Source organism: Ylistrum balloti, unplaced genomic scaffold (genome assembly GCF_031769215.1).
Source record: "Ylistrum balloti isolate Yb309-2 unplaced genomic scaffold, AGI_CSIRO_Ybal_v1 Utg371210, whole genome shotgun sequence".
NCBI lineage: Eukaryota > Metazoa > Mollusca > Bivalvia > Pectinida > Pectinidae > Ylistrum > Ylistrum balloti.
In genome coordinates, this window is record NW_026782657.1 from 14,171 (window position 1) to 135,902 (window position 121,732).

General features: G+C 38.5%; 6 protein-coding genes, 14 non-coding genes and 9 pseudogenes across 20 annotated transcripts; 22 read left to right on the plus strand and 7 right to left on the minus strand.

The window, feature by feature from the left end:
* The first annotated feature begins 4,380 nt into the window (after window positions 1-4,380).
* On the plus strand, window positions 4,381-4,544 carry LOC132561443 (U1 spliceosomal RNA). Its single transcript, XR_009554692.1, has one exon. It is a non-coding gene; the product is annotated as a U1 spliceosomal RNA (small nuclear RNA).
* A 654-nt stretch (window positions 4,545-5,198) lies between these two features.
* On the minus strand, window positions 5,199-5,382 carry LOC132561456 (U1 spliceosomal RNA; annotated as a pseudogene).
* Window positions 5,383-10,039: 4,657 nt separating this feature from the next.
* On the minus strand, window positions 10,040-10,203 carry LOC132561454 (U1 spliceosomal RNA). The gene has a single exon (XR_009554703.1). It is a non-coding gene; the product is annotated as a U1 spliceosomal RNA (small nuclear RNA).
* Window positions 10,204-14,834: 4,631 nt separating this feature from the next.
* On the minus strand, window positions 14,835-14,969 carry LOC132561461 (U1 spliceosomal RNA; annotated as a pseudogene).
* A 4,861-nt stretch (window positions 14,970-19,830) lies between these two features.
* Window positions 19,831-25,029, minus strand: LOC132561429 (uncharacterized). The gene is made up of 4 exons (XM_060226159.1): window positions 24,617-25,029; window positions 24,275-24,458; window positions 23,238-23,512; window positions 19,831-20,872 (listed from the first exon to the last, which is right to left on the minus strand). The coding sequence occupies exons 1-4, from the start codon at window positions 25,027-25,029 to the stop codon at window positions 19,831-19,833; spliced, it is 1,914 nt and encodes a 637-aa protein (XP_060082142.1).
* A 464-nt stretch (window positions 25,030-25,493) lies between these two features.
* Window positions 25,494-25,669, minus strand: LOC132561462 (U1 spliceosomal RNA; annotated as a pseudogene).
* A 4,445-nt stretch (window positions 25,670-30,114) lies between these two features.
* Window positions 30,115-31,194, minus strand: LOC132561431 (uncharacterized; the record flags this gene model as incomplete). The annotated part of the gene is made up of 1 exon (XM_060226160.1): window positions 30,115-31,194. A coding segment is annotated over one exon (1,080 nt), but the record flags the coding sequence as incomplete, so codon positions are not given.
* A 1,009-nt stretch (window positions 31,195-32,203) lies between these two features.
* Window positions 32,204-32,367, minus strand: LOC132561450 (U1 spliceosomal RNA). Its single transcript, XR_009554699.1, has one exon. It is a non-coding gene; the product is annotated as a U1 spliceosomal RNA (small nuclear RNA).
* Window positions 32,368-35,815: 3,448 nt separating this feature from the next.
* LOC132561432 (uncharacterized) lies at window positions 35,816-36,785 on the plus strand (annotated as a pseudogene).
* An 11,005-nt stretch (window positions 36,786-47,790) lies between these two features.
* On the plus strand, window positions 47,791-47,964 carry LOC132561459 (U1 spliceosomal RNA; annotated as a pseudogene).
* Window positions 47,965-48,973: 1,009 nt separating this feature from the next.
* On the plus strand, window positions 48,974-50,053 carry LOC132561433 (uncharacterized; the record flags this gene model as incomplete). The annotated part of the gene is made up of 1 exon (XM_060226161.1): window positions 48,974-50,053. A coding segment is annotated over one exon (1,080 nt), but the record flags the coding sequence as incomplete, so codon positions are not given.
* A 1,941-nt stretch (window positions 50,054-51,994) lies between these two features.
* Window positions 51,995-57,801, plus strand: LOC132561434 (uncharacterized). The gene is made up of 3 exons (XM_060226163.1): window positions 51,995-52,358; window positions 54,271-54,314; window positions 56,809-57,801. Exons 1-3 carry the CDS (start codon window positions 51,995-51,997, stop codon window positions 57,799-57,801), a joined length of 1,401 nt encoding a protein of 466 aa, XP_060082146.1.
* On the plus strand, window positions 55,645-55,808 carry LOC132561451 (U1 spliceosomal RNA). The gene has a single exon (XR_009554700.1). It is a non-coding gene; the product is annotated as a U1 spliceosomal RNA (small nuclear RNA).
* A 4,592-nt stretch (window positions 57,802-62,393) lies between the features above and the next one.
* On the plus strand, window positions 62,394-62,568 carry LOC132561460 (U1 spliceosomal RNA; annotated as a pseudogene).
* A 1,005-nt stretch (window positions 62,569-63,573) lies between these two features.
* Window positions 63,574-63,737, plus strand: LOC132561465 (U1 spliceosomal RNA). Its single transcript, XR_009554704.1, has one exon. It is a non-coding gene; the product is annotated as a U1 spliceosomal RNA (small nuclear RNA).
* Window positions 63,738-64,742: 1,005 nt separating this feature from the next.
* On the plus strand, window positions 64,743-64,906 carry LOC132561466 (U1 spliceosomal RNA). The gene has a single exon (XR_009554705.1). It is a non-coding gene; the product is annotated as a U1 spliceosomal RNA (small nuclear RNA).
* A 1,005-nt stretch (window positions 64,907-65,911) lies between these two features.
* On the plus strand, window positions 65,912-66,075 carry LOC132561467 (U1 spliceosomal RNA). Its single transcript, XR_009554706.1, has one exon. It is a non-coding gene; the product is annotated as a U1 spliceosomal RNA (small nuclear RNA).
* Window positions 66,076-67,080: 1,005 nt separating this feature from the next.
* On the plus strand, window positions 67,081-67,244 carry LOC132561444 (U1 spliceosomal RNA). Its single transcript, XR_009554693.1, has one exon. It is a non-coding gene; the product is annotated as a U1 spliceosomal RNA (small nuclear RNA).
* Window positions 67,245-68,249: 1,005 nt separating this feature from the next.
* On the plus strand, window positions 68,250-68,413 carry LOC132561452 (U1 spliceosomal RNA). Its single transcript, XR_009554701.1, has one exon. It is a non-coding gene; the product is annotated as a U1 spliceosomal RNA (small nuclear RNA).
* A 1,005-nt stretch (window positions 68,414-69,418) lies between these two features.
* LOC132561453 (U1 spliceosomal RNA) lies at window positions 69,419-69,582 on the plus strand. Its single transcript, XR_009554702.1, has one exon. It is a non-coding gene; the product is annotated as a U1 spliceosomal RNA (small nuclear RNA).
* A 1,009-nt stretch (window positions 69,583-70,591) lies between these two features.
* On the plus strand, window positions 70,592-71,671 carry LOC132561435 (uncharacterized; the record flags this gene model as incomplete). The annotated part of the gene is made up of 1 exon (XM_060226164.1): window positions 70,592-71,671. A coding segment is annotated over one exon (1,080 nt), but the record flags the coding sequence as incomplete, so codon positions are not given.
* A 4,473-nt stretch (window positions 71,672-76,144) lies between these two features.
* LOC132561463 (U1 spliceosomal RNA) lies at window positions 76,145-76,320 on the plus strand (annotated as a pseudogene).
* Window positions 76,321-77,329: 1,009 nt separating this feature from the next.
* Window positions 77,330-78,409, plus strand: LOC132561436 (uncharacterized; the record flags this gene model as incomplete). The annotated part of the gene is made up of 1 exon (XM_060226165.1): window positions 77,330-78,409. A coding segment is annotated over one exon (1,080 nt), but the record flags the coding sequence as incomplete, so codon positions are not given.
* A 5,269-nt stretch (window positions 78,410-83,678) lies between these two features.
* On the plus strand, window positions 83,679-83,854 carry LOC132561464 (U1 spliceosomal RNA; annotated as a pseudogene).
* A 10,219-nt stretch (window positions 83,855-94,073) lies between these two features.
* Window positions 94,074-94,226, plus strand: LOC132561458 (U1 spliceosomal RNA; annotated as a pseudogene).
* A 4,625-nt stretch (window positions 94,227-98,851) lies between these two features.
* Window positions 98,852-99,015, plus strand: LOC132561445 (U1 spliceosomal RNA). The gene has a single exon (XR_009554694.1). It is a non-coding gene; the product is annotated as a U1 spliceosomal RNA (small nuclear RNA).
* A 5,184-nt stretch (window positions 99,016-104,199) lies between these two features.
* LOC132561446 (U1 spliceosomal RNA) lies at window positions 104,200-104,363 on the plus strand. Its single transcript, XR_009554695.1, has one exon. It is a non-coding gene; the product is annotated as a U1 spliceosomal RNA (small nuclear RNA).
* A 4,631-nt stretch (window positions 104,364-108,994) lies between these two features.
* On the plus strand, window positions 108,995-109,158 carry LOC132561447 (U1 spliceosomal RNA). Its single transcript, XR_009554696.1, has one exon. It is a non-coding gene; the product is annotated as a U1 spliceosomal RNA (small nuclear RNA).
* A 6,735-nt stretch (window positions 109,159-115,893) lies between these two features.
* LOC132561448 (U1 spliceosomal RNA) lies at window positions 115,894-116,057 on the plus strand. The gene has a single exon (XR_009554697.1). It is a non-coding gene; the product is annotated as a U1 spliceosomal RNA (small nuclear RNA).
* The last annotated feature ends 5,675 nt before the right edge of the window (window positions 116,058-121,732 follow it).

Genomic DNA, 121,732 nt, shown 5'->3' on the forward strand with positions numbered 1-121,732 from the left:
CGCCCCGGAAGTACTTCCGGTACCTGCGCATGACAGACACCAGTATTCTTTCGGGCGCCATTTTATCCAACACGTGTTTTTGGCTCGGAAAAGATGGAACATACTGGGCGACCACGAAAAATGTTTTAGACATCGTGTCTGCAACAAGGTTTTCACGTACGGGGTTTGTAGCGAGTGGTCGGCGGAAAAATGGGCCATCTTCGACAAGATGGTGGAAAAGTCGACAGGAGGCCGACCATCAAGAGGAAAGTCCGCAACAGAAGCCCGGGGTGGAATGAGTCCCCTAAATACAGGCTTGGAAACGTCGGAGACTCGGGCGGCTGTGCGGGCCCCACGTAGGAGTCTAGACGGGATCACACCGCCGGCGAGTACGGTAGGTAATCCTTCATTGGACGACACCACTCGGGGACTCATCGAAAATTTGATTTCATCCCAGTTAACAAACTTCTTTGCCAGTAACGTTTCCTCGCAACCATTTCCAGCGGTACAACCCCAGGTAAATGGGGAGGATATGACTCGTATTCGGCCGGCGGGAAGTAGGCCGAGTCGTTTTGATAAGTTTGTTGGTGAACGGCAACAATCGAGTGTCAAGGAGGAGGACTTGGATGAGTTAGATTCAGTGTCAGATAACGATAGGGTATCTCAAGTGTCACAAAAATCGGAAGGGGTTTTTTCCTCAGCTCATATCTTATAGGGAGCTCCTGGTAGTTTAGACCCTATGAAAAGGGAATGTTCGCTTATGCATTTCCACCAACAATACTGATTCCTCATGTTCTCAGGAAAATATCTCGAGAGGATTGCGTGATACTTCTAGTAGCACCGAGATGGCCACGTCAATCTTGGTACCCTCAGCTGCTAGAGCTTCTGGCGGATTACCCAAGAGAGCTTTCACTCAACGACAGGCTGCTGACTCAGCAAAGAGGCAAGCTAGTACATCCGGATCCAGGGATGTTCCGATTCACGGTATGTAAAGTGTCAAACAGACCTATGCTTCAAGAGGGTTTTCGCAGGAGGTTGCTCAAGCGATCTCCGCTTCTCGGAGACCTTCTACACAGGCAGTCTACAATGCGCGAATCCGATGTTATAGCAGCTGGTGTGAGGAACGACAGATTGATCCCAGTTTGCCAACGGTAACTGAGATAGCGGACTTTCTTTTGTATTTACACCAGAGTAAAGGTTTTAAGATATCTACACTAGGAGGATATAGAACAGCTATAGCAGTCATTCACACTCATGGAGATTCCATTGGTACCGATAGGGACTTGTCGCGACTGCTTTAAGGTCTAATACCAGACCAGAGTGTAGGTCTATGGTACCCAATTGGAGTTTGCCGCTTGTACTACTCAGGTTGACTCGGTCACCCTTTTCGCCTATGGGGGAAGCATCCTTAAAATGGCTTACATTAAAGACATTATTTCTGTTGGTTGTGGCATCTGCTGCACGAGCAAGTGAGTTACATGCATTATCAGTGGAACAAGATCATATCCGTTGGGAGCAGGCAGGGATTCATCTGTTACCCAACATTCAGTTCTTGACTAAAAATCAGCGGCTTGGAAAACCATGGGAGCCCTTTTTCCTTCCGAAATTTTTAAATTTTGCTACTGAGGAGGAGGATTTGAAGTTGTGTCCTTATAGAGCTTTGAAGATGTATATTAGAAGATTACAGGACATAAGGAGCGATAAAAAAAAAAAAAAAACAAAAAAACGTTTGTTTCTTACATATCAGGACGGAAATCAAAAAGAGGCATCAAAAGACTCCATTGCACGATGGATTGTGTCGGTGGTGAAATTTTGGTATGAGTCAGCAAATGAGGAGGGTGTTCGTCTGGCCAGGGCTCATGATACTCGCCGTCTGGCCACGTCCCGGGCACTCTTTTCTAAGGTGCCCATCTCAGAAATTGTGAAGGCAGCGCATTGGGCGAAGGAAACCACCTTCACCTCTTTCTACTTGAAAGACATTTGGAAACCGGAAGGCCAGTTTGCCAGGGCAGTCATATTGCAGTCAGTGGTGAACAGGAAAGGCAGACGGACCTATTAGGAGGTAATATTTTGTTCATAGGAAGTTAGTTGGACTGGCTCTACCCACCTCCTTTATAGGCTACAAATTCTGTGTTTGCCTAAGGTTTGACTCATGCAGGTAGGTATGGGGACTAAAGTAAACTGATGGTTTTCTGGGTAAAACCCCTGTTTATGAAGTCACCATACCTACCTGCATGAATCCACCCTCCTTCCACACAGAGTCAGTACTAAGCGTATGGCTTTGAAAGAATACTGGTGTCTGTCATGCGCAGGTACCGGAAACACTTCCGGGGTGCGTTCAATTTGTTTCGGGCGAGTAGTGTTGGAAGTCCGAGGGAATTGCCTAAGGTTTGAATCATGCAGGTAGGTATGGTGACTTCGTAAACATGGTTTTACCCAGAAAACCCTCAATTAAAGGAACAGACTTATATGATTTTACTCAAATGGTACTAGACATATGCTGTCTGTAGCACTTTTGTTTAAATGTTAAATTCTTATTCATACAGTGGAAATGGTAACGAATATCTTGGCTGTAATATGTAAGGGAGATAACTCTTAATCTACATTCATGCTATACTGCTTGGCTAGGGAGAACTTCTCTTTAGCACAATCAGTAGAGTGTATGGTTAGTAAGTCTAAAGACCTGTTCTTGATTCGATCTCTAGTGGACATATAGAAGATTGAAGGTTTGTAATGTGTAGGGTAGCTTGCATAGGCTATTTAAGAAGGAAATATTTGAAATATTTTCATTTACAAAATTAAATTTTTATGTGTGAAACATAATTTTGTTGTCAATACCAGTTTTTCGACGTCCTTTTTTATTCCACGTTTGTCTATACCTATTTCTTGCAGTATAGATATGAACAATACAATTGCAATGGTTGTACCGGATGATCAACTGAAAAAAAAATTAAAACACACATTTTTGTTGAAAGAAGTGTTTCCAGAATATAACTTGTTTGATATAAAACATTGCACGTGTTTGATGATCGTAAGTAATTCTGGTTGTTCTGTTGGGAACTCGTTCTTTTCAGAGGTTTTCTCTTGTTTAGTTAGTTTGCCTAGAGAAATATAAAAAAATTATTGGAATTATTTGTACAAGTTAATATTCTATTGAAAATCATTTAGTATTTTCCCCACTGTACATTGGATGAAAAAAAAACTGAATTTAATTTAACTTAAAATCACTTCAGTGTAAAGTAACCCATGCCTATATATGTAGAAATAGGACCTAACAGCAATAAATACGTTGTCTGGAATCATGGACTTTTCAGCGGTGAGATGGGGATTTGATCAAATTAACTTTTTTTTTTTATCATTTCCAGACATCTGTATAAAGACGGGATTTCTATTCAAAACCAACCACAGATAAAGTACTTTGATAAGATTCTAAACATTTTTCTTTGACATTATTAAAATACAAATTACAAAATTAGGAAGTGGTACAATTTGAGCATTGACATAAGCCCTACAGGTCAATGTTGAGTGATTATGTATTTCATATGTTAAAGCAATTTAAATCCCTCACGTGTATAAACAATTTTGATACAGATGTCATAATACAATATATCTGATATTATCTTACTTTACATGTATCTTGACGTTTTAAAGATAAGTTACAAAAATGATAAGCGAAACCAATGTTGTCATTTTTAAAATTAATTCATGACATATTGATAAGTAACTATTTTGATGGAATAGAGCAGATCCTGCCGTGTCGTCGATTTTTGACTCAAATTGAACTATATTTAAGTTGGTCTGGTACAATTCCGATGCTGACCATTCCGAAAACCAATGCTTTTTCAATTACTTTGATGTCAAATTATAAAATGACTTAACCTTAGTTTCTGTTGAAAAACTACCTGATTTTAGCTAAAAACTAATATTTGTAGGTGTAAATGATTCTTAGCTCTGAATTTACTTACGCATGTTTTAAATCTTATTGTTACTATTATTATTGTTATTATTCTAATTATAGTTGTTGTTGTTGTTGTAATGGTACGGATATAAAATCGATATCTAAGGAAGCAGAACACACCAACATGTTCTTTGTTTCTTAACATGTTGTCTCACTTCGCTTTGTCAGCGGCAACACAATCCCTAGAGTTACTTCCCCTCTTCCAAAACATGTAACTGAGATAAAATTTGTCAAATAAGATACTTTTTATGTAATAAAGTAATGCAATATTTACATCATATTATACAATATAATAATGATACTATTTTTATGAAAGCATTTAAGATAGTATTTCAATTTATTTTAGTTATACACATTTTTCTCTTTCCATATGGTAATTTTTAAATACCTTGTCTGTAAAATTTTACATTCAGTTTATATATTCTCTTTTACAGTAACAACTCATACTTACCTGGTACAGGGGATACCGTGATCAGCAAGGCGGTTCCCCCAGGTCGAGGCCCTTCCATTGCACTCCGGTCGGGCTGAACCCTGCGATAATCCCAAATGCGGATTACTCGGGTACGCTATTTTTTAGTGTGGGGGTCTGCGTTCGCGCTAACCCTCGACCATAAACAATTTGAAAAATAAGAACACCAACCTTGCAAGCAGTATATCGATATCTCGACTTCTCTTTTGTTTTATCAGTTAAACCTCTAATAAAAATACCCTTTGTGACAAAATATCTTGTGTGAGGCATTCTACTGAGACATATGCTTCATAATTCAATTAGTTTACTTCAGTCCCCATACCTACCTGCATGAGTCAAACCTTAGGCAATTCCCTCGGACTTCCATCACTACTCTCCCGAAACAAATTGAACGCGCCCCGGAAGTACTTCCGGTACCTGCGCATGACAGACACCAGTATTCTTTCGGGCGCCATTTCATCCAACACGTGTTTTCGGCTCGGAAAAGATGGTGTCTGTCATGCGCAGGTACCGGACGAAAAAGTACTTCCGGGGCGCGTTCAATTTGTTTCGGGAGAGTAGTGATGGAAGTCCGAGGGAATTGCCTAAGGTTTGACTCATGCAGGTAGGTATGGGGACTGAAGTAAACTAATTGAATTATGAAGCATATGTCTCAGTAGAATGCCTCACACAAGATATTTTGTCACAAAGGGTATTTTTATTAGAGGTTTAACTGATAAAACAAAAGAGAAGTCGAGATATCGATATACTGCTTGCAAGGTTGGTGTTCTTATTTTTCAAATTGTTTATGGTCGAGGGTTAGCGCGAACGCAGACCCCCACACTAAAAAATAGCGTACCCAGTAATCCGCATTTGGGATTATCGCAGGGTTACTTTATTACATAAAAAGCCCGACCGGAGTGCAATGGAAGGGAATTTTGTTCGACCTGGGGGAACCGCCTTGCTGATCACGGTATCCCCTGTACCAGGTAAGTATGAGTTGTTACTGTAAAAGAGAATATATAAACTGAATGTAAAATTTTACAGACAAGGTATTTAAAAATTACCATATGGAAAGAGAAAAATGTGTATAACTAAAATAAACTGAAATACTATCTTAAATGCTTTCATAAAAATAGTATCATTATTATATTGTATAATATGATGTAAATATTGCATTACTTTATTACATAAAAAGTATCTTATAAATTGACAAATTTTATCTCAGTTACATGTTTTGGAAGAGGGGAAGTAACTCTAGGGATTGTGTTGCCGCTGACAAAGCGCAATAAATTAGTGAGAATAACATTTTTTGAATACATGTATAAGAAACAAAGAACATGTTGGTGTGTTCTGCTTCCTTAGATATCGATTTTATATCCGTACCATTACAACAACAACAACAACTATAATTAGAATAATAACAATAATAATAGTAACAATAAGATTTAAAACATGCGTAAGTAAATTCAGACTAAGAATCATTTACACCTACAAATATTAGTTTTTAGCCAAAATCAGGTAGTTTTTCAACAGAAACTAAGGTTAAGTCATTTTATAATTTGACATCAAAGTAATTGCAAAAGCATTGGTTTAAGGAATGGTCAGCATCGGAATTGTACCAGACCAACTTAAATATAGTTCAATTTGAGTCAAAAATAGACTTGTAATACGGCAGGATCTGCTCTATTCCATCAAAATAGTTACTTATCAATATGTCATGAATTAATTTTAAAAATGACAACATTGGTTTCGCTTATCATTTTTGTAACTTATCTTTAAAACGTCAAGATACATGTAAAGTAAGATAATATCAGATATATTGTATTATGACATCTGTATCAAAATTGTTTATACACGTGAGGGATTTAAATTGCTTTAACATATAAAATACATAATCACTCAACATTGACCTGTAGGGCTTATGTCAATGCTCAAATTGTACCACTTCCTAATTTTGTAATTTGTATTTTAATAATGTCAAAGAAAAATGTTTAGAATCTTATCAAAGTACTTTATCTGTGGTTGGTTTTGAATAGAAATCCCGTCTTTATACAGATGTCTGGAAATGATAAAAAAAAAAGTTAATTTGATCAAATCCCCATCTCACCGCTGAAAAGTCCATGATTCCAGACAACGTATTTATTGCTGTTAGGTCCTATTTCTACATATATAGGCATGGGTTACTTTACACTGAAGTGATTTTAAGTTAAATTAAATTCAGTTTTTTTTCATCCAATGTACAGTGGGGGAAAATACTAAATGATTTTCAATAGAATATTAACTTGTACAAATAATTCCAATAATTTTTTTATATTTCTCTAGGCAAACTAACTAAACAAGAGAAAACCTCTGAAAAGAACCAGTTCCCAACAGAACAACCAGAATTACTTACGATCATCAAACACGTGCAATGTTTTATATCAAACAAGTTATATTCTGGAAACACTTCTTTCAACAAAAATGTGTTTTAATTTTTTTTTCAGTTGATCATCCGGTACAACCATTGCAATTGTATTGTTCATATCTATACTGCAAGAAATAGGTATAGACAAACGTGGAATAAAAAAGGACGTCGAAAAACTGGTATTGACAACAAAATTATGTTTCACACATAAAAATTTAATTTTGTAAATGAAAATATTTCAAATATTTCCTTCTTAAATAGCCTATGCAAGCTACCCTACACATTACAAACCTTCAATCTTCTATATGTCCACTAGAGATCGAATTAAGAACAGGTCTTTAGACTTACTAACCATACACTATACTGATTGTGCTAAAGAGAGGTTCTCCCTAGCCAAGCAGTATAGCATGAATGTAGATTAAGAGTTATCTCCCTTACATATTACACCCAAGATATTCGTTACCATTTCCACTTTATGAATAAGAATTTAACAACATTTAAACAAAAGTGCCACAGACAGCATATGTCTAGTACCATTTGAGTAAAATCATATAAGTCTGTTCCTTTAATTGAGGGTTTTCTGTGTAAAACCCTGTTTACGAAGTCACCATACCTACCTGCATGATTCAAACCTTAGGCAATTCCCTCGGACTTCCAACACTACTCGCCCGAAACAAATTGAACGCGCCCCGGAAGTGCTTCCGGTACCTGCGCATGACAGACACCAGTATTCCTTCAAAGCCATAAGCTTAGTACTGGCTCTGTGGGGAAGGAGGGTGGGTTCATGCAGGTAGGTATGGTGACTTCGTAAACAGGGGTTTTACCCAGAAAACCCTCAGTTTACTTTAGTCCCCATACCTACCTGCATGAGTCAAACCTTAGGCAAACACAGAATTTGTAGCCTATAAAGGAGGTGGGTAGAGCCAGTCCAACTAACTTCCTATGAACAAAATATTACCTCCTAATAGGTCCGCCTGCCTTTCCTGTTCACCACTGACTGCAATATGACTGTCCTGGCAAACTGGCCTTCCGGTTTCCAAATGTCTTTCAAGTAGAAAGAGGTGAAGGTGGTTTCCTTCGCCCAATGCGCTGCCTTCACAATTTCTGAGATGGGCACCTTAGAAAAGAGTGCCCGGGACGTGGCCAGACGGCGAGTATCATGAGCCCTGGCCAGACGAACACCCTCCTCATTTGCTGACTCATACCAAAATTTCACCACCGACACAATCCATCGTGCAATGGAGTCTTTTGATGCCTCTTTTTGATTTCCGTCCTGATATGTAAGAAACAAACTTTTTTTTTTTTTTTTTATCGCCCCTTATGTCCTGTAATCTTCTAATATACATCTTCAAAGCTCTATAAGGACACAACTTCAAATCCTCCTCCTCAGTAGCAAAATTTAAAAATTTCGGAAGGAAAAAGGGCTCCCATGGTTTTCCAAGCCGCCGATTTTTAGTCAAGAACTGAATGTTGGGTAACAGATGAACCCCTGCCTGCTCCCAACGGATATGATCTTGTTCCACTGATAATGCATGTAACTCACTTGCTCGTGCAGCAGATGCCACAACCAACAGAAATAATGTCTTTAATGTAAGCCATTTTAAGGATGCTTCCCCCATAGGCGAAAAGGGTGACCGAGTCAACCTGAGTAGTACAAGCGGCAAACTCCAATTGGGTACCATAGACCTACACTCTGGTCTGGTATTAGACCTTAAAGCAGTCGCGACAAGTCCCTATCGGTACCATTGGAATCTCCATGAGTGTGAATGACTGCTATAGCTGTTCTATATCCTCCTAGTGTAGATATCTTAAAACCTTTACTCTGGTGTAAATACAAAAGAAAGTCCGCTATCTCAGTTACCGTTGCCAAACTGGGATCAATCTGTCGTTCCTCACACCAGCTGCTATAACATCGGATTCGCGCATTGTAGACCGCCTGTGTAGAAGGTCTCCGAGAAGCGGAGATCGCTTGAGCAACCTCCTGCGAAAACCCTCTTGAAGCATAGGTCTGTTTGACACTTTACATACCGTGAATCGGAACATCCCTGGATCCGGATGTACTAGCTTGCCTCTTTGCTGAGTCAGCAGCCTGTCGTTGAGTGAAAGCTCTCTTGGGTAATCCGCCAGAAGCTCTAGCAGCTGAGGGTACCAAGATTGACGTGGCCATCTCGGTGCTACTAGAAGTATCACGCAATCCTCTCGAGATATTTTCCTGAGAACATGAGGAATCAGTATTGTTGGTGGAAATGCATAAGCGAACATTCCCTTTTCATAGGGTCTAAACTACCAGGAGCTCCCTATAAGATATGAGCTGAGGAAAAAACCCCTTCCGATTTTTGTGACACTTGAGATACCCTATCGCTATCTGACACTGAATCTAACTCATCCAAGTCCTCCTCCCTGACACTCGATTGTTGCCGTTCACCAACAAACTTATCAAAACGACTCGGCCTACTTCCCGCCGGCCGAATACGAGTCATATCCTCCCCATTTACCTGGGGTTGTACCCCTGGAAATGGTTGCGAGGAAACGTTACTGGCAAAGAAGTTTGTTAACTGGGATGAAATCAAATTTTCGATGAGTCCCCGAGTGGTGTCGTCCAATGAAGGATTACCTACCGTACTCGCCGGCGGTGTGATCCCGTCTAGACTCCTACGTGGGGCCCGCACAGCCGCCCGAGTCTCCGACGTTTCCAAGCCTGTATTTAGGGGACTCATTCCACCCCGGGCTTCTGTTGCGGACTTTCCTCTTGGTGGTCGGCCTCCTGTCGACTTTTCCACCATCTTGTCGAAGATGGCCCATTTTTCCGCCGACCACTCGCTACAAACCCCGTACGTGAAAACCTTGTTGCAGACACGATGTCTAAAACATTTTTCGTGGTCGCCCAGTATGTTCCATCTTTTCCGAGCCGAAAACACGTGTTGGATGAAATGGCGCCCGAAAGAATACTGGTGTCTGTCATGCGCAGATACCGGAAGTACTTCCGGGGCGCGTTCAATTTGTTTCGGGAGAGTAGTGATGGAAGTCCGAGGGAATTGCCTAAGGTTTGACTCATGCAGGTAGGTATGGGGACTGAAGTAAACTAATTGAATTATGAAGCATATGTCTCAGTAGAATGCCTCACACAAGATATTTTGTCACAAAGGGTATTTTTATTAGAGGTTTAACTGATAAAACAAAAGAGAAGTCGAGATATCGATATACTGCTTGCAAGGTTGGTGTTCTTATTTTTCAAATTGTTTATGGTCGAGGGTTAGCGCGAACGCAGACCCCCACACTAAAAAATAGCGTACCCGAGTAATCCGCATTTGGGATTATCGCAGGGTTCAGCCCGACCGGAGTGCAATGGAAGGGCCTCGACCTGGGGGAACCGCCTTGCTGATCACGGTATCCCCTGTACCAGGTAAGTATGAGTTGTTACTGTAAAAGAGAATATATAAACTGAATGTAAAATTTTACAGACAAGGTATTTAAAAATTACCATATGGAAAGAGAAAAATGTGTATAACTAAAATAAACTGAAATACTATCTTAAATGCTTTCATAAAAATAGTATCATTATTATATTGTATAATATGATGTAAATATTGCATTACTTTATTACATAAAAAGTATCTTATTTGACAAATTTTATCTCAGTTACATGTTTTGGAAGAGGGGAAGTAACTCTAGGGATTGTGTTGCCGCTGACAAAGCGAAGTGAGACAACATGTTAAGAAACAAAGAACATGTTGGTGTGTTCTGCTTCCTTAGATATCGATTTTATATCCGTACCATTACAACAACAACAACAACTATAATTAGAATAATAACAATAATAATAGTAACAATAAGATTTAAAACATGCGTAAGTAAATTCAGAGCTAAGAATCATTTACACCTACAAATATTAGTTTTTAGCTAAAATCAGGTAGTTTTTCAACAGAAACTAAGGTTAAGTCATTTTATAATTTGACATCAAAGTAATTGCAAAAGCATTGGTTTAAGGAATGGTCAGCATCGGAATTGTACCAGACCAACTTAAATATAGTTCAATTTGAGTCAAAAATAGACGACACGGCAGGATCTGCTCTATTCCATCAAAATAGTTACTTATCAATATGTCATGAATTAATTTTAAAAATGACAACATTGGTTTCGCTTATCATATTTGTATCTTATCTTTAAAACGTCAAGATACATGTAAAGTAAGATAATATCAGATATATTGTATTATGACATCTGTATCAAAATTGTTTATACACGTGAGGGATTTAAATTGCTTTAACATATAAAATACATAATCACTCAACATTGACCTGTAGGGCTTATGTCAATGCTCAAATTGTACCACTTCCTAATTTTGTAATTTGTATTTTAATAATGTCAAAGAAAAATGTTTAGAATCTTATCAAAGTACTTTATCTGTGGTTGGTTTTGAATAGAAATCCCGTCTTTATACAGATGTCTGGAAATGATAAAAAAAAAAGTTAATTTGATCAAATCCCCATCTCACCGCTGAAAAGTCCATGATTCCAGACAACGTATTTATTGCTGTTAGGTCCTATTTCTACATATATAGGCATGGGTTACTTTACACTGAAGTGATTTTAAGTTAAATTAAATTCAGTTTTTTTTCATCCAATGTACAGTGGGGGAAAATACTAAATGATTTTCAATAGAATATTAACTTGTACAAATAATTCCAATAATTTTTTTATATTTCTCTAGGCAAACTAACTAAACAAGAGAAAACCTCTGAAAAGAACCAGTTCCCAACAGAACAACCAGAATTACTTACGATCATCAAACACGTGCAATGTTTTATATCAAACAAGTTATATTCTGGAAACACTTCTTTCAACAAAATGTGTGTTTTAATTTTTTTTTCAGTTGATCATCCGGTACAACCATTGCAATTGTATTGTTCATATCTATACTGCAAGAAATAGGTATAGACAAACGTGGAATAAAAAAGGACGTCGAAAAACTGGTATTGACAACAAAATTATGTTTCACACATAAAAATTTAATTTTGTAAATGAAAATATTTCAAATATTTCCTTCTTAAATAGCCTATGCAAGCTACCCTACACATTACAAACCTTCAATCTTCTATATGTCCACTAGAGATCGAATTAAGAACAGGTCTTTAGACTTACTAACCATACACTATACTGATTGTGCTAAAGAGAGGTTCTCCCTAGCCAAGCAGTATAGCATGAATGTAGATTAAGAGTTATCTCCCTTACATATTACACCCAAGATATTCGTTACCATTTCCACTTTATGAATAAGAATTTAACAACATTTAAACAAAAGTGCCACAGACAGCATATGTCTAGTACCATTTGAGTAAAATCATATAAGTCTGTTCCTTTAATTGAGGGTTTTCTGTGTAAAACCATGTTTACGAAGTCACCATACCTACCTGCATGATTCAAACCTTAGGCAATTCCCTCGGACTTCCAACACTACTCGCCCGAAACAAATTGAACGCGCCCCGGAAGTGCTTCCGGTACCTGCGCATGACAGACACCAGTATTCCTTCAAAGCCATAAGCTTAGTACTGGCTCTGTGTGGAAGGAGGGTGGGTTCATGCAGGTAGGTATGGTGACTTCGTAAACAGGGGTTTTACCCAGAAAACCCTCAGTTTACTTTAGTCCCCATACCTACCTGCATGAGTCAAACCTTAGGCAAACACAGAATTTGTAGCCTATAAAGGAGGTGGGTAGAGCCAGTCCAACTAACTTCCTATGAACAAAATATTACCTCCTAATAGGTCCGCCTGCCTTTCCTGTTCACCACTGACTGCAATATGACTGTCCTGGCAAACTGGCCTTCCGGTTTCCAAATGTCTTTCAAGTAGAAAGAGGTGAAGGTGGTTTCCTTCGCCCAATGCGCTGCCTTCACAATTTCTGAGATGGGCACCTTAGAAAAGAGTGCCCGGGACGTGGCCAGACGGCGAGTATCATGAGCCCTGGCCAGACGAACACCCTCCTCATTTGCTGACTCATACCAAAATTTCACCACCGACACAATCCATCGTGCAATGGAGTCTTTTGATGCCTCTTTTTGATTTCCGTCCTGATATGTAAGAAACAAACTTTTTTTTTTTTTTTTTTTATCGCCCCTTATGTCCTGTAATCTTCTAATATACATCTTCAAAGCTCTATAAGGACACAACTTCAAATCCTCCTCCTCAGTAGCAAAATTTAAAAATTTCGGAAGGAAAAAGGGCTCCCATGGTTTTCCAAGCCGCCGATTTTTAGTCAAGAACTGAATGTTGGGTAACAGATGAACCCCTGCCTGCTCCCAACGGATATGATCTTGTTCCACTGATAATGCATGTAACTCACTTGCTCGTGCAGCAGATGCCACAACCAACAGAAATAATGTCTTTAATGTAAGCCATTTTAAGGATGCTTCCCCCATAGGCGAAAAGGGTGACCGAGTCAACCTGAGTAGTACAAGCGGCAAACTCCAATTGGGTACCATAGACCTACACTCTGGTCTGGTATTAGACCTTAAAGCAGTCGCGACAAGTCCCTATCGGTACCATTGGAATCTCCATGAGTGTGAATGACTGCTATAGCTGTTCTATATCCTCCTAGTGTAGATATCTTAAAACCTTTACTCTGGTGTAAATACAAAAGAAAGTCCGCTATCTCAGTTACCGTTGCCAAACTGGGATCAATCTGTCGTTCCTCACACCAGCTGCTATAACATCGGATTCGCGCATTGTAGACCGCCTGTGTAGAAGGTCTCCGAGAAGCGGAGATCGCTTGAGCAACCTCCTGCGAAAACCCTCTTGAAGCATAGGTCTGTTTGACACTTTACATACCGTGAATCGGAACATCCCTGGATCCGGATGTACTAGCTTGCCTCTTTGCTGAGTCAGCAGCCTGTCGTTGAGTGAAAGCTCTCTTGGGTAATCCGCCAGAAGCTCTAGCAGCTGAGGGTACCAAGATTGACGTGGCCATCTCGGTGCTACTAGAAGTATCACGCAATCCTCTCGAGATATTTTCCTGAGAACATGAGGAATCAGTATTGTTGGTGGAAATGCATAAGCGAACATTCCCTTTTCATAGGGTCTAAACTACCAGGAGCTCCCTATAAGATATGAGCTGAGGAAAAAACCCCTTCCGATTTTTGTGACACTTGAGATACCCTATCGCTATCTGACACTGAATCTAACTCATCCAAGTCCTCCTCCCTGACACTCGATTGTTGCCGTTCACCAACAAACTTATCAAAACGACTCGGCCTACTTCCCGCCGGCCGAATACGAGTCATATCCTCCCCATTTACCTGGGGTTGTACCCCTGGAAATGGTTGCGAGGAAACGTTACTGGCAAAGAAGTTTGTTAACTGGGATGAAATCAAATTTTCGATGAGTCCCCGAGTGGTGTCGTCCAATGAAGGATTACCTACCGTACTCGCCGGCGGTGTGATCCCGTCTAGACTCCTACGTGGGGCCCGCACAGCCGCCCGAGTCTCCGACGTTTCCAAGCCTGTATTTAGGGGACTCATTCCACCCCGGGCTTCTGTTGCGGACTTTCCTCTTGATGGTCGGCCTCCTGTCGACTTTTCCACCATCTTGTCGAAGATGGCCCATTTTTCCGCCGACCACTCGCTACAAACCCCGTACGTGAAAACCTTGTTGCAGACACGATGTCTAAAACATTTTTCGTGGTCGCCCAGTATGTTCCATCTTTTCCGAGCCGAAAACACGTGTTGGATAAAATGGCGCCCGAAAGAATACTGGTGTCTGTCATGCGCAGGTACCGGAAGTACTTCCGGGGCGCGTTCAATTTGTTTCGGGAGAGTAGTGATGGAAGTCCGAGGGAATTGCCTAAGGTTTGACTCATGCAGGTAGGTATGGGGACTGAAGTAAACTAATTGAATTATGAAGCATATGTCTCAGTAGAATGCCTCACACAAGATATTTTGTCACAAAGGGTATTTTTATTAGAGGTTTAACTGATAAAACAAAAGAGAAGTCGAGATATCGATATACTGCTTGCAAGGTTGGTGTTCTTATTTTTCAAATTGTTTATGGTCGAGGGTTAGCGCGAACGCAGACCCCCACACTAAAAAATAGCGTACCCGAGTAATCCGCATTTGGGATTATCGCAGGGTTCAGCCCGACCGGAGTGCAATGGAAGGGCCTCGACCTGGGGGAACCTTTTTTTTTTTTTTTTTTTTTTTTTTTGATAAAAAGTTTATTTACAAATGTACAGATAAAACCGCCAAGAGACACACCCCTATGGCAACTGTATTATATGGACATCCGGTATCCCCGGTAAGGTGCAATTATCCCTACAACCTGGATGGACATAGAAATTACTTGTTAACGAAGTATAGCAAGGTAAGTATAAGAATAATACTGACATTTCTAGGAAAACGTCAATTCGAAAATTGATCTAATGAATTTACATAGAAAAATAATGGAAAATGATTAAGATACAAATTACAGGGCGACAACAGGAGATATCAGCCCAAACTAAGATTTAATTTCAGTTCGTCCTCTTGGGTTGTACAAAAAATACCAGTAGTACTCCAGTATTCAGAGAAGATGTTGGCGGGGAGACGGGTATAATCAGACTGAATGCGTAGAATGACGTTACTGAGGAAGTGGCAGAGAAGAGAATCAGAAGTTGGTGACTTTCTGTCATATTTTTTAACACAACGAATATACCAGATAGATGATAAAGATTCTGCCACTAGAAATAAAACAAGAGACTTTAATTTTAGAGTAAGACTTACTGGGGAATGGAATCGCCAAAGAGCCGAATCAGTAGGGACTTTGTTCTCTGAGACCTGGTTTATCCAGGAATTAACCAAGGATACTAATGGTTGAACAAATGGACATTCATAAAATAGATGTGAAATAGTCTCAAAACCATCACAAAATGTACAATGTTTAGAGGACCCGACACCAAATTTGTACATTCGAAAGTTAACAGGTAAAATCTCGTGTACCATTTTAAATACAACATCTCTTGAGCGAGTATCTAAAAACTTGTTAGAAATATTGCGAAAAACAGGATCGAAATCTACAGTTGGGAAAATCTTGACAATGCGGGGTGACTTAATGACAACAGATAACAGAGTTACATAGAATTCCTTAGTTGTGACTGACTCAAAAGTGGACTTCGGAAAATCCTTTCTGTATTGTTTAAATACTTTATAAATACTCGAATAAAAGGTAGGGCACCAGCCACTATGTGGAAAATTATTATCAAAACTGTTGAAATGCTCTCGAAAGTGTAGAGAGAGCCAATACATGGTAAAGTATCTCCATTTGGCCTCTGTATTTTTAAAAACAAAATCCTGACAATGCTTCAAGTAAATAGCTTGGAGTTTAGCTTTAATGTTTACAATAGCAAGTCCACCACTAGAAGGAGAGGCATAGGCTGTTGAGCGCGCAAGTGGCTCTGACTTAGAATTCCATAAAAATCTAAATAAAGTTCTCTGAAATAGTTCCAAATAATGCCTTGGCATTATGACGACAGTACCAATATACCAGAGTTTGCTGCACGCAAGGACCTTTATTACTATCGATTTTTGTGTTAAAGATAAGTTTCTCATTTTCCATAAATCTAAGGTCCTTGAGAATTTCCGAAAAACCGGCTGCCAAATATCATCAGGGGAGATATTATTACCGAATAAAATCCCACAAATTCTATGTTTTTCAACCCAACTTATACCAAAAGGATGATCTGAACGTGATTTCCATTTCCCCAGCCAAATACCCTTAGTTTTCTGCTTATTTAATTTAGCCCCTGACGCCCTGCCGTACAAATCACACCAATAGAACAATTTTGAAATGGATGAATCAGTGCAGCAAATACCAGTACTGTCGTCTGCGTAAAGGGAAATTTTCGCCGACTTAGAGGAACCCGGTAATTTAACACCAATTATTTCAGGATCTTCGCGGACCTTTTTCGCAAAGGGTTCTAAAACCAAAACGTACAATAAGGGAGATAAACTACAACCTTGCCTTACGCCACGAGTGATGGGAAAGGAGTCAGAAATAAACCCATTAACAATAACGGACGAACGGACATTTTTATATAAAAGTCTGACCCATTTAATAAAATCAGGACCAAAATTGAAAGCACGAAGCACTTTAAATAAAAAATCATAATTAACTCTATCAAAGGCTTTCTCCTGATCTAGAGAAATAAAGGCACACTTAAGGTCTTTTTGATCGACATAATCAACGATATTACGTAATAAATGACAATTTTCAAAAATAGATCTTTGCTTTATAGCACAAGTCTGGTCAATGCCAACAATTTGATCAATAACTTTACTTAGTCTGTTTGTTATCACTTTAGATAAAATTTTATAGTCAATGTTTAGGAGAGATATTGGCCTCCAGTTTTTCATATCAGAAGAATTACATGGGTCTTTACATAATAAAGAAATATAGGACATTTTCTGGGTGTCACTGAGCTCACCCCTCTGAAAAATTTCATTATATAATGAGACGAGCTGATCTCCTAACAAATTAAAGAAAGTAAAATAAAACTCTTTAGTGAGACCATCACTACCAGGGGATTTATTATTATGCATGTGCTTAAGAGCGACTAAAATTTCCTCCTTCCCAATAGGACCTTCACATATTGACATATCAAGTTTGTTCAGTTTGGGAAGATTCTCACAAAAGGAATCAGACAACTCAAAATCGATGGCTTCCTCTGTAAAAAGGTTTATATAAAAATCACGAAAGGCAGCTAAAATGTCACTAGAATCTGAAACAGAGGAAGAATCAGGTAGATCGATCTTCTCAATAAACTTCTTTCTACCCTTGTCACCTTCCATTTTGAAAAAATATCGTGAAGGTTTTTCCGAAAAATCTAAAAAATTAGCTCTAGATCTAATCATAGACCCCTTAAAATTATCAGAGTGAAAATCTAATAACTGTTTCTTAATAAACTGAATCTGATCAATAAAGTCCCCAGGTGACTGCCTTTCTAACCTAGACAACCTATTGTATTTATCTTGTAAGGATTTGACAACGGATCGTTTGACTCTAGCCTTACGTTTACAATACCCAATGATAAAAAACTTAATCACCGACTTACAGTCATCCCAATTTTCCAAAGAAACAGGCTCGTCTTTGGTTAAGTCAAGCCAAAAAGTTTTAAAAGCAATCTGAAAACTTCTGTCATTTAAAATACTATTGTTCAGTTTCCAATATGATGGACCAAACTTAGATTCTGAAAACAATTTGATTTTCAAACAGACAAAATCATGGTCCGAACTACCAGACGGAAAAACCTTGTTTTCTAGTAAATACTCTTTTAAAATGCAAGAAATATAAAAACGGTCTAAACGGCAAGATATACCATTACCATGCCACGTAGTGGAAACGACATTAGGGAAAAGTGATCGAAATGTTTCAAACAACTTAAAATCATGACAAATATTTTGTAATAATTTACTACCAGGTAGACCACGTTTTGGATTACCGCCAATTTTATCGAGAGAAATACATTCAATACAATTAAAGTCACCAGCGAAAACGACTGGCCTTCTACAGGAAAAATGATGTAAAATATCCCCAAAAAACAAACACCGCTCCTCATCAACATTAGGAGCGTACACATTTATAATTCTGAACTCACTATTAAAATATTTAAAATCAACGCACATGACCCTACCATCTCTGTCCATATGAAATTTCTGTAAGTCAACATTAATAAAAAACAATACAGCCGTACCTCTACTGTTAAAAGTACCAAAATTCCAGATTGCCTTACACTTTAAAAAACGCTCAATCCTAACACCAACAGACAGATTAGAGACGTGGGTTTCCTGTAGAAGTACTATATGAACATTATGGTTGTGAACAAAATCACTAAGTTCATACTGCTTAGTCTTGGATAAGAAACCATTACAATTCCATGTAATTATATTTAATGTGTTATTTGAATTAATCATTTCCATTTTTATTATTTTTCAGGAAAAAAAAACGGGGGAGCCGACATAATAAAAGGAAACAAAAGAAGAACGATAGCTAAAGGTAAGTAAGCGGATGGTAACGCGCAATATTTTTTGGAAAAAAAACCGTCCATGTAAACAAACGATTCCAACAATAATTATGAAACACACGAGGCCACTGAAGCGGAACACAGGTGAGATACAATGTATAAAGGAGAGACACTCAGTGCACGCGCCCCGGAGCCGTGCGCGCTCACGAGCAGTCAGCTTAACAACAAATAACTTATGATTAGCGAATACTACTATCACAAATAGAAATTGTAAAAGAAAACGGATAGAAATAAACGATAATGTAAAACTAAAATGCGGAACATGGCAAGTATGGCGCACACAGCAAATACCAGAATATGTCTTCAGCAAAAACCAACAAGATATCATGTATAAAGCTAACAAGAATAAACAGGTACATCTTACCTGCGCAGTCAATTGTCCGGAGACACGCGTGCTAATATACAGAATAAATAAAATATGATATAGGAAATATACATTAACAGCAAACTTTATATTACAAATCAAGGTATTGTTTCTACAAAAAATTATACCATTGCTAATAAGGAGGAAATATTTGTTTATTGAAAGGGCTAAGGTAAGTAGAAGCAAAAATACTAACCTATGAGTACAAGCTAACAAGGCATGAAATCGAGAAAACACGTGAAGTTGTAAAGTAAAGAAAACATAGCACAGGTGAAAGTTTAAGTGTAGAAAAAGCTGACAATACGTAACATATTCGACCAAGGTAAATCGGTACTGTATTGTGGTATTCATACATGAAAGGGCAATAACATGCACGCTTATTACGAAAAAAGACTTTAAACATGTTTCGTGGGTAGATCTATCGAGATAAAAATCATTATCTAGCCGAATAAAGAAATGAACAAAAATAGAACATAAAAAAGGAGAACAAAGAAAAATTATATTTACTGTAAACACCATATAGGTTAGAACATAGTCCAGGGATATGCTAGGGTCAATCAGGAATCGCATTGTCGCCGCCATTGTCGATTGGAATATTTAAGTCTGTTAATCAAAGACAAAACGAAACACTCACGAACCAGGGTGACCCTCGTCGATTACCAGTTCACCCTCGCTCTCTTCTGACTGGTTGTCCTCGAGATAATCCATTGTAGATTCTGGAAGCTTGTGTCCCGGGACTAAGTCACCATTGGACAGAACCATAGGGGAGAAAGCGGAATGCCTGCCCTTCTTTGAAGCCTTCTGGAATCCCTCCTCGTCAACTTCAGGACCTGACCTCTTGGTGGATTGGGCGTTGTTAACACTGCTCCCTCCGGACGAGGGGCTCGCAGTATCCTGCGTTGGCCGTTGCGAAGGTTCCGTTGACACGACCTCCTCCGGTGCTGGAGGGGAATCTGCGGCAGCACTCGGCAAGGTCATCTCCGGTACAGCAGCGGTGGACTGGGAGACTTTGGCAGCATAGGATATACGTGTTGTCTGTTCAGGTCGTCCTGGACACTGCGAACGAACGTGTCCAACTTGCTGGCAGCGAAGACAGATAGGAGGACGCCCAGGAACAATAATCAAGGCCACCTTCCCGAACATTCTACTTCTGTATGGGATCAAATCCTGATCGCCTTCCCTAATAACAAGGGTAAGGACACGGGTTCCGGTCTCCAGTCTTACTTCTCCAATGGTCGTGGTTTCTCTGGAAACATGGACTACTTTTCCATAATGTCCGTCAAAATGTTCCGCAATGGCGTCATCGGATATCCAGGATGGCAGCCATTGCACACGGATGGACAAACGACGTTGGTCACACCGTTCCGGGACTAAAGAAAAGTATGTCTCTTTCATCGGACCCTTCTCTACAACACGATCAACATAAACCTCTGACCGCAAGGTAACAAACCAAGTGTTTGGAGCCTCACACCGGAAAACAGAAACTATCTCTTCACCCGGGAGCCCTGATGCTAGTAGACACTTCACTATTTCAAACCTAGTGACGCTGTGTTTCCTGGGACCGGTGACAAACATTCTAACTGACTTCTTCAACACATCAACATCAATGAAATCCATGCTGGTATCAGAGTCGATCACGGTATCCCCTGTACCAGGTAAGTATGAGTTGTTACTGTAAAAGAGAATATATAAACTGAATGTAAAATTTTACAGACAAGGTATTTAAAAATTACCATATGGAAAGAGAAAAATGTGTATAACTAAAATAAACTGAAATACTATCTTAAATGCTTTCATAAAAATAGTATCATTATTATATTGTATAATATGATGTAAATATTGCATTACTTTATTACATAAAAAGTATCTTATTTGACAAATTTTATCTCAGTTACATGTTTTGGAAGAGGGGAAGTAACTCTAGGGATTGTGTTGCCGCTGACAAAGCGCAGTGAGACAACATGTTAAGAAACAAAGAACATGTTGGTGTGTTCTGCTTCCTTAGATATCGATTTTATATCCGTACCATTACAACAACAACAACAACTATAATTAGAATAATAACAATAATAATAGTAACAATAAGATTTAAAACATGCGTAAGTAAATTCAGAGCTAAGAATCATTTACACCTACAAATATTAGTTTTTAGCTAAAATCAGGTAGTTTTTCAACAGACTAAGGTTAAGTCATTTTATAATTTGACATCAAAGTAATTGCAAAAGCATTGGTTTTCGGAATGGTCAGCATCGGAATTGTACCAGACCAACTTAAATATAGTTCAATTTGAGTCAAAAATAGACACGGCAGGATCTGCTCTATTCCATCAAAATAGTTACTTATCAATATGTCATGAATTAATTTTAAAAATGACAACATTGGTTTCGCTTATCATTTTTGTATCTTATCTTTAAAACGTCAAGATACATGTAAAGTAAGATAATATCAGATATATTGTATTATGACATCTGTATCAAAATTGTTTATACACGTGAGGGATTTAAATTGCTTTAACATATAAAATACATAATCACTCAACATTGACCTGTAGGGCTTATGTCAATGCTCAAATTGTACCACTTCCTAATTTTGTAATTTGTATTTTAATAATGTCAAAGAAAAATGTTTAGAATCTTATCAAAGTACTTTATCTGTGGTTGGTTTTGAATAGAAATCCCGTCTTTATACAGATGTCTGGAAATGATAAAAAAAAAAGTTAATTTGATCAAATCCCCATCTCACCGCTGAAAAGTCCATGATTCCAGACAACGTATTTATTGCTGTTAGGTCCTATTTCTACATATATAGGCATGGGTTACTTTACACTGAAGTGATTTTAAGTTAAATTAAATTCAGTTTTTTTTTTCATCCAATGTACAGTGGGGGAAAATACTAAATGATTTTCAATAGAATATTAACTTGTACAAATAATTCCAATAATTTTTTTATATTTCTCTAGGCAAACTAACTAAACAAGAGAAAACCTCTGAAAAGAACGAGTTCCCAACAGAACAACCAGAATTACTTACGATCATCAAACACGTGCAATGTTTTATATCAAACAAGTTATATTCTGGAAACACTTCTTTCAACAAAAATGTGTGTTTTAATTTTTCTTTCAGTTGATCATCCGGTACAACCATTGCAATTGTATTGTTCATATCTATACTGCAAGAAATAGGTATAGACAAACGTGGAATAAAAAAGGACGTCGAAAAACTGGTATTGACAACAAAATTATGTTTCACACATAAAAATTTAATTTTGTAAATGAAAATATTTCAAATATTTCCTTCTTAAATAGCCTATGCAAGCTACCCTACACATTACAAACCTTCAATCTTCTATATGTCCACTAGAGATCGAATCAAGAACAGGTCTTTAGACTTACTAACCATACACTCTACTGATTGTGCTAAAGAGAGTTCTCCCTAGCCAAGCAGTATAGCATGAATGTATATTAAGAGTTATCTCCCTTACATATTACAGCCAAGATATTCGTTACCATTTCCACTTTATGAATAAGAATTTAACATTTAAACAAAAGTGCCACAGACAGCATATGTCTAGTACCATTTGAGTAAAATCATATAAGTCTGTTCCTTTAATTGAGGGTTTTCTGGGTAAAACCATGTTTACGAAGTCACCATACCTACCTGCATGATTCAAACCTTAGGCAATTCCCTCGGACTTCCAACACTACTCGCCCGAAACAAATTGAACGCACCCCGGAAGTGCTTCCGGTACCTGCGCATGACAGACACCAGTATTCTTTCAAAGCCATAAGCTTAGTACTGACTCTGTGTGGAAGGAGGGTGGGTTCATGCAGGTAGGTATGGTGACTTCATAAACAGGGGTTTTACCCAGAAAACCCTCAGTTTACTTTAGTCCCCATACCTACCTGCATGAGTCAAACCTTAGGCAAACACAGAATTTGTAGCCTATAAAGGAGGTGGGTAGAGCCAGTCCAACTAACTTCCTATGAACAAAATATTACCTCCTAATAGGTCCGTCTGCCTTTCCTGTTCACCACTGACTGCAATATGACTGCCCTGGCAAACTGGCCTTCCGGTTTCCAAATGTCTTTCAAGTAGAAAGAGGTGAAGGTGGTTTCCTTCGCCCAATGCGCTGCCTTCACAATTTCTGAGATGGGCACCTTAGAAAAGAGTGCCCGGGACGTGGCCAGACGGCGAGTATCATGAGCCCTGGCCAGACGAACACCCTCCTCATTTGCTGACTCATACCAAAATTTCACCACCGACACAATCCATCGTGCAATGGAGTCTTTTGATGCCTCTTTTTGATTTCCGTCCTGATATGTAAGAAACAAACGTTTTTTTGTTTTGTTTTTTTTTTATCGCTCCTTATGTCCTGTAATCTTCTAATATACATCTTCAAAGCTCTATAAGGACACAACTTCAAATCCTCCTCCTCAGTAGCAAAATTTAAAAATTTCGGAAGGAAAAAGGGCTCCCATGGTTTTCCAAGCCGCTGATTTTTAGTCAAGAACTGAATGTTGGGTAACAGATGAACCCCTGCCTGCTCCCAACGGATATGATCTTGTTCCACTGATAATGCATGTAACTCACTTGCTCGTGCAGCAGATGCCACAACCAACAGAAATAATGTCTTTAATGTAAGCCATTTTAAGGATGCTTCCCCCATAGGCGAAAAGGGTGACCGAGTCAACCTGAGTAGTACAAGCGGCAAACTCCAATTGGGTACCATAGACCTACACTCTGGTCTGGTATTAGACCTTAAAGCAGTCGCGACAAGTCCCTATCGGTACCAATGGAATCTCCATGAGTGTGAATGACTGCTATAGCTGTTCTATATCCTCCTAGTGTAGATATCTTAAAACCTTTACTCTGGTGTAAATACAAAAGAAAGTCCGCTATCTCAGTTACCGTTGGCAAACTGGGATCAATCTGTCGTTCCTCACACCAGCTGCTATAACATCGGATTCGCGCATTGTAGACTGCCTGTGTAGAAGGTCTCCGAGAAGCGGAGATCGCTTGAGCAACCTCCTGCGAAAACCCTCTTGAAGCATAGGTCTGTTTGACACTTTACATACCGTGAATCGGAACATCCCTGGATCCGGATGTACTAGCTTGCCTCTTTGCTGAGTCAGCAGCCTGTCGTTGAGTGAAAGCTCTCTTGGGTAATCCGCCAGAAGCTCTAGCAGCTGAGGGTACCAAGATTGACGTGGCCATCTCGGTGCTACTAGAAGTATCACGCAATCCTCTCGAGATATTTTCCTGAGAACATGAGGAATCAGTATTGTTGGTGGAAATGCATAAGCGAACATTCCCTTTTCATAGGGTCTAAACTACCAGGAGCTCCCTATAAGATATGAGCTGAGGAAAAAACCCCTTCCGATTTTTGTGACACTTGAGATACCCTATCGTTATCTGACACTGAATCTAACTCATCCAAGTCCTCCTCCCTGACACTCGATTGTTGCCGTTCACCAACAAACTTATCAAAACGACTCGGCCTACTTCCCGCCGGCCGAATACGAGTCATATCCTCCCCATTTACCTGGGGTTGTACCGCTGGAAATGGTTGCGAGGAAACGTTACTGGCAAAGAAGTTTGTTAACTGGGATGAAATCAAATTTTCGGTGAGTCCCCGAGTGGTGTCGTCCAATGAAGGATTACCTACCGTACTCGCCGGCGGTGTGATCCCGTCTAGACTCCTACGTGGGGCCCGCACAGCCGCCCGAGTCTCCGACGTTTCCAAGCCTGTATTTAGGGGACTCATTCCACCCCGGGCTTCTGTTGCGGACTTTCCTCTTGATGGTCGGCCTCCTGTCGACTTTTCCACCATCTTGTCGAAGATGGCCCATTTTTCCGCCGACCACTCGCTACAAACCCCGTACGTGAAAACCTTGTTGCAGACACGATGTCTAAAACATTTTTCGTGGTCGCCCAGTATGTTCCATCTTTTCCGAGCCGAAAACACGTGTTGGATAAAATGGCGCCCGAAAGAATACTGGTGTCTGTCATGCGCAGGTACCGGAAGTACTTCCGGGGCGCGTTCAATTTGTTTCGGGAGAGTAGTGATGGAAGTCCGAGGGAATTGCCTAAGGTTTGACTCATGCAGGTAGGTATGGGGACTGAAGTAAACTAATTGAATTATGAAGCATATGTCTCAGTAGAATGCCTCACACAAGATATTTTGTCACAAAGGGTATTTTTATTAGAGGTTTAACTGATAAAACAAAAGAGAAGTCGAGATATCGATATACTGCTTGCAAGGTTGGTGTTCTTATTTTTCAAATTGTTTATGGTCGAGGGTTAGCGCGAACGCAGACCCCCACACTAAAAAATAGCGTACCCGAGTAATCCGCATTTGGGATTATCGCAGGGTTCAGCCCGACCGGAGTGCAATGGAAGGGCCTCGACCTGGGGGAACCTCTTTTTTTAAGTTTCATAAAAAGTTTATTAACATATATACAGGTAAAAACGTCACGAGACAGACCCCAATGACGCCAGCGACTGATGTACAACCGGTAGCCCCGGTAAAGTGCCATTATCCTTACATCCTAAGATGGACAAGATATGTAAACGAAGTTACCTGGTTACACGATAGTTAACATAATTAATATGTTAAGAATAATGACAATTATCGGTATTAATTGACATATTTCACAGCAGGTTTCTTGATTATAACGGGAGATTGATGTTTAGGTCGTCATCCCGCAAGGTACAGAAAATATCAGTAGTACACCAATACTCAGAGAAAGTGTTTCTGGAAAAGCGAGTAAAATCAGACTTAATGCGAAGAATAACATTGCTGAGAAAGTGACAGACGAGAGAATCAGAAGAAGGAGACTTTTTGTCATATTTTTTAACACAACGTATATGCCAAATGGACGATAGGGATTCTGCCACTAGAAAAAGGACAAGAGACTTTACTTTTAGAGTGAGACATACTGGTGAATGAAAATGCCAAAGTGCCGAATCAGTTGGGATCTTGTTCTCTGAGATCTGGTGTATCCAAGAATTTACCAAGGATACTAACGGCTGAATAAATGAACACTCAAAGAATAAATGTGAAATTGTTTCAAAACCAGTACAAAAAGTACAAAATTTACAGGATTCAACACCATATTTATACATTCGAAAATTCACAGGTAAAATCTCGTGTACTATCTTAAAGACGACATCACGTGAGCGAGTATCTAAAAACTTGTTTGAAATATTGCGAAAAACAATTTTAAAATCAACAGTTGGAAAAATCTTCACAACTCTTGGTGGCTTAGTAATACCAGCTAATAACGTAACGTACAACTCTTTGGTTGTCCCAGACTCAAAATTAGACTTGGGAAAGTCTTTTCTATATTTCTGAAAAATTCCATAAATATAAGAATAAAATGTAGGACACCACTCACTATGTGGAATACTATTGTCAACAGGTGAAAAATATTCTCGAAAATGTAATGAGAGCCAGTACTTGGTAAAATACCTCCACTTGGCCTCGGTATGTTTGAAAACAAAATCCTGACAATGTTTTAGATAAATGGCTTGAAATTTACTTTTAATGTTAACAATACCAAGTCCACCACTAGTAGTAGAGGCATAGGCTACGGAGCGCGCAAGTGGCTCCGACTTGGAATTCCATAAAAATCTAAACAAAGTTCTCTGTAAAAGATCTAAATAATGCCTTGGCATTATGACGGTAGTACCAATATACCAAAGTTTGCTGCAAGCAAGGACCTTTATAACTATGGACTTTTGTGTTAAAGATAAATTTCGCATTTTCCATAAATCCAAGGTCCTTGAAAATTTCCGAAAAACTGGCTGCCAAATATCGTCAGGAGTAATGTTATTGCCAATTAAAACCCCACAAATCTTATGTTTTTCAACCCAACTAATGCCGAAAGGGTTATCTGAACGTGATTTCCATTTCCCAAGCCAAATACCCTTAGTTTTCTGTTTATTCAATTTAGCACCTGACGCTTTGCCATACAGATTACACCAATGAAATAATTTTGAAATAGAGGAATCGGAACAGCAAATACCAGTACTATCATCTGCATAGAGGGAAATTTTAGCTGACTGAGAGGAACCCGGAAGTTTTACACCAGTTATTTCAGGATCGTCACGGACTTTTTTCGCAAAGGGCTCCAAGACCAAAACATATAAAAGAGGAGATAAACTACAGCCTTGCCGTACACCACGAGTGATAGGAAAGGGGTCAGATATAAACCCGTTAACAATAACGGACGAACAGACATTTTTGTATAAGATACTTACCCATTTAGCAAAATCAGGACCGAAATTGTAAGCTTCAAGTACCTTAAATAAAAATGTATAATTTACTCTATCAAAAGCTTTCTCTTGGTCAAGAGATATAAAAGCACACTTCAAGTCTTTTTGATTAACGTAATCAACAATATTACGAAGAAGATGACAGTTTTCAAAAATAGATCTATCTTTTATCGCGCAAGTTTGGTCAACCCCAACAAGTTTATCAATAACCTTACTTAACCTGTTGGTAATAACCTTGGAAAGAATTTTATAATCAATATTCAGGAGAGAAATGGGCCTCCAGTTTTTCATACTATAGAATTACTTGGATCTTTACATAATAACGAAATAAAAGACGTTTTCTGGGTGTCACATAGCTCACCCTTCTGAAAAATGTCATTGTATAATGTGACAAGATGATCTCCTAATAAATCAAAAAAAGTAAGATAGAATTCTTTAGTGAGACCATCACTACCAGGGGACTTATTGTTCTTCATATGCTTGATAGCAGCTAATATTTCCTCCTTCCCTATAGGGCCTTCACACATTGACATTTCAAGTTCGTTAAGTTTGGGAAGGTTATCACAAAAAGAGTCAGCCAACTCAAAATCGATATCTTCCTCGGAAAAAAGTTTGGTATAAAAATCTCGAAAGGCCGCTAAAATGTCACTGGAATTAGTAACACAGGAAGAATCAGGTAAGTCGATTTTCTCTATGAATTTCTTCTTACCCTTATCACACTCCATTTTAAAGAAATAACGTGAAGGCTTTTCAGAAAAGTCTAAAAAAAATTAGCTCTAGACCTAATCGTAGACCCTCTGAAACTATCAGTATGAAAATCAAGTAGTTGTCTCTTAATAGACTGAGCTTGATCAATAAAGTGTCCAGGCGACTTTCTTTCTAAATTATACAACTTATTATATTTTTTTGTAAAGATCTGACAACAGAACGTTTAACTTTAGCTTTACGTTTACAATATCCAATAATGAAATATTTGATAACAGATTTACAATTATCCCAATGATCTAAAGACACAGGCTTATTGTCAGTTAGATCAAGCCAGAAATCTTTAAAAGCAATCTGAAAGGCTCTATCGCTCAAAATACTATTATTAAGTTTCCAGTAAAAGGGTCCAAACTTATCCTCAGAAAATAGTTTAATTTTTAGAAAAACAAAATCATGGTCGGAACTACCAGACGGAAAAATCCTATTCTGTAATAAATGCTCTTTCAATATACATGAAATATAAAATCGATCTAAGCGGCATGAAACACCATTACCATGCCAAGTAGTAGAAATGACATTCGGAAAAAGTGATCTAAATGTCTCAAATAACTTAAAATCATTACACAGATTTTTTATTGAAACACTACCAGGAAGACCACGACTGGGATTACCACCAATCTTATCAAGGGAATTGTTTTCAATACAATTAAAATCACCAGCAAAAATGATGGGCCTTCTACAGGTAAAATGATATATAATATTATCAAAAAATGCCCGACGCTCCTCATCAACATTTGGGGCGTATACATTAATAATTCTGAACTCGCTATCATAATATTTAAAATCAACAAACATGGTCCGTCCTTCTCTATCAAGATCAAACTTTTGTAGTTTTACATCTATGAAAAACAAAACAGCTGTGCCCTTACTATTATATGAACCGAAATTCCATATTGCTTTACATTTCAAAAAACTTTCAATCTTTTTACCGACAAACAAGTTAGAAACATGAGTTTCTTGTAACAATACAACATGTACATTATGATTATGTACAAAATCATTCAGCTCATATTGCTTAGACTTGGATAAAAACCCGTTACAATTCCATGTAATTATATTGATTGTTGTATTATTCTCCATCATTATAATTTATTTTTGGTATGTATAATCTATACAAGATACAAGCAGAAGAAAAAGTTAAGTGGAAGGAGAGAAAGTTAACAGGTAAGTAAAAGCACACTCGCGCACGATCGGTCTGCAGCCAGGAGAGGAAGGTGAGTATAAAAGTAAACACATTCAAAACACAGCAGACAACTGTATAAGCGTGATCAATGAACCGCAACACAGGTAAGTTATCCGAGTGCACGAGTGCGACTCTCGATACACGCGCCCCAAAAGGATTGGCTGAGCGTATGCCTGTGAAAAGTCAGCTTAACAACAATATGATAATAACAATAATAATAATAATTATGAAGAACAAATGCGAATGTAATGTGACAACATTGGTAGGATTCGCAAGCAATTAAAATCAAAGTAGTGGACGTTAGGCAGTATTGGTAAATATATATTGATATATAAAATGAAAATGCTGTATTAATACGTAAAGCTGACAATACATAAGTACTTTCTACTGGTAAGGACCTCTGCGTAGCTGAGAAACCTAACAAAGCTCTTACAGGTAAAAACACGCGTTGTTGTATACTAGCAATTATATAGTACAGGTAAAAATACAACTGGACGATAAGCTGACAATGCATATCAATATAAGTATAACACTGAATGATAACATCAGTTAAATAATGAAACCAAATCAAACATACAGTTACTGTAAACACCTTGTAGGTGAAATGATAACAATAGTCCAGGGACAAGCTGAGGTCAAATATGGAATACAATGCCGCCGCCATAGTCCGATAAAGAAAGTCCAAAACCGTTAACCGAGAAAATAGTAAAACCGAAATTTACCCAGACTCCTCGTCAATAACCAGGTGATCCTCATCCGACATCTCTGTCCAGGTACTAGGTCGCCATTTGACAGGATGCCCGGGGATATTAATGAATGTTTCCCCTTCTTTGTAACCCTTTGGAATCCGGCATCATCTATGACGGGGCCCGGGCGCTTTGTCGGTAGGGATGTTGAGTTATCGCTCCTTCCAGACGAGGGGCACGCGGCAGTACTATTCCTTTCGGAAGAGGGACTCTCGGTAAGGCTACTCCCTCCGGATGAGGGGCTCGTAGCGGGACCGCTCCCTCCGGACGAGGGGCTCACGGTAGAACTGTTTAGCTGTGTTGCCTCTGACTCCTCTCGAAGTGGCGTAGGGCCCATACCCGGGATGGACTGAGATGAAGACTGGGCTACCTTAGCGTAGCTAGCCCGAGTCGTAGGCTCGGGTTTCCCGGGACACTGAGACCTCACGTGTCCGACCTGCTGGCAGCGCAGGCAAATGGGAGGTCTGCCTGGAACGGTAATCAGGGCCACCTTACCGAACAGTCTGTCGCGATAAGGTATCCTGTCCTGGTCGCCTTCCTTTATCAGTAACGTGACGATTCTTGTCCCCGTCTCCAAAGTGACTTTCCCTATGGGAGTCTTTTCTCTAGCTATGTTAATGACCTTTCCATAGTAGCTATCGAAATGGTCCGCTATGGCGTCATCTGATATCCAAGACGGGAGCCACATTACATGCAAAGATATCCGGCGTTGGTCGCATCGCTCCGGTGTAAGTGCGAAATAAGTGTCCTTCATATTGCCTTTCTCTACAATACTGTCGACCACTGCCTCGGATTCCAAAGTAATAAACCAGGTGTTTGGAGCTTCGCACCTGAACACGGACACAATCTCCTCCCCGGGAGGTCCACCATTCAGTAATCGCTTCAAGACTTCAAAACGTGTAACAGTGTGTTTCCTTGGACCGGTGACGAACAACCTGACAGACTTCTTCAAAATATCGATATCGATATGATCCATACTTGTAGCAGTGGTGGTCATGATAGCGGTATCCCCTGTACCAGGTAAGTATGAGTTGTTTCGTTACTGATACAGTATAAGAACTTCATCTAAGCTGACGAAGTCGGGGTTACGCAAAATTATCATACTTTTGTGAATAACAGTTTACTATTTACAATGTTTCATCTCGCATTTCATCAATAATACATCCGTTATTTTTCCAACAAATTTGCAGATAATGTCGAATTAAAACAAGAACCATAACCTAATCCAAGATGATGCCATTTGTATTCATCATTCTATTAATTAATCTTGACAGGGGAGATCAATCAGTGTCATGCATTGTGCACTTGAGACATTTCATATCTCTGCACATCGGCCCACACATACTGAAATATGTTAGAACTATACATGTCCACGGAGCCACGATCCTGCAGATTTCTTCTGTTATTAAGCGAATAATACAACACTATTCACGAGTTTTATACGATGCAAAGATTACATCAATTGTATCGATTGATTTTGTTAAGATGCCCTTTTCTCTCCTACCATTACTGCTATGCTTGCTTGTTTGATCTTTCATACCGAAATATTCCACTGAATGCTTTGTAATCCTTGAGTCTACTTGGTCGGGCCGTTCATTCAGATATATTTCATGAAAATCTGTGTACTCCCTGTGTCCTCTTATTTGGCGATGAAGGCGTTGCCATCCTATGATTCTTAGCACAATTGCGATCTTCTGAGGAAGTTGTCTGAGCTGCACTTGAGATGAGTTGTTCGAAATATTTCACATTTCATTTGCATTACCACAATCCACCTCTGAAAAGCTGTTTGAACATTTCTTATTTCTAGCAAGTGATCCTGATGACAATTGAAATGCACTGTAATATACAATTATGATTTGCAATGCAAGGTGGTCTGCAGTTAGAAAACACTAGTTATTTGGCCGTCGATATGCTGTTTGCAAGTGGTATAATTTGCTGCAGAATGCAGTGTTTGTGCACTTAAGTGGTGATATTAGTACAGGCTTGTGACGAACGCCACGTGTAGTGTATTTGTATTATTGCTTGTTTATGGACGAGGGTTAGCGCGAACGCAGACCCCCACACTAAAAAATAGCGTACCCGAGTAATCCGCATTTGGGATTATCGCAGGGTTCAACCCGACCGGAGTGCAATGGAAGGGCCTCGACCTGGGGGAACCGCCTTGCTGATCACGGTATCCCCTGTACCAGGTAAGTATGAGTTGTTTCGTTACTGATACAGTATAAGAACTTCATCTAAGCTGACGAAGTCGGGGTTACGCAAAATTATCATACGTTTGTGAATAACAATTTACTATTTACAATGTTTCATCTCGCATTTCATCAATAATACATCCGTTATGTTGCCAACAAATTAAAACAAGAACCATAACCTAATCCAAGATGATGCCATTTGTGTTCATCAACATCATCATCGAGGATCGGTGACGTGAAACCTCACGGAATTTCTCAAGACATCAAGATCAATGTTTCGTAAAATTTTATTCAGAATTTACAGGTTAAAAACGTCATAGGACAGGCCCTAATGACGTCAGCAACGAATGGACAACCGGTAGCTTCGGTAAGGTGCAATTATCCCTGACAACTACGATGTACAATATTTGTGCTGATTTAATTACTCTAAACTAAACAAGATTGTAAACCCGTAACAATAGCTATATGAAGACACAAAATAGAAAGGAATACGATAATCATACAATTTAAACCTGGTAACAATGATCAATTATTACAGGGATAGATTAATACAAAGAATGAGGTAAAGCATTTAAGTTACACAGCTAAAGGAAGATTTATTACTAACTCCTCGTCTTGAATAGTACAAAAAATATTCGTAGTACACCAAAACTCAGGGAAAGTAGTTTTGGGGAGTCGAGTGAAATCGGACTTAATACGAAGGATGATATTACTGAGAAAGTGGCAGACGAGAGAATCTGATGTGGGAGCCTTTTTATCATATTTTTTAATGCAACGGATATGCCAAATGGAGGATAACGATTCTGCCACTAGGAGGAGAACAAGGGACTTTAGTTTTAGAGTGAGAGTAACCGGGGAGTGGAAAAGCCAAAGAGCCGAATCAATGGGGACCTTATTCTCCGAGATCTGGTGTACCCAGTAATTAACTAATGATACTAGAGGCTGGATAAATGAACATCTATAAAAATAGGTGAGAAAAGGTCTCAAATTCATCACAAAAGGTAGAGCGCCCTGAATCCTCAACACCAAATTTATACATACGGAAGTTAACAGGTAAAATTTCATGCACAATCTTAAAAACAACATCCCGGGATCGGGTATCCAAAAATTTGTTGGAAACATTGAGGAAGACTTGGCGGAAATCTATAGTGGGATAGACCCTTACAATACGTGGTGTCTTAATGACACTAGATAACAATGTAACATACAACTCTTTGGTTGTAGATAACTCAAAATTGGACTTCGGAAAGTCCTTCCTGTACGTCTGAAAAACCTTACGAATTTTCGAATAAAAAACAGGACACAAATCACTGTGAAGAGAGTTATTAGCAAACCGTGTGAAATATTCACGGAAATCTAGAGAGAGCCAGTACAAAGTAAAAAACCGCTACTTGTCCTCTGTATCTTTGAAAACATAATTCTGACAATGCTCCAAGTAAAAGGCTTGAAGTTTAGTTTTAATATCAACAATACCAAGTCCACTACTAGTGGGAGGCCCATAAGCTGCGGTGCGCGCAAGTGGCTCCGATTTCGAGTTCCATAAAAACCTGAACAATGTTCTCTGGAAAAGGTCCAATTAATGCCATGGCATTAGGAGAATAGTACCAACATAATATAATTTGCTACAGGCAAGGACATTTATGATAATAGATTTTTGAGTTAGAGATAAATTTCGCATTTTCCACATATCTAAGGTCCTTGAAAATTTCCGAAAGACCGGCTTAGAGGAACCCGGTAATTTAACACCAATTATTTAAGGATCATCGCGGACCTTTTTAGCAAAGGGTTCCAAAACCAAAACATATAGAAGGGGAGATAAACTACAGCCTTGCCTTACACCACGAGTGATGGGGAAAGGGTAAGATATAATCCCGTTAACGATAACAGAAGACATAACAGCCTTATATAAGATACTGACCCACTTAATAAACTCAGGGCCAAAGTTATAAGCTTTAAGCACTTTAAATAAAAAAAATATAATTTACTCTGTCAAAAGCTTTTTCTTGATTAAGCGATACAAAGGCACATTTCAAGTTTTTCTGGTCAACATAATCAACATTACGCAATAAGTGACAATTTTCAAATATAGGTCACTCCTTAATAGCACACGTTTGATCAGTATGGACAATATTACAAATTACCTTACTTAACCTATTAGTAATAACTTTAGACAGAATCTTGTAATCGATATTCAAAAGTGATATCGGCCGCCAGTTCTTCATTTTAGATGAATTACTGGGGTCCTTACAGAGTAAAGAAATATATGACATTTTCTGAGTATAACACATCTTTCAAATATTGCATTAAACAACGAGACCAGTTGATCTCCTAATATATTAAAAAATGTAAAATAGAACTCTCTCGTAAGACCATCACTACCAGGAGCTTTATTATTTTTCATGTGTTTTATAGCAAACAACACTTCGTCTTTTCTATTTGGTCCTTCACACAAAATACTGTCTAATTCACTTAATTTTGGAAGATCTTCACAAAAAGAGTTAGTTAAATCAGAATCAGTATCCTCCTTAGAAAAAAGTTTAGAATAAAAATCCCTAAAGGCAGCTAAAATACTACGGTTATCCGAAATTGAAGAAAACTCATTTAAATCAATTTTCTCCATAAATCTTTTCTTACTTCTATCAATTCTCCATTTTTAAAAAAAAAATATCTGGAAGGTTTTTCTGAAAAATCTAAAAACATTGCTCTTTATCTTATCATAGATCCTCGATAACTATCAAGATGGAAGTGATTTATTTCATTTTCAACAGAGTTAATCTGATCCATAAAATCGCCCGGTGATTGTTTCTCTAAGACATGTAATTCATTAAACCTGTATTGTAGGGATTTTAATACACTGCGCCTGACCTTGGCCTTCTTTATGCAATATTCAATAATGGAAAATTTAACAACAGATTTGAAGTCATCCCAATTATCTAATAATACAGGAGTATCTTTAACTAAATCAAGCCAAAAATCCTTAACCGATATTTGAAAAGCCCTGTCTTGCAATACACTATTATTCAATTTCCAATAAGAAGGACCAAACCTAGTTTCTGAAAATAATTCAATTTTTAAAAATATAAAATCATGATCGGAGGAACCGGACGGAAAAACCTCATTCTTCAATAAATGTTGCTTTAAACATTACGAAATATAAAAACGATCTAATCGACATGAAACACCATTTCCATGCCACGTGGTTGAAACTACATTTGGGAACACTGACCGAAAAGTTTCAAATAATTTAAAGTCACTACAAGTATTCTGCAAAGACTTAATACCAACTAATCCCTGCTTTGGATTACCACCTATTTTGTCAAGAGAACTATTTTCAAAACAATTAAAGTCGCCCGCAAAAATAACCGGCCTTCTACAGGAAAACAAATACATAAAGATCGCTTCTCGGCCTTTTGGCTAAGATCAAAGTGCACCTGATACATTTGACTTTGCTGCTTACCTGGTGCAGGGGCTACCGACAGTATGGATACCGCCAACGCCAGTATGACGCACATTGATTTTGAAGTTTTGCAACGCTCCGTGAGAATGGTTGTTTCCGGATCCAGGATTTGAAGTTGTGAAATCACTTCTGTCTTCAGGTTTTGCTGGCGAAAACATCGTTTCAGTTTTCAAGTGCGAGGCACCGAATACTTGGTTCGTCACGGTTACGTCCCGGGAAGTGGTTGACAACATTGTAGAAAATGGTCAAATGAAAGAGACGTATTTCACACTATCTCCAGAACGGTGTAACCAACGCCGCCTCTCAGTTCGAGTACAATGGCTGCCAACCTGGATAGAAGACGAAGCTATTGCCGAGTATTTTAATGAATTGTACGGGAAGGTCATACGTATAGGTAGAGAGACAACTACCATAGGAGGTGTCACTCTAGAGACAGGTACCAGAGAAATCATACTGATGATTAGGGAGGGAGATCAAGACAGGATCCCGTATAGAGCTCGACTCTTTGGCAAAGTGGCGCTGATTATGGTTCCTGGAAGACCACCTATTTGTTTAAGGTGCCAACAGATCGGCCATGTTAGGTCACAGTGCCCTGGAAGACCAGAGCCAACGACTAGGGCTACATACGCTAACAAAGCGCAGGCTACAACCCAGTCCGCGTTTGAAATCCCCCCAACAGGAACTGTGGCACAGCAGGAGGAGTCGGAACCGGCTATCAGCAAGGACGATACTGCGAGCCCCTCGTCCGGAGGGAGTAGTACGGACACGTTTTCTGCAAAACGCCAGGGGCCCATCATTGACGAGGACGGCTTTCAGAGGGTAACGAGGAAAGGAAAGCATTCGGCCTCATCTCCGGCTATTCTCTCTAATGGGGACTTAGTTCCTGGACAGAGGTGTTCAGAAGATCGAAGCGATTCAGATATGTCCGAAGACGATCATCTCGTTATTGACGAGGGTACTCTTTAGGTATGTGTGTAGTTTTCTTTGTCAACAGACTTGGACTGATTTATATCGGACAATGGCGGCAGTGTTGCGATGGATACTTGACCTTGGCGTGTCCCTGGACTTTAGCGATCATCTCACCCACAAGGTGTTTACTGTAAGTGAAATTATAGTTTCGTTTCATTATACAATGTATGTTTTCATTCATTGTCATTGTTGTGTTGTTATCTATAATCCTCTATTTGTTCAGTATAAGTTTTGTTTAGCTTCGTTCAATAAGCCACTTTCACCTGTTACCTCACTATATAAAATATTCTGTATACGTTTTACCTCAGTACTATGCACGCATTGTCAACTTTTTGTCGACTTTTATTCCTATCTATATTATATAATCAATAGTACACAACAACACGGGTTTTTACCTATGAAAGCCTTGTCAGCTTTCTCTCTTGCGTCGTTTTTTTTTTTTGCCATCAGAAAATTGTTACGAATTGTCAGCTTTACGTATTATTACAGCTTCTTTATTTTGTGGCTTCTTACATTCTTACCACTGCTGCCTAATGTCTTCTATACTGAGTTCAATTACTAGCGAATCCTACCCTTTCTGTCACCTAATATTTGTATTTGTTCTTCATATGTATTATTATCATTACTATGTTGTTGCGTTTAAGGGCTATTGCTTGGGCCAATTCGGCCATATTTGGTTGGGAGATGAAAGACTAAAAAACACACGATATCAACCTTTAAACCAACTCTCTGACAATATTTTACATAATATATTTAAAAACCAATGTGTGACAATTTGAAAATGAAAAAAAAAATGTTTTGGGAAACAAATTATCAGGAGATAATTGCGTTTACTTTAGAACGCACGTACAGCAATATTTTCGGTGTTATTTTTTTAGTAATGATTTTGTGTTCCTTTAGGCTATAGCAGTGAGCAATTACCGATAGTATATTTAGTTTCAGTATTCGTTATACACTACGACGTCCTTTTTTTCGACACGAATTTGGTAGACGGTTAAATGCACGTTTTTGTAGGGTGGCTGTAAATTCCAGGCTCTCGTTGAAATACATGACAGTTACATGGCCAAAAACAGACCTGTAAACAATGTAAACTCAATATAATATTACACGAATGTAAATATTTTAAGATCGCACATACAGTGATAAACAAACCTCACTTTAACTTCTAACACATGCTTACGTTGATCACCTTTACCGCCATTACTGTCGCATAACACATACAAAATATTGCTACGCTTCCAGAAACTAGCATGACACGTCGTGCAAAATATCATTTCGAAACGCAAAAAACATTTTATTGGTTTTAGAAATACATACTCAAAACTTGATAGCATTTATTAAAGCTAAGTGTGGTTGTTGTCTGCGTTGAAATAAAATAACATATCGGAATATTTGGAATAGCATAAGCGTCAGAACCAATTTACAACTTCCGGTATGGACAGCAAAGATGTCAACACTGTACTGGGGACGCACAAAATTCGTTATTTCAGAAAATCGACTGGATACAGCAACCGTATCTTTTGTTTATGTTATACAAATCCCGTTTTGATGTCAGCGGTATTACAGATGATCAGATCAAGAGCACTGTGAACGAATAATTTGCCGGTATTCAGGTAAGTTGTCAACTGTCGGCAGGTGCGATTTGGCCCTGATGCAAGTACGGAAGCACAGAGGTTACTAAGGTATAGTATAAAACAAGCTGTTTGAGCTACGTGGCATTTATTACTCAGCTCTCTGGTGAAGAAAAGCACGTGCATTACTATTTGCTGTTAGTTTGGGCACCTGTTGTGATAACTTGTGATTAATTTAAGCTGGGTTACAGACAATACACCATAAATGTGGTTGCAATTGGAGACTTACAAAGCATAACATGGGACAAAGTAGTAAAAGACGCCGGAGAAGAAGAAAGTTCAATGGACCTAGAGGTAGACATAGTTTGTCTAGGAAGCGTCAGTACAACAAACAGGCCGATAAAATTCAGACCACATTAAAACCACGCCTCCTGAATATTAAAGGTAAGCCTAAGCCATATCAGCTTCGCCGAATTATTCACATTGGTACTGATGGTCGTCGTTGTGTGAAGATATCAGTGAAATGACTTCCACAACATGAATTAAGATGCTTGACGACATCCTCACCGCTGCATATATCTTGTCACACAACAACATTGCCCCCTGTGGAAGGTTACAGATTAATGAATTTGTCCAACTTCTCACAACATCTTAATACTACAACGGAACATGCTATATCATGTACTGCGGCAATTTCTGCTATTAAGAAAGGACAGCAAGCATTTCAGTTGGTGTCAGAGGTAAGGCAGGCAGGTCTCATTAGTACATTGGTTGCATTATGTTGTTGTGGTAAGAAATTTTACTTTGACACCAGTAGCAGAGATACGAGTGAAAGCATACCACATTTTGATGTAAACTTCAGAGCAGTGTGGGGAACAATGTCAACTGGGAGTGGACTTTCGAAAATTTTTAGGAACAATTGGTGTTCCTGGGATTCCACATGGGCGTTACACTAACATTGAAAGGACAATTGGAAAACTGTGGGCTTCTTCATTACAGGAAGATATGATTGCTACTGGCTTGGAGGAACGTAAGTTGGCCATAGAAAGAGGCGATTTTCATCAAGGTGTGCCTGCAATCACTGTAGTATGTGATTGTGGTTGGTCCAAGAGGAGCCATCGCCACACATATGATGCTCTGGGTGGTGTTGCTGTCATTTTCGGGGCAGCGACTGGTAAGTTGCTGCATATTGGAGTCCGGAACCGGCATTGCCATACCTGTACCAGTAGTGAGACCAACAACAAAGATCCTGTGCCTCATGAATGTTTTAAAAACTAGGAAGAAAGTAGTCAAGCAATGGAAGCGGATGTTATTTGTGAAGGGTTTTTGGAAGCGGAAAGCAAGTATGGTGTCCGCTACATGCGAATGATTGCAGATGGTGACAGTTCTGTTTTCACCCGAATCCAACAAGCTATTCCAGTCTGGGGAAAAGATGTGGAAAAGTTGGAGTGTGCCAACCACTCCTGTAAATGCCTTAGATCTAGCTTGGAGAAGTTGGTATCAGAGAAACCTCACTACAAAGGCAAAGGCAAACTTACGAAACAGATACGTATCCGTCTGGCAACAGCAGTAAGATGCGCTATTCGAATGAGATCTGCCGAAACAAATAAATCGGATGCTACCAAACAGCTTGCAAAGGACATAAGGAATGCCGTTTATCATGTTTTTGGTGACCACAGACAGTGTAGCGATTTTTGGCGAGCCTCACAAGTTGCAGCAACACCAGACTGTGTAAATGATGATGTTGAAGAACAGCCAGATGAATTTTTGAAGGACCAAGAAACATATTGGAAAGACGGTACATCCGAGAAGGATATGGAAGAGTCTAGGGGAGATGTTTCTTATGAAACATCTCTAGATAAAGATATCATACGAGATGTGAGTGTTCTGCTGGATCGATTAGCTAATAAAAGTACACGGTTGATTGGCAACTTTACAACTAATCTTGCAGAAAGTTGGATGGCGATCCGCATGAAATTTGATGGAGGAAACGTGATTAATCGCTGCAAAAGTGGATCCTGGCATTATAGGTGCTATGGTGGTGGACTCCGTAAGAACTTTGGGCCAGCATGGTCACCGATAGTGTTTCAGCGATGTACTTAAAAAAACCTGGTTCCATGTTTACCACGCTGTTTAGACGCCGTTCCCAACATTTATTAAGGAGCCTCAAATCCCAAAACAAAAGTCTCTATCCATTGCAGCCAGCAAAAAAGCCAAGAAGGCTTATGGAAAAGATGTTACTGATGTCGTGGAAGATGTAAGCTCTTCAACACTGCAGGAAAAATGTGATGCCTTCCTGAAAGATTATGTCAACCACTGAAATAAACACTGCGAGAAAATCCAATATCTTACCAAGTCCCAGAGCCTGTGCAATTTATTGAGGGAAGAAAGGCGAATACGATTAACATCAACGTGCTTTGGAGAAATTGTTCACAAACGTGTCAAGGGGCCTGTGGCACCTCTTGTTCATCGGTTGTTATATAATAAATTTCTGGGAAACAGGTACACCAGCTATGGGTTATCACAGGAATCGGCCACTATCAAAGAGTATGTCCAATTTAAAGCTGACCATGGAGACACCGTACATGTGGAAATTTTAGGTCTCACAATCGATCAAGGCCACAAGTACTTAGCTGCCAGTACTGATGGGGTAGTTGTGTATAATGATGGTCGGGAAAAGGGGCTGTTAGAAATCAAGAACCTCCTACAGGAAAACCAAATGACACTTCAAGAGGCAGCCAAGAAAATGCCGGGATTTTGTTTAAACGTTACTGGCAGTGGTTTAAAATTACGTCGAAATCACAAGTTCTATTTCCAATGTCAAGGGCAGATGAATGTTATTGGATTTCCATGGCTGGACTTTGTAGTAAGACGCACCAACCCTAATCAATTACATGTTGAGAGAATAACACGTTATCAGAATCTCTGGTTAAACACAATGGTGCCCAAATTAACAGCATTCTATTTCCATGCATTACTGCCGGAATTAGCAGTACCTCGAAGAGGTTTGAGTCCTGGAATACGAGAACCTGAAAAACCATGGGTAAGACAGTGCATTCGATATTACTGTCGCATGTAATGTTTTTGCATTAGATATGAAACAGGGCTCAGCATATAGTTTCGAATGATTTTGAATAATATCAGAATTTTTGGATTGGGGAAATCATAAATGATACATGTCATGACATTATTCAATAATGTCACACCACTTATTGCTTTAGATGTGTTTTAACATGCCAAAAATGTTATTATAAATGATTTTTCTCAACTTTGTATTGACATAGACATTGTATATCTTAGTGCAAGACACTGACAGCTTTATTACAAAATGTATTATTTTTTTTCAGTTTATACCAACTCCTGTGTCTGTGGTAAAACAGTCTGCTTCCCAAAACACCAGCACCCATTGGAAATAAAAACTACCAGAGAAGCCTTCAGGTTAGTACTATTGCTGTTTACAAGTAGATATATATCATACTAACCACACGAATTACAAAAGTATGGAAAGTACATGATACCTCCGTTACCCCCACCTCCTGCCCCCTGCTCCAAAATTGCTGGTGATCCAACTTATCCAAGCTGTTATGGTCATTAATCATCCTATGAAGTTTGAACCTTACTGAAGTATTTACATGTAAAGTATCGGCTAGTGCTTTCAAGAATTCAAGAAAATGAATAAACTATGCCTTGAAGATTAAATCTGTTAAATGCAAAGTATCAGCTACTATAGTACAGACAGACAGACAGACACACACACTCACAGACAGACAGATCGACAGACACACAGACAGACACACAAACAGACAGACACACAGACAGAAAGACACACAGACAGACACAGACAGAAAGACACACAGAGTGATTACTATAGGGCATCTGCCTCAGCCGCGGCGCCCCAACAAGTTTGCAAGGGGCATTTATATTTTATTTTAAAATTACAGATCTAGACAAACCTCTACCAGGTTGTAGTTCAGACAACCTTGCTCCATCAACAAGACAGAGAAGTCAACGGAGACGACTTGTCAAATTTGTAGGCCGCAAAATTAAGCATGAGTGGTGTGTAGATGAGGAATCGGGAAAGACAGAATGGTACACTGGGATGGTTCTTGATTGTGTAAAAGTATTGTCACTCAGCTTACATCACATTTCTACTTATTAATATATGGTGTAAAAAAAGTTAGCCAAACTGTAAACATCAGTGCACACTTTTATATTTGGATCAACTTCTTGATAAATAGTGGGTTATTTATACCTTCTATTAATTCTACCTTTTTGGAGAAGTGCCTACATATCCAATTGGTTTATTCTAAAATGTGAATAGTATATAAAATAAGTTCCTTAAACTTTTCCAATAATCTTAATGGGGTCAGAGGACATAGAAAAGTCACAGTGACCTACTTTTGGTATATTGCACTGAAATATACAATAATTTTCCAACAGTTGTAACAATGCTCCCCTCCTAGGTGCAAGTCCTGCTGGAAATATTTGCCAGAAGGTGAATTTTTCAGCTTAGTGTGTGAAAGTTGCCAATTGCTTGCCATGGATCCATGGTTTACTCTAGGTATTTATTTTTTTCCACTACCTGGTAACAGTACCACATGCTAATCTAACTGATATATTGTTGACACTGACACCAAATGTAGAAATAAACTACAAACATTTACTATATTTGGTAACTTGACATTCTCACATAAATTTTTCGGGAGATTTTCATATACATGTAACTTTCACAGGGAAAAGATGGTGAAGAGAAAGCTAGTTATGAAATTAAATATGAAGGAGAGACAGACACCTTTGTTGTGGAGAATTTAAGCAAAGATTTTGCCAGTGGTTGTGTGAAATTTATTGATTTGTGAGGTAGGTAACTCCAAATTCAAGGGGAATAACTCTTAACCCCAAAAATTCAACATTATTTTTTTAATTTCATAATAATCTTATATAAAAAAAAATTAAAACAAGGGAAACAATATGTTTCATTCATTTGATAAAAAGATTAGCTATAATTTTCCATAAATTCAATTGGTTTGTTTCAACAATTACAAGAATTTATGTCCTGCATTGGCCCTCCATACATTTCTTTGCTTGTTGACAGGTACTACTTTCAGGAAAAAAACATGGAGACATAAGTGCCATTTTGGATTGGATACTGCTTCACTTTACTGGACTCTAATGTGAAATATGGAGAGAATTGGGACTTTTGCAAAGTAATTGTACATTCTTGGATGGTTACACAAATTATTGACACTATATTTTGGAATGTTTGTGATTTGAGGAAGGCTGTGCGTGCGTTCTACTGTGGACATAGGAAAAGTAAGTTATTAAGTTATTAATAATTTTAAAAGTCAGAATTTGTTGTATATAGGTTTTACAACTCACTTTTTAACCTCTTTGTATGTGTTTTACTCCTGTATTTTGTGGTAATTCTGTGTTTTCATGAATTTCTGCATAGCCTTCAAATATGGCGGATTGTCCCAAGCAATAGTCCTTAAGCTGAAATTTCGCCGGCATACGCTTAGCCAATCTATTCGAGGCGCGTGTATAGTCACTCTCGTGCACTCGATAACTTACCTGTGTTCCCGTTCGTTGATCACACTTTCACTGTAGTCTGCTATGTTTTGAATGGTTTTGTTTTTATACTCACCTTTCCTCCCTCGGTTCTGAAGACCGATCGTGTGCGGGTGCGTGTTTACCTACCTGTTTGTTATATTTCCTTACCGCATAGATTTCTTATTACTGGTGTTTTGTAGAGATTCTATATACCTGAAAATATATTATAATGATAGAGAATAATACAACAATTAATATAATTACATGGAATTGTAATGGGTTTTTATCCAAGTCTAAGCAATATGAGCTGAGTGATTTTGTACACAATCATAATGTACATGTTGTATTGTTGCAAGAAAGTCATGTCTCTAACTTGTTTGTCGGCAAAAACATTGAAAGTTTTCTGAAATGTAAAGCAATATGGAATTTCGGTTCATATAATAGTAAGGGCACAGCTGTTTTGTTTTTCATAGATGTACAACTGCAAAAGTTTGATCTTGATAGAGAAGGACGGACCATGTTTGTTGATTTTAAATATTATGATAGCGAGTTCAGAATTATTAATGTATACTCCCCAAATGTTGATGAGGAGCGTCGGGCATTTTTTGATAATATTATACATCATTTTACCTGTAGAAGGCCCATCATTTTTGCAGGCGATTTTAATTGTATTGAAAACATTTCCCTTGATAAGATAGGTGGTAATCCCAGTTGTGGTCTTCCTGGTAGTGTTTCAATAAAAAATCTGTTTAATGATTTTAAGTTATTTGAGACATTTAGATCACTTTTTCCGAATGTCATTTCTACTACTTGGCATGGTAATGGTGTTTCATGCCGCTTAGATCGATTTTATATTTCATGTATATTGAAAGAGCATTTATTAGAGAATAGAATTTTTCCGTCTGGTAGTTCCGACCATGATTTTGTTCTTCTAAAAATTAAACTATTTTCTGAGGATAAGTTTGGACCCTTTTACTGGAAACTTAATAATAGTATTTTGAGCGATAGAGCCTTTCAGATTGCTTTTAAAGATTTCTGGCTTGATCTAACTGACAATAAGCCTGTGTCTTTAGATCATTGGGATAATTGTAAATCTGTTATCAAATATTTCATTATTGGATATTGTAAACGTAAAGCTAAAGTTAAACGTTCTGTTGTCAGATCTTTACAAGAAAAATATAATAAGTTGTATAATTTAGAAAAAAAGTCACCTGGACACTTTATTGACCAAGTTCAGTCTATTAAGAGACAACTACTTGATTTTCATACTGATAGTTTCAGGGGGTCTATGATTAGGTCTAGAGCTAATTGTTTAGACTTTTCTGAAAAGCCTTCACGTTATTTCTTTAAAATGGAGTGTGATAAGGGTAAGAAGAAATTCATAGAGAAAATCGACTTACCTGATTCCTCCTGTGTTACTAATTCCTGTGACATTTTAGCGGCCTTTCGAGATTTTTATACCAAACCTTTTTCCGAGGAAGATATCGATTTTGAGTTGGCTGACTCTTTTTGTGATAACCTTCCCAAACTTAACGAACTTGAAATGTCAATGTGTGAAGGCCCTATAGGGAAGGAGGAAATATTAGCTGCTATCAAGCATATGAAGAACAATAAGTCCCCTGGTAGTGATGGTCTCACTAAAGAATTCTATCTTACTTTTTTTGATTTATTAGGAGATCATCTTGTCACATTATACAATGACATTTTTCAGAAGGGTGAGCTATGTGACACCCAGAAAACGTCTTTTATATCGTTATTATGTAAAGATCCAAGTAATTCTACTAGTATGAAAAACTGGAGGCCCATTTCTCTCCTGAATATTGATTATAAAATTCTTTCCAAGGTTATTACCAACAGGTTAAGTAAGGTTATTGATAAACTTGTTGGGGTTGACCAAACTTGCGCGATAAAAGATAGATCTATTTTTGAAAACTGTCATCTTCTTCGTAATATTGTTGATTACGTTAATCAAAAAGACTTGAAGTGTGCTTTTATATCTCTTGACCAAGAGAAAGCTTTTGATAGAGTAAATTATACATTTTTATTTAAGGTACTTGAAGCTTACAATTTCGGTCCTGATTTTGCTAAATGGGTAAGTATCTTATACAAAAATGTCTGTTCGTCCGTTATTGTTAACGGGTTTATATCTGACCCCTTTCCTATCACTCGTGGTGTACGGCAAGGCTGTAGTTTATCTCCTCTTTTATATGTTTTGGTCTTGGAGCCCTTTGCGAAAAAAGTCCGTGACGATCCTGAAATAACTGGTGTAAAACTTCCGGGTTCCTCTCAGTCAGCTAAAATTTCCCTCTATGCAGATGATAGTACTGGTATTTGCTGTTCCGATTCCTCTATTTCAAAATTATTTCATTGGTGTAATCTGTATGGCAAAGCGTCAGGTGCTAAATTGAATAAACAGAAAACTAAGGGTATTTGGCTTGGGAAATGGAAATCACGTTCAGATAACCCTTTCGGCATTAGTTGGGTTGAAAAACATAAGATTTGTGGGGTTTTAATTGGCAATAACATTACTCCTGACGATATTTGGCAGCCAGTTTTTCGGAAATTTTCAAGGACCTTGGATTTATGGAAAATGCGAAATTTATCTTTAATACAAAAGTCCATAGTTATAAAGGTCCTTGCTTGCAGCAAACTTTGGTATATTGGTACTACCGTCATAATGTCAAGGCATTATTTAGATCTTTTACAGAGAACTTTGTTTAGATTTTTATGGAATTCCAAGTCGGAGCCACTTGCGCGCTCCGTAGCCTATGCCTCTACTACTAGTGGTGGACTTGGTATTGTTAACATTAAAAGTAAATTTCAAGCCATTTATCTAAAACATTGTCAGGATTTTGTTTTCAAACATACCGAGGCCAAGTGGAAGTATTTTACCAAGTACTGGCTCTCATTACATTTTCGAGAATATTTTTCACCTGTTGACAACAGTATTCCACATAGTGAGTGGTGTCCTACATTTTATTCTTATATTTATGGAATTTTTCAGAAATATAGAAAAGACTTTCCCAAGTCCAATTTTGAGTCTGGGACAACCAAAGAGTTGTACGTTACGTTATTAGCTGGTATTACTAAGCCACCAAGAGTTGTGAAGATTTTTCCAACTGTTGATTTTAAAATTGTTTTTCGCAATATTTCAAACAAGTTTTTAGATACTCGCTCACGTGATGTTGTCTTTAAGACAGTACACGAGATTTTACCTGTGAATTTTCGAATGTATAAATATGGTGTTGAATCCTGTAAATTTTGTACTTTTTGTACTGGTTTTGAAACAATTTCACATTTATTCTTTGAGTGTTCATTTATTCAGCCGTTAGTATCCTTGGTAAATTCTTGGATACACCAGATCTCAGAGAACAAGATCCCAACTGATTCGGCACTTTGGCATTTTCATTCACCAGTATGTCTAACTCTAAAAGTAAAGTCTCTTGTCCTTTTTCTAGTGGCAGAATCCCTATCGTCCATTTGGCATATACGTTGTGTTAAAAAATATGACAAAAAGTCTCCTTCTTCTGATTCGCTCGTCTGTCACTTTCTCAGCAATGTTATTCTTCGCATTAAGTCTGATTTTACTCGCTTTTCCAGAAACACTTTCTCTGAGTATTGGTGTACTACTGATATTTTCTGTACCTTGCGGGATGACGACCTAAACATCAATCTCCCGTTATAATCAAGAAACATGCTGTGACTTATATCAATTAATACCGATAATAGTCATTATTTTTAACATATTAATTATGTTAACTATCGTGTAACCAGGTAACTTCGTTTACATATCTTGTCCATCTTAGGATGTAAGGATAATGGCACTTTACCGGGGCTACCGGTTGTACATCAGTCGCTGGCGTCATTGGGGTCTGTCTCGTGACGTTTTTACCTGTATATATGTTAATAAACTTTTTATGAAACTTAAAAAAAGGTTCCCCCAGGTCGAGGCCCTTCCATTGCACTCCGGTCGGGCTGAACCCTGCGATAATCCCAAATGCGGATTACTCGGGTACGCTATTTTTTAGTGTGGGGGTCTGCGTTCGCGCTAACCCTCGTCCATAAACAAGCAATAATACAAATACACTACACGTGGCGTTCGTCACAAGCCTGTACTAATATCACCACTTAAGTGCACAAACACTGCATTCTGCAGCAAATTATACCACTTGCAAACAGCATATCGACGGCCAAATAACTAGTGTTTTCTAACTGCAGACCACCTTGCATTGCAAATCATATATGTATATTACATTGCATTTCAATTGTCATCAGGATCACTTGCTACAAATAAGAAATGTTCAAACAGCTTTTCAGAGGTGGATTGTGGTAATGCAAATGAAATGTGAAATATTTCGAACAACTCATCTCAAGTGCAGCTCAGACAACTTCCTCAGAAGATCGCAATTGTTCTAAGAATCATAGAATGGCAACGCCTTCATCGCCAAATAAGAGGACCCAGGGAGTACACAGATTTTCATGAAATATATCTGAATGAACGGCCCGACCAAGTAGACTCCAGGATTACAAAGCATTCAGTGGAATATTTCGGTATGAAAGATCAAACAAGCAAGCATAGCAGTAATGGTAGGAGAGAAAAGGGCATCTAAGCAAAATCAGTCGATACAATTGATGTAATCTTTGCATCGTATCAAACTCGTGAATAGTGTTGTATTATTCGCTTAATAACAGAAGAAATCTGCAGGATCTTGGCTCCGTGGACATGTATAGTTTTAACATATTTCAGTATGTGTGGGCCGATGTGCAGAGATATGAAATGTCTCAAGTGCACAATGCATGACACTGATTGATCTCCCCTGTCAAGATTAATTAATATGTTGATGAACACAAATGGCATCATCTTGGATTAGGTTATGGTTCTTGTTTTAATTCGACATTATCTGCAAATTTGTTGGCAACATAACGGATGTATTATTGATGAAATGCGAGATGAAACATTGTAAATAGTAAACTGTTATTCACAAAAGTATGATAATTTTGCGAAACCCCGACTTCGTCAGCTTAGATGAAGTTCTTATACTGTATCAGTAACGAAACAACTCATACTTACCTGGTACAGGGGATACCGCTATCATGGCCACCACTGCTACAAGTATGGATCATATCGATATCGATATTTTGAAGAAGTCTGTCAGGTTGTTCGTCACCGGTCCAAGGAAACACACTGTTACACGTTTTGAAGTCTTGAAGCGATTACTGAATGGTGGACTTCCCGGGGAGGAGATTGTGTCCGTGTTCAGGTGCGAAGCTCCAAACACCTGGTTTGTTACTTTGCAATCCGAGGCAGTGGTCGACAGTATTGTAGAGAAAGGTACTATGAAGGACACTTATTTCGCACTTACACCGGAGCGATGCGACCAACGCCGGATATCTTTGCGTGTAATGTGGCTCCCGTCTTGGATATTAGATGACGCCATAGCGGACCATTTCGATAGCTACTATGGAAAGGTCATTAACATAGCTAGAGAAAAGACTTCCATAGGGAAAGTCACTTTGGAGACGGGGACAAGAATCGTCACGTTATTGATAAAGGAAGGCGACCAGGACAGGATACCTTATCGCGACAGACTGTTCGGTAAGGTGGCCCTGATTACCGTTCCAGGCAGACCTCCCATTTGCCTGCGCTGCCAGCAGGTCGGACACGTGAGGTCTCAGTGTCCCGGGAAACCCGAGCCTACGACTCGGGCTACCTACGCTAAGGTAGCCCAGTCTTCATCTCAGTCCATCCCGGGTATGGGCCCTACGCCACTTCGAGAGGAGTCAGAGGCAACACAGCTAAACAGTTCTACCGTGAGCCCCTCGTCCGGAGGGAGCGGTCCCGCTACGAGCCCCTCGTCCGGAGGGAGTAGCCTTACCGAGAGTCCCTCTTCCGAAAGGAATAGTACTGCCGCGTGCCCCTCGTCCGGAAGTAGCGATAACCCAACATCCCTACCGACAAAGCGCCCGGGCCCCGTCATAGATGATGCCGGATTCCAAAGGGTTACAAAGAAGGGGAAACATTCATCAATATCCCCGGGCATCCTGTCAAATGGCGACCTAGTACCTGGACAGAGATGTATCGACGACCGGAGTGATTCCGACATGTCGGATGAGGATCACCTGGTTATTGACGAGGAGTCTGGGTAAATATCGGTTTTACTATTTTCTCGGTTAACGGTTTTGGACTTTCTTTATCGGACTATGGCGGCGGCATTGTATTCCATATTTGACCTCAGCTTGTCCCTGGACTATTGTTATCATTTCACCTACAAGGTGTTTACAGTAACTGTATGTTTGATTTGGTTTCATTATTTAACTGATGTTATCATTCAATGTTATACTTATATTGATATGCATTGTCAGCTTATCGTCCAGTTGTATTTTTACCTGTACTATATAATTGCTAGCATACAACAACGCGTGTTTTTACCTGTAAGAGCTTTGTTAGCTTTCTCAGCTACGCAGAGGTCTTTACCAGTAGAAAGTACTTATGTATTGTCGGCTTTACGTATTAATACAGCATTTTCATTTTATATATCAATATATATTTACCAATACTGCCTAACGTCCACTACTTTGATTTTAATTGCTTGCGAATCTTACCAATGTTGTCACATTACATTCGCATTTGTTCTTCATAATTATTATTATTATTGTTATTATTATTATATTGTTGTTAAGCTGACTTTTCACAGGCATACGCTCAGCCAATCCTTTTGGGGCGCGTGTATCGAGAGTCGCACTCGTGCACTCGATAACTTACCTGTGTTGCGGTTCATTGATCACGCTTATACAGTTGTCTGCTGTGTTTTGAATGTGTTTACTTTATACTCACCTTCCTCTCCTGGCTGCAGACCGATCGTGCGCGAGTGTGCTTTTACTTACCTGTTAACTTTCTCTCCTTCCACTTAACTTTTTCTTCTGCTTGTATCTTGTATAGATTATACCTACCAAAAATAAATTATAATGATGGAGAATAATACAACAATCAATATAATTACATGGAATTGTAACGGGTTTTTATCCAAGTCTAAGCAATATGAGCTGAATGATTTTGTACATAATCATAATGTACATGTTGTATTGTTACAAGAAACTCATGTTTCTAACTTGTTTGTCGGTAAAAAGATTGAAAGTTTTTTGAAATGTAAAGCAATATGGAATTTCGGTTCATATAATAGTAAGGGCACAGCTGTTTTGTTTTTTATAGATGTAAAACTACAAAAGTTTGATCTTGATAGAGAAGGACGGACCATGTTTGTTGATTTTAAATATTATGATAGCGAGTTCAGAATTATTAATGTATACGCCCCAAATGTTGATGAGGAGCGTCGGGCATTTTTTGATAATATTATACATCATTTTACCTGTAGAAGGCCCATCATTTTTGCTGGTGATTTTAATTGTATTGAAAACAATTCCCTTGATAAGATTGGTGGTAATCCCAGTCGTGGTCTTCCTGGTAGTGTTTCAATAAAAAATCTATGTAATGATTTTAAGTTATTTGAGACATTTAGATCACTTTTTCCGAATGTCATTTCTACTACTTGGCATGGTAATGGTGTTTCATGCCGCTTAGATCGATTTTATATTTCATGTATATTGAAAGAGCATTTATTAGAGAATAGAATTTTTCCGTCTGGTAGTTCCGACCATGATTTTGTTCTTCTAAAAATTAAACTATTTTCTGAGGATAAGTTTGGACCCTTTTACTGGAAACTTAATAATAGTATTTTGAGCGATAGAGCCTTTCAGATTGCTTTTAAAGATTTCTGGCTTGATCTAACTGACAATAAGCCTGTGTCTTTAGATCATTGGGATAATTGTAAATCTGTTATCAAATATTTCATTATTGGATATTGTAAACGTAAAGCTAAAGTTAAACGTTCTGTTGTCAGATCTTTACAAGAAAAATATAATAAGTTGTATAATTTAGAAAAAAAGTCACCTGGACACTTTATTGACCAAGTTCAGTCTATTAAGAGACAACTACTTGATTTTCATACTGATAGTTTCAGGGGGTCTATGATTAGGTCTAGAGCTAATTGTTTAGACTTTTCTGAAAAGCCTTCACGTTATTTCTTTAAAATGGAGTGTGATAAGGGTAAGAAGAAATTCATAGAGAAAATCGACTTACCTGATTCCTCCTGTGTTACTAATTCCAGTGACATTTTAGCGGCCTTTCGAGATTTTTATATCAAACTTTTTTCCGAGGAAGATATCGATTTTGAGTTGGCTGACTCTTTTTGTGATAACCTTCCCAAACTTAACGAACTTGAAATGTCAATGTGTGAAGGCCCTATAGGGAAGGAGGAAATATTAGCTGCTATCAAGCATATGAAGAACAATAAGTCCCCTGGTAGTGATGGTCTCACTAAAGAATTCTATCTTACTTTTTTTGATTTATTAGGAGATCATCTTGTCACATTATACAATGACATTTTTCAGAAGGGTGAGCTATGTGACACCCAGAAAACGTCTTTTATATCGTTATTATGTAAAGATCCAAGTAATTCTGATAGTATGAAAAACTGGAGGCCCATTTCTCTCCTGAATATTGATTATAAAATTCTTTCCAAGGTTATTACCAACAGGTTAAGTAAGGTTATTGATAAACTTGTTGGGGTTGACCAAACTTGCGCGATAAAAGATAGATCTATTTTTGAAAACTGTCTTGACCAAGAGAAAGCTTTTGATAGAGTAAATTATACATTTTTATTTAAGGTACTTGAAGCTTACAATTTCGGTCCTGATTTTGCTAAATGGGTAAGTATCTTATACAAAAATGTCTGTTCGTCCGTTATTGTTAACGGGTTTATATCTGACCCCTTTCCTATCACTCGTGGTGTACGGCAAGGCTGTAGTTTATCTCCTCTTTTATATGTTTTGGTCTTGGAGCCCTTTGCGAAAAAAGTCCGTGACGATCATGAAATAACTGGTGTAAAACTTCCGGGTTCCTCTCAGTCAGCTAAAATTTCCCTCTATGCAGATGATAGTACTGGTATTTGCTGTTCCGATTCCTCTATTTCAAAATTATTTCATTGGTGTAATCTGTATGGCAAAGCGTCAGGTGCTAAATTGAATAAACAGAAAACTAAGGGTATTTGGCTTGGGAAATGGAAATCACGTTCAGATAACCCTTTCGGCATTAGTTGGGTTGAAAAACATAAGATTTGTGGGGTTTTAATTGGCAATAACATTACTCCTGACGATATTTGGCAGCCAGTTTTTCGGAAATTTTCAAGGACCTTGGAATTATGGAAAATGCGAAATTTATCTTTAACACAAAAGTCCATAGTTATAAAGGTCCTTGCTTGCAGCAGACTTTGGTATATTGGTACTACCGTCATAATGCCAAGGCATTATTTAGATCTTTTACAGAGAACTTTGTTTAGATTTTTATGGAATTCCAAGTCGGAGCCACTTGCGCGCTCCGTAGCCTATGCCTCTACTACTAGTGGTGGACTTGGTATTGTTAACATTAAAAGTAAATTTCAAGCCATTTATCTAAAACATTGTCAGGATTTTGTTTTCAAACATACCGAGGCCAAGTGGAGGTATTTTACCAAGTACTGGCTCTCATTACATTTTCGAGAATATTTTTCACCTGTTGACAACAGTATTCCACATAGTGAGTGGTGTCCTACATTTTATTCTTATATTTATGGAATTTTTCAGAAATATAGGAAAGACTTTCCCAAGTCTAATTTTGAGTCTGGGACAACCAAAGAGTTGTACGTTACGTTATTAGCTGGTATTACTAAGCCACCAAGAGTTGTGAAGATTTTTCCAACTGTTGATTTTAAAATTGTTTTTCGCAATATTTCAAACAAGTTTTTAGATACTCGCTCACGTGATGTTGTCTTTAAGATAGTACACGAGATTTTACCTGTGAATTTTCGAATGTATAAATATGGTGTTGAATCCTGTAAATTTTGTACTTTTTGTACTGGTTTTGAAACAATTTCACATTTATTCTTTGAGTGTTCATTTATTCAGCCGTTAGTATCCTTGGTAAATTCTTGGATACACCAGATCTCAGAGAACAAGATCCCAACTGATTCGGCACTTTGGCATTTTCATTCACCAGTATGTCTAACTCTGAAAGTAAAGTCTCTTGTCCTTTTTCTAGTGGCAGAATCCCTATCGTCCATTTGGCATATACGTTGTGTTAAAAAATATGACAAAAAGTCTCCTTCTTCTGATTCTCTCGTCTGTCACTTTCTCAGCAATGTTATTCTTCGCATTAAGTCTGATTTTACTCGCTTTTCCAGAAACACTTTCTCTGAGTATTGGTGTACTACTGATATTTTCTGTACCTTGCGGGATGACGACCTAAACATCAATCTCCCGTTATAATCAAGAAACATGCTGTGACTTATATCAATTAATACCGATAATAGTCATTATTTTTAACATATTAATTATGTTAACTATCGTGTAACCAGGTAACTTCGTTTACATATCTTGTCCATCTTAGGATGTAAGGATAATGGCACTTTACCGGGGCTACCGGTTGTACATCAGTCGCTGGCGTCATTGGGGTCTGTCTCGTGACGTTTTTACCTGTATATATGTTAATAAACGTTTTATGAAACTTAAAAAAAAGGTTCCCCCAGGTCGAGGCCCTTCCATTGCACTCCGGTCGGGCTGAACCCTGCGATAATCCCAAATGCAGATTACTCGGGTACGCTATTTTTTAGTGTGGGGGTCTGCGTTCGCGCTAACCCTCGTCCATAAACAAGCAATAATACAAATACACTACACGTGGCGTTCGTCACAAGCCTGTACTAATATCACCACTTAAGTGCACAAACACTGCATTCTGCAGCAAATTATACCACTTGCAAACAGCATATCGACGGCCAAATAACTAGTGTTTTCTAACTGCAGACCACCTTGCATTGCAAATCATATTTGTATATTACATTGCATTTCAATTGTCATCAGGATCACTTGCTACAAATAAGAAATGTTCAAACAGCTTTTCAGAGGTGGATTGTGGTAATGCAAATGAAATGTGAAATATTTCGAACAACTCATCTCAAGTGCAGCTCAGACAACTTCCTCAGAAGATCGCAATTGTTCTAAGAATCATAGGATGGCAACGCCTTCATCGCCAAATAAGAGGACACAGGGAGTACACAGGTTTTCATGAAATATATCTGAATGAACGGCCCGACCAAGTAGACTCCAGGATTACAAAGCATTCAGTGGAATATTTCGGTATGAAAGATCAAACAAGCAAGCATAGCAGTAACGGTAGGAGGGAAAAGGGCATCTAAGCAAAATCAGTCGATACAATTGATGTAATCTTTGGATCGTTTAAAACTCGTGAATAGTGTTGTATTATTCGCTTAATAACAGAAGAAATCTGCAGGATCTTGTCTCCGTGGACATGTATAGTTTTAACATATTTCAGTATGTGTGGGCCGATGTGCAGAGATATGAAATGTCTCAAGTGCACAATGCATGACACTGATTGATCTCCCCTGTCAAGATTAATTAATATGTTGATGAACACAAATGGCATCATCTTGGATTAGGTTATGGTTCTTGCTTTAATTCGACATTATCTGCAAATTTGTTGGCAACATAACGGATGTATTATTGATGAAATGCGAGATGAAACATTGTAAATAGTAAATTGTTATTCACAAAAGTATGATAATTTTGCGTAACCCCGACTTCGTCAGCTTAGATGAAGTTCTTATACTGTATCAGTAACGAAACAACTCATACTTACCTGGTACAGGGGATACCGTGATTAGCAAGGCGGTTCCCCCAGGTCGAGGCCCTTCCATTGCACTCCGGTCGGGCTGAACCCTGCGATAATCCCAAATGCGGATTACTCGGGTACGCTATTTTTTAGTGTGGGGGTCTGCGTTCGCGCTAACCCTCGTCCATAAACAAGCAATAATACAAATACACTACACGTGGCGTTCGTCACAAGCCTGTACTAATATCACCACTTAAGTGCACAAACACTGCATTCTGCAGCAAATTATACCACTTGCAAACAGCATATCGACGGCCAAATAACTAGTGTTTTCTAACTGCAGACCACCTTGCATTGCAAATCATATTTGTATATTACATTGCATTTCAATTGTCATCAGGATCACTTGCTACAAATAAGAAATGTTCAAACAGCTTTTCAGAGGTGGATTGTGGTAATGCAAATGAAATGTGAAATATTTCGAACTTATCTCAAGTGCAGCTCAGACAACTTCCTCAGAAGATCGCAATTGTTCTAAGAATCATAGGATGGCAACGCCTTCATCGCCAAATAAGAGGACACAGGGAGTACACAGGTTTTCATGAAATATATCTGAATGAACGGCCCGACCAAGTAGACTCCAGGATTACAAAGCATTCAGTGGAATATTTCGGTATGAAAGATCAAACAAGCAAGCATAGCAGTAACGGTAGGAGGGAAAAGGGCATCTAAGCAAAATCAGTCGATACAATTGATGTAATCTTTGGATCGTTTAAAACTCGTGAATAGTGTTGTATTATTCGCTTAATAACAGAAGAAATCTGCAGGATCTTGTCTCCGTGGACATGTATAGTTTTAACATATTTCAGTATGTGTGGGCCGATGTGCAGAGATATGAAATGTCTCAAGTGCACAATGCATGACACTGATTGATCTCCCCTGTCAAGATTAATTAATATGTTGATGAACACAAATGGCATCATCTTGGATTAGGTTATGGTTCTTGCTTTAATTCGACATTATCTGCAAATTTGTTGGCAACATAACGGATGTATTATTGATGAAATGCGAGATGAAACATTGTAAATAGTAAATTGTTATTCACAAAAGTATGATAATTTTGCGTAACCCCGACTTCGTCAGCTTAGATGAAGTTCTTATACTGTATCAGTAACGAAACAACTCATACTTACCTGGTACAGGGGCTACCGACAGTATGGATGCCGCTAACGCCAGTATGACGCATATTGACCTTGAAGTTTTGCAACGCTCCGTAAGAATGGTTGTTTCCGGATCCAGGAAACACTCCGTCACTAGATTTGAAGTTGTGAAATCACTTCTGTCTTCAGGTTTTGCTGGCGAAAACATCGTTTCAGTTTTCAGGTGCGAGGCACCGAATACTTGGTTCGTCACGGTTACGTCCCGGGAAGTGGTTGACAACATCGTAGAAAATGGTCAAATGAAAGAGACGTATTTCACACTATCTCCAGAACGGTGTGACCAACGCCGCCTCTCAATTCGAGTACAATGGCTGCCAACCTGGATAGAAGACGAAGCTATTGCCGAGGATTTTAATGAATTGTACGGGAAGGTCATACGTATAGGTAGAGAGACAACTACCATAGGAGGTGTCACTCTAGAGACAGGTACCAGAGAAATCATACTGATGATTAGGGAGGGAGATCAAGACAGGATCCCGTATAGAGCTCGACTCTTTGGCAAAGTGGCGCTGATTATGGTTCCTGGAAGACCACCTATTTGTTTAAGGTGCCAACAGATCGGCCATGTTAGGTCACAGTGCCCTGGAAGACCAGAGCCAACGACTAGGGCTACATACGCCAACAAAGCGCAGGCTACAAGCCAGTCCGCGGTTGAAATCCCCCCAACAGGAACTGTGGCACAGCAGGAGGAGTCGGAACCGGCTATCAGCAAGGACGAGACTGCGAGCCCCTCGTCCGGAGGGAGTAGTATGGACACTTTTTCTGCAAAACGCCCGGGGCCCGTCATCGACGAGGACGGCTTTCAGAGGGTAACGAAGAAAGGAAAGCATTCGGCCTCATCTCCGGCATTTCTCTCTAATGGGGACTTAGTTCCTGGACAGAGGTGTTCAGAAGATCGGAGCGATTCAGATATGTCCGAAGACGATCATCTCGTTATTGACGAGGGTACTCTTTAGGTATGTGTGTAGTTTTCTTTGTCAACAGACTTGGACTGAATTATATCGGACAATGGCGGCGGTGTTGCGATGGATACTTGACCTTGGCGTGTCCCTGGACTTTAGCGATCATCTCACCCAGAAGGTGTTCACTGTAAGTGAAATTATAGTTTCGTTTCATTATACAATGTATGTTTTCATTCATTGTCATTGTTGTGTTGTTATCTATAATCCTCTATTTGTTCAGTATAAGTTTTGTTTAGCTTCTTTCAATAAGCCACTTTCACCTGTTACCTCACTATATGAAATATTCTGTATACGTTTTACCTCAGTACTATGCACGCATTGTCAACTTTTTGTCGGCTTTTATTCCTATCTATATTATAAAATCAATAGTACACAACAACACGGGTTTTTACCTGTGAAAACTTTGTCAGCTTTCTCTCTTGCGTCGTTTTTTTTGCCATCAGAAAATTGTTACGAATTGTCAGCTTTACGTATTATTACAGCTTCTTTATTTTGTGGCTTCTTACATTCTTACCACTGCTGCCTAATGTCTTCTATACTGAGTTCAATTACTAGCGAATCCTACCCTTTCTGTCACCTAATATTTGTATTTGTTCTTCATATTTATTATTATTATCATTACTATGTTGGTGCGTTTAAGCTGGAATTTCGCCGGCATACGCTTAGGCAATCTATTCGAGGCGCGTGTATAGAGAGTCACTCTCGTGCACTCGTTAACTTACCTGTGTTCCGGTTCGTTGATCACACTTTCACTGTAGTCTGCTATGTTTTGAATGGTTTTGTTTTTATACTCACCTTTCCTCCCTCGGTTCTGAAGACCGATCGTGTGCGGGTGCGTGTTTCCCTTCCTGTTTGTTATATTTCCTTACCGCATAGATTTCTTATTACTGGTGTTTTGTAGAGATTCTATATACCTGAAAATATATTATAATGATAGAGAATAATACAACAATTAATATAATTACATGGAATTGCAATGGGTTTTTATCCAAGTCTAAGCAATATGAGCTGAGTGATTTTGTACACAATCATAATGTACATGTTGTATTGTTGCAAGAAACTCATGTCTCTAACTTGTTTGTCGGCAAAAACATTGAAAATTTTCTGAAATGTAAAGCAATATGGAATTTCGGTTCATATAATAGTAAGGGCACAGCTGTTTTGTTTTTCATAGATGTACAACTGCAAAAGTTTGATCTTGATAGAGAAGGACGGACCATGTTTGTTGATTTTAAATATTATGATAGCGAGTTCAGAATTATTAATGTATACTCCCCAAATGTTGATGAGGAGCGTCGGGCATTTTTTGATAATATTATACATCATTTTACCTGTAGAAGGCCCATCATTTTTGCAGGCGATTTTAATTGTATTGAAAACATTTCCCTTGATAAGATAGGTGGTAATCCCAGTTGTGGTCTTCCTGGTAGTGTTTCAATAAAAAATCTGTTTAATGATTTTAAGTTATTTGAGACATTTAGATCACTTTTTCCGAATGTCATTTCTACTACTTGGCATGGTAATGGTGTTTCATGCCGCTTAGATCGATTTTATATTTCATGTATATTGAAAGAGCATTTATTAGAGAATAGAATTTTTCCGTCTGGTAGTTCCGACCATGATTTTGTTCTTCTAAAAATTAAACTATTTTCTGAGGATAAGTTTGGACCCTTTTACTGGAAACTTAATAATAGTATTTTGAGCGATAGAGCCTTTCAGATTGCTTTTAAAGATTTCTGGCTTGATCTAACTGACAATAAGCCTGTGTCTTTAGATCATTGGGATAATTGTAAATCTGTTATCAAATATTTCATTATTGGATATTGTAAACGTAAAGCTAAAGTTAAACGTTCTGTTGTCAGATCTTTACAAGAAAAATATAATAAGTTGTATAATTTAGAAAAAAAGTCACCTGGACACTTTATTGATCAAGTTCAGTCTATTAAGAGACAATTACTTGATTTTCATACTGATAGTTTCAGGGGGTCTATGATTAGGTCTAGAGCCAATTTTCTAGACTCTTCTGAAAAGCCTTCACGTTATTTCTTTAAAATGGAGTGTGATAAGGGTAAGAAGAAATTCATAGAGAAAATCGACTTACCTGATTCTTCCTGTGTTACTAATTCCAGTGACATTTTAGCGGCCTTTCGAGATTTTTATACCAAACTTTTTTCCGAGGAAGATATCGATTTTGAGTTGGCTGACTCTTTTTGTGATAACCTTCCCAAACTTACCGAACTTGAAATGTCAATGTGTGAAGGCCCTATAGGGAAGGAGGAAATACTAGCTGCTATCAAGCATATGAAGAACAATAAGTCCCCTGGTAGTGATGGTCTCACTAAAGAATTCTATCTTACTTTTTTTGATTTATTAGGAGATCATCTTGTCACATTATACAATGACATTTTTCAGAAGGGTGAGCTATGTGACACCCAGAAAACGTCTTTTATATCGTTATTATGTAAAGATCCAAGTAATTCTACTAGTATGAAAAACTGGAGGCCCATTTCTCTCCTGAATATTGATTATAAAATTCTTTCCAAGGTTATCACCAACAGGTTAAGTAAGGTTATTGATAAACTTGTTGGGGTTGACCAAACTTGCGCGATAAAAGATAGATCTATTTTTGAAAACTGTCATCTTCTTCGTAATATTGTTGATTACGTTAATCAAAAAGACTTAAAGTGTGCTTTTATATCTCTTGACCAAGAGAAAGCTTTTGATAGAGTAAGTTATACATTTTTATTTAAGGTACTTGAAACTTACAATTTCGGTCCTGATTTTGCTAAATGGGTAAGTATCTTATACAAAAATGTCTGTTCGTCCGTTATTGTTAACGGGTTTATTTCTGACCCCTTTCCTATCACTCGTGGTGTACGGCAAGGCTGTAGTTTATCTCCTCTTTTATATGTTTTGGTCTTGGAGCCCTTTGCGAAAAAAGTCCGTGACGATCCTGAAATAACTGGTGTAAAACTTCCGGGTTCCTCTCAGTCAGCTAAAATTTCCCTCTATGCAGATGATAGTACTGGTATTTGCTGTTCCGATTCCTCTATTTCAAAATTATTTCATTGGTGTAATCTGTATGGCAAAGCGTCAGGTGCTAAATTGAATAAACAGAAAACTAAGGGTATTTGGCTTGGGAAATGGAAATCACGTTCAGATAACCCTTTCGGCATTAGTTGGGTTGAAAAACATAAGATTTGTGGGGTTTTAATTGGCAATAACATTACTCCTGACGATATTTGGCAGCCAGTTTTTCGGAAATTTTCAAGGACCTTGGATTTATGGAAAATGCGAAATTTATCTTTAACACAAAAGTCCATAGTTATGAAGGTCCTTGCTTGCAGCAAACTTTGGTATATTGGTACTACCGTCATAATGCCAAGGCATTATTTAGATCTTTTACAGAGAACTTTGTTTAGATTTTTATGGAATTCCAAGTCGGAGCCACTTGCGCGCTCCGTAGCCTATGCCTCTACTACTAGTGGTGGACTTGGTATTGTTAACATTAAAAGTAAATTTCAAGCCATTTATCTAAAACATTGTCAGGATTTTGTTTTCAAACATACCGAGGCCAAGTGGAAGTATTTTACCAAGTACTGGCTCTCATTACATTTTCGAGAATATTTTTCACCTGTTGACAACAGTATTCCACATAGTGAGTGGTGCCCTACATTTTATTCTTATATTTATGGAATTTTTCAGAAGATATAGAAAAGACTTTCCCAAGTCTAATTTTGAGTCTGGGACAACCAAAGAGTTGTACGTTACGTTATTAGCTGGTATTACTAAGCCACCAAGAGTTGTGAAGATTTTTCCAACTGTTGATTTTAAAATTGTTTTTCGCAATATTTCAAACAAGTTTTTAGATACTCGCTCACGTGATGTTGTCTTTAAGATAGTACACGAGATTTTACCTGTGAATTTTCGAATGTATAAATATGGTGTTGAATCCTGTAAATTTTGTACTTTTTGTACTGGTTTTGAAACAATTTCACATTTATTCTTTGAGTGTTCATTTATTCAGCCGTTAGTATCCTTGGTAAATTCTTGGATACACCAGATCTCAGAGAACAAGATCCCAACTGATTCGGCACTTTGGCATTTTCATTCACCAGTATGTCTAACTCTAAAAGTAAAGTCTCTTGTCCTTTTTCTAGTGGCAGAATCCCTATCGTCCATTTGGCATATACGTTGTGTTAAAAAATATGACAAAAAGTCTCCTTCTTCTGATTCGCTCGTCTGTCACTTTCTCAGCAATGTTATTCTTCGCATTAAGTCTGATTTTACTCGCTTTTCCAGAAACACTTTCTCTGAGTATTGGTGTACTACTGATATTTTCTGTACCTTGCGGGATGACGACCTAAACATCAATCTCCCGTTATAATCAAGAAACATGCTGTGACTTATATCAATTAATACCGATAATTGTCATTATTTTTAACATATTAATTATGTTAACTATCGTGTAACCAGGTAACTTCGTTTACATATCTTGTCCATCTTAGGATGTAAGGATAATGGCACTTTACCGGGGCTACCGGTTGTACATCAGTCGCTGGCGTCATTGGGGTCTGTCTCGTGACGTTTTTACCTGTATATATGTTAATAAACTTTTTATGAAACTAAAAAAAAAGGTTCCCCCAGGTCGAGGCCCTTCCATTGCACTCCGGTCGGGCTGAACCCTGCGATAATCCCAAATGCGGATTACTCGGGTACGCTATTTTTTAGTGTGGGGGTCTGCGTTCGCGCTAACCCTCGTCCATAAACAAGCAATAATACAAATACACTACACGTGGCGTTCGTCACAAGCCTGTACTAATATCACCACTTAAGTGCACAAACACTGCATTCTGCAGCAAATTATACCACTTGCAAACAGCATATCGACGGCCAAATAACTAGTGTTTTCTAACTGCAGACCACCTTGCATTGCAAATCATATTTGTATATTACATTGCATTTCAATTGTCATCAGGATCACTTGCTACAAATAAGAACTGTTCAAACAGCTTTTCAGAGGTGGATTGTGGTAATGCAAATGAAATGTGAAATATTTCGAACAACTCATCTCAAGTGCAGCTCAGACAACTTCCTCAGAAGATCGCAATTGTTCTAAGAATCATAGGATGGCAACGCCTTCATCGCCAAATAAGAGGACACAGGGAGTACACAGATTTTCATGAAATATATCTGAATGAACGGCCCGACCAAGTAGACTCAAGGATTACAAAGCATTCAGTGGAATATTTCGGTATGAAAGATCAAACAAGCAAGCACAGCAGTAATGGTAGGAGAGAAAAGGGCATCGAAACAAAATCAGTCGATACAATTGATGTAATCTTTGCATCGTATCAAACTCGTGAATAGTGTTGTATTATTCGCTTAATAACAGAAGAAATCTGCAGGATCTTGGCTCCGTGGACATGTATAGTTTTAACATATTTCAGTATGTGTGGGCCGATGTGCAGAGATATGAAATGTCCCAAGTGCACAATGCATGACACTGATTGATCTCCCCTGTCAAGATTAATTAATATGTTGATGAACACAAATGGCATCATCTTGGATTAGGTTATGGTTCTTGTTTTAATTCGACATTATCTGCAAATTTGTTGGCAACATAACGGATGTATTATTGATGAAATGCGAGATGAAACATTGTAAATAGTAAACTGTTATTCACAAAAGTATGATAATTTTGCGTAACCCCGACTTCGTCAGCTTAGATGAAGTTCTTATACTGTATCAGTAACGAAACAACTCATACTTACCTGGTACAGGGGATACCGTGATCAGCAAGGCGGTTCCCCCAGGTCGAGGCCCTTCCATTGCACTCCGGTCGGGCTGAACCCTGCGATAATCCCAAATGCGGATTACTCGGGTACGCTATTTTTTAGTGTGGGGGTCTGCGTTCGCGCTAACCCTCGTCCATAAACAAGCAATAATACAAATACACTACATGTGGCGTTCGTCACAAGCCTGTACTAATATCACGACTTAAGTGCACAAACACTGCATTCTGCAGCAAATTATACCACTTGAAAACAGCATATCGACGGCCAAATAACTAGTGTTTTCTAACTGCAGACCACCTTGCATTGCAAATCATACTTGTATATTACATTGCATTTCAATTGTCATCAGGATCACTTGCTACAAATAAGAACTGTTCAAACAGCTTTTCAGAGGTGGATTGTGGTAATGCAAATGAAATGTGAAATATTTCGAACAACTCATCTCAAGTGCAGCTCAGACAACTTCCTCAGAAGATCGCAATTGTTCTAAGAATCATAGGATGGCAACGCCTTCATGGCCAAATAAGAGGACACAGGGAGTACACAGATTTTCATGAAATATATCTGAATGAACGGCCCGACCAAGTAGACTCAAGGATTACAAAGCATTCAGTGGAATATTTCGGTATGAAAGATCAAACAAGCAAGCACAGCAGTAATGGTAGGAGAGAAAAGGGCATCGAAACAAAATCAGTCGATACAATTGATGTAATCTTTGCATCGTATCAAACTCGTGAATAGTGTTGTATTATTCGCTTAATAACAGAAGAAATCTGCAGGATCTTGGCTCCGTGGACATGTATAGTTTTAACATATTTCAGTATGTGTGGGCCGATGTGCAGAGATATGAAATGTCTCAAGTGCACAATGCATGACACTGATTGATCTCCCCTGTCAAGATTAATTAATATGTTGATGAACACAAATGGCATCATCTTGGATTAGGTTATGGTTCTTGTTTTAATTCGACATTATCTGCAAATTTGTTGGCAACATAACGGATGTATTATTGATGAAATGCGAGATGAAACATTGTAAATAGTAAACTGTTATTCACAAAAGTATGATAATTTTGCGTAACCCCGACTTCGTCAGCTTAGATGAAGTTCTTATACTGTATCAGTAACGAAACAACTCATACTTACCTGGTACAGGGGATACCGTGATCAGCAAGGCGGTTCCCCCAGGTCGAGGCCCTTCCATTGCACTCCGGTCGGGCTGAACCCTGCGATAATCCCAAATGCGGATTACTCGGGTACGCTATTTTTTAGTGTGGGGGTCTGCGTTCGCGCTAACCCTCGTCCATAAACAAGCAATAATACAAATACACTACACGTGGCGTTCGTCACAAGCCTGTACTAATATCACGACTTAAGTGCACAAACACTGCATTCTGCAGCAAATTATACCACTTGAAAACAGCATATCGACGGCCAAATAACTAGTGTTTTCTAACTGCAGACCACCTTGCATTGCAAATCATACTTGTATATTACATTGCATTTCAATTGTCATCAGGATCACTTGCTACAAATAAGAACTGTTCAAACAGCTTTTCAGAGGTGGATTGTGGTAATGCAAATGAAATGTGAAATATTTCGAACAACTCATCTCAAGTGCAGCTCAGACAACTTCCTCAGAAGATCGCAATTGTTCTAAGAATCATAGGATGGCAACGCCTTCATGGCCAAATAAGAGGACACAGGGAGTACACAGATTTTCATGAAATATATCTGAATGAACGGCCCGACCAAGTAGACTCAAGGATTACAAAGCATTCAGTGGAATATTTCGGTATGAAAGATCAAACAAGCAAGCACAGCAGTAATGGTAGGAGAGAAAAGGGCATCGAAACAAAATCAGTCGATACAATTGATGTAATCTTTGCATCGTATCAAACTCGTGAATAGTGTTGTATTATTCGCTTAATAACAGAAGAAATCTGCAGGATCTTGGCTCCGTGGACATGTATAGTTTTAACATATTTCAGTATGTGTGGGCCGATGTGCAGAGATATGAAATGTCCCAAGTGCACAATGCATGACACTGATTGATCTCCCCTGTCAAGATTAATTAATATGTTGATGAACACAAATGGCATCATCTTGGATTAGGTTATGGTTCTTGTTTTAATTCGACATTATCTGCAAATTTGTTGGCAACATAACGGATGTATTATTGATGAAATGCGAGATGAAACATTGTAAATAGTAAACTGTTATTCACAAAAGTATGATAATTTTGCGTAACCCCGACTTCGTCAGCTTAGATGAAGTTCTTATACTGTATCAGTAACGAAACAACTCATACTTACCTGGTACAGGGGATACCGTGATCAGCAAGGCGGTTCCCCCAGGTCGAGGCCCTTCCATTGCACTCCGGTCGGGCTGAACCCTGCGATAATCCCAAATGCGGATTACTCGGGTACGCTATTTTTTAGTGTGGGGGTCTGCGTTCGCGCTAACCCTCGTCCATAAACAAGCAATAATACAAATACACTACACGTGGCGTTCGTCACAAGCCTGTACTAATATCACGACTTAAGTGCACAAACACTGCATTCTGCAGCAAATTATACCACTTGAAAACAGCATATCGACGGCCAAATAACTAGTGTTTTCTAACTGCAGACCACCTTGCATTGCAAATCATACTTGTATATTACATTGCATTTCAATTGTCATCAGGATCACTTGCTACAAATAAGAACTGTTCAAACAGCTTTTCAGAGGTGGATTGTGGTAATGCAAATGAAATGTGAAATATTTCGAACAACTCATCTCAAGTGCAGCTCAGACAACTTCCTCAGAAGATCGCAATTGTTCTAAGAATCATAGGATGGCAACGCCTTCATGGCCAAATAAGAGGACACAGGGAGTACACAGATTTTCATGAAATATATCTGAATGAACGGCCCGACCAAGTAGACTCAAGGATTACAAAGCATTCAGTGGAATATTTCGGTATGAAAGATCAAACAAGCAAGCATAGCAGTAACGGTAGGAGAGAAAAGGGCATCTAAACAAAATCAGTCGATACAATTGATGTAATCTTTGCATCGTATAAAACTCGTGAATAGGGTTGTATTATTCGCTTAATAACAGAAGAAATCTGCAGGATCTTGGCTCCGTGGACATGTATAGTTTTAACATATTTCAGTATGTGTGGGCCGATGTGCAGAGATATGAAATGTCTCAAGTGCACAATGCATGACACTGATTGATCTCCCCTGTCAAGATTAATTAATATGTTGATGAACACAAATGGCATCATCTTGGATTAGGTTATGGTTCTTGTTTTAATTCGACATTATCTGCAAATTTGTTGGCAACATAACGGATGTATTATTGATGAAATGCGAGATGAAACATTGTAAATAGTAAATTGTTATTCACAAAAGTATGATAATTTTGCGTAACCCCGACTTCGTCAGCTTAGATGAAGTTCTTATACTGTATCAGTAACGAAACAACTCATACTTACCTGGTACAGGGGATACCGTGATCAGCAAGGCGGTTCCCCCAGGTCGAGGCCCTTCCATTGCACTCCGGTCGGGCTGAACCCTGCGATAATCCCAAATGCGGATTACTCGGGTACGCTATTTTTTAGTGTGGGGGTCTGCGTTCGCGCTAACCCTCGTTCATAAACAAGCAATAATACAAATACACTACACGTGGCGTTCGTCACAAGCCTGTACTAATATCACCACTTAAGTGCACAAACACTGCATTCTGCAGCAAATTATACCACTTGCAAACAGCATATCGACGGCCAAATAACTAGTGTTTTCTAACTGCAGACCACCTTGCATTGCAAATCATATTTGTATATTACATTGCATTTCAATTGTCATCAGGATCACTTGCTACAAATAAGAAATGTTCAAACAGCTTTTCAGAGGTGGATTGTGGTAATGCAAATGAAATGTGAAATATTTCGAACAACTCATCTCAAGTGCAGCTCAGACAACTTCCTCAGAAGATCGCAATTGTTCTAAGAATCATAGGATGGCAACGCCTTCATCGCCAAATAAGAGGACACAGGGAGTACACAGGTTTTCATGAAATATATCTGAATGAACGGCCCGACCAAGTAGACTCCAGGATTACAAAGCATTCAGTGGAATATTTCGGTATGAAAGATCAAACAAGCAAGCATAGCAGTAACGGTAGGAGGGAAAAGGGCATCTAAGCAAAATCAGTCGATACAATTGATGTAATCTTTGCATCGTATAAAACTCGTGAATGATGTTGTTTTATTCGCTTAATAACAGAAGAAATCTGCAGGATCTTGTCTCCGTGGACATGTATAGTTTTAACATATTTCAGTATGTGTGGGCCGATGTGCAGAGATATGAAATGTCTCAAGTGCACAATGCCTGACACTGATTGATCTCCCCTGTCAAGATTAATTAATATGTTGATGAACACAAATGGCATCATCTTGGATTAGGTTATGGTTCTTGTTTTAATTCGACATTATCTGCAAATTTGTTGGCAACATAACGGATGTATTATTGATGAAATGCGAGATGAAACATTGTAAATAGTAAATTGTTATTCACAAAAGTATGATAATTTTGCGTAACCCCGACTTCGTCAGCTTAGATGAAGTTCTTATACTGTATCAGTAACGAAACAACTCATACTTACCTGGTACAGGTGATACCGTGATCAGCAAGGCGGTTCCCCCAGGTCGAGGCCCTTCCATTGCACTCCGGTCGGGCTGAACCCTGCGATAATCCCAAATGCGGATTACTCGGGTACGCTATTTTTTAGTGTGGGGGTCTGCGTTCGCGCTAACCCTCGTTCATAAACAAGCAATAATACAAATACACTACACGTGACGTTCGTCACAAGCCTGTACTAATATCACCACTTAAGTGTACAAACACTGCATTCTGCAGCAAATTATACCACTTGCAAACAGCATATCGACGGCCAAATAACTAGTGTTTTCTAACTGCAGACCACCTTGCATTGCAAATCATATTTGTATATTACATTGCATTTCAATTGTCATCAGGATCACTTGCTACAAATAAGAAATGTTCAAACAGCTTTTCAGAGGTGGATTGTGGTAATGCAAATGAAATGTGAAATATTTCGAACAACTCATCTCAAGTGCAGCTCAGACAACTTCCTCAGAAGATCGCAATTGTTCTAAGAATCATAGGATGGCAACGCCTTCATCGCCAAATATGAGGACACAGGGAGTACACAGGTTTTCATGAAATATATCTGAATGAACGGCCCGACCAAGTAGACTCAAGGATTACAAAGCATTCAGTGGAATATTTCGGTATGAAAGATCAAACAAGCAAGCATAGCAGTAACGGTAGGAGGGAAAAGGGCATCTAAGCAAAATCAGTCGATACAATTGATGTAATCTTTGCATCGTATAAAACTCGTGAATGATGTTGTTTTATTCGCTTAATAACAGAAGAAATCTGCAGGATCTTGTCTCCGTGGACATGTATAGTTTTAACATATTTCAGTATGTGTGGGCCGATGTGCAGAGATATGAAATGTCTCAAGTGCACAATGCCTGACACTGATTGATCTCCCCTGTCAAGATTAATTAATATGTTGATGAACACAAATGGCATCATCTTGGATTAGGTTATGGTTCTTGTTTTAATTCGACATTATCTGCAAATTTGTTGGCAACATAACGGATGTATTATTGATGAAATGCGAGATGAAACATTGTAAATAGTAAATTGTTATTCACAAAAGTATGATAATTTTGCGTAACCCCGACTTCGTCAGCTTAGATGAAGTTCTTATACTGTATCAGTAACGAAACAACTCATACTTACCTGGTACAGGTGATACCGTGATCAGCAAGGCGGTTCCCCCAGGTCGAGGCCCTTCCATTGCACTCCGGTCGGGCTGAACCCTGCGATAATCCCAAATGCGGATTACTCGGGTACGCTATTTTTTAGTGTGGGGGTCTGCGTTCGCGCTAACCCTCGTTCATAAACAAGCAATAATACAAATACACTACACGTGGCGTTCGTCACAAGCCTGTACTAATATCACCACTTAAGTGCACAAACACTGCATTCTGCAGCAAATTATACCACTTGCAAACAGCATATCGACGGCCAAATAACTAGTGTTTTCTAACTGCAGACCACCTTGCATTGCAAATCATATTTGTATATTACATTGCATTTCAATTGTCATCAGGATCACTTGCTACAAATAAGAAATGTTCAAACAGCTTTTCAGAGGTGGATTGTGGTAATGCAAATGAAATGTGAAATATTTCGAACAACTCATCTCAAGTGCAGCTCAGACAACTTCCTCAGAAGATCGCAATTGTTCTAAGAATCATAGGATGGCAACGCCTTCATCGCCAAATAAGAGGACACAGGGAGTACACAGGTTTTCATGAAATATATCTGAATGAACGGCCCGACCAAGTAGACTCCAGGATTACAAAGCATTCAGTGGAATATTTCGGTATGAAAGATCAAACAAGCAAGCATAGCAGTAACGGTAGGAGGGAAAAGGGCATCTAAGCAACATCAGTCGATACAATTGATGTAATCTTTGGATCGTTTAAAACTCGTGAATAGTGTTGTATTATTCGCTTAATAACAGAAGAAATCTGCAGGATCTTGTCTCCGTGGACATGTATAGTTTTAATATATTTCAGTATGTGTGGGCCGATGTGCAGAGATATGAAATGTCTCAAGTGCACAATGCATGACACTGATTGATCTCCCCTGTCAAGATTAATTAATATGTTGATGAACACAAATGGCATCATCTTGGATTAGGTTATGGTTCTTGTTTTAATTCGACATTATCTGCAAATTTGTTGGCAACATAACGGATGTATTATTGATGAAATGCGAGATGAAACATTGTAAATAGTGAATTGTTATTCACAAAAGTGTGATAATTTTGCGTAACCCCGACTTCGTCAGCTTAGATGAAGTTCTTATACTGTATCAGTAACGAAACAACTCATACTTACCTGGTACAGGGGATACCGCTATCATGGCCACCACTGCTACAAGTATGGATCATATCGATATCGATATTTTGAAGAAGTCTGTCAGGTTGTTCGTCACCGGTCCAAGGAAACACACTGTTACACGTTTTGAAGTCTTGAAGCGATTACTGAATGGTGGACTTCCCGGGGAGGAGATTGTGTCCGTGTTCAGGTGCGAAGCTCCAAACACCTGGTTTGTTACTTTGCAATCCGAGGCAGTGGTCGACAGTATTGTAGAGAAAGGTACTATGAAGGACACTTATTTCGCACTTACACCGGAGCGATGCGACCAACGCCGGATATCTTTGCGTGTAATGTGGCTCCCGTCTTGGATATCAGATGACGCCATAGCGGACCATTTCGATAGCTACTATGGAAAGGTCATTAACATAGCTAGAGAAAAGACTTCCATAGGGAAAGTCACTTTGGAGACGGGGACAAGAATCGTCACGTTATTGATAAAGGAAGGCGACCAGGACAGGATACCTTATCGCGACAGACTGTTCGGTAAGGTGGCCCTGATTACCGTTCCAGGCAGACCTCCCATTTGCCTGCGCTGCCAGCAGGTCGGACACGTGAGGTCTCAGTGTCCCGGGAAACCCGAGCCTACGACTCGGGCTACCTACGCTAAGGTAGCCCAGTCTTCATCTCAGTCCATCCCGGGTATGGGCCCTACGCCACTTCGAGAGGAGTCAGAGGCAACACAGCTAAACAGTTCTACCGTGAGCCCCTCGTCCGGAGGGAGCGGTCCCGCTACGAGCCCCTCGTCCGGAGGGAGTAGCCTTACCGAGAGTCCCTCTTCCGAAAGGAATAGTACTGCCGCGTGCCCCTCGTCCGGAAGTAGCGATAACCCAACATCCCTACCGACAAAGCGCCCGGGCCCCGTCATAGATGATGCCGGATTCCAAAGGGTTACAAAGAAGGGGAAACATTCATCAATATCCCCGGGCATCCTGTCAAATGGCGACCTAGTACCTGGACAGAGATGTATCGACGACCGGAGTGATTCCGACATGTCGGATGAGGATCACCTGGTTATTGACGAGGAGTCTGGGTAAATATCGGTTTTACTATTTTCTCGGTTAACGGTTTTGGACTTTCTTTATCGGACTATGGCGGCGGCATTGTATTCCATATTTGACCTCAGCTTGTCCCTGGACTATTGTTATCATTTCACCTACAAGGTGTTTACAGTAACTGTATGTTTGATTTGGTTTCATTATTTAACTGATGTTATCATTCAATGTTATACTTATATTGATATGCATTGTCAGCTTATCGTCCAGTTGTATTTTTACCTGTACTATATAATTGCTAGCATACAACAACGCGTGTTTTTACCTGTAAGAGCTTTGTTAGCTTCCTCAGCTACGCAGAGGTCTTTACCAGTAGAAAGTACTTATGTATTGTCGGCTTTACGTATTAATACAGCATTTTCATTTTATATACCAATATATATTTACCAATACTGCCTAACGTCCACTACTTTGATTTTAATTGCTTGCGAATCTTACCAATGTTGTCACATTACATTCGCATTTGTTCTTCATAATTATTATTATTATTGTTATTATTATTATATTGTTGTTAAGCTGACTTTTCACAGGCATACGCTCAGCCAATCCTTTTGGGGCGCGTGTATCGAGAGTCGCACTCGTGCACTCGATAACTTACCTGTGTTGCGGTTCATTGATCACGCTTATACAGTTGTCTGCTGTGTTTTGAATGTGTTTACTTTATCTCACCTTCCTCTCCTGGCTGCAGACCGATCGTGCGCGAGTGTGCTTTTACTTACCTGTTAACTTTCTCTCCTTCCACTTAACTTTTTCTTCTGCTTGTATCTTGTATAGATTATATCTACCAAAAATAAATTATAATGATGGAGAATAATACAACAATCAATATAATTACATGGAATTGTAACGGGTTTTTATCCAAGTCTAAGCAATATGAGCTGAATGATTTTGTACATAATCATAATGTACATGTTGTATTGTTACAAGAAACTCATGTTTCTAACTTGTTTGTCGGTAAAAAGATTGAAAGTTTTTTGAAATGTAAAGCAATATGGAATTTCGGTTCATATAATAGTAAGGGCACAGCTGTTTTGTTTTTTATAGGTGTAAAACTACAAAAGTTTGATCTTGATAGAGAAGGACGGACCATGTTTGTTGATTTTAAATATTATGATAGCGAGTTCAGAATTATTAATGTATACGCCCCAAATGTTGATGAGGAGCGTCGGGCATTTTTTGATAATATTATACATCATTTTACCTGTAGAAGGCCCATCATTTTTGCTGGTGATTTTAATTGTATTGAAAACAATTCCCTTGATAAGATTGGTGGTAATCCCAGTCGTGGTCTTCCTGGTAGTGTTTCAATAAAAAATCTGTGTAATGATTTTAAGTTATTTGAGACATTTAGATCACTTTTTCCGAATGTCATTTCTACTACTTGGCATGGTAATGGTGTTTCATGCCGCTTAGATCGATTTTATATTTCATGTATATTGAAAGAGCATTTATTAGAGAATAGAATTTTTCCGTCTGGTAGTTCCGACCATGATTTTGTTCTTCTAAAAATTAAACTATTTTCTGAGGATAAGTTTGGACCCTTTTACTGGAAACTTAATAATAGTATTTTGAGCGATAGAGCCTTTCAGATTGCTTTTAAAGATTTCTGGCTTGATCTAACTGACAATAAGCCTGTGTCTTTAGATCATTGGGATAATTGTAAATCTGTTATCAAATATTTCATTATTGGATATTGTAAACGTAAAGCTAAAGTTAAACGTTCTGTTGTCAGATCTTTACAAGAAAAATATAATAAGTTGTATAATTTAGAAAAAAAGTCACCTGGACACTTTATTGATCAAGTTCAGTCTATTAAGAGACAATTACTTGATTTTCATACTGATAGTTTCAGGGGGTCTATGATTAGGTCTAGAGCCAATTTTCTAGACTCTTCTGAAAAGCCTTCACGTTATTTCTTTAAAATGGAGTGTGATAAGGGTAAGAAGAAATTCATAGAGAAAATCGACTTACCTGATTCTTCCTGTGTTACTAATTCCAGTGACATTTTAGCGGCCTTTCGAGATTTTTATACCAAACTTTTTTCCGAGGAAGATATCGATTTTGAGTTGGCTGACTCTTTTTGTGATAACCTTCCCAAACTTAACGAACTTGAAATGTCAATGTGTGAAGGCCCTATAGGGAAGGAGGAAATACTAGCTGCTATCAAGCATATGAAGAACAATAAGTCCCCTGGTAGTGATGGTCTCACTAAAGAATTCTATCTTACTTTTTTTGATTTATTAGGAGATCATCTTGTCACATTATACAATGACATTTTTCAGAAGGGTGAGCTATGTGACACCCAGAAAACGTCTTTTATTTCGTTATTATGTAAAGATCCAAGTAATTCTACTAGTATGAAAAACTGGAGGCCCATTTCTCTCCTGAATATTGATTATAAAATTCTTTCCAAGGTTATTACCAACAGGTTAAGTAAGGTTATTGATAAACTTGTTGGGGTTGACCAAACTTGCGCGATAAAAGATAGATCTATTTTTGAAAACTGTCATCTTCTTCGTAATATTGTTGATTACGTTAATCAAAAAGACTTGAAGTGTGCTTTTATATCTCTTGACCAAGAGAAAGCTTTTGATAGAGTAAATTATACATTTTTATTTAAGGTACTTGAAGCTTACAATTTCGGTCCTGATTTTGCTAAATGGGTAAGTATCTTATACAAAAATGTCTGTTCGTCCGTTATTGTTAACGGGTTTATATCTGACCCCTTTCCTATCACTCGTGGTGTACGGCAAGGCTGTAGTTTATCTCCTCTTTTATATGTTTTGGTCTTGGAGCCCTTTGCGAAAAAAGTCCGTGACGATCATGAAATAACTGGTGTAAAACTTCCGGGTTCCTCTCAGTCAGCTAAAATTTCCCTCTATGCAGATGATAGTACTGGTATTTGCTGTTCCGATTCCTCTATTTCAAAATTATTTCATTGGTGTAATCTGTATGGCAAAGCGTCAGGTGCTAAATTGAATAAACAGAAAACTAAGGGTATTTGGCTTGGGAAATGGAAATCACGTTCAGATAACCCTTTCGGCATTAGTTGGGTTGAAAAACATAAGATTTGTGGGGTTTTAATTGGCAATAACATTACTCCTGACGATATTTGGCAGCCAGTTTTTCGGAAATTTTCAAGGACCTTGGAATTATGGAAAATGCGAAATTTATCTTTAACACAAAAGTCCATAGTTATAAAGGTCCTTGCTTGCAGCAGACTTTGGTATATTGGTACTACCGTCATAATGCCAAGGCATTATTTAGATCTTTTACAGAGAACTTTGTTTAGATTTTTATGGAATTCCAAGTCGGAGCCACTTGCGCGCTCCGTAGCCTATGCCTCTACTACTAGTGGTGGACTTGGTATTGTTAACATTAAAAGTAAATTTCAAGCCATTTATCTAAAACATTGTCAGGATTTTGTTTTCAAACATACCGAGGCCAAGTGGAAGCATTTTACCAAGTACTGGCTCTCATTACATTTTCGAGAATATTTTTCACCTGTTGACAACAGTATTCCACATAGTGAGTGGTGCCCTACATTTTATTCTTATATTTATGGAATTTTTCAGAGATATAGAAAAGACTTTCCCAAGTCTAATTTTGAGTCTGGGACAACCAAAGAGTTGTACGTTACGTTATTAGCTGGTATTACTAAGCCACCAAGAGTTGTGAAGATTTTTCCAACTGTTGATTTTAAAATTGTTTTTCGCAATATTTCAAACAAGTTTTTAGATACTCGCTCACGTGATGTTGTCTTTAAGATAGTACACGAGATTTTACCTGTGAATTTTCGAATGTATAAATATGGTGTTGAATCCTGTAAATTTTGTACTTTTTGTACTGGTTTTGAAACAATTTCACATTTATTCTTTGAGTGTTCATTTATTCAGCCGTTAGTATCCTTGGTAAATTCTTGGATACACCAGATCTCAGAGAACAAGATCCCAACTGATTCGGCACTTTGGCATTTTCATTCACCAGTATGTCTAACTCTAAAAGTAAAGTCTCTTGTCCTTTTTCTAGTGGCAGAATCCCTATCGTCCATTTGGCATATACGTTGTGTTAAAAAATATGACAAAAAGTCTCCTTCTTCTGATTCGCTCGTCTGTCACTTTCTCAGCAATGTTATTCTTCGCATTAAGTCTGATTTTACTCGCTTTTCCAGAAACACTTTCTCTGAGTATTGGTGTACTACTGATATTTTCTGTACCTTGCGGGATGACGACCTAAACATCAATCTCCCGTTATAATCAAGAAACATGCTGTGACTTATATCAATTAATACCGATAATTGTCATTATTTTTAACATATTAATTATGTTAACTATCGTGTAACCAGGTAACTTCGTTTACATATCTTATCCATCTTAGGATGTAAGGATAATGGCACTTTACCGGGGCTACCGGTTGTACATCAGTCGCTGGCGTCATTGGGGTCTGTCTCGTGACGTTTTTACCTGTATATATGTTAATAAACTTTTTATGAAACTTAAAAAAAAAGGTTCCCCCAGGTCGAGGCCCTTCCATTGCACTCCGGTCGGGCTGAACCCTGCGATAATCCCAAATGCGGATTACTCGGGTACGCTATTTTTTAGTGTGGGGGTCTGCGTTCGCGCTAACCCTCGTCCATAAACAAGCAATAATACAAATACACTACACGTGGCGTTCGTCACAAGCCTGTACTAATATCACCACTTAAGTGCACAAACACTGCATTCTGCAGCAAATTATACCACTTGCAAACAGCATATCGACGGCCAAATAACTAGTGTTTTCTAACTGCAGACCACCTTGCATTGCAAATCATATTTGTATATTACATTGCATTTCAATTGTCATCAGGATCACTTGCTACAAATAAGAAATGTTCAAACAGCTTTTCAGAGGTGGATTGTGGTAATGCAAATGAAATGTGAAATATTTCGAACAACTCATCTCAAGTGCAGCTCAGACAACTTCCTCAGAAGATCGCAATTGTTCTAAGAATCATAGGATGGCAACGCCTTCATCGCCAAATAAGAGGACCCAGGGAGTACACAGATTTTCATGAAATATATCTGAATGAACGGCCCGACCAAGTAGACTCCAGGATTACAAAGCATTCAGTGGAATATTTCGGTATGAAAGATCAAACAAGCAAGCATAGCAGTAACGGTAGGAGGGAAAAGGGCATCTAAGCAAAATCAGTCGATACAATTGATGTAATCTTTGCATCGTATAAAACTCGTGAATAATGTTGTTTTATTCGCTTAATAACAGAAGAAATCTGCAGGATCTTGTCTCCGTGGACATGTATAGTTTTAACATATTTCAGTATGTGTGGGCCGATGTGCAGAGATATGAAATGTCTCAAGTGCACAATGCATGACACTGATTGATCTCCCCTGTCAAGATTAATTAATATGTTGATGAACACAAATGGCATCATCTTGGATTAGGTTATGGTTCTTGTTTTAATTCGACATTATCTGCAAATTTGTTGGCAACATAACGGATGTATTATTGATGAAATGCGAGATGAAACATTGTAAATAGTAAATTGTTATTCACAAAAGTATGATAATTTTACGTAACCCCGACTTCGTCAGCTTAGATGAAGTTCTTATACTGTATCAGTAACGAAACAACTCATACTTACCTGGTACAGGGGATACCGCTATCATGGCCACCACTGCTACAAGTATGGATCATATCGATATCGATATTTTGAAGAAGTCTGTCAGGTTGTTCGTCACCGGTCCAAGGAAACACACTGTTACACGTTTTGAAGTCTTGAAGCGATTACTGAATGGTGGACTTCCCGGGGAGGAGATTGTGTCCGTGTTCAGGTGCGAAGCTCCAAACACCTGGTTTGTTACTTTGCAATCCGAGGCAGTGGTCGACAGTATTGTAGAGAAAGGTACTATGAAGGACACTTATTTCGCACTTACACCGGAGCGATGCGACCAACGCCGGATATCTTTGCGTGTAATGTGGCTCCCGTCTTGGATATCAGATGACGCCATAGCGGACCATTTCGATAGCTACTATGGAAAGGTCATTAACATAGCTAGAGAAAAGACTTCCATAGGGAAAGTCACTTTGGAGACGGGGACAAGAATCGTCACGTTACTGATAAAGGAAGGCGACCAGGACAGGATACCTTATCGCGACAGACTGTTCGGTAAGGTGGCCCTGATTACCGTTCCAGGCAGACCTCCCATTTGCCTGCGCTGCCAGCAGGTCGGACACGTGAGGTCTCAGTGTCCCGGGAAACCCGAGCCTACGACTCGGGCTAGCTACGCTAAGGTAGCCCAGTCTTCATCTCAGTCCATCCCGGGTATGGGCCCTACGCCACTTCGAGAGGAGTCAGAGGCAACACAGCTAAACAGTTCTACCGTGAGCCCCTCGTCCGGAGGGAGCGGTCCCGCTACGAGCCCCTCATCCGGAGGGAGTAGCCTTACCGAGAGTCCCTCTTCCGAAAGGAATAGTACTGCCGCGTGCCCCTCGTCCGGAAGTAGCGATAACCCAACATCCCTACCGACAAAGCGCCCGGGCCCCGTCATAGATGATGCCGGATTCCAAAGGGTTACAAAGAAGGGGAAACATTCATCAATATCCCCGGGCATCCTGTCAAATGGCGACCTAGTACCTGGACAGAGATGTATCGACGACCGGAGTGATTCCGACATGTCGGATGAGGATCACCTGGTTATTGACGAGGAGTCTGGGTAAATTTCGGTTTGAGTATTTTCTCGGTTAACGGTTTTGGACTTTCTTTATCGGACTATGGCGGTGGCATTGTATTCCATATTTGACCTCAGCTTGTCCCTGGACTATTGTTATCATTTCACCTACAAGGTGTTTACAGTAACTGTATGTTTGATTTGGTTTCATTATTTAACTGATGTTATCATTCAATGTTATACTTATATTGATATGCATTGTCAGCTTATCGTCCAGTTGTATTTTTACCTGTACTATATAATTGCTAGCATACAACAACGCGTGTTTTTACCTGTAAGAGCTTTGTTAGCTTTCTCAGCTACGCAGAGGTCTTTACCAGTAGAAAGTACTTATGTATTGTCAGCTTTACGTATTAATACAGCATTTTCATTTTATATATCAATATATATTTACCAATACTGCCTAACGTCCACTACTTTGATTTTAATTGCTTGCGAATCCTACCAATGTTGTCACATTACATTCGCATTTGTTCTTCATAATTATTATTATTATTGTTATTATTATTATATTGTTGTTAAGCTGACTTTTCACAGGCATACGCTCAGCCAATCCTTTTGGGGCGCGTGTATCGAGAGTCGCACTCGTGCACTCGATAACTTACCTGTGTTGCGGTCTTTGATCACGCTTATACAGTTGTCTGCTGTGTTTTGAATGTGTTTACTTTATACTCACCTTCCTCTCCTGGCTGCAGACCGATCGTGCGCGAGTGTGCTTTTACTTACCTGTTAACTTTCTCTCCTTCCACTTAACTTTTTCTTCTGCTTGTATCTTGTATAGATTATACCTACCAAAAATAAATTATAATGATGGAGAATAATACAACAATCAATATAATTACATGGAATTGTAACGGGTTTTTATCCAAGTCTAAGCAATATGAGCTGAATGATTTTGTACATAATTGTCACGCCTTTTCAGTGTACATTTTGAAATTTCGTTAAATTTATTTAAACTTTACATTTGATAAAAGAATAAAGAAAATGGTAATCTAAACTTTATATTTATAATCTAACCTTTATAATTATGTAGTAGAAACATAGCCAAGCCAAAATACTTAAATTGATACATGTTGGGTTTTTATTACAGTTGTCTTCCATAATCCATTTATGTTTTTAAGCTTTGTGTTTACTACAATTAACACTAATAAAATTGTTTCTACAGGATTGGTAAAAAGTGTAACTCCTAATTTTTTGTCAATGGACGTAAACAAACAGAAATGTAAACGCAAAAGCAAATGTTTCGTGACATAGGGCTTGATTTGATTGGTTAATTGACCACTTACCTGTCCAACCTTGATTGTCGCAATTCGACATTCAACAATAAACATTCAAAGAAAAGTTTCAATTCTCTCAAGTCTACTATCCATAGCTGTAAATAATTTTTCTTAGATTTAAATAATGTTATTCTGCATGTACTTTGTTGTATTGTTACTGATTTTTAATAGATGATAAAAGATTATACTCTAATTTTATAGCTTCATGTTTAACTTCCGGATAGGTGCTGTTTTATCCAAAAATAAATTATAATGTTTTTGGATGAGTTAATGTAATACAACAATCAATATAATTATATGGAATTGTCGGCAACATTTTGTCATTTAAATCCATAACTTATTTTATCTAGGCGTTAAGCACAATGTACATTCGATAATGTTTAATATAAGCTCGCACTTTTTATTCGAATGATTTTGTACATAATCATAATGTACATGTTGTATTGTTACAAGAAACTCATGTTTCTAACTTGTTTGTCGGTAAAAAGATTGAAAGTTTTTTGAAATGTAAAGCAATATGGAATTTCGGTTCATATAATAGTAAGGGCACAGCTGTTTTGTTTTTCATAGATGTAAAACTACAAAAGTTTGATCTTGATAGAGAAGGACGGACCATGTTTGTTGATTTTAAATATTATGATAGCGAGTTCAGAATTATTAATGTATACGCCCCAAATGTTGATGAGGAGCGTCGGGCATTTTTTGATAATATTATACATCATTTTACCTGTAGAAGGCCCATCATTTTTGCTGGTGATTTTAATTGTATTGAAAACAATTCCCTTGATAAGATTGGTGGTAATCCCAGTCGTGGTCTTCCTGGTAGTGTTTCAATAAAAAATCTGTGTAATGATTTTAAGTTATTTGAGACATTTAGATCACTTTTTCCGAATGTCATTTCTACTACTTGGCATGGTAATGGTGTTTCATGCCGCTTAGATCGATTTTATATTTCATGTATATTGAAAGAGCATTTATTAGAGAATAGAATTTTTCCGTCTGGTAGTTCCGACCATGATTTTGTTCTTCTAAAAATTAAACTATTTTCTGAGGATAAGTTTGGACCCTTTTACTGGAAACTTAATAATAGTATTTTGAGCGATAGAGCCTTTCAGATTGCTTTTAAAGATTTCTGGCTTGATCTAACTGACAATAAGCCTGTGTCTTTAGATCATTGGGATAATTGTAAATCTGTTATCAAATATTTCATTATTGGATATTGTAAACGTAAAGCTAAAGTTAAACGTTCTGTTGTCAGATCTTTACAAGAAAAATATAATAAGTTGTATAATTTAGAAAAAAAGTCACCTGGACACTTTATTGACCAAGTTCAGTCTATTAAGAGACAACTACTTGATTTTCATACTGATAGTTTCAGGGGGTCTATGATTAGGTCTAGAGCTAATTGTTTAGACTTTTCTGAAAAGCCTTCACGTTATTTCTTTAAAATGGAGTGTGATAAGGGTAAGAAGAAATTCATAGAGAAAATCGACTTACCTGATTCTTCCTGTGTTACTAATTCCAGTGACATTTTAGCGGCCTTTCGAGATTTTTATACCAAACTTTTTTCCGAGGAAGATATCGATTTTGAGTTGGCTGACTCTTTTTGTGATAACCTTCCCAAACTTAACGAACTTGAAATGTCAATGTGTGAAGGCCCTATAGGGAAGGAGGAAATATTAGCTGCTATCAAGCATATGAAGAACAATAAGTCCCCTGGTAGTGATGGTCTCACTAAAGAATTCTATCTTACTTTTTTTGATTTATTAGGAGATCATCTTGTCACATTATACAATGACATTTTTCAGAAGGGTGAGCTATGTGACACCCAGAAAACGTCTTTTATATCGTTATTATGTAAAGATCCAAGGAATTCTAATAGTATGAAAAACTGGAGGCCCATTTCTCTCCTGAATATTGATTATAAAATTCTTTCCAAGGTTATTTCCAACAGGTTAAGTAAGGTTATTGATAAACTTGTTGGGGTTGACCAAACTTGCGCGATAAAAGATAGATCTATTTTTGAAAACTGTCATCTTCTTCGTAATATTGTTGATTACGTTAATCAAAAAGACTTGAAGTGTGCTTTTATATCTCTTGACCAAGAGAAAGCTTTTGATAGAGTAAATTATACATTTTTATTTAAGGTACTTGAAGCTTACAATTTCGGTCCTGATTTTGCTAAATGGGTAAGTATCTTATACAAAAATGTCTGTTCGTCCGTTATTGTTAACGGGTTTATATCTGACCCCTTTCCTATCACTCGTGGTGTACGGCAAGGCTGTAGTTTATCTCCTCTTTTATATGTTTTGGTCTTGGAGCCCTTTGCGAAAAAAGTCCGTGACGATCCTGAAATAACTGGTGTAAAACTTCCGGGTTCCTCTCAGTCAGCTAAAATTTCCCTCTATGCAGATGATAGTACTGGTATTTGCTGTTCCGATTCCTCTATTTCAAAATTATTTCATTGGTGTAATCTGTATGGCAAAGCGTCAGGTGCTAAATTGAATAAACAGAAAACTAAGGGTATTTGGCTTGGGAAATGGAAATCACGTTCAGATAACCCTTTCGGCATTAGTTGGGTTGAAAAACATAAGATTTGTGGGGTTTTAATTGGCAATAACATTACTCCTGACGATATTTGGCAGCCAGTTTTTCGGAAATTTTCAAGGACCTTGGATTTATGGAAAATGCGAAATTTATCTTTAACACAAAAGTCCATAGTTATAAAGGTCCTTGCTTGCAGCAAACTTTGGTATATTGGTACTACCGTCATAATGCCAAGGCATTATTTAGATCTTTTACAGAGAACTTTGTTTAGATTTTTATGGAATTCCAAGTCGGAGCCACTTGCGCGCTCCGTAGCCTATGCCTCTACTACTAGTGGTGGACTTGGTATTGTTAACATTAAAAGTAAATTTCAAGCCATTTATCTAAAACATTGTCAGGATTTTGTTTTCAAACATACCGAGGCCAAGTGGAGGTATTTTACCAAGTACTGGCTCTCATTACATTTTCGAGAATATTTTTCACCTGTTGACAATAGTATTCCACATAGTGAGTGGTGTCCTACATTTTATTCTTATATTTATGGAATTTTTCAGAAATATAGAAAAGACTTTCCCAAGTCTAATTTTGAGTCTGGGACAACCAAAGAGTTGTACGTTACGTTATTAGCTGGTATTACTAAGCCACCAAGAGTTGTGAAGATTTTTCCAACTGTTGATTTTAAAATTGTTTTTCGCAATATTTCAAACAAGTTTTTAGATACTCGCTCACGTGATGTTGTCTTTAAGATAGTACACGAGATTTTACCTGTGAATTTTCGAATGTATAAATATGGTGTTGAATCCTGTAAATTTTGTACTTTTTGTACTGGTTTTGAAACAATTTCACATTTATTCTTTGAGTGTTCATTTATTCAGCCGTTAGTATCCTTGGTAAATTCTTGGATACACCAGATCTCAGAGAACAAGATCCCAACTGATTCGGCACTTTGGCATTTTCATTCACCAGTATGTCTCACTCTAAAAGTAAAGTCTCTTGTCCTTTTTCTAGTGGCAGAATCCCTATCGTCCATTTGGCATATACGTTGTGTTAAAAAATATGACAAAAAGTCTCCTTCTTCTGATTCTCTCGTCTGTCACTTTCTCAGCAATGTTATTCTTCGCATTAAGTCTGATTTTACTCGCTTTTCCAGAAACACTTTCTCTGAGTATTGGTGTACTACTGATATTTTCTGTACCTTGCGGGATGACGACCTAAACATCAATCTCCCGTTATAATCAAGAAACCTGCTGTGACTCATATCAATTAATACCGATAATTGTCATTATTTTTAACATATTAATTATGTTAACTATCGTGTAACCAGGTAACTTCGTTTACATATCTTGTCCATCTTAGGATGTAAGGATAATGGCACTTTACCGGGGCTACCGGTTGTACATCAGTCGCTGGCGTCATTGGGGTCTGTCTCGTGACGTTTTTACCTGTATATATGTTAATAAACTTTTTATGAAACTTAAAAAAAAAGGTTCCCCCAGGTCGAGGCCCTTCCATTGCACTCCGGTCGGGCTGAACCCTGCGATAATCCCAAATGCGGATTACTCGGGTACGCTATTTTTTAGTGTGGGGGTCTGCGTTCGCGCTAACCCTCGACCATAAACAATTTGAAAAATAAGAACACCAACCTTGCAAGCAGTATATCGATATCTCGACTTCTCTTTTGTTTTATCAGTTAAACCTCTAATAAAAATACCCTTTGTGACAAAATATCTTGTGTGAGGCATTCTACTGAGACATATGCTTCATAATTCAATTAGTTTACTTCAGTCCCCATACCTACCTGCATGAGTCAAACCTTAGGCAATTCCCTCGGACTTCCATCACTACTCTCCCGAAACAAATTGAACGCGCCCCGGAAGTACTTCCGGTATCTGCGCATGACAGACACCAGTATTCTTTCGGGCGCCATTTCATCCAACACGTGTTTTTGGCTCGGAAAAGATGGAACATACTGGGCGACCACGAAAAATGTTTTAGACATCGTGTCTGCAACAAGGTTTTCACGTACGGGGTTTGTAGCGAGTGGTCGGCGGAAAAATGGGCCATCTTCGACAAGATGGTGGAAAAGTCGACAGGAGGCCGACCACCAAGAGGAAAGTCCGCAACAGAAGCCCGGGGTGGAATGAGTCCCCTAAATACAGGCTTGGAAACGTCGGAGACTCGGGCGGCTGTGCGGGCCCCACGTAGGAGTCTAGACGGGATCACACCGCCGGCGAGTACGGTAGGTAATCCTTCATTGGACGACACCACTCGGGGACTCATCGAAAATTTGATTTCATCCCAGTTAACAAACTTCTTTGCCAGTAACGTTTCCTCGCAACCATTTCCAGGGGTACAACCCCAGGTAAATGGGGAGGATATGACTCGTATTCGGCCGGCGGGAAGTAGGCCGAGTCGTTTTGATAAGTTTGTTGGTGAACGGCAACAATCGAGTGTCAGGGAGGAGGACTTGGATGAGTTAGATTCAGTGTCAGATAACGATAGGGTATCTCAAGTGTCACAAAAATCGGAAGGGGTTTTTTCCTCAGCTCATATCTTATAGGGAGCTCCTGGTAGTTTAGACCCTATGAAAAGGGAATGTTCGCTTATGCATTTCCACCAACAATACTGATTCCTCATGTTCTCAGGAAAATATCTCGAGAGGATTGCGTGATACTTCTAGTAGCACCGAGATGGCCACGTCAATCTTGGTACCCTCAGCTGCTAGAGCTTCTGGCGGATTACCCAAGAGAGCTTTCACTCAACGACAGGCTGCTGACTCAGCAAAGAGGCAAGCTAGTACATCCGGATCCAGGGATGTTCCGATTCACGGTATGTAAAGTGTCAAACAGACCTATGCTTCAAGAGGGTTTTCGCAGGAGGTTGCTCAAGCGATCTCCGCTTCTCGGAGACCTTCTACACAGGCGGTCTACAATGCGCGAATCCGATGTTATAGCAGCTGGTGTGAGGAACGACAGATTGATCCCAGTTTGGCAACGGTAACTGAGATAGCGGACTTTCTTTTGTATTTACACCAGAGTAAAGGTTTTAAGATATCTACACTAGGAGGATATAGAACAGCTATAGCAGTCATTCACACTCATGGAGATTCCAATGGTACCGATAGGGACTTGTCGCGACTGCTTTAAGGTCTAATACCAGACCAGAGTGTAGGTCTATGGTACCCAATTGGAGTTTGCCGCTTGTACTACTCAGGTTGACTCGGTCACCCTTTTCGCCTATGGGGGAAGCATCCTTAAAATGGCTTACATTAAAGACATTATTTCTGTTGGTTGTGGCATCTGCTGCACGAGCAAGTGAGTTACATGCATTATCAGTGGAACAAGATCATATCCGTTGGGAGCAGGCAGGGGTTCATCTGTTACCCAACATTCAGTTCTTGACTAAAAATCGGCGGCTTGGAAAACCATGGGAGCCCTTTTTCCTTCCGAAATTTTTAAATTTTGCTACTGAGGAGGAGGATTTGAAGTTGTGTCCTTATAGAGCTTTGAAGATGTATATTAGAAGATTACAGGACATAAGGGGCGATAAAAAAAAAAAAAAAAAAAAAAAGTTTGTTTCTTACATATCAGGACGGAAATCAAAAAGAGGCATCAAAAGACTCCATTGCACGATGGATTGTGTCGGTGGTGAAATTTTGGTATGAGTCAGCAAATGAGGAGGGTGTTCGTCTGGCCAGGGCTCATGATACTCGCCGTCTGGCCACGTCCCGGGCACTCTTTTCTAAGGTGCCCATCTCAGAAATTGTGAAGGCAGCGCATTGGGCGAAGGAAACCACCTTCACCTCTTTCTACTTGAAAGACATTTGGAAACCGGAAGGCCAGTTTGCCAGGACAGTCATATTGCAGTCAGTGGTGAACAGGAAAGGCAGGCGGACCTATTAGGAGGTAATATTTTGTTCATAGGAAGTTAGTTGGACTGGCTCTACCCACCTCCTTTATAGGCTACAAATTCTGTGTTTGCCTAAGGTTTGACTCATGCAGGTAGGTATGGGGACTAAAGTAAACTGAGGGTTTTCTGGGTAAAACCCCTGTTTACGAAGTCACCATACCTACCTGCATGAACCCACCCTCCTTCCCCACAGAGCCAGTACTAAGCTTATGGCTTTGAAGGAATACTGGTGTCTGTCATGCGCAGGTACCGGAAGCACTTCCGGGGCGCGTTCAATTTGTTTCGGGCGAGTAGTGTTGGAAGTCCGAGGGAATTGCCTAAGGTTTGAATCATGCAGGTAGGTATGGTGACTTCGTAAACAGGGTTTTACACAGAAAACCCTCAATTAAAGGAACAGACTTATATGATTTTACTCAAATGGTACTAGACATATGCTGTCTGTGGCACTTTTGTTTAAATGTTGTTAAATTCTTATTCATAAAGTGGAAATGGTAACGAATATCTTGGGTGTAATATGTAAGGGAGATAACTCTTAATCTACATTCATGCTATACTGCTTGGCTAGGGAGAACCTCTCTTTAGCACAATCAGTATAGTGTATGGTTAGTAAGTCTAAAGACCTGTTCTTAATTCGATCTCTAGTGGACATATAGAAGATTGAAGGTTTGTAATGTGTAGGGTAGCTTGCATAGGCTATTTAAGAAGGAAATATTTGAAATATTTTCATTTACAAAATTAAATTTTTATGTGTGAAACATAATTTTGTTGTCAATACCAGTTTTTCGACGTCCTTTTTTATTCCACGTTTGTCTATACCTATTTCTTGCAGTATAGATATGAACAATACAATTGCAATGGTTGTACCGGATGATCAACTGAAAAAAAAATTAAAACACATTTTTGTTGAAAGAAGTGTTTCCAGAATATAACTTGTTTGATATAAAACATTGCACGTGTTTGATGATCGTAAGTAATTCTGGTTGTTCTGTTGGGAACTGGTTCTTTTCAGAGGTTTTCTCTTGTTTAGTTAGTTTGCCTAGAGAAATATAAAAAAATTATTGGAATTATTTGTACAAGTTAATATTCTATTGAAAATCATTTAGTATTTTCCCCCACTGTACATTGGATGAAAAAAAACTGAATTTAATTTAACTTAAAATCACTTCAGTGTAAAGTAACCCATGCCTATATATGTAGAAATAGGACCTAACAGCAATAAATACGTTGTCTGGAATCATGGACTTTTCAGCGGTGAGATGGGGATTTGATCAAATTAACTTTTTTTTTTATCATTTCCAGACATCTGTATAAAGACGGGATTTCTATTCAAAACCAACCACAGATAAAGTACTTTGATAAGATTCTAAACATTTTTCTTTGACATTATTAAAATACAAATTACAAAATTAGGAAGTGGTACAATTTGAGCATTGACATAAGCCCTACAGGTCAATGTTGAGTGATTATGTATTTTATATGTTAAAGCAATTTAAATCCCTCACGTGTATAAACAATTTTGATACAGATGTCATAATACAATATATCTGATATTATCTTACTTTACATGTATCTTGACGTTTTAAAGATAAGATACAAATATGATAAGCGAAACCAATGTTGTCATTTTTAAAATTAATTCATGACATATTGATAAGTAACTATTTTGATGGAATAGAGCAGATCCTGCCGTGTCGTCTATTTTTGACTCAAATTGAACTATATTTAAGTTGGTCTGGTACAATTCCGATGCTGACCATTCCTTAAACCAATGCTTTTGCAATTACTTTGATGTCAAATTATAAAATGACTTAACCTTAGTTTCTGTTGAAAAACTACCTGATTTTAGCTAAAAACTAATATTTGTAGGTGTAAATGATTCTTAGCTCTGAATTTACTTACGCATGTTTTAAATCTTATTGTTACTATTATTATTGTTATTATTCTAATTATAGTTGTTGTTGTTGTTGTTGTAATGGTACGGATATAAAATCGATATCTAAGGAAGCAGAACACACCAACATGTTCTTTGTTTCTTAACATGTTGTCTCACTTCGCTTTGTCAGCGGCAACACAATCCCTAGAGTTACTTCCCCTCTTCCAAAACATGTAACTGAGATAAAATTTGTCAAATAAGATACTTTTTATGTAATAAAGTAATGCAATATTTACATCATATTATACAATATAATAATGATACTATTTTTATGAAAGCATTTAAGATAGTATTTCAATTTATTTTAGTTATACACATTTTTCTCTTTCCATATGGTAATTTTTAAATACCTTGTCTGTAAAATTTTACATTCAGTTTATATATTCTCTTTTACAGTAACAACTCATACTTACCTGGTACAGGGGATACCGCTATCATGGCCACCACTGCTACAAGTATGGATCATATCGATATCGATATTTTGAAGAAGTCTGTCAGGTTGTTCGTCACCGGTCCAAGGAAACACACTGTTACACGTTTTGAAGTCTTGAAGCGATTACTGAATGGTGGACTTCCCGGGGAGGAGATTGTGTCCGTGTTCAGGTGCGAAGCTCCAAACACCTGGTTTGTTACTTTGCAATCCGAGGCAGTGGTCGACAGTATTGTAGAGAAAGGTACTATGAAGGACACTTATTTCGCACTTACACCGGAGCGATGCGACCAACGCCGGATATCTTTGCGTGTAATGTGGCTCCCGTCTTGGATATCAGATGACGCCATAGCGGACCATTTCGATAGCTACTATGGAAAGGTCATTAACATAGCTAGAGAAAAGACTTCCATAGGGAAAGTCACTTTGGAGACGGGGACAAGAATCGTCACGTTATTGATAAAGGAAGGCGACCAGGACAGGATACCTTATCGCGACAGACTGTTCGGTAAGGTGGCCCTGATTACCGTTCCAGGCAGACCTCCCATTTGCCTGCGCTGCCAGCAGGTCGGACACGTGAGGTCTCAGTGTCCCGGGAAACCCGAGCCTACGACTCGGGCTACCTACGCTAAGGTAGCCCAGTCTTCATCTCAGTCCATCCCGGGTATGGGCCCTACGCCACTTCGAGAGGAGTCAGAGGCAACACAGCTAAACAGTTCTACCGTGAGCCCCTCGTCCGGAGGGAGCGGTCCCGCTACGAGCCCCTCGTCCGGAGGGAGTAGCCTTACCGAGAGTCCCTCTTCCGAAAGGAATAGTACTGCCGCGTGCCCCTCGTCCGGAAGTAGCGATAACCCAACATCCCTACCGACAAAGCGCCCGGGCCCCGTCATAGATGATGCCGGATTCCAAAGGGTTACAAAGAAGGGGAAACATTCATCAATATCCCCGGGCATCCTGTCAAATGGCGACCTAGTACCTGGACAGAGATGTATCGACGACCGGAGTGATTCCGACATGTCGGATGAGGATCACCTGGTTATTGACGAGGAGTCTGGGTAAATTTCGGTTTTACTATTTTCTCGGTTAACGGTTTTGGACTTTCTTTATCGGACTATGGCGGCGGCATTGTATTCCATATTTGACCTCAGCTTGTCCCTGGACTATTGTTATCATTTCACCTACAAGGTGTTTACAGTAACTGTATGTTTGATTTGGTTTCATTATTTAACTCATGTTATCATTCAATGTTATACTTATATTGATATGCATTGTCAGCTTATCGTCCAGTTGTATTTTTACCTGTACTATATAATTGCTAGCATACAACAACGCGTGTTTTTACCTGTAAGAGCTTTGTTAGCTTCCTCAGCTACGCAGAGGTCTTTACCAGTAGAAAGTACTTATGTATTGTCGGCTTTACGTATTAATACAGCATTTTCATTTTATATATCAATATATATTTACCAATACTGCCTAACGTCCACTACTTTGATTTTAATTGCTTGCGAATCTTACCAATGTTGTCACATTACATTCGCATTTGTTCTTCATAATTATTATTATTATTGTTATTATTATTATATTGTTGTTAAGCTGACTTTTCACAGGCATACGCTCAGCCAATCCTTTTGGGGCGCGTGTATCGAGAGTCGCACTCGTGCACTCGATAACTTACCTGTGTTGCGGTTCATTGATCACGCTTATACAGTTGTCTGCTGTGTTTTGAATGTGTTTACTTTATACTCACCTTCCTCTCCTGGCTGCAGACCGATCGTGCGCGAGTGTGCTTTTACTTACCTGTTAACTTTCTCTCCTTCCACTTAACTTTTTCTTCTGCTTGTATCTTTTATAGATTATACCTACCAAAAATAAATTATAATGATGGAGAATAATACAACAATCAATATAATTACATGGAATTGTAACGGGTTTTTATCCAAGTCTAAGCAATATGAGCTGAATGATTTTGTACATAATCATAATGTACATGTTGTATTGTTACAAGAAACTCATGTTTCTAACTTGTTTGTCGGTAAAAAGATTGAAAGTTTTTTGAAATGTAAAGCAATATGGAATTTCGGTTCATATAATAGTAAGGGCACAGCTGTTTTGTTTTTTATAGATGTAAAACTACAAAAGTTTGATCTTGATAGAGAAGGACGGACCATGTTTGTTGATTTTAAATATTATGATAGCGAGTTCAGAATTATTAATGTATACGCCCCAAATGTTGATGAGGAGCGTCGGGCATTTTTTGATAATATTATACATCATTTTACCTGTAGAAGGCCCATCATTTTTGCTGGTGATTTTAATTGTATTGAAAACAATTCCCTTGATAAGATTGGTGGTAATCCCAGTCGTGGTCTTCCTGGTAGTGTTTCAATAAAAAATCTGTGTAATGATTTTAAGTTATTTGAGACATTTAGATCACTTTTTCCGAATGTCATTTCTACTACTTGGCATGGTAATGGTGTTTCATGCCGCTTAGATCGATTTTATATTTCATGTATATTGAAAGAGCATTTATTAGAGAATAGAATTTTTCCGTCTGGTAGTTCCGACCATGATTTTGTTCTTCTAAAAATTAAACTATTTTCTGAGGATAAGTTTGGACCCTTTTACTGGAAACTTAATAATAGTATTTTGAGCGATAGAGCCTTTCAGATTGCTTTTAAAGATTTCTGGCTTGATCTAACTGACAATAAGCCTGTGTCTTTAGATCATTGGGATAATTGTAAATCTGTTATCAAATATTTCATTATTGGATATTGTAAACGTAAAGCTAAAGTTAAACGTTCTGTTGTCAGATCTTTACAAGAAAAATATAATAAGTTGTATAATTTAGAAAAAAAGTCACCTGGACACTTTATTGATCAAGTTCAGTCTATTAAGAGACAGTTACTTGATTTTCATACTGATAGTTTCAGGGGGTCTATGATTAGGTCTAGAGCCAATTTTCTAGACTCTTCTGAAAAGCCTTCACGTTATTTCTTTAAAATGGAGTGTGATAAGGGTAAGAAGAAATTCATAGAGAAAATCGACTTACCTGATTCTTCCTGTGTTACTAATTCCAGTGACATTTTAGCGGCCTTTCGAGATTTTTATACCAAACTTTTTTCCGAGGAAGATATCGATTTTGAGTTGGCTGACTCTTTTTGTGATAACCTTCCCAAACTTAACGAACTTGAAATGTCAATGTGTGAAGGCCCTATAGGGAAGGAGGAAATACTAGCTGCTATCAAGCATATGAAGAACAATAAGTCCCCTGGTAGTGATGGTCTCACTAAGGAATTTTATCTTACTTTTTTTTATTTATTAGGAGATCATCTTGTCACATTATACAATGACATTTTTCAGAAGGGTGAGCTATGTGACACCCAGAAAACGTCTTTTATTTCGTTATTATGTAAAGATCCAAGTAATTCTACTAGTATGAAAAACTGGAGGCCCATTTCTCTCCTGAATATTGATTATAAAATTCTTTCCAAGGTTATTACCAACAGGTTAAGTAAGGTTATTGATAAACTTGTTGGGGTTGACCAAACTTGCGCGATAAAAGATAGATCTATTTTTGAAAACTGTCATCTTCTTCGAAATATTGTTGATTACGTTAATCAAAAAGACTTGAAGTGTACTTTTATATCTCTTGACCAAGAGAAAGCTTTTGATAGAGTAAGTTATACATTTTTATTTAAGGTACTTGAAGCTTACAATTTCGGTCCTGATTTTGCTAAATGGGTAAGTATCTTATACAAAAATGTCTGTTCGTCCGTTATTGTTAACGGGTTTATATCTGACCCCTTTCCTATCACTCGTGGTGTACGGCAAGGCTGTAGTTTATCTCCTCTTTTATATGTTTTGGTCTTGGAGCCCTTTGCGAAAAAAGTCCGTGACGATCCTGAAATAACTGGTGTAAAACTTCCGGGTTCCTCTCAGTCAGCTAAAATTTCCCTCTATGCAGATGATAGTACTGGTATTTGCTGTTCCGATTCCTCTATTTCAAAATTATTTCATTGGTGTAATCTGTATGGCAAAGCGTCAGGTGCTAAATTGAATAAACAGAAAACTAAGGGTATTTGGCTTGGGAAATGGAAATCACGTTCAGATAACCCTTTCGGCATTAGTTGGGTTGAAAAACATAAGATTTGTGGGGTTTTAATTGGCAATAACATTACTCCTGACGATATTTGGCAGCCAGTTTTTCGGAAATTTTCAAGGACCTTGGATTTATGGAAAATGCGAAATTTATCTTTAACACAAAAGTCCATAGTTATAAAGGTCCTTGCTTGCAGCAAACTTTGGTATATTGGTACTACCGTCATAATGCCAAGGCATTATTTAGATCTTTTACAGAGAACTTTGTTTAGATTTTTATGGAATTCCAAGTCGGAGCCACTTGCGCGCTCCGTAGCCTATGCCTCTACTACTAGTGGTGGACTTGGTATTGTTAACATTAAAAGTAAATTTCAAGCCATTTATCTAAAACATTGTCAGGATTTTGTTTTCAAACATACCGAGGCCAAGTGGAAGTATTTTACCAAGTACTGGCTCTCATTACATTTTCGAGAATATTTTTCACCTGTTGACAACAGTATTCCACATAGTGAGTGGTGTCCTACATTTTATTCTTATATTTATGGAATTTTTCAGAAATATAGAAAAGACTTTCCCAAGTCCAATTTTGAGTCTGGGACAACCAAAGAGTTGTACGTTACGTTATTAGCTGGTATTACTAAGCCACCAAGAGTTGTGAAGATTTTTCCAACTGTTGATTTTAAAATTGTTTTTCGCAATATTTCAAACAAGTTTTTAGATACTCGCTCACGTGATGTTGTCTTTAAGATAGTACACGAGATTTTACCTGTGAATTTTCGAATGTATAAATATGGTGTTGAATCCTGTAAATTTTGTACTTTTTGTACTGGTTTTGAAACAATTTCACATTTATTCTTTGAGTGTTCATTTATTCAGCCGTTAGTATCCTTGGTAAATTCTTGGATACACCAGATCTCAGAGAACAAGATCCCAACTGATTCGGCACTTTGGCATTTTCATTCACCAGTATGTCTAACTCTAAAAGTAAAGTCTCTTGTCCTTTTTCTAGTGGCAGAATCCCTATCGTCCATTTGGCATATACGTTGTGTTAAAAAATATGACAAAAAGTCTCCTTCTTCTGATTCGCTCGTCTGTCACTTTCTCAGCAATGTTATTCTTCGCATTAAGTCTGATTTTACTCGCTTTTCCAGAAACACTTTCTCTGAGTATTGGTGTACTACTGATATTTTCTGTACCTTGCGGGATGACGACCTAAACATCAATCTCCCGTTATAATCAAGAAACCTGCTGTGAATTATGTCAATTAATACCGATAATTGTCATTATTCTTAACATATTAATTATGTTAACTATCGTGTAACCAGGTAACTTCGTTTACATATCTTGTCCATCTTAGGATGTAAGGATAATGGCACTTTACCGGGGCTACCGGTTGTACATCAGTCGCTGGCGTCATTGGGGTCTGTCTCGTGACGTTTTTACCTGTATATATGTTAATAAACTTTTTTTTATGAAACTTAAAAAAAGGTTCCCCCAGGTCGAGGCCCTTCCATTGCACTCCGGTCGGGCTGAACCCTGCGATAATCCCAAATGCGGATTACTCGGGTACGCTATTTTTTAGTGTGGGGGTCTGCGTTCGCGCTAACCCTCGACCATAAACAATTTGAAAAATAAGAACACCAACCTTGCAAGCAGTATATCGATATCTCGACTTCTCTTTTGTTTTATCAGTTAAACCTCTAATAAAAATACCCTTTGTGACAAAATATCTTGTGTGAGGCATTCTACTGAGACATATGCTTCATAATTCAATTAGTTTACTTCAGTCCCCATACCTACCTGCATGAGTCAAACCTTAGGCAATTCCCTCGGACTTCCATCACTACTCTCCCGAAACAAATTGAACGCGCCCCGGAAGTACTTCCGGTATCTGCGCATGACAGACACCAGTATTCTTTCGGGCGCCATTTCATCCAACACGTGTTTTCGGCTCGGAAAAGATGGAACATACTGGGCGACCACGAAAAATGTTTTAGACATCGTGTCTGCAACAAGGTTTTCACGTACGGGGTTTGTAGCGAGTGGTCGGCGGAAAAATGGGCCATCTTCGACAAGATGGTGGAAAAGTCGACAGGAGGCCGACCACCAAGAGGAAAGTCCGCAACAGAAGCCCGGGGTGGAATGAGTCCCCTAAATACAGGCTTGGAAACGTCGGAGACTCGGGCGGCTGTGCGGGCCCCACGTAGGAGTCTAGACGGGATCACACCGCCGGCGAGTACGGTAGGTAATCCTTCATTGGACGACACCACTCGGGGACTCATCGAAAATTTGATTTCATCCCAGTTAACAAACTTCTTTGCCAGTAACGTTTCCTCGCAACCATTTCCAGGGGTACAACCCCAGGTAAATGGGGAGGATATGACTCGTATTCGGCCGGCGGGAAGTAGGCCGAGTCGTTTTGATAAGTTTGTTGGTGAACGGCAACAATCGAGTGTCAGGGAGGAGGACTTGGATGAGTTAGATTCAGTGTCAGATAGCGATAGGGTATCTCAAGTGTCACAAAAATCGGAAGGGGTTTTTTCCTCAGCTCATATCTTATAGGGAGCTCCTGGTAGTTTAGACCCTATGAAAAGGGAATGTTCGCTTATGCATTTCCACCAACAATACTGATTCCTCATGTTCTCAGGAAAATATCTCGAGAGGATTGCGTGATACTTCTAGTAGCACCGAGATGGCCACGTCAATCTTGGTACCCTCAGCTGCTAGAGCTTCTGGCGGATTACCCAAGAGAGCTTTCACTCAACGACAGGCTGCTGACTCAGCAAAGAGGCAAGCTAGTACATCCGGATCCAGGGATGTTCCGATTCACGGTATGTAAAGTGTCAAACAGACCTATGCTTCAAGAGGGTTTTCGCAGGAGGTTGCTCAAGCGATCTCCGCTTCTCGGAGACCTTCTACACAGGCGGTCTACAATGCGCGAATCCGATGTTATAGCAGCTGGTGTGAGGAACGACAGATTGATCCCAGTTTGGCAACGGTAACTGAGATAGCGGACTTTCTTTTGTATTTACACCAGAGTAAAGGTTTTAAGATATCTACACTAGGAGGATATAGAACAGCTATAGCAGTCATTCACACTCATGGAGATTCCAATGGTACCGATAGGGACTTGTCGCGACTGCTTTAAGGTCTAATACCAGACCAGAGTGTAGGTCTATGGTACCCAATTGGAGTTTGCCGCTTGTACTACTCAGGTTGACTCGGTCACCCTTTTCGCCTATGGGGGAAGCATCCTTAAAATGGCTTACATTAAAGACATTATTTCTGTTGGTTGTGGCATCTGCTGCACGAGCAAGTGAGTTACATGCATTATCAGTGGAACAAGATCATATCCGTTGGGAGCAGGCAGGGGTTCATCTGTTACCCAACATTCAGTTCTTGACTAAAAATCAGCGGCTTGGAAAACCATGGGAGCCCTTTTTCCTTCCGAAATTTTTAAATTTTGCTACTGAGGAGGAGGATTTGAAGTTGTGTCCTTATAGAGCTTTGAAGATGTATATTAGAAGATTACAGGACATAAGGGGCGATAAAAAAAAAAAAAAAAAAAAAGTTTGTTTCTTACATATCAGGACGGAAATCAAAAAGAGGCATCAAAAGACTCCATTGCACGATGGATTGTGTCGGTGGTGAAATTTTGGTATGAGTCAGCAAATGAGGAGGGTGTTCGTCTGGCCAGGGCTCATGATACTCGCCGTCTGGCCACGTCCCGGGCACTCTTTTCTAAGGTGCCCATCTCAGAAATTGTGAAGGCAGCGCATTGGGCGAAGGAAACCACCTTCACCTCTTTCTACTTGAAAGACATTTGGAAACCGGAAGGCCAGTTTGCCAGGGCAGTCATATTGCAGTCAGTGGTGAACAGGAAAGGCAGCGGACCTATTAGGAGGTAATATTTTGTTCATAGGAAGTTAGTTGGACTGGCTCTACCCACCTCCTTTATAGGCTACAAATTCTGTGTTTGCCTAAGGTTTGACTCATGCAGGTAGGTATGGGGACTAAAGTAAACTGAGGGTTTTCTGGGTAAAACCCCTGTTTACGAAGTCACCATACCTACCTGCATGAACCCACCCTCCTTCCACACAGAGTCAGTACTAAGCTTATGGCTTTGAAAGAATACTGGTGTCTGTCATGCGCAGGTACCGGAAGCACTTCCGGGGTGCGTTCAATTTGTTTCGGGCGAGTAGTGTTGGAAGTCCGAGGGAATTGCCTAAGGTTTGAATCATGCAGGTAGGTATGGTGACTTCGTAAACATGGTTTTACCCAGAAAACCCTCAATTAAAGGAACAGACTTATATGATTTTACTCAAATGGTACTAGACATATGCTGTCTGTAGCACTTTTGTTTAAATGTTAAATTCTTATTCATACAGTGGAAATGGTAACGAATATCTTGGCTGTAATATGTAAGGGAGATAACTCTTAATCTACATTCATGCTATACTGCTTGGCTAGGGAGAACTTCTCTTTAGCACAATCAGTAGAGTGTATGGTTAGTAAGTCTAAAGACCTGTTCTTGATTCGATCTCTAGTGGACATATAGAAGATTGAAGGTTTGTAATGTGTAGGGTAGCTTGCATAGGCTATTTAAGAAGGAAATATTTGAAATATTTTCATTTACAAAATTAAATTTTTATGTGTGAAACATAATTTTGTTGTCAATACCAGTTTTTCGACGTCCTTTTTTATTCCACGTTTGTCTATACCTATTTCTTGCAGTATAGATATGAACAATACAATTGCAATGGTTGTACCGGATGATCAACTGAAAAAAAAATTAAAACACACATTTTTGTTGAAAGAAGTGTTTCCAGAATATAACTTGTTTGATATAAAACATTGCACGTGTTTGATGATCGTAAGTAATTCTGGTTGTTCTGTTGGGAACTCGTTCTTTTCAGAGGTTTTCTCTTGTTTAGTTAGTTTGCCTAGAGAAATATAAAAAAATTATTGGAATTATTTGTACAAGTTAATATTCTATTGAAAATCATTTAGTATTTTCCCCCACTGTACATTGGATGAAAAAAAAACTGAATTTAATTTAACTTAAAATCACTTCAGTGTAAAGTAACCCATGCCTATATATGTAGAAATAGGACCTAACAGCAATAAATACGTTGTCTGGAATCATGGACTTTTCAGCGGTGAGATGGGGATTTGATCAAATTAACTTTTTTTATCATTTCCAGACATCTGTATAAAGACGGGATTTCTATTCAAAACCAACCACAGATAAAGTACTTTGATAAGATTCTAAACATTTTTCTTTGACATTATTAAAATACAAATTACAAAATTAGGAAGTGGTACAATTTGAGCATTGACATAAGCCCTACAGGTCAATGTTGAGTGATTATGTATTTCATATGTTAAAGCAATTTAAATCCCTCACGTGTATAAACAATTTTGATACAGATGTCATAATACAATATATCTGATATTATCTTACTTTACATGTATCTTGACGTTTTAAAGATAAGTTACAAAAATGATAAGCGAAACCAATGTTGTCATTTTTAAAATTAATTCATGACATATTGATAAGTAACTATTTTGATGGAATAGAGCAGATCCTGCCGTGTCTATTTTTGACTCAAATTGAACTATATTTAAGTTGGTCTGGTACAATTCCGATGCTGACCATTCCGAAAACCAATGCTTTTGCAATTACTTTGATGTCAAATTATAAAATGACTTAACCTTAGTTGCTGTTGAAAAACTACCTGATTTTGGCTAAAAACTAATATTTGTAGGTGTAAATGATTCTTAGCTCTGAATTTACTTACGCATGTTTTAAATCTTATTGTTACTATTATTATTGTTATTATTCTAATTATAGTTGTTGTTGTTGTTGTAATGGTACGGATATAAAATCGATATCTAAGGAAGCAGAACACACCAACATGTTCTTTGTTTCTTAACATGTTGTCTCACTGCGCTTTGTCAGCGGCAACACAATCCCTAGAGTTACTTCCCCTCTTCCAAAACATGTAACTGAGATAAAATTTGTCAAATAAGATACTTTTTATGTAATAAAGTAATGCAATATTTACATCATATTATACAATATAATAATGATACTATTTTTATGAAAGCATTTAAGATAGTATTTCAGTTTATTTTAGTTATACACATTTTTCTCTTTCCATATGGTAATTTTTAAATACCTTGTCTGTAAAATTTTACATTCAGTTTATATATTCTCTTTTACAGTAACAACTCATACTTACCTGGTACAGGGGATACCGTGATCAGCAAGGCGGTTCCCCCAGGTCGAGGCCCTTCCATTGCACTCCGGTCGGGCTGAACCCTGCGATAATCCCAAATGCGGATTACTCGGGTACGCTATTTTTTAGTGTGGGGGTCTGCGTTCGCGCTAACCCTCGACCATAAACAATTTGAAAAATAAGAACACCAACCTTGCAAGCAGTATATCGATATCTCGACTTCTCTTTTGTTTTATCAGTTAAACCTCTAATAAAAATACCCTTTGTGACAAAATATCTTGTGTGAGGCATTCTACTGAGACATATGCTTCATAATTCAATTAGTTTACTTCAGTCCCCATACCTACCTGCATGAGTCAAACCTTAGGCAATTCCCTCGGACTTCCATCACTACTGTGAAACATAATTGAACGCGCCCCGGAAGTACTTCCGGTATCTGCGCATGACAGACACCAGTATTCTTTCGGGCGCCATTTTATCCAACACGTGTTTTTGGCTCGGAAAAGATCGTGTGGAACACAATTTTGGGCGACCACGAAAAATGTTTTAGACAGGTCAGGTGTCTGCAACAAGGTTTTCACGTACGGGGTTTGTAGCGAGGTGAACTGGTAATCGACATTCATGGGTCGTCGGCGGAAAAATGGGCCATCTTCGACAAGATTAACAGGAAAATTCGACAGGAGGCCGACCATCAAGAGGAAAGTAATACAGACAGTAAATATAATTTTTCTTTGCCCGGGTATAATGGAATGAGTAAAAATAATAAGTGCATGTTAAAGAAGTGTTTCAGTATGGATTTACCTTGGTTGATATAAAACATTGCAGTGTTTTTCTACACTTAAACTTTCACCTGTGCTATGTTTTCTTTCGGAGACTTTCAACTTCAGAGGTTTTCTCTTGTTTAGTTAGTTTGCCTAGAGAAATATAAAAATTATTGGAATTATTTGTACAAGTTAATATTCTATTGAAAATCATTTAGTATTTTCCCCCACTGTACATTGGATGAAAAAAAACTGAATTTAATTTAACTTAAAATCACTTCAGTGTAAAGTAACCCATGCCTATATATGTAGAAATATATTTTAACAGTAATAAATACGTTGTCTGGAATCATGGACGAGCGGTGAGATGGATTTGACTATTAACTTTTTTTTTTATCATTTCCAGACATCTTGTATGGATTTCTATTCAAAACAATTTTTTTTCATCCCAGTTAACAAACTTATTTACAAATGAAGTAACGTGAGCGCGCACGGCTCCGGGGCGCGTCCTCGGATCTCAACCATTTGTGTTTCATAATTAGCGGTTGGATGTCGTTTGTTTAAACCCCAGGTTGGGGACCATTACTTAAAATCGTTCTTCTTTTGTTATTTTATTATGTCGGCTCCCCCGTTTTTTTTACTAAAAATAATAAATGGAAATGATTAAGTCGTTTTGATAAGTTTGTTGGTGAACGGCAACAATGAGTGTCTACAGGGTTTGGCCTAATCTGTAACTGTTGGTGTTAGGACTTGGATGATATTAGTATAATACGGCTGATATTGTTTTTTATGAAACGATTTAGGGTATTTCATAGTGTCACAAAAATCGGAAGGGGTTTTTTCCTCCAGCTCATATCTTATATGAGCTCCTGTTTTCGTACTTTTTTAGACCCTATGAAAAGGGAAATGTTCAGTAAATTATTATATTGTGCATTTCCACCAACAATACTGATTCCTCATGTTCTCAGGAAAATATCTTCCGAGAGGATTGTTTTAATTGCGTGATACAAGTTCTAGTAGCACCGAGATGGCCACGTCAATCTTGGTACCCTCAGCTGCTAGAGCTTCTGGCGGATTACCCAAGAGAGCTTTCACTCAACGACAGGCTGCTGACTCAGCAAAGAGGCAAGCTAGTCGGTGTACATCCGGATCCAGGGATGTTCCGATTCACGGTATGTAAAGTGTCAAACAGACCTATGCTTCAAGAGGGTTTTCGCAGGAGGTTGCTCAAGCGATCTCCGCTTCTCGGAGACCTTCTACACAGGCAGTCTACAATGCGCGAATCCGATGTTATAGCAGCTGGTGTGAGGAACGACAGATTGATCCCAGTTTGCCAACGGTAACTGAGATAGCGGACTTTCTTTTGTATTTACACCAGAGTAAAGGTTTTAAGATATCTACACTAGGAGGATATAGAACAGCTATAGCAGTCATTCACACTCATGGAGATTCCATTGGTACCGATAGGGACTTGTCGCGACTGCTTTAAGGTCTAATACCAGACCAGAGTGTAGGTCTATGGTACCCAATTGGAGTTTGCCGCTTGTACTACTCAGGTTGACTCGGTCACCCTTTTCGCCTATGGGGGAAGCATCCTTAAAATGGCTTACATTAAAGACATTATTTCTGTTGGTTGTGGCATCTGCTGCACGAGCAAGTGAGTTACATGCATTATCAGTGGAACAAGATCATATCCGTTGGGAGCAGGCAGGGATTCATCTGTTACCCAACATTCAGTTCTTGACTAAAAATCAGCGGCTTGGAAAACCATGGGAGCCCTTTTTCCTTCCGAAATTTTTAAATTTTGCTACTGAGGAGGAGGATTTGAAGTTGTGTCCTTATAGAGCTTTGAAGATGTATATTAGAAGATTACAGGACATAAGGAGCGATAAAAAAAACAAACAAAAAAACGTTTGTTTCTTACATATCAGGACGGAAATCAAAAAGAGGCATCAAAAGACTCCATTGCACGATGGATTGTGTCGGTGGTGAAATTTTGGTATGAGTCAGCAAATGAGGAGGGTGTTCGTCTGGCCAGGGCTCATGATACTCGCCGTCTGGCCACGTCCCGGGCACTCTTTTCTAAGGTGCCCATCTCAGAAATTGTGAAGGCAGCGCATTGGGCGAAGGAAACCACCTTCACCTCTTTCTACTTGAAAGACATTTGGAAACCGGAAGGCCAGTTTGCCAGGGCAGTCATATTGCAGTCAGTGGTGAACAGGAAAGGCAGACGGACCTATTAGGAGGTAATATTTTGTTCATAGGAAGTTAGTTGGACTGGCTCTACCCACCTCCTTTATAGGCTACAAATTCTGTGTTTGCCTAAGGTTTGACTCATGCAGGTAGGTATGGGGACTAAAGTAAACTGAGGGTTTTCTGGGTAAAACCCCTGTTTACGAAGTCACCATACCTACCTGCATGAACCCACCCTCCTTCCACACAGAGTCAGTACTAAGCTTATGGCTTTGAAAGAATACTGGTGTCTGTCATGCGCAGGTACCGGAAGCACTTCCGGGGTGCGTTCAATTTGTTTCGGGCGAGTAGTGTTGGAAGTCCGAGGGAATTGCCTAAGGTTTGAATCATGCAGGTAGGTATGGTGACTTCGTAAACATGGTTTTACCCAGAAAACCCTCAATTAAAGGAACAGACTTATATGATTTTACTCAAATGGTACTAGACATATGCTGTCTGTAGCACTTTTGTTTAAATGTTAAATTCTTATTCATACAGTGGAAATGGTAACGAATATCTTGGCTGTAATATGTAAGGGAGATAACTCTTAATCTACATTTATGCTATACTGCTTGGCTAGGGAGAACTTCTCTTTAGCACAATCAGTAGAGTGTATGGTTAGTAAGTCTAAAGACCTGTTCTTGATTCGATCTCTAGTGGACATATAGAAGATTGAAGGTTTGTAATGTGTAGGGTAGCTTGCATAGGCTATTTAAGAAGGAAATATTTGAAATATTTTCATTTACAAAATTAAATTTTTATGTGTGAAACATAATTTTGTTGTCAATACCAGTTTTTCGACGTCCTTTTTTATTCCACGTTTGTCTATACCTATTTCTTGCAGTATAGATATGAACAATACAATTGCAATGGTTGTACCGGATGATCAACTGAAAAAAAAAAATTAAAACACACATTTTTGTTGAAAGAAGTGTTTCCAGAATATAACTTGTTTGATATAAAACATTGCACGTGTTTGATGATCGTAAGTAATTCTGGTTGTTCTGTTGGGAACTCGTTCTTTTCAGAGGTTTTCTCTTGTTTAGTTAGTTTGCCTAGAGAAATATAAAAAAATTATTGGAATTATTTGTACAAGTTAATATTCTATTGAAAATCATTTAGTATTTTCCCCCACTGTACATTGGATGAAAAAAAAAACTGAATTTAATTTAACTTAAAATCACTTCAGTGTAAAGTAACCCATGCCTATATATGTAGAAATAGGACCTAACAGCAATAAATACGTTGTCTGGAATCATGGACTTTTCAGCGGTGAGATGGGGATTTGATCAAATTAACTTTTTTTATCATTTCCAGACATCTGTATAAAGACGGGATTTCTATTCAAAACCAACCACAGATAAAGTACTTTGATAAGATTCTAAACATTTTTCTTTGACATTATTAAAATACAAATTACAAAATTAGGAAGTGGTACAATTTGAGCATTGACATAAGCCCTACAGGTCAATGTTGAGTGATTATGTATTTCATATGTTAAAGCAATTTAAATCCCTCACGTGTATAAACAATTTTGATACAGATGTCATAATACAATATATCTGATATTATCTTACTTTACATGTATCTTGACGTTTTAAAGATAAGTTACAAAAATGATAAGCGAAACCAATGTTGTCATTTTTAAAATTAATTCATGACATATTGATAAGTAACTATTTTGATGGAATAGAGCAGATCCTGCCGTGTCTATTTTTGACTCAAATTGAACTATATTTAAGTTGGTCTGGTACAATTCCGATGCTGACCATTCCGAAAACCAATGCTTTTGCAATTACTTTGATGTCAAATTATAAAATGACTTAACCTTAGTTGCTGTTGAAAAACTACCTGATTTTGGCTAAAAACTAATATTTGTAGGTGTAAATGATTCTTAGCTCTGAATTTACTTACGCATGTTTTAAATCTTATTGTTACTATTATTATTGTTATTATTCTAATTATAGTTGTTGTTGTTGTTGTAATGGTACGGATATAAAATCGATATCTAAGGAAGCAGAACACACCAACATGTTCTTTGTTTCTTAACATGTTGTCTCACTGCGCTTTGTCAGCGGCAACACAATCCCTAGAGTTACTTCCCCTCTTCCAAAACATGTAACTGAGATAAAATTTGTCAAATAAGATACTTTTTATGTAATAAAGTAATGCAATATTTACATCATATTATACAATATAATAATGATACTATTTTTATGAAAGCATTTAAGATAGTATTTCAGTTTATTTTAGTTATACACATTTTTCTCTTTCCATATGGTAATTTTTAAATACCTTGTCTGTAAAATTTTACATTCAGTTTATATATTCTCTTTTACAGTAACAACTCATACTTACCTGGTACAGGGGATACCGTGATCAGCAAGGCGGTTCCCCCAGGTCGAGGCCCTTCCATTGCACTCCGGTCGGGCTGAACCCTGCGATAATCCCAAATGCGGATTACTCGGGTACGCTATTTTTTAGTGTGGGGGTCTGCGTTCGCGCTAACCCTCGACCATAAACAATTTGAAAAATAAGAACACCAACCTTGCAAGCAGTATATCGATATCTCGACTTCTCTTTTGTTTTATCAGTTAAACCTCTAATAAAAATACCCTTTGTGACAAAATATCTTGTGTGAGGCATTCTACTGAGACATATGCTTCATAATTCAATTAGTTTACTTCAGTCCCCATACCTACCTGCATGAGTCAAACCTTAGGCAATTCCCTCGGACTTCCATCACTACTCTCCCGAAACAAATTGAACGCGCCCCGGAAGTACTTCCGGTATCTGCGCATGACAGACACCAGTATTCTTTCGGGCGCCATTTCATCCAACACGTGTTTTCGGCTCGGAAAAGATGGAACATACTGGGCGACCACGAAAAATGTTTTAGACATCGTGTCTGCAACAAGGTTTTCACGTACGGGGTTTGTAGCGAGTGGTCGGCGGAAAAATGGGCCATCTTCGACAAGATGGTGGAAAAGTCGACAGGAGGCCGACCATCAAGAGGAAAGTCCGCAACAGAAGCCCGGGGTGGAATGAGTCCCCTAAATACAGGCTTGGAAACGTCGGAGACTCGGGCGGCTGTGCGGGCCCCACGTAGGAGTCTAGACGGGATCACACCGCCGGCGAGTACGGTAGGTAATCCTTCATTGGACGACACCACTCGGGGACTCATCGAAAATTTGATTTCATCCCAGTTAACAAACTTCTTTGCCAGTAACGTTTCCTCGCAACCATTTCCAGGGGTACAACCCCAGGTAAATGGGGAGGATATGACTCGTATTCGGCCGGCGGGAAGTAGGCCGAGTCGTTTTGATAAGTTTGTTGGTGAACGGCAACAATCGAGTGTCAGGGAGGAGGACTTGGATGAGTTAGATTCAGTGTCAGATAGCGATAGGGTATCTCAAGTGTCACAAAAATCGGAAGGGGTTTTTTCCTCAGCTCATATCTTATAGGGAGCTCCTGGTAGTTTAGACCCTATGAAAAGGGAATGTTCGCTTATGCATTTCCACCAACAATACTGATTCCTCATGTTCTCAGGAAAATATCTCGAGAGGATTGCGTGATACTTCTAGTAGCACCGAGATGGCCACGTCAATCTTGGTACCCTCAGCTGCTAGAGCTTCTGGCGGATTACCCAAGAGAGCTTTCACTCAACGACAGGCTGCTGACTCAGCAAAGAGGCAAGCTAGTACATCCGGATCCAGGGATGTTCCGATTCACGGTATGTAAAGTGTCAAACAGACCTATGCTTCAAGAGGGTTTTCGCAGGAGGTTGCTCAAGCGATCTCCGCTTCTCGGAGACCTTCTACACAGGCAGTCTACAATGCGCGAATCCGATGTTATAGCAGCTGGTGTGAGGAACGACAGATTGATCCCAGTTTGGCAACGGTAACTGAGATAGCGGACTTTCTTTTGTATTTACACCAGAGTAAAGGTTTTAAGATATCTACACTAGGAGGATATAGAACAGCTATAGCAGTCATTCACACTCATGGAGATTCCAATGGTACCGATAGGGACTTGTCGCGACTGCTTTAAGGTCTAATACCAGACCAGAGTGTAGGTCTATGGTACCCAATTGGAGTTTGCCGCTTGTACTACTCAGGTTGACTCGGTCACCCTTTTCGCCTATGGGGGAAGCATCCTTAAAATGGCTTACATTAAAGACATTATTTCTGTTGGTTGTGGCATCTGCTGCACGAGCAAGTGAGTTACATGCATTATCAGTGGAACAAGATCATATCCGTTGGGAGCAGGCAGGGGTTCATCTGTTACCCAACATTCAGTTCTTGACTAAAAATCGGCGGCTTGGAAAACCATGGGAGCCCTTTTTCCTTCCGAAATTTTTAAATTTTGCTACTGAGGAGGAGGATTTGAAGTTGTGTCCTTATAGAGCTTTGAAGATGTATATTAGAAGATTACAGGACATAAGGGGCGATAAAAAAAAAAAAAAAAAAAGTTTGTTTCTTACATATCAGGACGGAAATCAAAAAGAGGCATCAAAAGACTCCATTGCACGATGGATTGTGTCGGTGGTGAAATTTTGGTATGAGTCAGCAAATGAGGAGGGTGTTCGTCTGGCCAGGGCTCATGATACTCGCCGTCTGGCCACGTCCCGGGCACTCTTTTCTAAGGTGCCCATCTCAGAAATTGTGAAGGCAGCGCATTGGGCGAAGGAAACCACCTTCACCTCTTTCTACTTGAAAGACATTTGGAAACCGGAAGGCCAGTTTGCCAGGACAGTCATATTGCAGTCAGTGGTGAACAGGAAAGGCAGGCGGACCTATTAGGAGGTAATATTTTGTTCATAGGAAGTTAGTTGGACTGGCTCTACCCACCTCCTTTATAGGCTACAAATTCTGTGTTTGCCTAAGGTTTGACTCATGCAGGTAGGTATGGGGACTAAAGTAAACTGAGGGTTTTCTGGGTAAAACCCCTGTTTACGAAGTCACCATACCTACCTGCATGAACCCACCCTCCTTTCACACAGAGTCAGTACTAAGCTTATGGCTTTGAAAGAATACTGGTGTCTGTCATGCGCAGGTACCGGAAGCACTTCCGGGGCGCGTTCAATTTGTTTCGGGCGAGTAGTGTTGGAAGTCCGAGGGAATTGCCTAAGGTTTGAATCATGCAGGTAGGTATGGTGACTTCGTAAACATGGTTTTACACAGAAAACCCTCAATTAAAGGAACAGACTTATATGATTTTACTCAAATGGTACTAGACATATGCTGTCTGTAGCACTTTTGTTTAAATGTTAAATTCTTATTCATAAAGTGGAAATGGTAACGAATATCTCGGGTGTAATATGTAAGGGAGATAACTCTTAATCTACATTCATGCTATACTGCTTGGCTAGGGAGAACCTCTCTTTAGCACAATCAGTAGAGTGTATGGTTAGTAAGTCTAAAGACCTGTTCTTGATTCGATCTCTAGTGGACATATAGAAGATTGAAGGTTTGTAATGTGTAGGGTAGCTTGCATAGGCTATTTAAGAAGGAAATATTTGAAATATTTTCATTTACAAAATTAAATTTTTATGTGTGAAACATAATTTTGTTGTCAATACCAGTTTTTCGACGTCCTTTTTTATTCCACGTTTGTCTATACCTATTTCTTGCAGTATAGATATGAACAATACAATTGCAATGGTTGTACCGGATGATCAACTGAAAAAAAAAAATTAAAACACACATTTTTGTTGAAAGAAGTGTTTCCAGAATATAACTTGTTTGATATAAAACATTGCACGTGTTTGATGATCGTAAGTAATTCTGGTTGTTCTGTTGGGAACTGGTTCTTTTCAGAGGTTTTCTCTTGTTTAGTTAGTTTGCCTAGAGAAATATAAAAAAATTATTGGAATTATTTGTACAAGTTAATATTCTATTGAAAATCATTTAGTATTTTCCCCCACTGTACATTGGATGAAAAAAAACTGAATTTAATTTAACTTAAAATCACTTCAGTGTAAAGTAACCCATGCCTATATATGTAGAAATAGGACCTAACAGCAATAAATACGTTGTCTGGAATCATGGACTTTTCAGCGGTGAGATGGGGATTTGATCAAATTAACTTTTTTTTTTATCATTTCCAGACATCTGTATAAAGACGGGATTTCTATTCAAAACCAACCACAGATAAAGTACTTTGATAAGATTCTAAACATTTTTCTTTGACATTATTAAAATACAAATTACAAAATTAGGAAGTGGTACAATTTGAGCATTGACATAAGCCCTACAGGTCAATGTTGAGTGATTATGTATTTTATATGTTAAAGCAATTTAAATCCCTCACGTGTATAAACAATTTTGATACAGATGTCATAATACAATATATCTGATATTATCTTACTTTACATGTATCTTGACGTTTTAAAGATAAGATACAAATATGATAAGCGAAACCAATGTTGTCATTTTTAAAATTAATTCATGACATATTGATAAGTAACTATTTTGATGGAATAGAGCAGATCCTGCCGTGTCGTCTATTTTTGACTCAAATTGAACTATATTTAAGTTGGTCTGGTACAATTCCGATGCTGACCATTCCGAAAACCAATGCTTTTGCAATTACTTTGATGTCAAATTATAAAATGACTTAACCTTAGTTTCTGTTGAAAAACTACCTGATTTTAGCTAAAAACTAATATTTGTAGGTGTAAATGATTCTTAGCTCTGAATTTACTTACGCATGTTTTAAATCTTATTGTTACTATTATTATTGTTATTATTCTAATTATAGTTGTTGTTGTTGTTGTAATGGTACGGATATAAAATCGATATCTAAGGAAGCAGAACACACCAACATGTTCTTTGTTTCTTAACATGTTGTCTCACTTCGCTTTGTCAGCGGCAACACAATCCCTAGAGTTACTTCCCCTCTTCCAAAACATGTAACTGAGATAAAATTTGTCAAATAAGATACTTTTTATGTAATAAAGTAATGCAATATTTACATCATATTATACAATATAATAATGATACTATTTTTATGAAAGCATTTAAGATAGTATTTCAGTTTATTTTAGTTATACACATTTTTCTCTTTCCATATGGTAATTTTTAAATACCTTGTCTGTAAAATTTTACATTCAGTTTATATATTCTCTTTTACAGTAACAACTCATACTTACCTGGTACAGGGGATACCGTGATCAGCAAGGCGGTTCCCCCAGGTCGAGGCCCTTCCATTGCACTCCGGTCGGGCTGAACCCTGCGATAATCCCAAATGCGGATTACTCGGGTACGCTATTTTTTAGTGTGGGGGTCTGCGTTCGCGCTAACCCTCGACCATAAACAATTTGAAAAATAAGAACACCAACCTTGCAAGCAGTATATCGATATCTCGACTTCTCTTTTGTTTTATCAGTTAAACCTCTAATAAAAATACCCTTTGTGACAAAATATCTTGTGTGAGGCATTCTACTGAGACATATGCTTCATAATTCAATTAGTTTACTTCAGTCCCCATACCTACCTGCATGAGTCAAACCTTAGGCAATTCCCTCGGACTTCCATCACTACTCTCCCGAAACAAATTGAACGCGCCCCGGAAGTACTTCCGGTACCTGCGCATGACAGACACCAGTATTCTTTCGGGCGCCATTTTATCCAACACGTGTTTTTGGCTCGGAAAAGATGGAACATACTGGGCGACCACGAAAAATGTTTTAGACATCGTGTCTGCAACAAGGTTTTCACGTACGGGGTTTGTAGCGAGTGGTCGGCGGAAAAATGGGCCATCTTCGACAAGATGGTGGAAAAGTCGACAGGAGGCCGACCATCAAGAGGAAAGTCCGCAACAGAAGCCCGGGGTGGAATGAGTCCCCTAAATACAGGCTTGGAAACGTCGGAGACTCGGGCGGCTGTGCGGGCCCCACGTAGGAGTCTAGACGGGATCACACCGCCGGCGAGTACGGTAGGTAATCCTTCATTGGACGACACCACTCGGGGACTCATCGAACATTTGATTTCATCCCAGTTAACAAACTTCTTTGCCAGTAACGTTTTCGCAACCATTTCCAGCGGTACAACCCCAGGTAAATGGGGAGGATATGACTCGTATTCGGCCGGCGGGAAGTAGGCCGAGTCGTTTTGATAAGTTTGTTGGTGAACGGCAACAATCGAGTGTCAGGGAGGAGGACTTGGATGAGTTAGATTCAGTGTCAGATAGCGATAGGGTATCTCAAGTGTCACAAAAATCGGAAGGGGTTTTTTCCTCAGCTCATATCTTATAGGGAGCTCCACCCTATGAAAAGGGAATGTTCGCTTATGCATTTCCACCAACAATACTGATTCCTCATGTTCTCAAGGAGAGAGGATTGCGGATATAGTATGGCCAGATTTGACCCTCATAAAGTTCTGCTACCCGCTTTCACTCATATCTCTGACACAGATCAGAAGAAGACATATCAGTATACATTATCGTCAAGCACTTTCTATTTGTGACAAAAATCATACTGGGCAAACACTTTGTACCCTATGTTTCTTTATATGGTGAGGGTCTATTTTTTTCAAGGAGGTACGCTTGTAAAAGTCATATTCAAAAAATATATTTATTTGGTATTAATAAGTTATGAAAAATTTGCTATGTTTTCTGTATTGTTTTTTATACATCAACAATGCATGTGCGTTGATTTTAAATATTTTATAACTTCAGAATTATAAATGTACTACAATTATTTTACATCTATGAGTCAAAATAATCCAAAACGTGGTCTACCTTATTACAAAATATTTTCAGGAATACAAAATAAAGTCAGATGAGGTAATTTAGACCGTGAGGAACTCTCCGGACCGATTGATGGCAGAAAAGTTTTCCCGAAACTGAACAATACTTGTTTTAAATGACAGAAGTTTTCAGATACTTTTTGCTTTTTCAAAGACAGGTTCTTTTGGAAAATTGGGATGACCGCATCATTGGGTATTGTAAAGAGGTAAACGATACTTGTTCCTTAGCATATCTACACTCAGTTTATTAAGAAACAGTTATTAGATTTTCACTCTACAATAATTCTATATGGTTAATACCAACCACAAAATTGCACTCCTGTTTCAGTCGTCTGAAAATCTTAAAAACAAATTGATATGATGTCACTACCGCTGGTAGTGATGGTCTCACTAAAGAGTACTTTAATTTGTAGGAGATATTTTTTAGTGTGGGGATGTTCCATTTCCTATATTGCTTTATTTGTTGTAATTCTTCTGATATGAAAAACAAAATATCTCTCTTAAACACTTCCCCTTTTGATAACAAACAGACTAAGTAACTGCTTGAAAAAATTTGTATGTAATACGTTAACATACTTCAATAAAGACCTTAATGTGTTTTCTTATGAAAGCCCAGGATTTTATTAAACAATACCGTTGCGTCCGTTATTGTTAATGTTTATTTCTATACTCCTTCCATCATAAGGCAAGGGTAATCTTTATTGGGAAAAAGGTTGCATTCAGTTTATATATTCTCTTTTACGCAGTAAGTGTAAGGCACTGATTCTGGACAGGGGATACCCCCAGATTTTCTTCAATGGACCTTAGATTTATGGAAAATGAGAAACTTATCTTTAACACAAAAATCGAGTAATTCGAGGATGAGTTAGAAAGCATTCGGATTACTCGCGGATACGCTCAAGCTAACTGTGATGAAACCGACAGATTTTATTTTGAAGTTTTTGGTGAAATGCTTCATAATTCAAAACGTGGCTCTACCATTCCCCAGTATTTTGTTTTACATGCATTTATCAATCCTTGGAACATTTCGTTTAGTCTACTTCAGTAACTGTGCCCCTAGAAGATATTGCTTGCTATAGTTTTCAGTATGGGGGTCCAACACTGTCATTTGTATGGGAGTCTTCATGGAAACTGGAAAATCACACCGCTTGACATAAACCAACCTTGCAAGGCGACTTTTAAGGTTAAACCTCTAATAAAAATACCCTTTGTGACAAAATATCTTGTGTGAGGCATTCTACTGAGACATATTTCATAATTCAATTAGTTTACTTCAGTCCCCATACCTTGGGAGGCAATTCCCTGACTTCCATCACTACTCTCCCGAAACAAATTGAACGCGGGAAGTACTTCCGGTAGGGAGACGCCAGTATTCTTTTGCGCCATTTCATCCAACACGTGTTTTCGGCTCGGAAAAGATGGAACATACTGGGCGACCACGAAAAATGTTTTAGACAGTCGTGTCTGCAATGATAAGTTTGTTGGTGAACGGCAACAATCGAGTGTCAGGGAGGAGGACTTGGATGAGTTAGATTCAGTGTCAGATAACGATAGGGTATCTCAAGTGTCACAAAAATCGGAAGGGGTTTTTTCCTCAGCTCATATCTTATAGGGAGCTCCTGGTAGTTTAGACCCTATGAAAAGGGAATGTTCGCTTATGCATTTCCACCAACAATACTGATTCCTCATGTTCTCAGGAAAATATCTCGAGAGGATTGCGTGATACTTCTAGTAGCACCGAGATGGCCACGTCAATCTTGGTACCCTCAGCTGCTAGAGCTTCTGGCGGATTACCCAAGAGAGCTTTCACTCAACGACAGGCTGCTGACTCAGCAAAGAGGCAAGCTAGTACATCCGGATCCAGGGATGTTCCGATTCACGGTATGTAAAGTGTCAAACAGACCTATGCTTCAAGAGGGTTTTCGCAGGAGGTTGCTCAAGCGATCTCCGCTTCTCGGAGACCTTCTACACAGGCAGTCTACAATGCGCGAATCCGATGTTATAGCAGCTGGTGTGAGGAACGACAGATTGATCCCAGTTTGCCAACGGTAACTGAGATAGCGGACTTTCTTTTGTATTTACACCAGAGTAAAGGTTTTAAGATATCTACACTAGGAGGATATAGAACAGCTATAGCAGTCATTCACACTCATGGAGATTCCATTGGTACCGATAGGGACTTGTCGCGACTGCTTTAAGGTCTAATACCAGACCAGAGTGTAGGTCTATGGTACCCAATTGGAGTTTGCCGCTTGTACTACTCAGGTTGACTCGGTCACCCTTTTCGCCTATGGGGGAAGCATCCTTAAAATGGCTTACATTAAAGACATTATTTCTGTTGGTTGTGGCATCTGCTGCACGAGCAAGTGAGTTACATGCATTATCAGTGGAACAAGATCATATCCGTTGGGAGCAGGCAGGGATTCATCTGTTACCCAACATTCAGTTCTTGACTAAAAATCAGCGGCTTGGAAAACCATGGGAGCCCTTTTTCCTTCCGAAATTTTTAAATTTTGCTACTGAGGAGGAGGATTTGAAGTTGTGTCCTTATAGAGCTTTGAAGATGTATATTAGAAGATTACAGGACATAAGGAGCGATAAAAAAAAAACAAAACAAAAAAACGTTTGTTTCTTACATATCAGGACGGAAATCAAAAAGAGGCATCAAAAGACTCCATTGCACGATGGATTGTGTCGGTGGTGAAATTTTGGTATGAGTCAGCAAATGAGGAGGGTGTTCGTCTGGCCAGGGCTCATGATACTCGCCGTCTGGCCACGTCCCGGGCACTCTTTTCTAAGGTGCCCATCTCAGAAATTGTGAAGGCAGCGCATTGGGCGAAGGAAACCACCTTCACCTCTTTCTACTTGAAAGACATTTGGAAACCGGAAGGCCAGTTTGCCAGGGCAGTCATATTGCAGTCAGTGGTGAACAGGAAAGGCAGACGGACCTATTAGGAGGTAATATTTTGTTCATAGGAAGTTAGTTGGACTGGCTCTACCCACCTCCTTTATAGGCTACAAATTCTGTGTTTGCCTAAGGTTTGACTCATGCAGGTAGGTATGGGGACTAAAGTAAACTGAGGGTTTTCTGGGTAAAACCCCTGTTTACGAAGTCACCATACCTACCTGCATGAACCCACCCTCCTTCCACACAGAGTCAGTACTAAGCTTATGGCTTTGAAAGAATACTGGTGTCTGTCATGCGCAGGTACCGGAAGCACTTCCGGGGTGCGTTCAATTTGTTTCGGGCGAGTAGTGTTGGAAGTCCGAGGGAATTGCCTAAGGTTTGAATCATGCAGGTAGGTATGGTGACTTCGTAAACATGGTTTTACCCAGAAAACCCTCAATTAAAGGAACAGACTTATATGATTTTACTCAAATGGTACTAGACATATGCTGTCTGTAGCACTTTTGTTTAAATGTTAAATTCTTATTCATACAGTGGAAATGGTAACGAATATCTTGGCTGTAATATGTAAGGGAGATAACTCTTAATCTACATTCATGCTATACTGCTTGGCTAGGGAGAACTTCTCTTTAGCACAATCAGTAGAGTGTATGGTTAGTAAGTCTAAAGACCTGTTCTTGATTCGATCTCTAGTGGACATATAGAAGATTGAAGGTTTGTAATGTGTAGGGTAGCTTGCATAGGCTATTTAAGAAGGAAATATTTGAAATATTTTCATTTACAAAATTAAATTTTTATGTGTGAAACATAATTTTGTTGTCAATACCAGTTTTTCGACGTCCTTTTTTATTCCACGTTTGTCTATACCTATTTCTTGCAGTATAGATATGAACAATACAATTGCAATGGTTGTACCGGATGATCAACTGAAAAAAAAAATTAAAACACACATTTTTGTTGAAAGAAGTGTTTCCAGAATATAACTTGTTTGATATAAAACATTGCACGTGTTTGATGATCGTAAGTAATTCTGGTTGTTCTGTTGGGAACTGGTTCTTTTCAGAGGTTTTCTCTTGTTTAGTTAGTTTGCCTAGAGAAATATAAAAAAATTATTGGAATTATTTGTACAAGTTAATATTCTATTGAAAATCATTTAGTATTTTCCCCCACTGTACATTGGATGAAAAAAAACTGAATTTAATTTAACTTAAAATCACTTCAGTGTAAAGTAACCCATGCCTATATATGTAGAAATAGGACCTAACAGCAATAAATACGTTGTCTGGAATCATGGACTTTTCAGCGGTGAGATGGGGATTTGATCAAATTAACTTTTTTTTTTATCATTTCCAGACATCTGTATAAAGACGGGATTTCTATTCAAAACCAACCACAGATAAAGTACTTTGATAAGATTCTAAACATTTTTCTTTGACATTATTAAAATACAAATTACAAAATTAGGAAGTGGTACAATTTGAGCATTGACATAAGCCCTACAGGTCAATGTTGAGTGATTATGTATTTTATATGTTAAAGCAATTTAAATCCCTCACGTGTATAAACAATTTTGATACAGATGTCATAATACAATATATCTGATATTATCTTACTTTACATGTATCTTGACGTTTTAAAGATAAGTTACAAAAATGATAAGCGAAACCAATGTTGTCATTTTTAAAATTAATTCATGACATATTGATAAGTAACTATTTTGATGGAATAGAGCAGATCCTGCCGTGTCTATTTTTGACTCAAATTGAACTATATTTAAGTTGGTCTGGTACAATTCCGATGCTGACCATTCCGAAAACCAATGCTTTTGCAATTACTTTGATGTCAAATTATAAAATGACTTAACCTTAGTTGCTGTTGAAAAACTACCTGATTTTGGCTAAAAACTAATATTTGTAGGTGTAAATGATTCTTAGCTCTGAATTTACTTACGCATGTTTTAAATCTTATTGTTACTATTATTATTGTTATTATTCTAATTATAGTTGTTGTTGTTGTTGTAATGGTACGGATATAAAATCGATATCTAAGGAAGCAGAACACACCAACATGTTCTTTGTTTCTTAACATGTTGTCTCACTGCGCTTTGTCAGCGGCAACACAATCCCTAGAGTTACTTCCCCTCTTCCAAAACATGTAACTGAGATAAAATTTGTCAAATAAGATACTTTTTATGTAATAAAGTAATGCAATATTTACATCATATTATACAATATAATAATGATACTATTTTTATGAAAGCATTTAAGATAGTATTTCAGTTTATTTTAGTTATACACATTTTTCTCTTTCCATATGGTAATTTTTAAATACCTTGTCTGTAAAATTTTACATTCAGTTTATATATTCTCTTTTACAGTAACAACTCATACTTACCTGGTACAGGGGATACCGTGATCAGCAAGGCGGTTCCCCCAGGTCGAGGCCCTTCCATTGCACTCCGGTCGGGCTGAACCCTGCGATAATCCCAAATGCGGATTACTCGGGTACGCTATTTTTTAGTGTGGGGGTCTGCGTTCGCGCTAACCCTCGACCATAAACAATTTGAAAAATAAGAACACCAACCTTGCAAGCAGTATATCGATATCTCGACTTCTCTTTTGTTTTATCAGTTAAACCTCTAATAAAAATACCCTTTGTGACAAAATATCTTGTGTGAGGCATTCTACTGAGACATATGCTTCATAATTCAATTAGTTTACTTCAGTCCCCATACCTACCTGCATGAGTCAAACCTTAGGCAATTCCCTCGGACTTCCATCACTACTCTCCCGAAACAAATTGAACGCGCCCCGGAAGTACTTCCGGTACCTGCGCATGACAGACACCAGTATTCTTTCGGGCGCCATTTTATCCAACACGTGTTTTTGGCTCGGAAAAGATGGAACATACTGGGCGACCACGAAAAATGTTTTAGACATCGTGTCTGCAACAAGGTTTTCACGTACGGGGTTTGTAGCGAGTGGTCGGCGGAAAAATGGGCCATCTTCGACAAGATGGTGGAAAAGTCGACAGGAGGCCGACCATCAAGAGGAAAGTCCGCAACAGAAGCCCGGGGTGGAATGAGTCCCCTAAATACAGGCTTGGAAACGTCGGAGACTCGGGCGGCTGTGCGGGCCCCACGTAGGAGTCTAGACGGGATCACACCGCCGGCGAGTACGGTAGGTAATCCTTCATTGGACGACACCACTCGGGGACTCATCGAACATTTGATTTCATCCCAGTTAACAAACTTCTTTGCCAGTAACGTTTCCTCGCAACCATTTCCAGCGGTACAACCCCAGGTAAATGGGGAGGATATGACTCGTATTCGGCCGGCGGGAAGTAGGCCGAGTCGTTTTGATAAGTTTGTTGGTGAACGGCAACAATCGAGTGTCAGGGAGGAGGACTTGGATGAGTTAGATTCAGTGTCAGATAACGATAGGGTATCTCAAGTGTCACAAAAATCGGAAGGGGTTTTTTCCTCAGCTCATATCTTATAGGGAGCTCCTGGTAGTTTAGACCCTATGAAAAGGGAATGTTCGCTTATGCATTTCCACCAACAATACTGATTCCTCATGTTCTCAGGAAAATATCTCGAGAGGATTGCGTGATACTTCTAGTAGCACCGAGATGGCCACGTCAATCTTGGTACCCTCAGCTGCTAGAGCTTCTGGCGGATTACCCAAGAGAGCTTTCACTCAACGACAGGCTGCTGACTCAGCAAAGAGGCAAGCTAGTACATCCGGATCCAGGGATGTTCCGATTCACGGTATGTAAAGTGTCAAACAGACCTATGCTTCAAGAGGGTTTTCGCAGGAGGTTGCTCAAGCGATCTCCGCTTCTCGGAGACCTTCTACACAGGCAGTCTACAATGCGCGAATCCGATGTTATAGCAGCTGGTGTGAGGAACGACAGATTGATCCCAGTTTGCCAACGGTAACTGAGATAGCGGACTTTCTTTTGTATTTACACCAGAGTAAAGGTTTTAAGATATCTACACTAGGAGGATATAGAACAGCTATAGCAGTCATTCACACTCATGGAGATTCCATTGGTACCGATAGGGACTTGTCGCGACTGCTTTAAGGTCTAATACCAGACCAGAGTGTAGGTCTATGGTACCCAATTGGAGTTTGCCGCTTGTACTACTCAGGTTGACTCGGTCACCCTTTTCGCCTATGGGGGAAGCATCCTTAAAATGGCTTACATTAAAGACATTATTTCTGTTGGTTGTGGCATCTGCTGCACGAGCAAGTGAGTTACATGCATTATCAGTGGAACAAGATCATATCCGTTGGGAGCAGGCAGGGATTCATCTGTTACCCAACATTCAGTTCTTGACTAAAAATCAGCGGCTTGGAAAACCATGGGAGCCCTTTTTCCTTCCGAAATTTTTAAATTTTGCTACTGAGGAGGAGGAGGATTTGAAGTTGTGTCCTTATAGAGCTTTGAAGATGTATATTAGAAGATTACAGGACATAAGGAGCGATAAAAAAAAACAAACAAAAAAACGTTTGTTTCTTACATATCAGGACGGAAATCAAAAAGAGGCATCAAAAGACTCCATTGCACGATGGATTGTGTCGGTGGTGAAATTTTGGTATGAGTCAGCAAATGAGGAGGGTGTTCGTCTGGCCAGGGCTCATGATACTCGCCGTCTGGCCACGTCCCGGGCACTCTTTTCTAAGGTGCCCATCTCAGAAATTGTGAAGGCAGCGCATTGGGCGAAGGAAACCACCTTCACCTCTTTCTACTTGAAAGACATTTGGAAACCGGAAGGCCAGTTTGCCAGGGCAGTCATATTGCAGTCAGTGGTGAACAGGAAAGGCAGACGGACCTATTAGGAGGTAATATTTTGTTCATAGGAAGTTAGTTGGACTGGCTCTACCCACCTCCTTTATAGGCTACAAATTCTGTGTTTGCCTAAGGTTTGACTCATGCAGGTAGGTATGGGGACTAAAGTAAACTGAGGGTTTTCTGGGTAAAACCCCTGTTTACGAAGTCACCATACCTACCTGCATGAACCCACCCTCCTTCCACACAGAGTCAGTACTAAGCTTATGGCTTTGAAAGAATACTGGTGTCTGTCATGCGCAGGTACCGGAAGCACTTCCGGGGTGCGTTCAATTTGTTTCGGGCGAGTAGTGTTGGAAGTCCGAGGGAATTGCCTAAGGTTTGAATCATGCAGGTAGGTATGGTGACTTCGTAAACATGGTTTTACCCAGAAAACCCTCAATTAAAGGAACAGACTTATCTGATTTTACTCAAATGGTACTAGACATATGCTGTCTGTAGCACTTTTGTTTAAATGTTAAATTCTTATTCATACAGTGGAAATGGTAACGAATATCTTGGCTGTAATATGTAAGGGAGATAACTCTTAATCTACATTTATGCTATACTGCTTGGCTAGGGAGAACTTCTCTTTAGCACAATCAGTAGAGTGTATGGTTAGTAAGTCTAAAGACCTGTTCTTGATTCGATCTCTAGTGGACATATAGAAGATTGAAGGTTTGTAATGTGTAGGGTAGCTTGCATAGGCTATTTAAGAAGGAAATATTTGAAATATTTTCATTTACAAAATTAAATTTTTATGTGTGAAACATAATTTTGTTGTCAATACCAGTTTTTCGACGTCCTTTTTTATTCCACGTTTGTCTATACCTATTTCTTGCAGTATAGATATGAACAATACAATTGCAATGGTTGTACCGGATGATCAACTGAAAAAAAAAAAATTAAAACACACATTTTTGTTGAAAGAAGTGTTTCCAGAATATAACTTGTTTGATATAAAACATTGCACGTGTTTGATGATCGTAAGTAATTCTGGTTGTTCTGTTGGGAACTCGTTCTTTTCAGAGGTTTTCTCTTGTTTAGTTAGTTTGCCTAGAGAAATATAAAAAAATTATTGGAATTATTTGTACAAGTTAATATTCTATTGAAAATCATTTAGTATTTTCCCCCACTGTACATTGGATGAAAAAAAAACTGAATTTAATTTAACTTAAAATCACTTCAGTGTAAAGTAACCCATGCCTATATATGTAGAAATAGGACCTAACAGCAATAAATACGTTGTCTGGAATCATGGACTTTTCAGCGGTGAGATGGGGATTTGATCAAATTAACTTTTTTTTTTCATTTCCAGACATCTGTATAAAGACGGGATTTCTATTCAAAACCAACCACAGATAAAGTACTTTGATAAGATTCTAAACATTTTTCTTTTAAAATACAAATTACAAAATTAGGACAATTTCTTTCAAAACCAACCAGGTCATGTTAAAGTACTTTTTTTTCATTTATGTATAAAGACGGGATTTCTATTCAAAACCAACCACAGATAAAGTACTTTGATAAGATTCTAAACATTTTTCTTTGACATTATTAAAATACAAATTACAAAATTAGGAAGTGGTACAATTTGAGCATTGACATAAGCCCTACAGGTCAATGTTGAGTGATTATGTATTTCATATGTTAAAGCAATTTAAATCCCTCACGTGTATAAACAATTTTGATACAGATGTCATAATACAATATATATGATATTATCTTACTTTACATGTATCTTGACATTTTAAAGATAAGTTACAAAAATGATAAGCGAAACCAATGTTGTCATTTTCCAAATGAATTCATGACATATTGATAAGTAAGTATTTTGATGGAACACGGCAGATCCAGTCGTGTCTATTTTTGACTCAAATGATCTATATTTATGTTTGTCTTACCACACTGTTAATTTTCCGTATCCAGTATTACAAGGATAATGTAGATATTACACATCATTTTTTTTTATTTTCTTAATTCCGTAAAAGGCCAAAAATTTCTTTCCCAAATTTGGTTCTTAACAGTTTTTTCCTTGTATAATTCCGATACCAACAATTCCGAAAACCAATACTTTTGCAATTACTTTCATGTCAAATTATAAAATGATTTAACCTTAGTTGCTGTTGGAAAACTACCTGATTTTGGCTAAAAACTAATATTTGTAGGTGTTAGTAATTCTTAGCTCTGAATTTACTTACGCATGTTTTAAATCTTATTATTACTATTATTATTGTTATTATTGTTATTATAGTTGTTGTTGTAATAGTGTAACAGGGTGAAAACACCACGCCAAAGCTTGTTTTCTTCTTAATAACATTTATTCAATGCATAAAAACCCTAAAAAAGAAACAAAGACAAACACTTAGTATTGCACACACAACATCAGGGGACATAACTCTCGCACTGTATAATTACCTATTTTTTCCTCTATTATCTAAATTATGGCAAATACAAATTGTTTACCAACTTTACAATATAATTAGATTATTTAAATCAACATTACTTATACAGTACTGTTATATGATTAAATAATACAAAACACAGAAAATACTTCTATGACTAAATTGTCTTACTTTCCTGAAACATACATATACTATCCATATTTCATATTCATTAACATCGAATATACATTTCAACGTAATAATTTTTATATAGTAAACTCACCCTACATATGGTGTAGAAGTTTATAGAGGTTCTCTAATATACACACTTGACACTATGCTGTCTCCCGCTATCACTCTCCAATTATCTATAAAATTAATACAACTACTTAATACTTGTCATATACCGTTTAACATGACAAGAGACAACACAAATTGAGAATTAAAAATATGATCAGGCCACTTTGTAGCACTGCAGATAAACTTGGGATAGCCAAACTTCCAAAGAGAAAAATGATACATGTATTATACTATATACTATATATTCAAAAAATACATTTATTCTACAGGACTAATTTATTGTAATATATATTTAACAATAAATTAACTACAATATTCTGAAATACTAGTAAATATATAACTTACCAATTATAATACATCTTTCCCCTTGGGAATCTAAATCTGTTCTACAACAAAGAACTGAATACCGATGTTCAAATCAAGCTTACTTTCCCTCTCATGATGGAATCTAGCCAATCAAAATCGTCAATGTCGGTTCACTGGACAGGTCAGTGGCTGTCATAGGTCAAACTTGTGCATGTACATGTATTTACCATATATGGGATTCATACAGGTAATAGTGAGTACAATTTACATCACAAGACATACTTACCTAGCATCTATAACTAAAAATAAATCATTATAAATATCTGACCCATGTCAGACATATAGACATGTTACCTATTAAAAATACATATAAAGTTAACAACCTGACCCATGTCAATAGAT

Excerpts from the sequence above, each read along its gene's own strand:
- LOC132561434 (XM_060226163.1), top strand. The coding sequence starts at position 51,995 with ATGGAGTGTGATAAGGGTAAGAAGAAATTCATAGAGAAAATCGACTTA. Across the intron at positions 52,359-54,270 it reads CAATGACATTTTTCAGAAGG|AAACATGCTGTGACTTATAT; the intron begins GTGAGCTATGTG and ends GTTATAATCAAG. Across the intron at positions 54,315-56,808 it reads TAATACCGATAATAGTCATT|TCATACTTACCTGGTACAGG; the intron begins ATTTTTAACATA and ends TAACGAAACAAC.
- LOC132561429 (XM_060226159.1), bottom strand. The coding sequence starts at position 25,029 with ATGGTGGAAAAGTCGACAGGAGGCCGACCATCAAGAGGAAAGTCCGCA. Across the intron at positions 23,513-24,274 it reads CAGGGATGTTCCGATTCACG|GACGGAAATCAAAAAGAGGC; the intron begins GTATGTAAAGTG and ends CTTACATATCAG. Across the intron at positions 20,873-23,237 it reads GCCAGGGCAGTCATATTGCA|TAACAACTCATACTTACCTG; the intron begins GTCAGTGGTGAA and ends TCTCTTTTACAG.